The sequence below is a fragment of the Mytilus trossulus genome, chromosome 11 (assembly GCF_036588685.1).
Source record: "Mytilus trossulus isolate FHL-02 chromosome 11, PNRI_Mtr1.1.1.hap1, whole genome shotgun sequence".
NCBI classification, from domain to species: domain Eukaryota; kingdom Metazoa; phylum Mollusca; class Bivalvia; order Mytilida; family Mytilidae; genus Mytilus; species Mytilus trossulus.
The window spans coordinates 44,574,772-44,718,950 of NC_086383.1; the positions used below are offsets into that span (position 1 = coordinate 44,574,772).

A 144,179-nucleotide genomic window follows, 5' to 3' on the forward strand; every position below is an offset into this window, starting at 1 on the left:
TTTGTTGGTATGAGCTCATGTCATGTCTTTTGTCTAATACACTATGTTTGTTGGTATGATCTCATGTCATGTCTTTTGTCTTATACACTATGTTTGTTGGTATGATCTCATGTCATGTCTTTTGTCTTATACACTATGTTTGTGGGTATGATCTCATGTCATGTCTTTTGTCTTATACACTATGTTTGTGGGTATGATCTCATTTCATGTCTATTGTTCAATACGCTATTTTTTGGGGTATGACCTCATGTTATATCTGTTGTCTAAAAGTCTATTTTTGTTGGTATGATCTCATGTCATGTCTATTGTCTAATACACTATTTTTATGCGTATGATCTCATGTGATGTCTTTTGTTTAATATACTATTTTTGTGGGTATGATCTCATATCATGTCTTTTGTTTAAAATACTATTTTTGTGGGTATGATCTCATGCCATGTCTATTGTCTTAACATTATTAGTGTATATTGACTAAAAATCCTTGATAAGTCTTACTGTCATGTCTATTTCTTTAAGAACTAGTCTAGCTTATTCCACTTTAGGTCTCATGTTATATGTTTATTGTCTAAAACTATTTGTGTGGGTAATTAAGGTCTGACGTCAGGTTTATTGACTCAAATACTATTTGTGTTGGTTATAGGTCTCATGTCATATCTGTTGTCTAAAACACTTTTTGTGTCGTTATGATCTCATGTCATATTTATTGTCTAAACACTATTCCTGGCGGTTAAGTCTCATGTCATGTCATGTCATGTCTATTGACCATACTAATAATTTGGAAATATCAGCTCTTAGAAAACCCCTTGAAAAACACATATCAGGGTTGAATGTTCCTTAGGGAAAATACAGAAAAACGCTCCAAACGCACGAAATTTATAGAGGGTTATTTGATTCGCAAAGATCAAATCATTGTTCTCTAAAATAGTATTCGAATTTCAATTGGTCCTGGAACACAGTTATCGTCCTTAGATTTTCAAGTCGCTAGTGTGGATAGTGTAAACTACATGTATGGATTGTACTATCGGCTTTAAAAGCTTTTTTAACAATGTATTTTTCTTTTTATCAGGGGATTGGGATTTTTGTATGGGTTCATGTACTGTCCAATTTTTGTGGTGGTTTTTATGAAAATGAAGATGTGGTATGATTGCCAATGAGACAACTCTCCACAAGAGACCAAATGACATAAAAATTAACAACTATAGATCACCGTACGCTTCAACAATGTTATCATTTTTATGATTATTTGAAGAAAATAATCTTTAGTATTAAGAAAAACTGTATGTAATAAAACCGAAAATGACACAGTTATTATTTTGGAATAACCTCCACATAGTTATATGCTAGAATGTCATATGTAACAACGCTAAAATGATCATTCCAACTAACAGATTTTTAGCAATTTATTCATATCACATGTAGAAAACAGAGACTCATATGAATTTTATAGCTTACAAGTTCACTTATGTAACTTATTTGAATGGTATGAAGCTTTGGTGTTGTTCGATATATTCTGTTGTAAACTGTACTTGCTAAATGAATAAAATATAATGCAAAAACTTTTAAAAATTGCATATTTGTACAGATTATTCAATTTTATGAACAAATCTTTTGTACCATTTTATACAAAAGAAAATGCCTGTTCAAAATTAGGAATAGAACAGTTGTTTTCCATTCGTTTCATGTGCTTGAGCTTTTGATTTTGCCATATTTTAGGGTCTTTCCGTTCTGAATTTTCCCTGGATTTCGGTATTTATGATATTTTACTTTTTGAACCATTTTTGTTCATGAATAAGACTGTTTTTCTAAGCAATGCATATCCGAGCTTCATGATTATATTATTCATTATATTATTAATAACTCATCATATATGATACCAGGTCAAAATATTTTACGTCAGACACGCGTTTCGTCTATAAAAGACTTTCAGTGACCTTAAAATCATTTATAAAGGGTGAACAAAATGCAAAGCTGAAGGGCATTGAGGACCACAACTTCAAAATAGTTTGTCATATACAACACCTATATCTTGTTTCCACTGTTTTTATTGTCTGTTATCTTTACCGTTTGGCACACTATAGCTACTGATCGTCATGACATAATAATGGTAATTCAGCCAAATTTGGAAATCAACGATTCATATCATGACTAGATCATAACAGTTTTAAAACAAGCTTTAGTACAAACATTTTATTTAAAGTCCTTCGTTCTCGTCAATGGTGTCTTTCAAAGCTTTCTTATTTGTCTCTGGTAAAAAAACTACACAGATACAAGAAAATAGGAACAATCCTCCCAGTAGTAAGTATGATAATCCTGGAATATGTTTACTCTGAAATATAAAATGTTCACTCTTTCAAGTGTCTTTCCAAAGTCAGGAACACCGTCATTGTTTGCCTTAAAGATAAATCTTTATGTTCTATGTATTTACTGCATATGCAACTAATATGACACTTCATATCTTTACAGTGACATTCCCAAGTCAAGAACAATAATACTGGTCACAAAAAGTTATTTCGAAAAGAGTCATTCTTTTAAGCTGGTCAAAGGCAAATCTACTTCAAAGGTCATATGTAACGATTTAGACAAAACTCAAATTACAATTTTTTGTTGAAAGTACTGATAAAAGTGAAATTAAAAAAAAAAAATCTTTATTAGCAGTTACTTTTGCCTGAATTTTAAAAATAAGCTAAAAAACATTGCTGATTTTTCACATACTAGCAAGTCAATCATTGTACCTAAGGCCAGACTTTTTTTATTATCTGTTTAACGAGAAAATTTGTAAAAAATTAGGGTCGAGGGGACGAAATAACAAAAAAAAATAAAAGTGCAAAAATGGTCCAGTCGACACTAAAAATAAAAAATAAAACCAATCTAAGTGACCCTTTTTTTTTTTTTTTTTTTTTTTTTTAAGAATTTATCAAAATACAAGAACAATGGAAGAAAACAGACCTCTAGATTTTGAGCTGGGCTACTAAAATTTTGATAAAATTTAGTTCAAAATACAAACATCATTTAGGAATAATTTGGTCTGGACTACCAGCTTGAATTTCTTAAGTTTTATCCCTGTGTAGGGTGCAAACGTGTACTGTAGGGTGCGAAAGTGAAAGGGGGTGAACGTGAATAAAAAAAGTGGTTTTTCAAATGATTTGGTCCCATCCATACACAAAATTCAAAAAGCATTATTGATTTTAATTGATATTTTTGATTTGATACTATTTTAATATGCATACTACGATACTACTTCAAAGGAAAAATATAAACCCAAACTCTTCCAAAACGTTGACCGGCATGTCAGGTTCAACATCTGCCTCGTTGGTTATAATGCGGCTGATGCCAACGTCTTCAGGTAACTCATTGGACAACATAACCCCGATCATCTCATCTCTATTACACTTAACAAATTTGAGTGAACACGAACTTCTCTCTAGTGATCGGACTTAAAGTTTAATGTAAAAAAACGCAAAACAGTCCCTTCCCGGAAGTCGCCGTTTTGTTTGACGACAAGAGATAAATTAATAATCGCAGACCAGAACTTGTACTTTTATTTTTTTTTGAGGATTTCGTAACAGTCGGCGGGAAAAATAAAAATAAAAGTAGGAAGCACTACTTTTATTTTTATTCTGAAATCGGACAATGTGGAGTCGGCGGATCTCGTTAAACAGATAATAAAAAAAATCTGGCCTAATGTATCCGTATTCATGTAATCTTCAATTTAACACCTTTGCTAAAGATGGTCTACTCATGTACTAGGCTTTTCGGCTATTAAAAGGTACATACATACGACTTTTAAATTAGAAAAAGGCTAGTGAGCACATTGAAAGAGAATGTTAAAAAAATATGAAATTATTGATTGATTCTTTTTTGCATAGCCTCTGAACAAAATAATATATTGCGACGAGAGGTCAACATCATATATTATTACTTTATATATACTGTCGGCTTTGAGTAATTAATGTATTAGTAAGTTTTAAAACACGATTAAACATTAGAAGAACATAGAGAAAAAAACTAAGTTGACCTCGCCCTGTCATGAATTCGAACTTTAAGGAGCATTTGAGAATTTTTTCTATAAAACTCTATTTCTTTTGCAAATTTGGACGTTATGTACATTGTATGGTAAAAACCTTGAAGAAAGATAAGAAGTTAGCAATATCCTTTAACTCTAATTTTTTTGCTATATATGTGATGTTCTTTCACTAAATAATTCAAAATTTGGTGACTATGTTGAACGCATCTATACCATCGAACTAGAGATAAAGGATACTACAGATACAGTTAAACCGGCCTCACATTTTGACTTACATCTAGAAATGGACAATAAGGGTCGGTTGAAAACAAAACTTTACGATAAAAGAGATTATTTCAGCTTTCCGACTGTGAACTTTCCATTTCTAAGTAACAGCATTCAAGCAGCACCTGCATACGAGGTATATATCCCGGTGCTTGCATTTCCTATCATGATTTCCTTGATAGAGGGTTTCCGCTCACAAGGAAGCTATTAAACCAAGAGTTTCAAATGGTGAAGTTGAAATCATCCCTGCGTAAATTTTACGGACGCCATCACGAGTTAGTTGACCGTTATGGAATGAGCGTTTCACAAATGATATCGGATATGTTCCTTACGTCGTCACAATCCAATTCCGTTTCCTGAATGTGACCTACCGAATAAGTCGATTGATCGGATTTGTTATCACATAAGCAACAAGATGAGTGTCACATGTGGAGCAGGATCTGCTTACCCTTCCGGAGCACCTGAGATCACCCCTAGTTTTTGGTGGGGTTCGTGTTGTTTACTCTTTAGTTTTCGATGTTGTGTCATGTGTACTATTTGTTATTTTATTTGGTCGGGTTGTTGTCTCTTTGACACATTCCCCATTTCCATTCTCAATTTTATTGTTTGTCTTTTTGTCTTTTTCATTTTTAGCCATGGCGTTGTCAGTTTATTTTTGATTTATGAGATGGACTGTTCCTCAGGTATCTTTTGTCCCTCTTTTGCAATACGGTACATTTGATGTTTTATACCAATACAAACCTACTTACTGCAAATACAAGCTGTGGCGCTGTCATCGCACCTATACGTGCTATGGAATTATTAAGACCGAAACCTACATTTCTGTAATAATAAAGATAACAAAAATAAAGACAATACAGTGTCAAACTCAGAAAGTGATTCATAAAGCTACAGAATAGACACTAGTCTTGCAGAACAACGACTGTAGGTAACGTTTCTACGTTTTAATACAATTCAGGCTAAAAATGTTTTTTTTTAATCGTTCCACGTGAAGAATTATTCCATAAAGTCCAGATGATATTTATCCCGTAAAGCGCCCCAGATTACTCATGTTTTCATTCATCAAAGTAACTACGGTTATTTTAAGGAGCCTGTTGATGTTTTTTATTCTTCAAAGTCATAATTAAAAAAAAGTCCATAGGATATTTTGTTAAATTTCTGACTGCAAACCAATAACCTTCGTAGAATAGTCTTTTGTATACCAGTAATTAACCAACAATTATGTTGAGATCAAATATTTCAAGAAAATTTACATACCTTTACATTGCCTATATCAAGTCATAACAGTTGTTAATTATCCATTCTTTGTATGTGCTTGAGCTTTTGATTTTGCCATTTGATAAGGGACTTTAAGTTTTGAATTTTCCTCGGAGTTGAGTATTTTTTTCATTTAACTTTTTACAGAACTATTTCGCCTGTGTAGGAATTCAAATGTGCGACTTCATCAAACTGCTTTATAATAATATACATGTAAACGTTTGGGTTGCCATGTTGTAAACATGTTCAATAAACCACTTGCATAAACTATCGGTATTATTCAGACGTGCTAGTACCTGACAACTGTTGGATATATCTCAGAAGTAAGGATGATGAGTGAAATCCATCCCGAATTAACACACATTTTAGACGTGAAAGCAAAACCATTTACTAGTTGTCCTTTATTGTTTAGATCTGAAAAATATAATTACAGTAGCATTCATATTTAATTTAATGTTTACAATCATACAATTAGAAACATATGAACATATAAATAGGACATCCGCTGCTTCCGCTTATAACATGTATAAGTTCGAAAAAATCAAGTACACATAAATGTATGTGTTCTGCTTGTTGCAATAAGCGTAATAAATTTAGAGTTTATTTACCTCATTATTAAGTCATATTCTTCAATATCCGGCTTTTTGATCAACATAATATTTTTTTAATAGATGTGATCGTATGCTCTCTATCAAAACATCATCTGATTCAGTGACCGTTTTAGAATCATTTTTCGCATAAAATATAAAATTAAAAGTCTCTTGAGGTTTTCATTATATAACTCGACATAAAAATGTTCAATACTCTTATATAAATAAGTTTACTTATTTCCAATGAAAATTTAAAAAGATCATTTGAAACAGTCTAGAAAGAAATTGTTATCATATTCATAAGCTAATGAAGCTTCAACTTAAAGCTGATGTAATTGCGTTAGAACAGTTACTGATACATGTATGGTTAAATTGAAGCGTACATGTTTAAATGAAATGTTTAATGCTTTTGTTTTGTCGTTGTTCTCCTCTTATATTTTATGTGTCTTCCTCAGATTTGCTTTTTCTCAACCGATTTATGAACGTCGAAGAGCGGTATACTACTGACCACTACAAAGGTAAGGGGAGGGTTTGGCGCCGGCTAACATGTTAAACCCCGCCATATTATGTATATGCCTATCCAAAGTCATGAGCCTGTAAATCAGGGGTTGTCGTTGGTTGCTGTGATACTAATTTGTTTTTTCGTTTAATATTTTTACCTAATTTAGGCTATTAGTTTTCTTGTTTGAATTGTTTTACATTTGTCGTTTTAGGGCCTTTAAAAGCTGACTTTGCGTTATAGGATTTTCTCATTGTTGAAGGCCGTGTGGTGATCTATGGATGTTAATTATTTGTCACTTTGGTCTCTGGTGAATAGTTATCTCATTAGAAAACATAACATATCTTCTTATTTATAAATAACACTACACATATAGCCTGTGTGCCAGACGAACTAAGCCCTCAAATACTATAACCACTTTTTTTGATAACCCAGTAACTCGGAGTTCAGTATTTTTGTGTTTTTACTTTTTACCAACTCAATATGGACCTGATGAATAGACAACAGCAGACATCTGTCCACTTTTCGATAAGACTTAACCATTCGATACATGTAAACTACTGCTAAGTATGCTTAACTTGCATTCTCTGTAAGGAGCTTTTACTTATAGTATGTTCCGACATAATGAGTCACCAAAATCCTTATGATATCATAAAGAAAAACTTGCATTTCGTAAATAACACATTCACGAAACACCACTAAGTACAACTATGTACAGTCATCAATGATTGGACAAAACATCGATGAAGGACACCAAACAGATATGTTTATATAAGAATTTGAAAAAGCCTTCATCACATCTCAGCATGAAATACTAGTTTGAAAGAGGGCATTGTACAAATCGTATATCCATGTATGGTTTTCCGGCCAGTTTTGTTCAAATCATTTTTAAATATGCTTCTTAAGAGAGACTAGATCTTTCTGGGCATAATAAATGTATAGGCAAAGGTAGCTGGGTAGGAGTGAAAAAAAGTGTACATAATTATCAATTTAGGATCTGACGATCTCTAATACTAGTATGCGTAGTTACAGATACAGTACGTGATATTTAATCTATGCAGAAAGAGTCGTATATAATAGATTTAAGTATTTTCTTTAAATATTGAAAGATTTACAAAACACTGCATAAAGATCGTATATATATATATACCTATAAATTGTAGAATTCCAACAACAGTGCCTGTAATACCTGCTACTGCAAAGAATATAAAGGTAGTTCTTTTCCTACCAATCCTAAAAAACAGACAGTACTAGTATATGGTAAAATAGTACTTAAAGGACTTTATTCCTTTATTAGTTTGGGTGAAATCGTTCTATAACAGTAGCAGTAAACAATTCTTAAAAGGGTCGACCTTAATCTGGACATCAATGTTCCTTTACATTGTATATTTCTTTAATATGTGTGCATACACAATTTGGGAATGAGGTAAGTGAAAACAAACTTCTCAGAATTTGGATGGTAATAATAAAAAAAAAACTCGATCCAATTACGAAAATTAAAAATTGATCAAATAAAGGAAAAGAAAACATTTTGCCCTTCATATCGGTTATTTTTCATGTTGGAATGAGCTATGTCAGACGAAATCTGTTCCTATTTTGACATTAATTTATATATAATGTCTGTGCCACTGTAAGGAATGTAAAGTTGTTATCCATTTGTTTGATGTGTTTAAACATTTGATTTTGCCATTTAATTAGGGACTTTCCTTTTTGAATTTTCCTTGGAGTTCAGAAAGTTTTGTGATTTTACTATTCCTATTTATTATTATACAAATGATTTGTTCCTTATTTGCTTAAAAGTAATGTACGTGTTGAATGTATAGAATAGATCGAATGCCTTTCATTGGTTGATTCAGAACTATTGAACGTCGGGTTTGATAACACTTATATAGAAAACTATAGAGTATAAGTATATACATTACTTACTTATTAGCTATAAAAGACACACATATTTGTACTACGTCAACAAGTCCAAGAAATACTATATTTAGGTATATATTTCCAGATAATTGTTTAACACCAAAAGAAATCGCAAAATATCCATATCCACACGATATCCTGAAACAAATAACATACAAAGCACACTGAAAATCTAAATTAGTCACGATGACTATTCAGTTGGTCAAATATCAGCCGAAAGGTAGTCAAAAGCATATATGACTACCAATCAAGTCATTATGACTACCTGCATGGTCAATTGACTATGTTAGTGGTCACAGCACCACGTGGTGTAGAGTATCGGTTTTCACGCGCACTCTTTCGCGTTCCCTTTGTTCCATAGATTGCGTAGATGTAAACAAACCAGAAGGCAAGGAAACTGTTATTTTGTCAAATATACCAATTGTTTTAAGTAAGTATGATGTATATTTCTTTTAATTCTAACTTACAAAAATTGAATTTAAGAAAAAAAGAGTATAAATGAAAGTAATATCGGCACATGTTGAAAAAAGGGGGGATATGTATACGGGATATCAATTTTGATACACATACAACGTATTGCCGATTGAAAAGAGTATATCTTTTATTAACCTGAGCAAAAACTGTTAAAAATAAACACTGCAATCGATATTAGGAACAATAAATTAAAAACTCAGGGTGGCTGTCAAGATCTATTACAATGGTGTGTTGTAAGATGGGTGGTTGTCAAGATCCTGGTGCTTATATTACAATGGTGTGTTGTAAGATGGGTGGCTGTCAAGATCCTGGTGCTTATATTACAATGGTGTGTTGTAAGATGGGTGGTTGTCAAGATCCTGGTGCTTGTATAACAATGTTGTGTTGTAAGATGGGTGGCTGTCAAGATCCTGGTGCTTATATCACAATGTTGTGGTATAAGATGGGAGGCTGACAAGATCCCGGTGCTTACATTACAATGTTATGGTATAAGATGGGTGGCTGTCAAGATCCCGGTGCTTACATTACAATGTTGTGGTATAAGATGGGTGGCTGTCAGGATCCTGGTGCTTACATTAAAATGTTGTGGTCTAAGATGAGTGGCTGTCAAGATCCCGGGGCTTACATTACAAATTAATGGTATAAGATGAGTGATTAAATCACAAGATCAAAGACATTAAAAACTTGTTTTTTTCTTTAAACTTTTAACATGACTGATATACTTGGTTATTGTTATATTTTAGCTTCTAAAATTATATATTTATATTTTTCAGCAAATGAAGGCATTACTATTTGTATGAACACAGCTAAGAGATTTTTGACCATAGAGAATACCACACTGACACATGCAGAGTTGATACCGACAAAATATCTGAAATAAACACTTCAAATGGTCAATGAGTTTTAATATAATAAATTTATTTTCTTTATTTGATTTTTAGACTTTAATATGTATCACTAAGTAATGGTTACACATAGGCACTTAAGATATAGGAAGGTTTTGAACATTGAGCACTTTCTGGTCCTATACTATTGAATTTGTCATTGTTAGTATTGCTGCTGTGGTATTTTTAATGATATTATATTCCAGTTGTATTTGTCAATCCCATGGAAGAGAAACAACAAAAAATAGAATAACAGAAGAAATGATTGAACCATACAAGAATGAAACGGAATGAAACGCACACAAATTAAATGGTAGAACAAAAAACACAACACAAATTAAAATAACAATCTAACAGTCGTGACTATTCACAGTAATCATGTTGACTAACCAACATGGTCACTTCCGACTATTTCAATTAGTCATATGGACTGCATGCAATTGTCAAACTGACAAATGTGCATAGTCAATTGAACAATCCAATTCGTCATAACGAGTATAACATATGGTCATTTTGACTTCCTAACATAGTCATAATGACCACCCTACCCAGTCAAATGTGACTAACCATCTAGTCAAACGACTAAGAGCATAGTCAAAATGATTAAAGTGCATTGTCACCTAGAGGACAGTCAAAATGACTAATTAAATTGGTCAAATTGACTAATTTAGATTTTCAGTGCAAAGCCAGATAAAATCATCATTAAAGAGACTATTCAAAGGGAAACAGCAATCATATTCAAATAAAAAAAACCAATACTATCCTTCAAATTTGACTTGCACAGATGTTTGTACAGAGTTTAACTAAATAATATGTTTTTAGATCGTTAAAAAAATATCAAAGATAACAAAAATATGACAGGATAGGTATCAGTGTATGAGGGAAAGATCTGATAACCCTTCAGGTGCACCTTAGATCATTCCTGGTTTTCGGTGGGGTTTCGTGTTGCTAGGTGTGTAGTTTTCATTGGTATTACTGTTGCCTTTATTGTATACTTTTTCTACCTTTTGATCATTTTAATTTTGTGTCATCGTGGTGTCAGTTTATTAATGAAATGTGAGTTTGATTGTCCCTTTGTTATCTTTCGTCGTTCTATTATAAACTCCACACTGCGACAAGACGTCATTGTGTTGGTAATCAGATAACTTTTATTTTTGTTTTAAATTTTGATTGTGGTTAGATCATTTGTTGAGGCAAATTCAACTTCTCAAGGATTATTTAGCTTTGTTCAACGGACATGAAAATGTTCGCAATTATGAAGACGAATATTTAAAACCAGCATTCCTTTCATGTACCGTATAGCGGGTTATTTTCGCGGGGTGCAAATTTTCGCTTATTTTCGCGGACAGAACTAAATCGCCAAAATAAATTCCGCCAAGTTAAAGGTGTACATACAAAGGTATTTATAAAAGTTTTTCATCGGCCAAAATAATAACCGCCAAAATATTTCGTATACCTTGTTCAATGAAAATCGCGAAATTTTACACCCGCGAAAATAACCCGCTATACGGTATTTCACACAATGTCAATTTTTCAAAAAATCTTTGAAGCTTTATATGATATTGACTTTCTATGATTCATTTTAAAGTAGGATTGGACATTTGAACATATTGACAATATAAATAAACCATATACAGATCAAGTCTCCCTACTTGTTTCCTCGTCTACTGCGAACCTCGAGAAAATAAAACACGCGAAAATTTCCTGAAAAACATGTACGGTAAGTAGATATAGGAAGATGTGGTGTTAGTGCCAATGAGACAACTCTCCATCCCAATAACAATTTAAAAAGAGTAAACCATTATAGGTCAATGTACGGCCTTCAACATGGAGCCTTGGCTCACACCGAACAACAAGCTATAAAGGGCCCCAAAATTACTAGTGTTAAACCATTCAAACGGGAAAACCAAAGGTACACTTACCAACATACATTCAATAGTAAAGTGTCTTTTAAAAGATGTTTTGTCTTCAAAATATCTACAACAGTACGTTTTCGATCACAAGTGTTTTCAGTCTTCGTAAAAGCAATGATGTCACACAGTTTAACAAAATCTGGTGGTGATTTTCCATTTAGTCTTGCAATTTTAGTTAAAACTTGATGAGCTTCATTGATCTTATTTCTTGACACAAACCATCTGTAACTTTCTGGCACAAAGCTAAAAAATATAGTGTTATACAATATTTATGAACGGTACCATGTTTATTAGTTAATACGACAAACGCGCATTTCGTCTACACATGATACAGGCGTCAGACATCAGCGTATAGAACCGTAGTACGACGTACGCCGGGTGTGGTCAAAAACCATGTACGCTAGTAATTTTGGACGATTCAACATGTCAATCACATCTGTATCGTGTGCAAAACGAGGTTTAAGTATGAAAAGCATTTTAATTTTATGCTCTAACTGTGGAGCGCTATCTTGTACTACTTCTGGATACACATTGGCATTTGTCACTTTAAATGCAAGAACAAGGTTTGTTGAATGTCAGAATACGTTTTTGATACGCCAAGAGTGATTTTTATACGTTCACGGAGCGTTAAAACTACTGCATGCATATGTTACAAACAAGCCTCGCATACGTCTCCAAATTTTTTAAAATAACTTGTAATTGACATTGATGAAAATTTAAATTGAAAAGATCATGTTGATCGTATAATTATGTAAAATTATATCATCTAAAATATCACTTTTATATTAACATGATAAAATTAAAAGTATATTTGCCAATACACAAAAGGCTACTATTTTATAATGTATATATTCTACCATATATAGACTATTGTAGTTCAGTTTGGTGAAATTTATTACAAAAAAATTCAGATAGAATTATGAAACTTCAAGTGGCGATTACCAAGCGCATACCTTTGCATTTTGACGTTTTCAAAACTTATACAAGAGGGACAAAAAATACTATAGGGAGGGTCCAACTCATAAATCGAAAATATGTTAAAAATGAAAAAGACAAACAGACAAACACTAGTACACATAATACAACATAGAAAACTAAAGAATAAGCAACACGAACCCCACTAAAAAACGAGGGGTGATCTCAGATTCTCCGGAAGGGTAAGCAACGTGCGTCTAACGAGTGTTTAGCGTTCCTCTTGCATGCACCTAACGTATGTAACGTATATAATTTGCTATTCACGTCTGATGCACGTCGGTCTTTACGCAAATGTGTGACGCAAACATGACTCATCAGTGATGCTCATATCAAAATAGTTATGAAGCAAAACAAGTACAAAGTTTAACAGCATTGAGGACCCAAAATTCCCAAAAAGTTCTGCCAAATACGGCTTAGATAATCTATGCATGGGTTAAGAAAATCCTAAGTATCTCGAAAAATTAATAACTTTGTAAACAGGAAATTTATTTAAAAAATGACCATATAATTGATATACATGTCAACGCCGAAATGCTGACTACTGCGTTGATGATACCCTTGAGTATATTGGTTCATTGTAGCAATGCTTTATATATTAAGAATTACGGTATCACCGAGTTTTTGTCTTGTGTCATCATGTTCATAGGAAGCACTTATAATTTTGTGGCAAGTGTCAAAATTTTGTTGTCATTTTGATCCTTTAAGTGCTATATTTTAATGCTTTGTTGATGAATCCATCTATTTGGTTCTATGAGCTACGTTAAAATGCATTCTTACCAAAGTCCAATCAGCCAAGGTACACACAAAATAGCAGTTGTAATCTGAATGTTTTTCCAGTCGTTTAAAATCCAACAAAATAATCCAAAAATCATTGTTCCTATTGGCCAAGCGGGAAATGCCACTATACCAGATCTATATCTCATAGAGGTGAGTTCAGCCAAAAATATAATGTAAATTGTCAAATACCACCCACTTGCAATTCCAATGAAAAATCTCAAGACTGCAAACATTTGCCAGCTTACTGAAAAAGCTGCCACCAGGTTGAATGCGAAAAGCATAATAAATGAAACGAAAAAAGTTGGTTTTCTCCCGAACGAATCTCCGATCTGGCCGGACATGATTGCGCCAAAAAGTAGTCCTGCAAGTTGTATAGTTGTTATTGTTGATACTATCCACTCCCTGTCACATGTCAGATCCCACTAAATATTAAAACAAAATATATAGTACATTGGCACATTTTAGACGTAATAATAGTTAGTTAAATATTTCGTCGCGTTTACACACATCAGCAAATGTTTTGAAAACAAACAAATAGTATAACTGCAGTTTTATTCATTAGTTGTAATAAGATATATAAGAGTGGTTTTACGGAAGCCCTTTAAAAATTATATAAAGAGTGTTACGAAGAAAGATATTAAGAGAAAAAGCATGTACACACTTGATTGATATGTCTTGTAAAACTGCAGATACTTTTATACTAATAAATTGCAAAAAAATAATAGCCGGTTTTTAGCACGTGTTGTCTAGTTAAACAAAATTTCAATCATTAAAATTTTCTTCGAAAATGACTGTACTTATTAAATTGTTTGAAGAATAATTTGATACCCTTTCCTAAGGTCTTGATTCATAAAAGAAGTTGCGGAAAAAGCGAAAGGGACCAATTGTGTTATACTGACAACGCCCTGCCTTAAAAAGAAAAAAAAAGACCAACAAAGTCAATAAAAAATAAAATGGATGAGTAACAAAAACCATACAAAACACTTAGGCTGATGTCAAGTGCCCTGGAAGGGTAGGTAGATCTTGCTTCGCATTTAGCATCTGTCTTTTTGCTCTTGTTTGAAAAACTCGTAAGTTCCAATTATGTAGGTTACATTCGTAGAAAAGGGGACTGAATGGCGAAATGTATAGATAACGGATACTGTTAACGTCCTCTCTTATCCCTAAAACGTCAATGTATGAAGTCAGACGCGTATGAATTATGGACAAATATTGTAAGAAGAGGGGCAACGTTAGTTCTCCTGGAAAGGTCGATTTCTGTTAAAAAAAACCCGTCTTACAAACGTTATAAATATCTTGTCAATCAAAAAGCAAGCATCTCGATAATGTCTGTTTCAGATTGATTTTTACGCAGTAGAATTTTTCCATCTCATATACAAAGTACTTGTTTGAACGTTGACCATTCTTTTATGAACAAAGCAGAACCTACCACTAGTATATCACATTTGCTTTGAGTGTCAAATGGGGTTTACTTAAGAAAAGTTAAGAAAAGTCAAATTTAAAGATTCCAAAGGCTTTAGCCATCGATTTGAATAGATATTTTTTCAACATCCCATTATTTGTTTTCATATGGTGAAATCAAACTAATTTTAGAATTAGTATTGCTACACTACAGCTAGACATTTTTCAAAGTTATACAGAGAGTTCGATACATCAGCATGTGCCATTGTGGTTGGTCATGACAATGAAGTTTAGGGTGTAGTCGTCAACAGTTTGTCAAGTTTTTGGGTTAGGTTTTGTTAATATAAATGAATCAAAATTAGTTTTTGGCAATCGAAGTCATTGCAGTACAAAGTGTGACAGGCTTTTTTACAGCTAATTAAATACATATTTATATCTATTTATAGTACAAAAAAAATTGATGACATGTGGTCTTTGTAGATAATATCTATTTCCTTTACCCTGTCCAGCGAAGAGAAAGGTGACCATGTTTAGTTGCTGTGAATTGACGGATAATTTGAGTGAACATTATAGTTGTGAAATTGTTGGAATTTTATCTGTTGTATAAATTCTTTTAAATATCAAATAGATATAGGAAGATGTGGTATGAGTGCCAATGAGACAACTCTCCATCTAAGACACAATTTATCAAAGTATACTATCATAGGTCAATGTACGGTTTTCAACACGGAGCCTAGGCACGCTCCCAACAGCCTGCCACTTGTCCCTGCACGTGACACTATCACAAGACATCGATAAGCGTTACTTCTTGTTCATGACATAAACTTAGTTTATGGTTCATGTGAGGGATCCAGTATTCTATTTGATAGATATTTTATGTTCGTTTAAGTGAAACGAATTAGAAGCCGTACGGTGACCTATAGTTGTTATGTGTCATTTTGGTTTTTTGTGGATAGTTGTCTCATAGGCAATCATACCACATCTTCTTTTTTAAAGAACCTAAATGTACGTACCTTCTGAACTATTGTCGACAGGGATGAATCAAATGTTTTTGAAACGCATACAGCTTCATGTGTAGAATTATCTGGGTTACACATCATTTGAGATGTAGTATTCAGCAACTGGCCATTCTTTGACAACCAGTTACATGACCAATTTGGCTCGATTCCACCAAATGTCATCATCAAAACACTAAATGCAGCTGGGATCATGCTGCCATAAACAAGACAGTAAAACAGAAGCTGGAATTTTCCACATGCTCCTAGATCAGTAAGCAAGCTTTCTAAATATTCATTGACGTCTACTGACATGTTCTTTTTCGTCACAGATTTACTGACATGAAGAGTAACTGTAAAAGTATTATAATCTTTTATAAGGATTATATTGACAATACAGCCATTGATTAATAAGTACCAAAACCAAAACAGATACAACCCGGATCTTTTTCTTCTCTAAATCGATTTATGACCTCTGAACAGAGATAATCTACTTTGGTCTTTATATGTAAGCCTTCTGTTTAATTACAGTTGTTCTTTCGCAATGAAAAGTTACGTACCGACTCCAACTTACGTTAAAAGACATGTTCACATCAAACAAGATTGAGTATCGAGTTTGTTTTATTTGCATAACAAGATTGAGTATTTAGCAAGATCTTTTAAAGTAGAATTTTTTGGGGCATTAAACCAGATTTAGTATTAAGTTCGACATTTGAGCATAACACTTGATTGAGTATTAAGTTCAATTAGTGTGCATTATACCAGATCAGGTAATAAGTCCGATTTTTCAAACATATTAACGCTACAGGGAGATAATTCTGTAAAAAATCAGCTGAACGTTTGAATAAGCTTAATTCATTTGTTAATAAAATATCACGCTACTCGAAGATAAAACATAGCTATATATTTAATGAAATGTTCCTGATAAACTGCATGGTTCAAGTTTTTTGAAAATTTTGTTTTTTTGTCAAAGGTTCAAAGTATATATTTTATTAAAGGAGCAAAGTTTCACTCAAGGTGTTTGGTAAACCTTAATGTGCGTATTTGTATACTGTGTTATCATGAAGACTAGAGACAACTATTCGTTAAATGTACATATGTGATTACACGAAATAAACGTATGAAAGCTAGTAGCTTACCGTTTAACTCAGTATAATCTCCATAATAAGAATATAAAAATTAACAGTAAAGCATATTTCATTTACTTAAAAAGCTGGTACTACGAAAAAGAAAAAAAAATCCCATTTTTACTTGTACAGCTTTTGAAAGTTATGTTCTGACCAAATGAAGTTGGTTGTAACGAGACGACAGATCACACTGTTGTCTTGATTTCAAACAAATATTTACATGTTGAACAAGGTAATCACATCGCCTTGTCATCAAAATATTTATCGTAACAAACTTAAGATATGAACTATAGATAAAGTAAACTTATCATCGTATTTATAAATTAAAGTGTGTATATGATAGCCACAACTCTATCTTTACTTAAATAGATATGATAGACAACGGATCATGAGGAACTCTTTGATGTTAAAATTACTGATCATTATTTTGTTAAGCATTGTGATCTAAAAACCGACGTATCATAACCACACGAACTTGTATTAAACTTAAGTACTTGTATCAGACCTGATGAACACCGATTTACATTTGAAAGAGCAAACATTTAGACATTAAATATCAAATTTCACATACATGTTCAATATGTAGATATATAATTATTATATACTGCATAAAAGAAAAAAATATACGAAACATGCAAAAAGACCCGTACTAATTGATGGAGCTCATGTTTATTTTTATATTTTTGAACCCACAAAAATCAGACGAACAATATGGAATATTCTGATCAGATTTTAATGATTTTTTTTTAAACAATGTTTTGTTTAGATTACAAAAACTCTAAGAATGAAAAAGTGAAAAAAATAAAGCTATGGTAATAGAGAAGTAAAGTAATGGTGATTACCTTAAGCATTTAGACTGAAAATAAAATTGAAAATCTTAAGTTAGCAATCTCACATATATCCTTCGCCCAAATATAAAGGGGAAGTATTTACAGTGATATCTCCCTTTTTTCAAACAACATTGTATAGAAACCATACTCTTTTGGAATCAGCGTACATCAAGATATAATTTGACACTCAAAATGACATTTTAAACCGTATTTTTCTATTTTCATATCAAATGAATCAAAAGAAGTGTAAAGACCTCCAATTGTTCAAGAACAATTGATTTTTAATTGTATATATTTGATCTGAACAGTTGGGTAAACACTACGAAGTTAATTTCAGTGTACATGAAAAATACGTACACATAAATGATAAGCTGACAGATTTTTACTCTACGTATACATATCTGTCAATGATGCTAAGAGTATCCGAGTAACGGTAAAATGCGATTTTGACAGTCCTTTTCCTTCAATATGTAGTAATACGATTGTGGCAAACAAGATCAGTAGTTGCTTTAAAGATAAAGGGTAAGAAATTTAATATTTTTTCATGGTAGATATACATAATTGATAACATTTACTAATGGCATATACTCTTACGAGAGATATGTACAAATGTTTCTGATGATCATTGTCGCTCATTTTGACTCTGCATTTCATCTGCCCAAATGGTTTGTCTTCCACTTTTTGGTAACTTTTTTCTTGAGATCTGACAAAAAACCTTAATTTTATGCTGCATAAATAACGGTCAATCAAATCTCAAGGCCTCCATTACATTTTCTACGGAATAATTTAAATGAAAAACCCTATGCATCCTTGGTCCAATAGGTTCATTGTAAGCAACAGTCTTCCGTAGAATCCTGATAGGAAACTAGTACCCTCGAATATCCTGTCATCTTTCTGATATATCATAAATATGCAGATGCTTCAAGAAAGTAGCTACACTGAAATTGAAAATTTACAATGAAACCATTTAAATCATTAATTTTGTTGTAAACTTTACTGAAATAATATAATTCGTAGAAATGGCCATTAAGGTAAGAAGATGATAAATATTTGCATTTCAGGTGCTTCTTTTTAAATAATTTTAATAAATACACGTAGGCTTTTTAAACATGCAGTGTAGACGCGTCTTCAAGGGAAGGTTACATATTAAGCATGTTAAGGTTAAATGATGAATTAGATAATTTATATGTGAACAATATGTATTGTGTTAGTGAATCGTAGGTTGTATTACTTGTATATAGGCTAAAATGTAAGCCTCGGGGTTAAAATAGGAAAATATTATTTGAATGACATTTAAGAAAAATATTAGATGTGCTTAATATGACAACATATTTCTATATAAATGTTTAAGAGTTCTAAATTTGAGATATATAAGTTCTTTATTATTGTTTGAGAGAACAACTGATTTCGATTTCTTGACAAAAGCGTTTGCGTTTCTTTGATGTGTTTTCCAATGTGTCATTACCGACTATTTGATAATATTGGTATACCACCAATTTTGTACAAGATCTAGAATGAAGGAATTACAAAAGTTTAAGAGTAACGGAATTCTAGGGTAAGATCTAATTACGATTGGTTCAATATCATTTAGCAGTTTCGTAGCAGCGTTATGAACATGCAAGGTGTTGGTTTTCGTACCTAGTATCTACAATACAAGACACCATTTTAAAAGGAATTTCTGAAATGTTTAAATGTATAATTTTAATGACCTACCTTATGTACCTTTAAATATAATTTTTCAAATCGACAGTTAAGCAATGATTTATAAATATACTAACGAAAATTGAATTTAGTTTACGTGTGCTGTATTATCTTCTGTTCACGGTTGCTTAATTTCACACGCTAAAATAACCCCACAGAACTGCATATCGGATATGCATTAAACTAAGTATGCATTGGAACCCTAAAGGTAAAATTAGGAATACATTAATTAGTTTTGTTTGTTTATATGGAGATCATGCTTTTGGGCAAGTACTTTTTTTCTTTTACAAATAAAAAGGTTATCATATTTTGACAAAATAGCAAACACTATTAACATTATTGTTAACTAATTACCAGCTTTAACTGTTGTCAAAACGTTTAGATTTGGCAGATAATATTAACTATTACCAAATATAAGGACTTGTTAAAATATTTTACTAGTATTTTAATACCAAAAACTCTTAGTTGCGAAGCCTTTAAATTCCAAATGTAATCTCAGTTAAAAAAGCTCAACCGTATGCGCATGTATAAAACAAGATTATGAAAAAATACCTACTTAACAAAGTAATAGAGAAACAACAGATATCAATAGGATATTCGTACTCATAAGATAACAACAAAATCACAACATCGAACAAAAAAAGGAAACAAAAACAGTCTACACAACATAGAAATAGCCTATAGATAGAACTATGCATAATAAATTATATAATCAGGCCTTGCGATCATAAAACTTTCGAGCACGATTTTTGTACTCAAACTCAAGAATCAACCAATCAAAAAACCTGATTTTGTGTTTCGAGCACTTATTTTGCACTCGGAGTACTGAGTAAAGTTTTATGACCGAGAGCCCAGATCTCTGCTAAGATAAATTAAGGTATTCCAGTCAAAAAGTAAAAACAGATTCACTAGAGAACAGGAACTGTGGAAGTAGAAACAAAATACAGTATATATGATGTCTGAATAAGGTTTATATCATATTTTATAAAAATTGCAAACAAAACGGAATATTAAAAAAAGGACCAAAAAATGTTAGAACACAATTGGTAGCAAATTATAAGGCATAGACTATTACAGGTGAAAAAAAAATGGTCATACGGTATTGTGTTTTTTTCTCATTGTTTAAGTCTTTCGGTTGTCAAATATTAGTTACTTCATTTGAACTTTGGTGAAAAGTTGTCTCATTGGGAATCATACCACATTTTCTTTTTTTTATAGCGAATAAAAAAAATGATGTTAACAATTAAAAGAATTATGAAATGATAAGCCTATCCAGACCCTCATGTTTAAAACATTTATTGTATCAGCATGCAAACTGAATGTACTGTATCCTCTTTTCAATGAGGAACACTTAGACTTGAGAAGAAGGGACCATGAAGAGGGGCAAATAAAAAAAGGCAGAAACGAAATATGGAGAAGAAAAAAAATCCCGATCCACATATCTGAGAACTGTGTTAATCTCATTATGATTTGTTTGCAAAAGTAACTTGGAAATTTAGTATCAGTAAGAAACGCAATTAAAGTGAACACTCTACACACACAAACACCCATAATTAAACAATCAAATATGCAAAAATAAATGTCTTGCAATTACTGATGTTAATATACAAGTAATAATTATGATAACAATAATAATAAACTACAATAGACACTATAATACAAATAAATCTTCATTTCATTTCAAAACGTTATGTTTTCATCTGTTATTTTTTTATGATATTTTGTACAAATGATATTGTCTAGTAAGGAAAATGAAATATTTGATTTTCTGACAAATCAAGGAATACAGGAATATCCAATTCACTTCATATTATACAAACACATTTAATTTTCATTTTTTTTTTAAAAGTGATTTTTTATCTATTAATTTGTCTTTTTGATGGTCAGAAATATCGAATTCAGATCAAGGTCAACAACTTAATTATGATTTTACTAAGCAGACCTGCATTGCCGTTACAAACTAAAACGGAAGGGTTTCCTGGTAACTCTAACATGTTGATCATGTTTACGTATTAATATGCTTTTGGAAGATACCAAGATCATTTGTGAGCAATGACTAACGTCATCACTTAATACTTTTCGGGCATCAACACTTATATTCGGTGCGACAGGTAATTTTTATAATAGGAATATGTGGAACACTGTTTTCATTAATGTTAGTATTAAAAAATAAAGAGCATCTCATTCATTATATTCGATATTGTGATCTGAATCAAAGCCGGAGAGGTAAATGTCAACGTCATTGTTTTTTTGTTTTTGATTCAAAGCCTCGTCAAAATATAAAATTAAAGGATAATTGCACATTACAAAAAGACCAAAAGCGCAAAACGACTTCAAGTTTTATCAACAACTGATAAATTGATCAATTACTGCATAAGCAAAGGTAAAACAGTAGGATGTTTCTGACATTGAGCCATACAACCAGGATCAACTGTTTTCCAATGTTTTATTACTTGAAATGCCCTGTATTAAGTCAGGAATAAGGCAATTGTTTTTAAAATATCCGTGTCTACGAATGTTGTAGTTTGTTTTGTTGCAGGTAAGTAATTCTGTTTTTTTGTGTGTTTTCCTCGTATAGTTGTTGATATGTTCTCGATTTTAGTTTGTTACCCGGGGTTGTTTACGCTTTATTGCTTTATGACTATTGAACAGTGGTATACTACGGTTGCCTTTATCAATCATAAAATGACATAAAAGTAATCCAAATTCAAAAAAAAATCAACATAAGTATAGAACACAATTTGAATCTGACTCGTACATTGTAAACAGTAAACAGCTCCTCGATCAGATGATGAAAACATATAACTATGCTCATCAACTTTGTACTTTATTTGCCCCTTTTAACTTTTTCTGATCCGAGCGTCCCTGATGAGTCTTTTATAGACGTATAGCGCATCTGGTGCAAATACAAAATTTCAATCATGGTATCTATGGTGAGTTTTTTGGCATCGGTCTAGGTACTTAATGGCATTGCAGATGGTCCATTTTGAATTTAAGTGTCTTCATTGAAATTTTATTTAATTTTAAAACCGTTTGACATAGGAAATAGTTCTGGTCGTATATACAATGAAAATACTCTTTCGAGATGATTATGCAGAGATTGCGTTCAACTGTTCCAAAACCATACTTCTGTGCATGTTCAATTTCGAAATATTGAAAAGAAATACTACAAAACTTTACTGTGGATGTTTTAATTCAACAAGATGTAAAAATTTGATAATATAATTTTGGACGAATCATAACCAAAATGTAGCTGCATTATTATCTGCCTTGTTACCTGCTTAAATAAAAGTGTTTAGATGATACATGCCAACGAATTAAAGTTGAAAACAACTGACAAAAACATTTCACTTATATTAACATGTATGAGAAAAAAGTAAACTAAACAAAATACCGAACACCAAGAGAATTCAAATTTAAATGTCTCTTATCAAATGGCACAAACCAATGCCAAACACATAAAACTAATAGAAATCAACTGCGATATTCCTGACTTGGTACAGGCATTTCCAATGACGAAAGTTGTTATAAAGAGTTCTATGATTGATTTGAATTTTGGTGTGTTATCGTCACTATTTCGTGGCGGCCAGTTTATTTGGTGGAGGAATCCGGAGTGTCCGGCGAAAACCACCTATGGCTTTGCTCATTGTTGAAGGCCGTACGGTGACCTATAATTGTTACTGTTTGTGTCATTTTGGTCTTTTGTGGATATTTGTTTCATTGGCAATCATACCACATCTTCTTTTTTATACTACCTTCGATAGGAAAACTGACAATTCTAGTCAATTAAGATTGGAGTCGAGTGCACCCGCACATGCGGGGTTCGAACTCACAATCTCAGTGTCGACTGGCTAGTGATAACAGTAGTAACTACTTTTGTCTCTCTTAAAAACTACTGAGACCACTCAGCCACCGTTGCCCCGAATATTCTATGAATGTAGATACATATATTCGCAAATTCAAATAAATTCACTCTTGTAATTCAACATGGTCACGTTTTAATTCATTTACCATTTCCAACTTTTCTATTTGTTTGAACAGAATGTCTTCTGAAGTAAATGAATACCTAGAAAACGTACTGGACAACATTGGTGGATGTGGACGGTTCCAATTCTTTCTGAACTTCTTTGTTCTCGGAACAAAAACTGTGGTCGCATGGAGTACATTGATGATGTCATTTGGTGGCGTAGTTCCGGATTGGACTTGTACATGGAATACGGATTCGGGAGACAAATACATGCCAAATTCAACTTTTGTCAAACAATGCTCAATTGAAAATTCAACAATAAATCCTACATGCAGCTCTAGACAATTTGACACATCTAAATCGACAGTTGTCAGTGAGGTAAGTTAGTCGCTCTATTGAAGGAATGACTGTAATATTTTTTCTGTCAATGAAGAAATAACATAAAAAATGTGGTGCACACTGAATAACGCGCTAAAGTGCCATATAGTATTTCTTTATCTCAAAATATGTAACAAAATTGTGATGGCGAATGTAAATGACTTTAATCACCATTTTGAACCATGGAAACAATTGAAAACAATGCACTGAATATTCGAATGTATTCCATATGTATGATTGAAGTGCTTGGATTCACACTTGGTTTGTTATCGGCTTGTCCCTATGAAATAATATGATTTGATTGCCAAGGTTCATCCTTGATTTTTAAACCTCACGTGCCTGTAAAATTATACGAGTTCAGTGCCTATGAATTCTCACTTGGTTTTCAGACCTGTAACATATGACGTTATATTATCAATCGCGTGTCGTTACATTTTACCGTTGTATAATCTGTCTGCACTTGCACTTGCATCATTGTTTAATGCACATTACATTTTTTTGGCACAATCGCACATACAATTCAGTAGTTGACACCAAGTAAACAGTGTATAATAGATATAAAATACATATTTATTTCAGTGGAACCTTGTTTGTGACAAAGAATGGATAGTTTCTACCATAACAACTATTCAAATGGGAGGACTACTTGTTGGCGCAATCATTTCTGGTCAAATCGGTGATGTCTTCGGACGCAGGATAACATACTTCTTGTCAGTAATAATCCTTATGATTGCTAACATAATTGCAGCTTTTTCAGTAAACTGGCAAATGTTTGCTGCGCTACGTTTTTGTATTGGTTTAGGATGTGGCTGGTATTTAACTGTTTTCGGAATATTTCTTGCGGAATTAACTCCAGCAAAATATCGGTCATTCGTCCTATCATTTCCAACATGGGCGATGGGGACAATGTCATTTGGGCTGTTTTCATGGATCCTCCATGACTGGATGCACCTACAAATTGCAACTGCAGTTTTCTGTGTACCTTGGATGTTAGGTTTTTGGTAAGATAACGTATTTAGATATGAAATAAGCATGCGTATATAATGATATTGCTTCCCTTGTTACATGTAGTAGATCTAGATACTTAGCTAGCAGAGCGCTGTTAGGCTATGAAAGTATATATTTCCGGAGGAGACAAAGTGATTTTTTTTATTGAATCATGCTCTCCGCTTACATATGTGAATTTGGGAATTCAGTTGACTTTAGATTCATTTAAAACGGAAGCGCAATCTTCCCTCAATTTTACATAAAGGCTGTAAAACTTATCATATTGTATTTACCGGTATGGATAGTCGATAATAAGGTACAGAAAATGTCAAGAACATGAGTTATTCGTTAGTTGTTATTGGCTTTAAACTAGACTTCAGAAAATGTGAGTACTCTTATTTCGGTTCTTTGAGTTTCCTGTTTTTTATGTGCGGAATTTTTGTTCCTTGTATCGATCATTTATGTTAAGAAAATAGCCTTTTACTATTTTATGAGTTTGTTCTGTGTTGCCGTGTTACACAACTTTCTAAAGTTTCGAAATGGTTAAGCAACCACAAACATGTTCGACTCGGCAACACTATTTATGTCCTTTTGTGCTTTTAATAAGGCGATGTTGTTTTGTTTGAATTGTTGACATTTTTCATGTCGGAACCCTTTATAGCCGAATATATATTGCAATGTACTCTTCAATCGCAAAGTACAATACATGTTAAGGCCACTTTTCCGTGTTTTTTTTTCAATACACACACGTTACAAGAAGCATTGTAATTGTAGCCTTATTCCAGAAAGTTACAGATGGCTCGTATCAAACAAGAAAATAAATGAAGGCCATAACGTTATGGCAAGGGTGGCTAAAATAAACCATGCACCAATACCAGATAAAGACAAATTCCTAAAGATAATGGAAACATGGGGAGATGAACCTGATAGGAGGACGTACTCTGTGTTTGATATATTGAAACACAGAAAACTGCTGAAGACAATGCTGCTTCTGTCAGCTTGCTGGTAAGACTTTAAAATATGACAGCATATCCAGTTAAGCATACACAAATCTGATTTCGATCATCTAATTTTAAAGTGTTTTTGACATGGATTGGGTTTACAGAACAGAGATACGGGCTAAGGATATTGCGAAGAATGATTTTACAACATAAATAAAAGAAAAACAAAAGGCCACAAAACAATGAATATAGCAAAATGGCCGACAAAATTAAGGAATACAAACATTTAGATCGCCCCACCTTAATCCCGACTCGAAGCATTTATAAAACCATGCGATTAAAGGTGCCAATAAGTTATAACAAAAATACCAAACTCAAGTGAATTTAAAAACGGGAAGTCCATAACAGTTATCAATCAACTGAACGATAACAAACTACTGGTGGTGTGTTAAAATCGATCTACTGTAGCAAGCAAAACAGACGTACCATTAGCTTCATAATGAAGTTCTTGGTATAAACACTCATTTCGTGCTATCAAATTGTAAAGTGTCGTTTATATTGATTTGACAAAATGCCAAATTTGTATTGATGATTTCATGTTTTTGTTGTTGAAATATGTGACAATTTAAACTCGATGATTTCAATAAACTCATTATAGATACCATGATTAAATTTTGTATTTTCGCCAGAGGCGTGTCGGCTACAAAAGACTCATCAGCGACGCTCGCATCCAAAACAGATCTAAAAAGGCCAAATAAAGTACAAAGTTGAAGATCATTGAGGACAATTCAGTTAACTACTTTCAAAAGACAAATATAAACACAAATTATGAAGAAGATGGCCAAATTTGATATTTTTAAAAACAATATTTTTTTATCTGTCATGTTCAATATGTAGTTTATTTGATACTTATAAGATAAAGATAGAACTGTTAAAAAAACTGACTAAAACAGTGTTAAAAATAAAAACAAAATATGAAATGACAATATACATTGTTGTCAATGTTCCGTTTTTGATAAATAATAGCAATGTTGGAGGATTTTGTTCCGACAGACGATTTCTAAAGTATGTTTTATACACTCTGCGATTGCTTTTATTTCAAACGTTATGTGACTTTTGTCATTTGTGCATTTGGGATTTTGTGTCAGCAAAAAAATCATTGTATACAATATTGTGATCTATTTGTTCAGACAATTAGTAATAGTAGTGTGGTTTAGAATTACATATCAATCAATAACATATTGTCATTTTCAATTCCTTAAATGATCATATTATTATAAAGCCTTATTTAGTATTGGCAAATAAAATTATGCGAAACGTCCAGTGGGAAATTGAACATCAGAACGGAAATATGGGATATTTATATGAGTATTAACCTTGCTTTGTGCCAGACTGAAACGCCTAGCCGGATATTTAACGTAATAGTTCACAATGTAATGCACAGTTTTTAAAGTCCACAGGAAAACATGATCATAAATGTAATAAATACCATATATTATAGGAGCAGTTTATATTTATATTTAAGTATTCAGTGTGACCTGTGCTAATAATGAACACACAATCCCGCACCGAAGGTCCGACCACCATTTAACCACCGAGGCAGTTGATTGAGTCTTGATAATGTTTCTTTTTTGGCTATCCATAGTGCGTTATCCAATATATTATCATAGAAATAATTCATATATTTTTTCATATTCAAATTTTATTCCGAGTGTAATAATTATTTTTATAATGATCATGAAATATTGCAATGCACCAGTTAACCTCATCTCATAATGAGATTCTTTAGTGGGAAAATAACTTCATTATGAAACAGCTATGATTAAGCGCAATCTGGCATTTTTATTTCTCTATAAAATGTCATTTCATATATTCCAATTGTGCACAGGTATATATGTTTTAGACATTTCATGTTTAACTGTACGGCAGTTCTTCTTGCAAAAGAATCTATGCATGTATTGTATTTGTAAATGATTAGCCGAATAGTCAGCACTTCTGTGGTGACATGAATTGTCACTGATATGGTCATAATCTTTTATAAATTAGCTGTTTACAAACATTTTGAATTTTTGAAGTACTAAGACTTTTCTACCTTAGGAATAGACTACCTTAGCTGTATTTTGCAAAATTTTTAGATATGTTTGTCTTCAATGCTCTTCAACTTCGTTCTTTATTTGACCTATTTAACCTTTTTTGGATTCGAGCGTCAATGCTGAGTTTTAAGCTCACCTAGCCTAAAAGGCCAAGTGAGCTTTTCCCATCACTTGGCGTCCGGCGTCCGTCGTCCGTCGTCTGTCGTCCGTCGTCCTGCGTCCGTCGTCGTTAACTTTTACAAAAATCTTCTCCTCTGAAACTACCGGGCCAAATTATTCCAAACTTGGCCACAATCATCATTGATGTATCTAGTTTAAAATTTGTGTTTTATAAACCGGCCAACCATCCAAGATGGCCGCCATGGCTTAAAATAGAACATAGGGGTAAAATGCAGTTTTTGGCTTATAACTCAAAAACCAAAGCATTTAGAGCAAATCTGACATGGGGTAAAATTGTTTGTCAGGTCAAGATCTATCTTTTCAGATGAATCAGACAACCCATTGTTGGGTTGCTGCCCCTAAATTGGTAATTTTAAGGAATTTTTACTGTTTTGGGTTATTATCTTGAATATTATTATAGATGGAGATCTGGTCAAGATCTATCTGCCCTGAAATTTTAAGATGAATGGGACAACTCGTTGTTAGGGTGCTGCGCCTAAATTTGTAATTTTAAGGAAATTTTGCTGTTTTGGGTTATTATCTTGAATATTATTATAGATGGAGATAAACTGTAAGCAGCAATAATGTTCAACAAAGTAAGATTTACAAATAAGTCAACATGACCAAAATGGTCAGTTGACCCCTTTAGGAGTTATTGCCCTTTATAGTCAATTTTAACCATTTTTCGTAAATATCCATGATGTTTTACAAAAATCTTCTCCTCTGAAACTACTGGGCTAAATTATTCCAAACTTGGCCACAATCATCATTGATGTATCTAGTTTAAAGTTTGTGTTTTATTACCCGGCCAACCATCCAAGATGGCCGCCATGGCTAAAAATAGAACATAGGGGTAAAATGCAGTTTTTGGCTTATAACTCAAGAACCAAAGCATTTAGAGCAAATCTGACAGAGGTAAACTGTTAATCAGGTCAAAATTTATCTGCCCTGAAATTTTCAGATGAATCAGACAACCCATTGTTGGGTTGCTGCCCCTAAATTGGTAATTTTAAGGAAATTTTACTGTTTTTGGTTATTATCTTCAATATTATTATAGATGGAGATAAACTGTAAACAGCAATAATGTTCAGCAAAGTAAGATTTACAAATAAGTCAACATGACCAAAATGGTCAGTTGACCCCTTTAGGAGTTATAGCCATTTATAGTCAATTTTTAACTATTTTTCGTAAATATCCATGATCTTTTACAAAAATCTTCTCCTCTGAAACTACCGTGCCAAATTAATCCAAACCTGGCCACAATCATCAATGATGTATCTAGTTTAAAATTGTGTTTTTTGACCCCGCCAACCAACCAAGATGGCCACCACAGCTAAAAATAGAACATGGAGGTTAAATGCAGTTTTTGGTTATTACTCAAAAACCAAAGCATTTAGAGCAAATCTGACACGGAGGTAAAATTGTTTATCTGGTCAAGATCTATCTGCCCTGAAATTTTAAGATGAATGGGACAACTCGTTGTTAGGGTGCTGCGCCTAAATTTGTAATTTTAAGGAAATTTTGCTGTTTTGGGTTATTATCTTGAATATTATTATAGATGGAGATAAACTGTAAGCAGCAATAATGTTCAACAAAGTAAGATTTACAAATAAGTCAACATGACCAAAATGGTCAGTTGACCCCTTTAGGAGTTATTGCCCTTTATAGTCAATTTTAACCATTTTTCGTAAATATCCATGATGTTTTACAAAAATCTTCTCCTCTGAAACTACTGGGCTAAATTATTCCAAACTTGGCCACAATCATCATTGATGTATCTAGTTTAAAGTTTGTGTTTTATTACCCGGCCAACCATCCAAGATGGCCGCCATGGCTAAAAATAGAACATAGGGGTAAAATGCAGTTTTTGGCTTATAACTCAAGAACCAAAGCATTTAGAGCAAATCTGACAGAGGTAAATTGTTAATCAGGTCAAAATTTATCTGCCCTGAAATTTTCAGATGAATCAGACAACCCATTGTTGGGTTGCTGCCCCTAAATTGGTAATTTTAAGGAAATTTTACTGTTTTTGGTTATTATCTTCAATATTATTATAGATGGAGATAAACTGTAAACAGCAATAATGTTCAGCAAAGTAAGATTTACAAATAAGTCAACATGACCAAAATGGTCAGTTGACCCCATTAGGAGTTATAGCCATTTATAGTCAATTTTTAACTATTTTTCGTAAATATCCATGATCTTTTACAAAAATCTTCTCCTCTGAAACTACCGTGCCAAATTAATCCAAACCTGGCCACAATCATCAATGATGTATCTAGTTTAAAATTGTGTTTTTTGACCCGGCCAACCAACCAACCAAGATGGCCACCACAGCTAAAAATAGAACATGGAGGTTAAATGCAGTTTTTGGTTATTACTCAAAAACCAAAGCATTTAGAGCAAATCTGACACGGAGGTAAAATTGTTTATCTGGTCAAGATCTATCTGCCCTGAAATTTTAAGATGAATGGGACAACTCGTTGTTAGGGTGCTGCGCCTAAATTTGTAATTTTAAGGAAATTTTGCTGTTTTGGGTTATTATCTTGAATATTATTATAGATAGAGATAAACTGTAAACAGCAATAATGTACAGCAATTTCAGACTCAAAAATAAGTCAAAATGACCAAAATGGTCAATTGACCCCCTAAGAAGTTATTGTCCTTTATAATCAATTTTTAACAATTTTCATAAAATTTGTAAATTTTTACTAACATTTTCCACTGAAACTACACAGACAAGTTCATTATAGATAGAGATAATTGTAAGCAGCAAGAATGTTCAGTAAAGTAAGATGTACAAACACATCACAATCACCTAAACACAATTTTGTCATGAACTGTCTGCTTCCTTTGTTTAATTCACATATACCAAGGTGAGCGACACAGGCTCTTTAGAGCCTCTAGTTTTTGTAGACGAAACTTGCCTCGGGCGTAAAATTTAATCCTGGTATCTATGATGAGTTTATTTATTAACACCATAGACATCGTTTCAAACTATACCACTTTAAATGTTTTCATGTAAATTACAATTTTTTTTCCCATATCGTGAGTATGCATTTAATTATTCAAATACAGTGTAGTGCAGACTTACACTAGTTGTTCCTTGCAAGACTTACACGTATTCAAATTTTTCCAACCTTAACTCTGTTATACATGTATGTCTCTCTACCAATTAACGAAGGATTTAATTATGTTAGTACGCTAGGCATTCCTATGAATTTTCAACAGTTTTAAAATACTTTTTTCCACAAAGTTGGTACAACTTTTTGGTTCCAGCGAACACATTATGTTTAAATATCAAAGGTTCAGACACAAGCAAAATCTGCAATGACAAGAAGCAGAACGTCTCATTCTCTTTATAAAGGCAACAGTAGTATACCGCTGTTCGTAATTCATAAATCGTTTGAGGGAAAAAAAAATCAGGATAACAAACTAAAACTGAGGTAAACCAATATATGTAAGAACAGATCAACGACACAACAGCAATACAACACTAAAATGCAACATAGACAGAAACGAACTATGATAAAACAATGGATTTTTTTTCTGACTTGATACAGGACATTTTAAAAAGAAATAGTGGAGTTAACCTGGTTTTGAGGTTAGCCAAACCTCCCGTTTTTATGACAATGTTAAATACCACATTAAAATGTCAACATTACACGACAGGACTACAATACAAATAAATGGGAGAACATACAGAACTAAGAAACACACACATATACATGTAATAGCTATCAAAATGTACCAGGCTTACCTTTAAAACGTTAGACCGTCGCGCGTTTCGTCAAGACTCATCACTGACGCGCAGATGAAAAAGTTTAAAAAGCCAAAACAAGTACAAAGTAGAAGAGCATTGAGGACCAAAAGTTCCAAAAAAATTGTGTCAAACACGGCTAAGGTTATCTGCCTGGGATAAGAAAATGAACGATACGAGAACAATTGTGGTAATGTGGTAAAGGGTTAAGAATTACTCGATTTGAATAAATCATATATATATATATATACCTTGCGATTAAAGAATACAAAACTATGAATCTTATTACAGGTTCTCTTGTGGTTATGGTTACTACACTATATCTTTCGGAGTAGAACAACTGTCTGGAAACTTGTATGTGAATATAGTGCTGCTAGGGCTGATGGACATGACCTCAATATTTGCTGCACCACTTTGTAATTTGTGAGTTACATTTAATGGAACACGATCATAGTTTTTTAAACGCTATTTCAATTTTTTTTTCAGAGTGCCAACAAATTTCTTCATTATCTTACCGCGAAAAGTCTTAAGCCTTAAACAGTTTGGCAATAAATATAATTGCGCGTAAGTCGTATACTACAGTTTTGAATTACGGCACTATATAGTTTCCCTCACATTGGAAAACATATTTGAAAATTTAGGACAGCAAGGTTCTAACACTCTGACTCTGATTCCATCAGCAGTCAAGCAAAAGAAAAAAAAAATAATAACAAAAAAAACCCAAAAAAATAACCCACTAATTTTTGAAAAAAAATATATGAGCTTTTCATTGGTGATATCTTCGGTTGCAATTTTATACTGTGGATACAAACAATATCACCTCGTCACATTGTTTCACGTGTAGAGCTTATGTTATTTCTTTCATGTGATAATTTACGACACTAAAAGGGAGAAAACCAATGACAAATTTACCACCCGATACCACTCAAGTTCAAGTTTAGGTGGATGACGTCATATCAGCTAAATGTAGAACAACTAATACAATTATTTGTAACTTGATAATGCAGTTTCATATAGATTGACTGCTATTTGGACATAAGATCAATTAAATTGCAGATATCACATTATCAAGTGTTAAAAAGAAATTATTATTCTATTTCTTCCATTTTCATTATGATTCGTAATAACTTCATCCCCTATTGAATACAAGGAGTAATAATACACCACTGAGAGTTAATTTTCAGGTTTAACACCAACTTATTTGGATGCATTTTCTTCCTACGACAAAAAATGACTTTTACAAAAATTAATTTATATGGAATTGACAGATTGAAATCATTAAAAGTAATGTTTACTAGACATGATAGAATGTCTGCCAATGTTAAGGCGTAATTAATTAAACTTGAGGTGAAAAATCCATTGTTGTTGTTTTATAATCAATATTTTGTTTTTATGAGAGGCTGAAATGCCTTTTTTATACTGCTCGAATACCAACGATGTTTTTTTTCTAGCGCAGGACGAAAATGGACAACTTTAGTTTTATTCCTGATAGGTGGCATAACAGGAATCACAGTCGGTGTTTTTCAGTTTATTGGTAAGTAAAAGAAGATATACGACATTCACATTACAGCTGATTACAATGATTGTGTAGGTGACGGTACCCGCTTTTAAGAGTAGACTAGTCCAACAGACTACCAATCTATTTGTCTGAAGGACTAGACCACCTTTAAAGGAGGGTAGTATGCATAATATAATAATGAATTCGCGGTTCGGCTAGCAAGCAAGCTAACCAACGATATTACCTTTACCTACACACTCATTACACTCGGCTATAAATGTGTTAATAAGCAATAAACAATTGAAAAAAAGATGACTGATTTATCATATGCACAGTGTTCAGAGGCAAATATTTCAGGAATATCAAGTTAGAGAATGAAATAATGAATCAAATCGCGTGGTTAAACAAGTCGACCGTGTGATTAACGTTGAAAAGTTTGACCTCCAAAAAAGGTCAGTTTGAAAAGGGTAGACATTTACACAGACCATGTAAAAATGTGGTTGAAAAAGTTCTGTAACGTGCGGAAGGTGCGGCACTCTTCCTACACGAAGCATTATATTTTTATCATACTTTTTTTCTGACTGGGCGTGTCTGCGTATTCATACATCCCGTATTTTTGTTTTTATCAGATATACCAAACAAAGGACAACTCGTCAATGGATTTGCATTGGCATCAAAAGTTTGTGTGGCAACAGGATGGTATGGTCTGTGGATTCTTACTTCTGAATCGTATCCAACAGTTGTCAGGTTAGTATAAACTGAGAATGGAAAAGGGGAATATTCCACAATAATGCAATTTGAATAAGTGTACAGACTCATCGATATGTATTCCATACAGTGGCGGATCTAGAAATTTTCCCAAGTGCGGATCCACTAACTGCCTTATAGGGGGCCGCTCCGGTCATGCTTCAGTGATTCCCTATATAATTAACCTATTTTTTCCCAGATAAGGGAGGGGCTCTAAATCCGCCCCTGTCATATAAGTATTTCCCCCTATGAACTCGAGAATAAAGTAGAAGTAGTATTTACATGTAGTTATTGGTATATAACTTTGGATATAAAACAAAATAAAAAACAAGGTTGTAGACATTCACCATTGAAACACTTTTGCATGCTAATTCTGTGGAACGCTTCTGCATGTTAATTCTGTGGAACACTTCTGCATGTTAATTCTGTGGAACACTTCTGCATGTTAATTCTGTGGAACACTTCTGCATGTTAATTCTGTGGAACACCTCTGCATGTTAGTTCTGTGGAATTGTAATTAAGTTAAATTTTCACTCCTTAATTTTCAGAAATGTTGGTCTAGGTGTAAACAACGCTATGGCCAGAGTCGGTGCAATGATTGCTCCTCAATTAGTGTTTGCAGTAAGTAGCCATACACATATGCTTTGTTCATTGTTGAAGTCCTTACGGTGACCTATAGTTCATAATTTCTGTGTCATTTGGTCTCTTGTGAAGAGTTATCTCATTGGCAATCGTACCACATCTTCATTACAGAATGGGTGAAAATAAAATGCGCATAAACTGTATGGCTCTATATAAGAAATATCTAAGGGACATATTGCGTAACAAAAACTGTATGCGAAAACATCTGGCAAAGGAAAAAAAATTAATAATAATAATTAGAACAAATACAACAGGTCTTTCCACAGAAAAATGGAAAGAACTAATAACATGTCATAACTCTGGATACGCATGAAAAAATTACCGCCTGGCGTTAACACGCAAAATGTCCTTGAACAGTTTAAAGTTGTTGTTTTCGGTTACAAATTTGTAATGTTTGTTTTTCATTTCAGAGCAAGCATATTCCAGGCATATCATATTTATTATTAGGAGGCTGTTTTTTCCTCTCGGCTTTCTGCATTCTGTTTCTTAAGGAAACAAACAAACTAGCATTACAAGACTCTTTAGAAATAGTTATACCTCCTCCTTCAACAGAAATTTCAGTAGTGTCGCCAACATCGCCTACCAAACAAGGAGAAAGGGAAGGAAAAACTGCAGACGAAAATCAACGTTTGTAATGTCTTAAAGAGTTTAATGCGTTTGATTAAAATGAGGAAAGAATGGATACTGCACACTGTATAGGTTGTTTCGTACTTCACTTATACTATGAGAGTGTTTGGACACAAACGTTTATGGCAAACATGTTTATTTTAGTTTCTAAACAGTAATATGTTAAGTTTAGTAATATATGGAATACATGATGATTTTAAGTTTCAAGTAGTATTCTATACTATTTAGCTATATAAATGTTTTTAAATATGTAGGGGCTGTCGATGGACAATTGGTCTAAACAGCCGAGTAAATGTATTTCAAGCCCGTACGTCAATACTCAGGTTTTGAGTACGAATTCCGCACGAGGCAGGTAACTGCGACTCCAGTCTTAATTTACTATGATTGTCAATGTTTGTACCGGAGGTCAGTAGTTCTCTCCAGGAACCCCGGCTGTTTTCCTTCGCCAAAAAAGCTTGACCGCTAAATAGGAATGTTGCCTCATATCAACATATAACGACACATATAGCAAATGATGTAATTATATAACTTGCAAGTGCAACTATATCCAAGGACAACTCTGTTCGATTTCATAACGTTTAATAAAGTATAAAATCAGGTTGATGATCGTTTCCCTTAGAAGAATTAATGTATTGTTTCTCTAGTTTCATATTTGTTTCAAATTTATTAACTAGCTATAAAGATTAGACCGTTGGGTTTCCCGTTTGAATGGTTTTACACTCGTAATTTTGGGGCCCTTTATAGCTTGTTGTTCTGTGTGAGCCAAGGCTCCGTGTTGAAGGCCGTACTTTAACCTATAATGATTTACTTTTTAAATTGTTACTTGGATGGAGAGTTGTCTCATTGGCACTCACACCACATCTTCCTATATCTATAAATATTCTTTTATATTAAATTACTCAATTTGGTTATTACATGCGCAATCAATCTGCAGCTTAGGTTAAACATAGATGACATGCATGCGCTCTGTTCATTCTCTTACAAGTCCAAAATGTATCCTGATTTTTGTTAGGTTATTTATTTATTACAAAATTGAGGTCCATAAAAAACCATACTGATGAAAGCACAATGTTATACTAGTACCATATTTTGTGGTTATTAATGCCTTAAACATGAAGAAAAATACTTTGCGTATAATTCGGAGTTTAGTATGACGTTTATTATCACTGAACTATCTGTAGGACACCTCTCGGGTGCGAGAGTTTCTCTCGCTCCGTTGAAGATCCATTGATGGCCTTCGGCTGTTGTCTGCTCTATGGTCGGGTTGTTGTCTCTTTGACGCGTTCCCCGTTTCCATTCTCAATTGTATTTAATTGTTTGCAATCTGTTTGCGGAGTCATGCAAGCTTTGTTGATTGAGTTACTTTGTACTCATTAACCCAGCATAACCTAGATTTTTATGGATGAATCTTATCGCATTGATTTATACGTCACAAACACTCCAGAGATATATTTCAAAGAGCGAATCACAAATATTGAATGATTATTGTAGTAATTATTATTGCAGAATTCTTGTTGTTTTGATTATTTGAACAACTTAAAAATTGAAATAGATTTTCCAAATAGATGGTCCAATCTAGTTGTGCAATTTTCCAAACAAAAGCACTTGTGCAATTTTCCTAACAAAAGCACTTGCATGAAATGCAAAGCCAACATCAATTAGGCCAGCGTATTCAGTAATACTAATATAACTACAACAAAGGAGATGTCACAATTCCAGAGCGAAATGAGGTTAACAAATGGATGGTTTGTTTTCATAAAAGTCTTGTAGTTGTCTTCTTACAACTCTGACAGACACCAGTAACTATATATTTCCTTTTTTTTCTTCACAATACTATGATATCCTTCTCATTCTTTTCAGGAATGGGTTTTGTCTTTAAGAGGATTTTTTCTGAATTCCACATCTTTTATATTCATATTCCCTAGTATGTCCATCCATTGGTTTTCTCTTTATGAAGAAAAAGGTATAGTCCATTGTTTCCCCTTTCTTTGTGGACTATAGTCATATTAAGTACGATCTGGTATGAAAACAGATATCCATCTTATGACGATTTACCTGCTATATGAAGTGACATATAGAAGGAGTTTTAATTATACAATGAATAACGTGTAAAGGTAAACAAACAAATATGTTTATATGTACTTATGTTTGTTATACGTCAGGGCAAACAAGAATGGTGACGTTTCAGTCATTATTCATATTTGTTTTTCATATGTCGAATGACTTTTTTTCTTCATTTCATGAGACAGGAAAAGGAAAGTGTGCAGGTCCCGAAGGTACAGTATCTTATTGACTAAAAGTTAAACGTTTCTCGACTGAAAAAAAACCCATTCGACTGTTCAGCATATGCATAGCAAGTATTTCGAATGATATTTTCATAAATGTAGGTCTATAAAGAGAATGAGAATCCCCCTTCTATCCGACTTTGAACTTTGGTTCATATTTTAGAATCGGTTAACTTTTTTCCAATATGTTTTGCCTATGTTGGCTGTTGGTTCAATCATTTTTTGAAGTAAGATAGAAATATACCAACAGCCATGCAGTAAAGTTCAGATGTGCAACAGCCACTATATACAGCATATTAGTCATACTGAATGCTGTTCATGTAATATTTTAGACAGCAAGATTAAGAGTTAGAAATATTTTTTTTTCTTTGCTTTGATTGAGGTTGCAAGCAAAATCACTTTGAAAGTATATATATATATATTTCTCTAATTCTATGGAAATTTATCCCTTTCTGAACCCATTGTATAAAAAAATTTAATCAACGTGTGGTTGCTGGTGATCTCAAAAGATCATTGGATGATTTTAAGGGTCATGACCTTTTTAGCTAACTGAATGAATCAAAATATGATAACAGATGTTAATGAAATTGACAACTTCGTGCAATGTGAAAGGCACACGAAGGGGATTTTCGGTTAACAAAAAAGAAAATGTTTTTTTAATCATTAGAGAAACAGATTCTTACATAGTTACTCGAGAATTATCGGATTTATCCAATCTCGATAGTTAAATTATAAATTTTAAAGTCCTCGCCGAGGCGGCTCGGACTTTAAAATTGATAATTTAACTATCTCGATTGGATAAATCCGATAATCCACTGGTATCAATGTAAGAATCTATATATATAAATTTTTATCTTAGAATGCGACCCATGATATATTTCGAATAACGAATGTAGTATACCTTAAAATATGCTGTGTGCATCAACCCCTCCCCCTCCACCAACAAAAAAAAATGAAAAAAAAATGAAAAAGGTCAATGTCACATCTAACATATGCAAAACAGGTTTGATTTATCATGTGTTTTGAGTAATCAAGTATTTCATGATATACACTCATCTTTCTAAGCACTCGACGCAGGATTCAAAAGCTGTAAAAAATCAGGTGAAATGTACTGTATAGATTAAGATTATGTATTCTCTTATATGTATAATCGGAGTAATAGCCAAACTTATATAGTTCCAATCAGATGACTTAATCTTTATAACTAAAGTAATGCTTTCCTGCTGCTACTCCGCCGGCTTTCTCAAAATTCTTACGAAATTTACTTGTGTGCAGTTTTGTACAATAAAACGGTTTCGACAGAATGATACCGTGGTAGTAAAGATTTTATTTACCTGTTAAAATGTTGATGATTTTTTAGAGAAAAAAAAACTTGATTTCGACTATGATGTTTATTTTGAATACTGTTATTTATCACGTCTACAACAAAAGTATTTCAACTTGTTTAGAATGTATTTGAAAAAATATTTACAAAATAAAATTAATTTGCCTAACATTTGACAAAGTTCCTCCTTCCGGAGATTACGTCGTGAAAATTAGCTACTGATTTGAAAACAGTAATAATTGGTCATGAGAATTAGTTTTGTCAGTTTCCGCAGGAACATATATATATTATACATATATATAAATGCCGGTTTTCCTATTTTCACAGATTCTATCACTAAGTTTTAGATACTAGTTTCTGTTCGTGACATTTTGCCTGTTTCCTCATCTAAAACATGCAACCACTGTTTTCATTATACATGTATATTATATGCACTAAAAACACCAACAAATAGATTTATAAGAGTATACGGAAAAGTTTAAAGCATATCAATGAATTGACTGATGGGGTTAAACGTAACCTTCACCACTCTTGGTGATATCACAGTGGCTAGTTTTTATTGGCGGAAGAAGCCGGAGTACTCTTAGAGTACAACCGACTATCTGCAGGAAAGCTGGCAAATTTAAAACAATTGAGTTTGTAGTAAAACGCACCGACTATGAGCGTGATACGAGCTCATATTAGCCTCACTGACAGGTTTGTGTTTGCTGTAGTTAAACCAATTTGACCACCCAAACACCGAGCCCCTCTTTAATACATATACATTACTTTTGACTAGTTAGAATTTCTTAAATCAAAAATTTGACAGTATGGAAATGCAGAACCAACACCATGATTTCTTAGTAGCTATGGGCGGTTATATATGTGACCACTAGCAATATTCTTTCTCTATAGATGAGAAATTAATCAAACAATTTAAATCGCAGATTTCGAACATGGTGTTCACCAATCTTCTATATACCTTTGGGTGAAGTTCTGAGACTTTAAACATGCAATTTATCATGAATATGTAATGGAAGACGTGCTGCATTGTGTTCTGATGATGGGATGTTGTACACAACAAAAAGAGGCGGAACCCAGGTTATACTGTAAACAAACTAATTAATTTTCGCAAGTGGAAAAATAACGCGAATATAAATTGTCGCAATTACATAACTTGGATCTTTCATCATCTATTAAAGTTCATCCACTAAATTAGAAAATCACGGAATTATATCGCTTGTATTTGAAAGAACGAAACGCGAAATAAAGTGTCCGCGAAAATTAGCTGATTTGTAGTATTCAAAACTCATAATCGAAGAGAGACTGATAACACCATAGCGATGAAATGGGGATATCAAAGGCTGTATGGTCTTGTGTTATGCTTCGAGTATAAACCATCAATATTTAAGCTAATTTTTGATCACTCAGGATGTTGTCTGTTGAACATTCATCCCTTAATATTTGATCAGAAAAGTTATATGTATATAGTAACGTAGGTATATTAACATGACGAAGAGTCCTAAGAGCATTGATTCATATAAAGAACAGTCTTACAAAATAATAAGAACATTGTTTTCGTTTGATGTGTTAGAGCTTTTGATTTTGCTATTTGATTTGGGACTTTCCGTTTTGATTTTTTCACTGAGTTCGATATTTTTGTAATTTTATTTTTAATGAGGTACAGTGTCAATTTCTATATCAACCAATGTAATAATATTGTTTAAATGTACTTTATCTTTTGTCACGTTGTTGACATAATAACTTTATAAATAAGGTTAAGTTTATGCAAGGTTATGTTGATACAAGGTCATTAACTAAATCACAGATTAAATACAGTATTTACAGAAAATGATAAAGTTGCAAAATTCCTAGTATAGCGGTAGTTAATTATTTGGAACGACTCTTGATTTTACGTTTATCTTTTTATATCTCTTCCATTCTTTATAAAATCACGATCGTTTTGTCACAATAATTGACCTTAAGACCTTAAGATTGGATAGTGGAGAGCATAAACAACACACCACTGATGTAATGTGGTTAGTGCATCGGACTACTAACACAAAGGTTCCTGGTTCGATTCCTGTTTGGGATGAAAATTTCAGGAACTCAATTTTCGGTTCTCCCTTGACACCATTTGCGAGAATTATCTTGAGGAAACGATGATAGTCCGTCGGAAGGGGACTATAAATGGCTGACCCGTGTTAAGAGAGAGCCATGTCTCTTGCACGTTAAAGACACCCTTGTAGATTTCGAAAAAGAGTAGGCTAATGCTGCTACAAGGCAGCACTCGCACCCGCAAAGTGGAGAGGGATTAATATAAGTTGCAAAACTTGTTTCCCAATCCACTCTAAATAAATATGTTTAAACTAAACTAATGTCAATAGACATAAAGTTTTTATGGAATCTGTAGGATATTCATTAGGGAACGACCATTTAACTTCATTGGGAAGGAGAAGGGTAATGTTTTTTCCCAAAATAAAAAAAATCTGACCCCTGAATTAGGGAAAAAATCAAGTTCTAGTGAAGTAGATGACAAAAAAATATTCTCAGACTGAGTCTATATTTCCCTTATACCTTACAGTGTTAGATGATGAAAAAAGATTTATAGCGGAGAAAAACTAAATAAAAAATGTACTCGTTTTGCACAAAACAAATTTTCTGACTCCGTAAAAACCATACTCCCTTATATTCATTTTAAAAACTTAATTTGATAAAAGAAATGTTTATTGGCGTAGTGTGTTACAATTTTAATGCCTTTTTCGGTATTTTAAATTAATTTGACTTCGAGAGTGTTTCAAAACTTCCAAATTAGATATACAAGTACAAAAGATAGGATGGTTTTACCTAAATATTTGAAATGAAAATGTTTATGTGTAAGACAAATAATTTCTACAGAAAAGGAAATAAATATTGGGAAATTATTGATATTAATAACAGATTGGAATAAATCAAATAAATCATCTTTTCGTTTTTTTTTCGACATTCGAAGGAATAAAGTTCAAATTTGGATAAACATCGCGTAATGTGAAAATTCGAAATGTTAAAAACAACTTACATTGATTTAGATATACAAGTCACAGTACATCATCGTCCATACGAATTATAATGGGGTAAAAAGCGTGCGATTTCCATTCGCAACATGTAAATCAAACTCATATAATTTTATTCTTATATTTGTAGCACAACAAAGAAGTTGACACATGACACGTGTCTTGTTTGTCATTAAATTCAGATTTTGAGCCCTTTTTTTATTGTTTAACATGAGGAAATTGACATTTAAAACTTTACTTCCACGAGGCCATGGCGTAAGTACAATTGATTCGTGTAGTTGTAAGGGACCGACAATTTAACTTCAATAGGGGAGGGGATGTTTTTTTTCTTTACAAAGATATTATTATATATATATTCTGAATCTAGATTGTGAACCCTTTTTTATTGTGTTCATAATTGTCTTTTTTTAAACCTTTTGTTGGGTTGATGTCTCATATAATTTAAAAACTTCAAAAAACTTTAAAATCTATTTAGAAAAGAAAATGTTGCACTTTTGTATACCATCAGTATACTTTAAGACCGAAATCTTCAATGAACCTACTACAAACAAGCGTCTTTGACCTGGATAAAGTGTTGTTTTCCGTTCAAAATAATAAGATGAATAAATTATACAAACATATTATGAGCAAATTGACTTCCTTTCGCGGAATTATATTCAAATATAGATATTTGTTTACCTTGGATGAAACTTAAAAGTAGCTGACATGAGGAAATTGACATTTTAAAACTTTACTTCCACGAGGCCATGGCGTAAGTACAATTGATTCGTGTAGTTGTAAGGGACCGACAATTTAACTTCAAAAGGGGGAGGGGAAGTTTTTTTTCTTCACAAAGATATTATATATTCTGAATCTAGATTTCCCCTACCTTATAGTGTCTCATTTTGAAGAAAGAAAAAAATGGATTGAAAGGGTCGAAAAACTTTAAAATTATTTTTTTTTGCTTTGCTCTAAAAAAGTTTTCAAAACAAACTTACTCCTATCTTTAAAGTAAAATGATTGCTCTCTAAGCTAAATAATTTATCAGACAAATATTCTTTAAAGACCATGTTTTAGTGTCAAGATATTTTATAATTAAGTATCAAATTAAAAACCCACTATTGCTATTCCCTTGCTGATACTAATAAAAATTCATTCTCATAAGTTCAGTGGTATATTGTCATAAAGTGCATTTATTGATTGATAGTGGTTGTTAAACGTCTAGTGGGCTTTAAGGTTTATATACCCTTCTGTAGACATTTTCTTAGAACTTTTTGTAAACAATCATTTATGTTTCAAATTTCACAACAAAAATCTCTGTATTAAAGGCTATGGATTTTCTATAAAAATCTTGATTTATTTGCCACCAAGTGCTCTTTTTCTATCAAATGCAATGCATCAGTAAAAAATAATACTTTGCATCAAGTTTCCCCTTTGGATATGTACTAAATGGCCTATCTCTATAATTCATTATACCTGTAGTTTTGATACAATTGAAGTTTGAAAAATTCGTACAAAAATGGCTACAGAAGGGTACATAAACCTTAAAGGGAACATTAGGATCCAAATCCCCCTTATGAAATCTTACTGCACACTGTGGAATATTTGTTATATTTTATACAATAATAAAATTCGTGATTCATGTGACTGAATTTTTTTTAAAGAATAACCCCAAAAATGCAATGAGACGAATTGTTGCATACATCAGGATCGGAACTTTCATCAATATTATTGACACTGTATAATGTTCAATGATAGTTAAAAAGTTTCTTTCAACACATACACGTATTTAAAGGGTACAAGAGGACAATAGCAAGTTTATTGGACACAAACTATTTCACTAAGTGAAGTGGTCGGGAATAGTATGTGTTAGAGGGACGATAAATTATAGTTCAAATTATATAACATTGATATATAATTATTTATGTATGTAAAGATCAAATTGCAATTATCTGAAAACTCAGAAAATAATGAGAGAAAATTGTCAATCATTTTAATTTTGTTTTATGGAAATACATGCATTACTAGTTTCAAGAGGATTATAGACAAGGTTTGGTCTCATAGCTAGTAAATATAAGTGTATATTATCACCATTCTTCATTAATTTATGTCATATACTTTGGAAAAGCGGATGTGGTGTAATGATAGTAATATTTTGATAAATGTATTTTCTGTATGTTTTATCTTTCCAGGAAAATTATAAATATAAGTTGCAAAAATGATTTTTAAATTAAATTGTACAACAAATAAAAAAATCCCCTAAAAAGTTATACCATTCGACGAATAGTTGTCTCGCATTGAAAGTTGTTTGTGTGAACATCTACTATGTAAATTTTTTTGTAATTAATTGAAAAGGGAACGACCATTCAACCTCAAGGTAGTGGGGAAAGGTGTGTGTGTGGGGGGGGGGTCTTTTTTTTCGTATGAACATTTGTATTTAGTTTTTCGACGCTTTCGATCAATTTTTTTTCAAAATTCAACAACAATCTAGATTTTGGTCATCTGCTTAACCAGTTACCACAATATTTTTGTGCGTCAAATTAGAGATCCGAATTTTTTTTTCAGTTAAAAACCAAGACCATAACCCCACCCCCCCTTTTTTCAAAGTCAAATGTTTGTTCCCTGACTACATTTTCGTATGTATGTTTACAAACCGAGGTACATGTAGGACCTCCCTTAGTCGATTTAAAAGAACCTATTCTGAAGTGAAAGGAGTCCTGAAAATGCATGAACTATTTACCACTGGACGTTAAAATCAAATGGACGGAATAAATTAAGTAAGAAATAGGGTTATTAGTTAATCGCTGGGGTTAAACAGTGAGTATAACACTTTCATGTGACCTTCGGACAATTTTAAAAGCTAAATACAATATGAATATTTACAAATGTGACTACAGTGTAATATGTTGAAATCCCTTTGTATAGTATGGTCAGCCATGCCAAATATGGAATAATTACTTTGATAACTCTATTGAAATGATAGTTACAATGACATACCATGTCTTTCCAGAGAAAAAAAATCTACAATTTCATACATGAAATTTACAATACGACCGACACTAGTTAAGAAAGACAAACAACAATTTGTATCCAAATGTTTAGTTAAAACTAGAACACACCCGTGATATCGCGGGTCCGTGACTGAATTAAGGTATATAACTATGCGCAAGCCTTATTTTAGTATTAGTATTGTCATCTGATAAAGTCATGCCGATTATAAGATACACTGTTTTTCTCTGCTTTCAAATCTTTCTGTTTGAATCCGTCGAACTGGAACTTATCAATTATTGGTAATATTAATTATTTGGAAAACAAAAGGTCCTGGAATGGAGTATTTTTTAATCAACAACATTGTCCTATATTAGTTATAAATAAAGATGAATTCTTTGATTCGCTGTTTTACGTCATGTATGCCCACTAACAAATTGAAAACTGTTCCTCATTTTTAGTCTTGTTATCTTAGAAAGTCTTACTGATTAAAATACTACAATAGGTAGCTATTTGACAATTTAGTAGTGTCAACCCTGTGATTATGACCCGTGTATATAGCATATTAACCCTAAATACAACGTTTGGTGGTGCGCCTGTCAGATGCGGAACGTACAGATTAGGTAATAGGTAACAGGTGAATATACTATTGGTATCGGTATTGGCAATTTTAATTACGTGGAAAACAAAAGGGCCTGGAGTGGTGTAATTTTCAATCTACATCTTTGTACTATATTAGTGATATATAAAGTTGAATTCTTTGATTCGTCGTTTTTACGTGATGACGGCTGAAAAATTGGACTTCGTAATTTTAGTATTATAGATGTTTCACCCAACAAGGGAAGTGACTGGTTCAAAACCAAACTTAAGGCTACAAATGAGTCTGAAATGGCAACACATTTCTGAATAGCGTTCGACAAATGGAGCCATAAAGGCCATACCCAGCAGGCAGGTTCCAGTCAGGCCTTGAAAAAATTAAACAAATATCAGTTCGGCGAAACAGACATTCCGGTCAGACATGCATTCCGGCTACAACAAAAAATAAAACCGCACGTTTTTATTCATCATGTTCATAAAATGCTGAATAATTCGGTTGGAAGTTTTTGTTTCTAATAGCAAAAAAAAGAGGACAAGATTATTGTTTTCAATCCAGTCCCAGTCAGAACCTGTTTAAGGCAAAACTCAGAGTCATTTTTTGTCTCGCAAATATCAAAGACTGCCTCCTAAAATCAAATGCTTCGTACCTTAGACTTTAAATCTATCTAGATATTATACAGACTTGGAATCATAATTCAGCTATGTTATTTTAAAATAGGCTAGGCGTTTGGGGTTAAACATTTTTTCGTAGGTAAATAATATTTCTGTGGATTTTTTTTTCATGCGGGTGTAATAGTCTATAGGGTATTTCTTTCTGTTTGATGAAATAGTGAAATAGAAGTCAATACGTTCTTGCTCAATCCTTTGTCGCTTTGAAAGTGTAATGATTGTCATCCCATGCCTAAGCAATGTATTACACTAAGTTTAAACAGTCGAATGGATGAAACATCATGTTTTTCAATAGTAGTGACGAACAGTCCGTCCGTATGTTTCACTTTTGTATCCACAACCGACCCATGAAACTTTAAAGTATACTAGTATATCACTTAAACAATGTACATTTACTCTTATACCTTTTCTTCATCCATATAATTAATTCATGTTAACTTTGGCATTAATTTGACTGTGTCATATCAAAATAATATGGTATCTGCTTATTACAATGGAAGAATGTGGCCAAGCAAAAAAATATGTTGTTCACTCAATATTAATTATGTCGTTCCCTCAAGGTGCAACGTCTTTCCCACAAGATAGATATTTCGATCCCTCAAAATGCAATGTCGTTACAACACTATAGTTATTCCGTTTTCCAAAGATGTTATATCGTTCCCTCAAGATATAATGTCGTTCCCACAATATAGCAATACCATTGTCTTAATATAATCTTCGTGTCCTATGGTGGAAGAATGCAGCCGAAAAAGAAAAAAAAATGGGAACATGATAATTGTTTTGTGGAAACGCCATAGCATCTTGATGGAACAAGATAGATTACAACATATCATCTTTGGGTAACGACATAATATCTTGAGGGAAAAAGATAAATTACGACATAGCACCTTAGGGGAACGACATAATATTTTGAGGGAACGACATGATATCTTGAGGGAACTAAATAGTATCTTAAGGGAACGAGATAACCATCTTGAGGAAACAATCTTTAAGGCACGACATAGTATTTTGAGGGAAAGAGATAACAATCTTAGGGAAACGTAAGAAGGCAGAATGCGGCCATGAAAAATATAAAATGCTGTCCCCTCAAGATATTATGTCGTTCCCTAAAGATATTATGTTGTTCATTCAAGATGCTATGTCGTTTCCACAAGATAGTTATCTCGTTCCCTCAAGATACTATGTTGTCCCACAGTATAGTTATCTCGTTCCATCAAGATACTATATGTCGGTCCCTCAAGATGATAGGTCGTTCCCTCAAGATATTATGTAGTTCCCTCAAGATATGTCATTCCTTCAAAATAATATGTCGTTCCATCAAAATCACATGTCGTTTCCACACGATAATTATCTCGTTCCCTCAAGATGCTATGTTATGTCGTTTCCACAAGAAAGTTATCTTGTTTCCTCAAAATACTCTGTAATTCCCGCAAGATGGTATGTTGTTCCCTTAAGATAGTTATCTCGTTCCCACAATATACTATGTTGTTCTCTCAACAAAACTATAAAATTGTTATGATATATTATTCATTTCCCATTTAGAATTATCTTAGTTGAGGGATCGAGATAACTATATTGAGGGAACAACATAACATCTTGAGGGAACAACATAGTATATTAATGGAACAACATAGTATATTTATAATGGAACACCATATATTTTATTTTTCATGGCCGCATTCTGCCACTGTAGAAACGACATAGCATGTTTTGAGAACGAAAAAACTTTCTTGTGGAAACAAGAACACTATCTTATGAAAACGACATAGCATCTTCAGGGAACGACATAGCCTATCCTGAGGGAACGAAATGATATCTTGTGAGAATGACATAGCCTATCCTGAGGGAACGAAATGGTATCTTATGGTAACGACATAGCATCTAGCAGGAACGACATACATGTAATTTCTTGAAGGAACAACATATATTTATTTTCTTTCATGACCGCAATCTGACACCGTCTTTTCATCCTAAACCCTAAACAAAATTTAATGAAAAGCCAGTATTTTTTTTCTGGAAAGATGCGCCTACAATGTGTTTTATAGACTATACTGTAAAATTAAATCAATGTTTTCCTGAAATTCGTTAATTTTTGCCACCTTCTGTTAGTCTACAAATTAAAAAAATGGAAATGTCTCGTGACTTGTCAGTACAACATACAGAGATACAAATATCAATAATAATTTCCTGCGGTATAAATGATTATTCCAAGCATTTATGATTTAATAGGAATTAAAAATATATTTTAAATCTCTTATCCGCAATGGTCTGGTTTATAGTTGTCTTTGTGTTATCTTAAAACGTTTGTGGTGTTTAGCTGCAGCAAACGTCACCAAACTCACAGTGACGTACTTCCTTTTTTCTAAAACATTGAAAGAGAAGAAACTAGGTAGAAAGGCTAAGCAATTATTTCATTCATTGTGTCCATCGATGTTTTATTTGTTTAAGCAATAATTTAACAAAGTGAAATAAATAATATTTTTTTTTTAGAATTAACTTTATTGCATCGTTATTTGTACAATTTACGCTTATAATTAGAATTATATCATAGGCACTTGTTTCTATCCATAGGAAGGTCGACTATCCATATAAATAGAAGCTTCTGTGTGAGACGCGCATATTTGTTTCGCACAACAGCCACAGTTTCTTAGTCTTGTGCTGCAAGAATTACTCTTTTTTTATAATTTATTTATTTATATAAGAAAACTTTGTAGTTCAGAATTTTATTGCTCTCATGCAGTATTTTGTCTGCCCATGTTTGGCGTCTGCATGAACTTTATATCGATGACTTAGACAGCAACCATTTGATTACCTGGGGGGGGGGGGGGGGGGGGGCTCTGGATTTTTTTCTGGACAATCTATTTTTTTGGCGAAAAGTCGAAAACATTTTTTTCTTTCAAATTTAGCATAACATATAGTGGCAGGTCAGGGTCAAAAACAAATTATTTTTCTCCAAAAACTTGAAACAATTTTTTTTCCCAAAAAAATCCATTATGAATTGAGCCTAGTCCAAATAATTATGACGTCTTGGAAGGCTATTTTAAATTTTTGCTTTGACCATTGTTGACTGTCAAAGAAAAAAATATATGATAGCCTTACAAGATGTCATTATTATTTGGACTATTGAATTGCCAGAAACATCCAGTTTGATGTTCTTATTCTTAGCTTGTGTGCATTGTAGAAACATTAGGTTTGAGATATTTGCCGGTTTGTATGCCTGTTGTGATTACACGTTTGTTTATTTTAAAATGTGGTAATCGTCTGATTACTGCTGTCGGATTTTAATTACATGATTCATAATTGATTACTTAATTCATTAGAGATTATTTTATTCATAAATATATATCTATATAACATAAATTATCACAAGCGATGACATAATTCATAAGTAATAACTTGAATCATAAGATATTATTTTATTCATAAGTAATTACTTGTAAGTTGTATCATAGGAGATTATTTTAATCATAAGTGATAACGTGATTAATAAGTGATTACTTATTTCATATGTGATTACTTGATTCATAAATGTTATCATTGTTTTTGGTTATAAATTTCTCTTCATACAATGAATTTTTAATTATAACCAATATTAATTAATTACATAAATTTATTCTGATCATAGGATAAAAAATTGATTATTGCATGATTACCATCCTTTTAACACACACTTGTAATGCCAATTATGTGTACACTGTACAGTACAATGTTTTTGTTTAAACTTGGCACACACCAACATCAAATATTTAATTTTATGTTTTTGATATATTTGTTAAAGCAATTTACCACAAGAATAGTTTATATTTTTTACATTTTTTTTTTTTATCATAAATTAAATCTACGACTAGATTTAATAATTATGATGCGATTTAACAATTACTCAGTTAATTTAATTCATTAGCGTACAGGTTTCATAACAGTTTACAAGATGTTTCGACTACTAGAAAAGGGGAGTAGGACCTTTATCATGATTCCGGGATCGGGTTTTTTAAAGCTCGGGGTTTCGGGATTGATCCTTTTGGGATCCGGGATTTTTTTTTTTTAGTATCGGGATGTCGGGATTTAAATTGTTTTTTTTAAATCAGGGATTTCGGGATCAGAACCCCTCCTAGGCTACTCCCCACTAGAAAGTGACTTTGGAATGACATTTGCTTTGTCATATCTACACAATACAGTACACGTGCTGGTATATACTTATCCCAGTAAACCTATACTCAAAATTAAATTAAAACTCCTCCGAATCTTCACTTTTAACGGGTTGTGTTTATCTGTTTATTGCTCATATTGGATCTATTTGTTTTTGGATGATTTAATCTATAAAATAGTTGGTATGCATGCGAAAAAAGGGGGGTACATTTAGGTATATTTTTGTTAACGGTCAGAAGGGACGTATTCTCTATAAGAATCTTCTTAAGAATTTGAAATGAATTTTGTCAGCAGTTTTATTGGTCTGATTCACTGGCCAAACAAAATCTTGTTAAAAAAAATCTGGATACTTTCTATAAATGCAGAGATGCGCATACAAAGTTAAAGACTAGACTGTGTGTGATTTTTTCAGAATAAAATCAATGTTTTCCTGATATTCGTTAATTTTTGCCACCTTCTGTTAGTCTACAATTTAGAAATATAGAAATATCTCGTGACTTGTCACTACAACATACAACGATAAAAATATCAATAATCATTTCCTGTGATATAAATCATTATTCCACGCATTTATGCATTAATGCATTTTTTCTTTATAAAATATTAAAAAACATCCTAGAGACTAGCAGTTAAATCGTCAATTAATAGAATGATAATATCCGGATTATGAACATTATAACACTTTGTTCTCATTGTTATCGATACACGTTTTAATACAGTGTAGCATTTCCAATAAACAGTGGGCTTAATACGTATAAGTGACAACATATATATTAATATATGTAACGTGTGTTTCCTGTTTGAGGAGCGACACACACAAACGTATCATATAAACACACATACCGAGTTAGGATTTACATTTCGTAATTGTTCAGATGGATTATCAATTAAAATTCAAAAATTAAAATTATGTAAGTATAAAAATTAAATAACATAACAGAAAATTTTTTTTTTTTCGGTAGTACATTTCATGTTTATCTTTATATTCTAGACTAACATTTCACAATGAAAGGCTTTCGTGGCTTTGAAAAAGATTACTACACTAAAATGGTCATTTCCAAAACTTTTCTGATTTTATACTAATTTTTCTAGTCGCATAGCTTTGACAGTGACTGATTAGAAAAGGCCCGAAAGAGGGGAATGGTTAGAAAAAAAGCCGGGGTCACGTTCTTATGGCTTGACATTTGTATTTTAATTATATATAGTACATTTTCTAATTTTTTTTAACTGCAGCCGGGTTAACCTATATTATATAGTTTTCACAAAAAGACTGTGGATATCCTGAGTTCGCACATGTTGACGGTAAGGTTAAACCGTATTGATAATATCAAATTATGTTTCTTGGTATCTTGTAAAAACATAGCATAAGAGATATTTTCCGTAACCTATACATTTTGCTATATGTAAATATAGATATACGTCAATTAATAAGACAACAACACAGTTTTTCTTAGTGTTTGATAAACAAGATATTAGGTAAATGTGTTGTAGAAGTATAATGTCGAGAAACCTCTTTTGATTCCATTTCATTTGAAACTAAAAAAAATTAGAACATTTAACATAGGAGAAACTTTTGAGAGAACAAATATAGATGCCATAACTGATAATTCATTTCTCCATAGGCGACACTGATAGCCAGCCCTTTTTGATAAGTAGACATAAGAAATTTGTATTTTTGTAAATACAAAACTTTGCTGAAAGTAAAGAATATTTTATTCGTACAGACTTAGTGTTTTCTGGTCCATTTAGGAATTAACTGTATTGTATTTCAAGCTCCGACGGCATCAATTGGGGATTTGATGGTCGCAAATTAAGTTTACTGGCGACGCGTTAGCGGAGACTGAAAACGGGTATTTGCGACCATCAAATCCCCAATTGATGCCGTCGGAGCTTAAAATACAATATTGTTATCTCCATTCTAATTAAACTGACAGAAAACAACGTTAAAACATGTATTTAAAATCTGTCATATGCCGTCTGCGCTTGCGCGTACGTCCCATAGCATTAATTGTCAATTGATGCCATGTTAATAAGTGACGTTATCCAATCAAAATGAACGTTACAAACGTTGTTGCATTAGAATATACTTTGGTCTTAAAAAAATACCGGTTCCCGTTCCTTTTCTTCTCGTAATTTGTACATATCACCCTCCCTATCAGTTTTGCTCTTAAAACACGTGCCGTGGCTTATCTGAGCGTGGAAACAAACAAATGGAAGTTTTTAACGACCTTGCGATTTTTTTTCAAATGCAATTTCCTGTTTTATACACATTTCTCGATTTCCGTGTGAATCAATTATAAATTTACATCGTACATGTACCAATGTTATGCTTTGTAAAAAAAATGATATAGAAATACTTAAACATACTTTACAAATGCTGACCTATTTTTTCATCCGACATATTGGCAGTCACGATCATCAGCTTTACCCCAGTGAAAAATTGTCTCTGATTTACGTATACATTGTTATAGTTTATTACAGTTTGTTCAATATAAAAAGCGGAGTCACAGGAGACTTTATTTGTACAAGTACTGCAAATAGTATTTGTGTACATGTACTTGTTTATTGTACAAAAGTTGTCTGATTGCAGGACAAACAAGATTACTCTGAAAATTGTAGAAAATAACAATTAATTGTAGTTTGATAAGAACAACAACAACATAAATGACATATGGAAAAAAATTGTTTACCTACACCGAATATTAATTGTATATCTAAACCACACCGCTGATCTCATTTTTAGCTTGTGTAAACCTGGCCCAAAGGGCAAAGTGGGATTTTCTTCTCACTTGGCGTCCGTCCTACGTCATCGTCCTTCGTTAATTTTTCAAAAGTCTTCTCCTCTGAAACTACTGGGTCAAATTTAACCAAACTTGGCCACAATCATTATTGGGGTATTTAGTTAAAAAAATGTGTTCGATGACCAGTCCAATCAACCAAGATGACCGCCATGGTTAAAAATAGAACAAGGGGTTAAATGTAGATTTTTGCTTATATTTCTGAAACAAAAACATTTAGAGCAAATTTGACATGGGTTTAAATTGTTTATCAGGTCAAGATCTATTGGCCCTGAAATTTTCAGATGAAGCAGACAACTCGTTGTTTGGTAGCTGCCCCATAATTGATAATTTTAAGGAAAATTTGCTGTTTTTGATTATTATTTTGATTATTATTATAGATAGAGATAAACTGTAACAGTAATAGTGTTCAGCAAAGTATCATCTACAGATAAATTTAAATGACCCAGTATGGTCAGTTCACCCCTAAGAGTTATTGCCCTTTATAGTAAACTTTTCGTAATTTTTTGTAATCTTTTACAAAAATCTTCTGTGAAACTACTGAGAAAAATTTAAACAAACTTGTCCATAATCATCAAATGGGTATCTAGTTTAAAAATGTGTCCGATGACCCTTCCCGTGAACTAAGATGGACGACATGGCTTAAAATAAAACATAGGGTAAAATGCTGTTTTTGGCCCATATCTCTGAAAGCAAAGCATTTTGAGCAAATATGACAGGATCATATTATTTATTTGTTCAAGATCTATCTGAAATTTTCAGTCTAATCAGGCAACCTGTTGTTGGGTTGGTGCCCCTGTTATTGCCCTTTAAAGTCAATTTTTAACAAATTTTGTAAATTTTTATAAATTTTTACAAATTTTTAAAAAATATTTTCATTGTTACTACTGGGCCAACTTCATTATAGATAGATAAAATAGTAAAAAGAAAGAATGTTAGTAAAGTAAGATCTACAAACACATCACAATCACCAAAGCACAAACATGCATCTATATGTGGCCTTTGTTTACTAAGCACATAGACTAAGATGAGCGACACAGGCTCTTTGGAGCCTCTAGTTTAATTATCTTTCAGATTACATTTTTATAACACCATATTTTGTCAATATTTTATGCTGAGACTTCTCATTTTTTTTCTTTCAGTGTGTACAATACATCCGGACCATTATTATCAACCTCTGGAGCGCACTTTGACATGAATAGTACTGAATCGCTAGAGAATGTTTCACATGAAAGTAGCCCATTCTCTAAGTGGGACTTGCCTCGCTGGAACCAGTACATTTTTGAAAGGAATATGCTACCATCATTTGTGTTCATTCTTTTGTTACTAATTATCGGAGTTCCAGGGAATTCACTAGTATGCTACATTTATCACTTCAAAATACGAAATAGAAAGTTATCTTCGAACATTTTCATCCTAGCTCTTTCTTGGTTGGACTTGATTAACTGTGCCTTAACATTGCCGTTTGAGCTCTTTGTAATTTCAAATTATGTCCAATTTGACAATCCGATAATATGTAAATTTGCACGGTTTATTTCTTTCTTTTGCAACAACGCCACCTCAATTATACTTCTTTCCATCGCCATTGATAGATTACGGGTATTTATGTCCGGACCACGTCGTTTACGATTGCAAGCCTCGACTTCAAATCTCATAGTTGGTATAGCTATGGTTATTTCTGCCTTCATTAGTTGGCCAATGTTGTTATTTTTTGGTACCTGGAGATTCCCGCTCAAAAATGGCATCACAGGGAAAATGTGTCTGATTACCAACTACTACATGCTGAACAATAACCCTGTAGAAGCTTTCACATGGACCTTATTGAGTGTACATTTAATTTTTGATGTCTTGTTCGTTATTATTTACTCTGTTATAGGGAAAAGAATTTGTATCGATACAAAGGCAACACGAAGCATGTCAGCAAGTAGTGAGCATGCGCACTCATTTAGAGTAGACGTCCGCAAAGGAAGCGATTCTTCAGCTGAGGACGACGTATTTACGATGAGCACTAGTAGCACAAGAAAGTCATCGATCCGTCAAACAGATGATCATATATCATCAGAAGACACGTTGTATAAATGTAACTTGCTGAATTCTCAGAATTCCCAGAATTCAAGTGTAACGTCAATACCGAGTAGTCCTAAAAAAGTATTACTTCGTCCTAACCAGTCGAAGCATAACAGTAGAATATTAAGTTCACCGTTTAAAAAGCAACACACCCGCTGCTCAGCAACTAATTCAGAGTGGATGGTATCTAAACGTCGGCCATCGGTTAGCAGAACGTCAATTATGTTGTTTTTAGTAACAGTTGCATACATGATAACTTATTTGCCATATTGTATCCTTGTTGTGATAAGAACCACGGATTCCATGTTCTTTTTTAGACTTAACGACTTGGATAAGTCGTTTTTTCAGTTATTTTTTAGGTCATATTGTCTCGGTAGTGCTATTAATCCTATAATTTACAGTTTCGTTAGTTCAAGCTTTAGAAAAAAGTGCCGGGAAATTCTATATGATATTTTATGTTGCTTGCCCGGCAGAAAACGTAAGAAAACTATTTCAAATTGACAATCATTTATGTCGTCGTACCTCAAATGTTTTTACAGATTTATAATTAAAGTGAAAAATAACGTTTTTGGTGTTTAAAAACTTTATCTGTTTTGCTACTTACAGTTCCCACTATTCGATAAAATCAACAGAAGGTCAATATGTTTCTAAAATAGAGTTATTTGAGTTTGGCCTGCTTTAAGTCTTTATCACAAGTAAAAAAACTCAACATAGATACATGGATTGAAACTATGTACACTAGACGCGGGTTTCGTCTAAAAAGAACCATCACTGACACTCGAATAAAAGAGTTTTTCCTGAATTAGGACAGGTACATACATACAGAATGTATAGCGATGTTAAACATGTTAGCGGGATCACATTATTCTTCCCAGCCTTGGACATTGGTGTAACAGTACAAAATAAGAAAGAACTGTAAAAATCAGCTAAAAAAGGCTCATGTGTACGGATTGATAGTTTAGTCTTAGATGCATGATTTTGTTTATTAGTTGTTAGTGGCTTTGAACTAGCTGTCAGATATTTGCGAGTACTCTCAGATCTGTTCATTGTGTCTTTTTGTGTCGGGATGTATAAGTACCTGGCCACGTCCACTTGTATTTTTCTCCATCTGATGAGTTAAGCATTTTTCAACTGCTTTTTATAGTTCGTTCTTATGTTGTACTGTTTTACAACTGTCCCAGGTTAGGGGGAGAGTTGGGATCCCGCTAACATGTTTACCCCGCCACATTATTTATGTACGTGCCTGTCCCAGGTCAGGAGCCTGTAATTCAGTGGTTGTAGTTTGTTTATGTGTTACATATTTGTTTTTCGTTCATTTTTTTTTTACATAAATAAGGCTGTTAGTTTTCTCGTTTGAATTGTTTTACATTGTCTTATCGGGGCTCTTTATAGCTGACTATGCGGTATGAGCCTTGCTCATTGTTGAAGGCCGTACGGTGACCCATAGTTGTTAATGTCTGTGTCATTTGGTCCTTTGTGGATAGTTGTCGCATTGGCAATCATACCACATCTTTTTTTTGTATATCAACTCATTAGATGGATATAAATAGAAATACATCTAACAAAAATGAAGAGTGGACGTGGCCGGAATCCCAACAGTAAAAAAAACACTACATATAGATCTGAGAGTACTAACAGTTGCTGACAGCTAGTTCAAAGCCAGTAAAAAACTAATAAAAAATCATGCATCTAAGACTAAATAAATAGTTTCTTATAGAATGGTTATAATTACATTTTTTCAATGTTCAGGTTCACAATTAGTATACTCAAAATTGCACCACGTTTACTCTGATTACTAACAAAATGTGCAACCTGTAAAGATCTAATGAATGACAGAATCATGATACAGTGAAACATGGTTAACGCGAAACTCTACGGGACTTAAGGTTTTGTTCGGTTTTGGTCGATGTTCGGTTATCAGGTTCACAACGCATACTATTTAATATGACGGTGCTTAAGAACTTGTTTGGTTGATACAGGTTTTCGGTTTATGCAGGATTCGGTTAAGTAAGGTTTCACTGTACTTAAAAGTGGTGCGCATAACATATATGAGTATAAGAAAGAAATTCAAGTTAAAATAAAATTGAGAAAGGAAATACGGATTTCGTCAAAGCGACAACAACCCGACCATAGAGCAGACAACAGTCGAAGGCCACCAATGGGTTTGGTTCATTCACAGCAGAAGTCTGAATCAAATTTTCCTCACTGGACTTTAATTCAATTGAGAACAATTGACATACGATTCGTACGAGATGTTTATATCGCAATATTTGTGACAATATCGTATTGTAATGCTTTAATTGTAAGAGAGACGAAGGATACCAAATGTACATTCTAACTCATCTTCGCTAGACGAGGGTTACTATCCGTTCCCGCCCTCGTGTGAAGAGAGCGGGAGTTGACCGTAACCCTTGGTTAGCGAAGATGATTCTAACTCAAAAGTTGAAAATAAAATGACAACGCCTGGACTAAAAATGAAAGAAAAACCCACACCAACAGACCATATATAATCAGACCAGCAAAGTACACATAAAAAACTCATAGAAACCATCAATACAATCTCATGTGCCCAAGAAGGGTACGCAGATTCAGCTCCACATGTTAAATGGGTTCACTTGATAATGTAAACTATATATTTTAGTCTTTCAAAATTACAATAGCAACATAGAAAAACACTTTGTTTTATATAACATATAGAGACATAGAGCACATTAGGTACAAATGAACATATCAAATACTAATAACTTGGCTTCATGTTGCTTATCAGTGAAAAAAGCATTCCATTCATTATTCTTGAGATAAATTCTCTTAAGAATGCAATGCAATCAGACCTAATAGAAATGCATAAACCTGAAGCACGTGGATACCTTTTTGCAGTCTTCAAGAAGCTTATACATGTTATACACACAGAAAAAGAGCAAGATTTATATGTTCTGGCAGACGAGGGCTTGTACTTGCTTGATACATACCACAATGTGTTAATACACAATATATATATATATATATATAACCATTCAAAAGATAATATGATATATTAAACTCGACCATTACTTTAAAATATGAATAGTTTGGTATCCCTTCTATGTCAATGTGTATTTGGGTATTTGAAGTACGAACCTATTCTGTTCCTTCTTAACACAAATATGAGATGTGAGATTATTATAAGATTGGTATTCTAACATATATAACGCGTATGAATGGATTCTATTAAGATGATAAAGCTTTAATATTGAATTCATTCAGTGATTAAGACTTTGGTAAGTCGCATTTTTTTAATGAATAATTTACGATATTGGTATGCATCATATTGTAAGACTAAATTATATATCTTTTGCCAAAAAAATAGAAGAAATATAATGATCATAAAACGTTTAAACTTTTGAAATATCTTACGTAATAAAAATATGTATTATCGTGACTGGGTTCTTGAGAAAACTTTTGATCCAAATTGAACAAAAATGACACGAGAGTATGTTTAATGAGCTAGAGGATATGGTTTCTATTGAATAAAAACTACTAATCAGATGAATAATTTCTACATGATTCGATTGTTATAAGTTAATGATGAGCGTTTGGTTTCAATTCATTATAAGTATTAAAGGGAGGTTTCCATGACCATACTGACAAAATAAAAAGAGAAATACACCAAAGGTCAATACATAACTACCACAAATCGAATCAGGACGATAGAAAACATGTTTAAAAGAAAGAAAGAAAAATACCAAAATGACAAAACGTTATGAAATATCGCCAAATAACGGATACTTCGGCTTGAAATATTCAAAATAAAGATGCACAAGTGAAAAATGTCTTATGGAAAAGTTCTGTATACACTTATTAACAGGAATGATTTCAGGTGTTTTTTTTATAAAAGTTTTCGACAAGTACTAGTCATGTAAAGAAAAAAACGAAAAAGAACTGAAGAAATCCACACGATTGCAAATGTTTGCAAATTTGTTGATGATGATGATGTATTGATGTTAACGTCCAGTAGCAACTATTACATGTTTAGTAGAACATACCTGCCAACTGTCACTATTTGCTCCCTTGAAGTGGAAATTTTGAAAGAGCAATTTTGTCCACAATTTAGATACATTTAAAGGCCTCTTGATGGGTATTTAGGACTGTGAGAGCCTTCTTGCACGTAAAACCCCCATGGGCGTCTTGAAAAGTTGGCAGGTATGATTTCTAGTTATACACCTACTGTCCAGTCCAATCTCTTTGCATGATACATAAACTCTAAATTTTTATTTGCAGTTTTAACATCAAATATGTCTCTTGATTTAAACGAATACCTTGAAAATTTGTTGTTAGAACTTGGAGGACTTGGTCGCTTTCAGTTTGTGCTGACATTAATTGTTTATGGAAGTAAAGCTACAATTGCATGGAGCACACTAATGATGTCATTCGGTGGAGCTATTCCGGATTGGACTTGCACTTTGAAAACAGATTTAGGGAATGAATATATTTCGAACTCCTCATTTATAAATAAATGTAGCTTCAAGAATAATTCAGAGGATTTTCACTGTGACTCAAAGGCCTACGATACGTCTATGTCTACAATCGTAAGCGAGGTAATGGCTATCTTGTATTTCTGTATAATTGTTTATTGAACACCACGAGATTAAGGTCAATAATCGAACAAATAACATGAAATCGAGATCGATTATCGATCGAACCACGTGGACTCGAGATTGACATATAGTATTTCATATTAAAATAAGATACACAAATGTATATGTACACACATAATGTACATGCAGGCTGTACATGTACGCTTGATATTTGATTAACCGTTCAAAGGGTTTTACTCTTTTTTTATGTCCATTTTTTTTTTTTAAGAAAGTGATGATTAAGCAACATGAACTTCTCTTTACTTGGTATAAATTGACTCGCTGCTCCCACTATTTTTGTTTATGTGTGATGACTGAAAGACACAATTTACCGTCTAAAGAATTAGATGGAAATAAGAAAATGTGGCATGAGTGTCAATGAGTCAATGTGTAAAAAGAAACAATTATAGGTAAAAATACGACTTTCAACACAGAGCCTTGGCTCACACCGAACAGCAAGCTGTAAATGTCACCAAAATGACTAGTTTGAAACAGTAACCTAGTAATGAATAATTTCTATCTCCCATGCTCATTGTGACATGTGTCTGAATTGAACATTCATTCTGTACATCAACAAGTATGTGAACCGCAATTTTTCAGTTAAAACAATTCAAAGATTTTACACAAGACAACAGTTTTTTTGTTTGTCAATAACATTTAACAACATATATGTTATATCAAGACATGAAGATACTCCTTAAAATAAAAGATTCTTTATATGAGCCACATACAAAAATTATAATAATGTAACATCTTTAAAGCATCTTTACAATTCTTTGTATTTAAACAGTTTACTATAAATTTTTTATATTACAGTGGAATCTTGTCTGTGACAGAGAATGGATAATTTCAACAATAACTACTATTCAAATGGGAGGACTTCTTATCGGCGCATTTATTTCCGGTCAGGTTGGAGATGTGTTTGGTCGGAAGCCAGCATACTACGCATCCATTATCATTCTACTGATATTTAATGTTATTGCAGCATTTTCTGTTAGTTGGCAAATGTTTGCTGCTCTCAGATTTCTAATTGGTATGGGATGCGGATGGTATCTGACTATTGACGTAACGTACATGGCAGAATTTACCCCTGCCAAATATCGTTCATTTATACTGGCGTTACCCATGTGGCCACTCGGAACAGTGACATTCGCATTATTTTCCTGGCTTCTACACGATTGGAAGTATATTCAGATAGCCTCAGCTATTTTTTGTGTACCATGGTTTATTGGCGTATGGTAAGTAAGGTAAACAGATATTTAGAAGAAAAACAGTTTTGTACAAAAAGAATTGTATTTTGTGGTAAAGGTCAACAATGATGTAGATTTTTACCAATATTTATATATTATGTTTTAAAAAGACCTTCACTTTTGATCGATCAGAAGACGTAACATTTCCTTTGCCTTTTAGCTGCAGTAAAATTTACTCGTGCAAAGAACAGAACTCACAAAGTTCTTATGGAAACTGACGTTATATGAGGGTAATGCTAGTACAAACTGGAAGAGTGTTATTGCTTCGGTTAAAAATATAGACAGGATAAAAAAAACCAAAGACAAGATAAAAACATAGACAACAAAAAACTGAGGTGGAAGAATCAAACAGATTTGCCATAAAAACGGAGGAGAAAACAAAAAATTACCCAAATTATGAATGCATTTTCCAGTTCTTTTTCTAATATACTTGACAAGAAGTCACAGTACACTAATACAGTGGGTACACATTTAATGGTATAATTTTCTGTTGGGCGATGGCAAATACGTAACTGGGCGTTACACTTTTTATTAGCTGTTGGTTAGTATTCGTATTTTTCCTTTTCCTATTTTCGAGTTCGGTGCATTAACTTCTTAAGCTATGGTTTTAGCATGTTTAGTAAACATCAATCTTGCGTTTAGGTGCACAGAAAACATAAAACAGACACATTTGCACATGTTGCATACAAGAATGGATTTTATAAAATGAGACTCGTTTTACTTTAGTATAATTCCAGAGAGTTACCGATGGCTTGTATCAGTGAATAGAATTGATGACGCCCATGACGTCATAAAAAAGATCGGTAAAATGAACAGACGACCAGTTCTAAAGAAAGAAGAGCTGTGTAAAGTAGTAAAATCATCTAATCGAATAGAAAAGGGAAGAAAACGGACTTTTATAGATGTATTTAGAAATCGCTACCTGTTTAGAACTACAGTTTTGCTTGGTATTTGTTGGCAAGTAATTATATCTATATCTATAATACTAAAATTACGAGGTCCAATTTGTCAGCCGTCATCACGTAAAAACGACGAATCACAGAATTCAACTTTATATATAACTAATATAGTACAAAGGTGTAGATTAAAAATTACACCACTCCAGGCCCCTTTGTTTTCCACGTAATTAATATTGCCAATAATTAAGAAGTTCCGGGTCGAGTCCGATACCGATACTAATAGTATATTCACCTGTTACCTATTACCTTATCTGTACGTTCCGCATCTGACAGGCGCACCACCAAACGATGTATTCAGGATTAATAGACAATATGCACTTGTTAGAGGGCATGACGTAAAACAGCGAATCAAAGAATTCAACTTTCTTTATAACTAATATAGGACAATGCTGTTGTTTAAAAAATACTCCATTCCAGGACCTTTTGTTTTCCAAATAATTAATATTACCAATAATTGATAACTTTCAGTTCGACGGGTTCAAACAGAAAGATTTGAAAGCAGAGAAAACTGTATATCTTATAATCGGCATGACTTTATCAGATGACAATACTAATACTAAAATAAGGCTTGTGCATAGTTATATACTTAAATCAGTCACGGACCCGTAATATCACGGGTGTGTTCTAGTATAATCTAACTACATGCAGTTTGATTAAGACATAGTGTACCGTGAGCTGGTTAACTGTTTCTCAAGGTCTCTATTTGTACCAGATTTTTTTATATTAGAGATTTGACTTTGGAAATGAGGTTTGTATTATTACAGCGGAACAAAACAAGGAAAAAAGGGAAAATTGCTTTCTTCGTTGACTGTTGGTTTTTTAATTTTATTGCATTCTATATAGCGTTTGATATTCGACGACAAGAAAAACTAACGTCACACTTGACTTGTGGTCAATAAAAACAAAAATAAGCAATTTACAGGATGAGTCTGACATTGGAACCAACCGTCTGGGGAACGCTTTTGAAAATGAGGATCTGGAGTGTTGGTGCTCTTTTTATGTTTTAAACTTTTTCTACTCTTTATTCATTTTACACATATTTTGTTTTATAAACACATTATGATATACGTTTTCATTGCAGGTGAAAAATCTTTTTTTGTAAAGGGGAGAAACTGCGATTAAAAAAACAAGTACTACTATTAACAAATAAATATAGTTGACATATTATGAAAGCCTCCGACACATCTTGGACACCGTGTATGTTGATGTCTAAATGTTTGTTTTCCTCTTATTGTAGATTTTCTTTGACATGTATGCTATATCTCGTTTATTCATACGTTTGTTACTGTTTTTTTTTATTTACAGGATAACATGTGGTTATGGCTTCTATGCGATATCATTTGGTGTCCAGCAGTTGTCCGGAAATATATATCTGAATATTGCCCTTTTAGGAATGATGGAAGCGGTTCAATTGATTGTCGCTTATGCTACAAATCGGTAGGTATAAACCTCGGTTTTACAGGGGCGTATACAACCATTTTTAAATGGGGTGCGACCATGGATAAAGCGGACACAATCCAGGATAAAGAGGGATCGAAACCCATTATAAAAAGAAGGGATGTGTTTCCAGCCATATTTCCCCACTCAAATGCATTTATCGTCTAAAATAAAGTGACCGCCTGAATATCCTCTCCTGGAGCTGCCACTGTTTCATCTTCATTTTTTTTTATTTGAGTGCAAGAACTTAGAAATACAGCTAGTATTAACTCATATAAATTAAATAAAGCTGATAAAATGATACATTTAAGAACAAAATATTATATTGAACATAGCAAATGAGTTATTCAAATCACAGATCTAGAGTTAGCTAGTAAGAGTGGTCATCTGGAAAATTGTCAAATCATTAATCTATTGGAATTTGAGAAAAGGGATACTATTTTTAACAATCCGTGAAATATTACATGTGCACCAACTAAATAAATTCCAAACCAAAGGTACTACACTGGTCTTTATCTCGAAGTCATAATGAGGCATTTAACAGAACTTTATACAATTTGAGGATGACCCATCGTGTGGCCAGAATTTGTTTGTTAGTCGATAATAGTACTAGTCATGTTTATTGAAAAAAATATTTGCTCTGTAAAATCAATTAATTACAAAATATATAAATTCAAATTTAATTGGATATCATTTGGATATTTGTTTTGTAAAGTTACTATTTTTACTTAAATATACCCCAACTCATATTTTATTCATAACATGGTCAATTAGGAATACTGTAACCGAATAACTGTTTGGGAGCGCCCAACTCGTCACTCCCAACCTGTGATAGTCAAAATTTATTGAAAACTACCGAAATATATGTAATATTGAATTTCTTATGAAAAAACTGTAAACTGCAAATAATAAAAAATCACAAAAATACTGAACTCTGAGGAAAATTCAAACGAAAAGTCTCTAATGAAATGGCAAAATCAAAATCTAAAACACATAAAACGAATGGATAAAAATTGTCATACTTTTCATGCAAATGCATATCAATAACCCAGGATTTTAATAGAACATTAATCATTACTACATCATTTTCTAGATTTGGACGGAAATGGACAACACTTGTATTTTTTGTGCTTGGTGGACTAACAGGTCTAGCTGTTGGAGTTCTCCAATTTCTTGGTAATTTGAAATGAAATCAAAACGATTCTTAAAACTTTATATATTTGCAAATGACAGCAACACTATATGTACATGTATTGCTAATGTATGTGCTAATATAATAGAATTAGAAGAACATATATTAAAATTATATTACCACGTGTTTATTTTTTAGGTGAACGACCGTTCAACTTCAAAGGGGGAAGGGCTGTGATTTTCCCCCCCAAAAAAATATCATTTTCCCAATCTGATAAAAAGAATATTCTGAAAATTCTTGTTTTTTTTTGTTTTTTTTTACCTATGGATTAAATCCTTGTCCCCCGATTTATTTCTTTCCGATCAGATTTACCCCCCCTTTTTTTGAAGTTACACGTTAGCTCCCTGAACGAGAGTAAATATGTTTACACAAAATATTGAACATGTTTAATTTCAACCTGTTGTATTTATTGAACAACCTAATACCGTAAATATTGGATAACAGATATTAAAATCATTGTTACAATGTAACATGTACATCATTTCCGGATAGGGGAATAACAAATAAGAGGAAATATAAAACATTCAGAATGAGGTCGTGTGTGTTTAGAATTAATCCATTAAGAATATGGTTGCAGATTATTACTAAATGGTAGGACGGTATTATAGCTCTCTGAAGTATTCTCAGATTGCGATAAAGCATTGTTATCGAACACACTTTTACGAAAAAAAAAGCACTGTAAGTGTTTCTTTGTCCTAATTTTACGAACCAATATATTCGTAATCCATTGCTTTCTCATCCCATTGACTATATCTGTATTGTTTTGCTAGTTCAACTTGACTAAGAAAGGAGCGAAAGGTTGTCTCAGATGCTCCTGGAGGGAAAGCAGATCCAGCTCCACATGTCGTTTTGTTGTCTTTGCTGTTAAATAGTACAAACAAAATGCAATGTGGTAAAAAAATCAACATAAATCCATGCATTTGATTATTTTCTTGATTCTATGAATAAATGTTACTAGCTTTATCTTTCTACGACTGTTGTGTTTTGAAAAGCAAAATCGAAAGCTTCGTCTCTTTTTAACACCATAATACGGTCCATGAAAATTCAATAATCAAAGTTCGACAATGTCTACAGAAAACTATCAAAGGAATAAATAAGAATAAGGTAAATCAATTTATGTAACCTTACAAAAGGATGAAAACTGATCTCTTTTTATAACATGCCGTATACAATAAGATAAGATAAGACAAGACATGATAAAACATATTTTCTAACCAATTAAGGGCCTACAAGGGACATACAGAGAATACTTGTATGAGAAAAAAAGAACATAGATTTATAGCATAGACACATAGAATTTACATACACAACTACGATATAATTCGACTATAAAGTAAAACCCCTTTGTTTATTGTATATGATATATTTGTATGATAAATGAATACATCTATAGTAACCTCATATTGACTTTTTCAACATCTTAGGAACCTGATTATGTTCTCAGCTTAATAAATATATGACTTTTTGCTATTTGTTAATGTCTATTTAGATATTCCAGAAAAAGGAAGGTGGATAAACGGCTTTGCTCTGACATCAAAACTATGTGTTTCCTGTGGATGGATGGCTTTAATTATATTTACCTCTGAACTGTATCCAACTGTAGTCAGGTATAATATGGTAGACAGTCTCTTTGACACATTCCCCATTTCCATTCTCAATTTTATTTTTATAATACATACCAAATGCCAAACAGTTATGTTAAATTTTTACAAATTACGTTATGTTTCAATGATGTTTTGTTTTGCATTTTAAGCATAATCAGTTTGACTCAATGCGGAAGGTCGCGTGTTCGAATCTAATTCGGGTCAAACCTGAGTCTTTAAATTGATATCAAAATCAGCAACTTCATCATCATGAGCGGCGTCTTGTCCCCGCCCTTATCAACTTAAATGTTAAATGTACTTAAATGTCTCCACCTTTTGATTAAGTTTTATAACAAATGAAAATTTTGATTTTTTTTCTCTCTCCAGAAATGTAGGATATGGAATAAATAACACAGTTTCACGTATTGGATCAATGGTGGCACCACAACTTGTGTACGCTGTGAGTACTTTATTCTTTTGAATTGATTGAATAAAATAAGATTTAAAATAAAACCCAAATATTGTTTTTCAGACAGAAGCGATTTGTTGTCTTGCTGCTATTTGGCTCTTTAAAAACATTCCCATTCCCATTTGTGTTGTGTTTGAGTTTATTTATGCATATTTATTTCGTAATATGGTTTGAGTTTATAAATTACCAATTACCAAATCGCAAAAACAAACTCAAACTGTTCAGGTTATTATCAGCTCTATGCATATATCAATAACTAGTGTATGTTGCTATTAAAGTTTTTTTTAATTTGCAATTCTGTCATTCATTTTAGCGCGAAAAAATACCGATCCCTCTGGACAATTTCCGATCCATATGATTTTGCTTACGACATATAGGGCTTCGTTCAGACCAAACAAGTGCATTTCAGGTTTTGGAGAATTTTCACTTTTTTGTGCGACATAGCCCATTTACTGTTCTTGACCTTAAATTAGTTCTGTGAGAAATAATATATATGAATGTCAAACTGTGCTTCTAGTGGAATATAATTGCTATGTATGTTTTTTTTTATCAGCAACCTTGTTTCCCGCATAGACATTAAAAAAATTATCGATAGGAAACAAAACCTTATGATTAGTTACTGATTACACACAGATATTCTATGGAGACGGTGTGAACTCCATGTATAGATGTTTTTTTTTCAAATTAAACTAACACTGTTAGGTCTATTACATGTATCATCATCTCTTTTCATGGCTACCTATAATTTGTCTACAATTTCGACAACACGACTTATTTTTAAAATTGTTTAAAATTTATAACAAACTTTATTGATGGTTTTACTTTCAGAGTAAAAATATACCAGGACTTATGTATTTACTACTAGGTGGACTTCTCCTGCTCTCAGCGGCATGTGTATTACTACTGACTGAAACTAACAATCTTGCTTTAAAAGATACAATAGAAGAAATCGTTGAAAAGCCTCATCGAGTGGAAAAGAAAAGCGAAAGCAATCATACTGATGAGTATAGTGAAGAAATTAGTAACACATTTACCAAAGACGAAATAAATACACATATTTGAATATCGTCTTATACAGTTGTCAATGTTTTGTATTTACAGTTTTTTTGTTATTCTGCATATGTTTTAAGAAGTCGATAATAAAATGAATAAATCATATGATTTTGTTTGCAGTTGGGTATTTGTTTAACTTGGTAACATGCAAACAAACGTTTACGTATCGTATTTGACTTTCGTGATATTTAACGGTAGGCATGTCATCGCTAATGAAAATAAATCCCATTGGTTATATATGTTGTGATGTCAACGTTCAAATATATTTTATATTCAATTCTATCAAGGGATATAGCGTATACAAAGGCACAATTTTAAAAGACAATAATCGTGATTTGTGTATAAGGATTACATGTTGTAGCAACACAACAACTATCCCAGAATAAATAAAACAACTGTAGTTGTATCACTTGAACCGATGTACTCCTTCCAAAACAAACAAACTTTGTTATAAATTGTTTTCTTAATTTAGAGTTCCATATATAAAATATATTGTTATTATACTAACATTTAATATTGTAGTAATACGTATTGGTCATGTTGTTCGGTGACCTATTGGTAACATTATTGTACTTTGATCTATGGTGAACATTTTTTTAATCATCAAATATACCGTAAACCATTTCGTTTTTGATACTTTTGAATCTTTGCGGTTGTATTAGTTCTTCATGTTTATATAAGGTTTAAGAAGTATTTTGATACATGTATCAATCATAATTGATTGATTGTCGAAATATGCATCCGGTCATTGGAGAAGTAAAATTGGTACTGCATTTGTCATACAGTTATTTCTTTTTTCGAAAATGGTTTTCCAAATGTTGCCCATAGGACCTACGTTAATCATAATTTGTTTTGAAATAACGGCGTGCACAAAGTTGACGGGCCCTGTAAAATGCGCTTTTAAAAGTAGCTTTATAAACATGATTTTTTAAATAGGAAGTTTTTTTTTATGATAAAATGATTAGAACCAGCTATCCACATGATTAAAAAGGTTATCAAAATTAAATCTATAAAGAATGAAACGAACATGGAAAAAACGGCAAAAAAATGTGTACTTGTAACATTAAAAAAGCATAAATATAGTATTTGACCTGAAATTTGTACAAATTCAACATATATTCCTGCATTTTCGTACAATATTTTTTTTTTGGATTCGGACTATGACGTCATACGAACTTCACCTGAAAACAAATCAAAATCGGACATTGTGGATGAGTTTGAAATGTAGTTCGTTATGTGTAACAAGTAGTAATTTGGAAGGATTAATATCAGAAAAGGGAAGAAACGGTGAAAAAAATATGTAGTTGCAAGTTTCTTATTTCGAAATGACTCGATATTCCAAATGTGCAAAACAAAAGGTTTTAAACAATCTGCAAAATATGAATAATTCAATAGTACAGGCGAAACACCGGAATATTTCAAATGTCCAGCTATTATGTTATAGTTTAAAGAAATGACGTTTTAACCTATTTTCTGAATAGGGTCTACGATATAGTCGCTTATTATTTCCTTTATACTGCTCTTAGCATGTATCTTCATAGATTTTCAGAGTGTGCATTTCCTGTTCTTTGTTGTTCGAAAAAATTACACATGTTGAACGTTTATTTTTAAAATTATGTGATAAACTACGTGTCCAGTGTTGTTGTTAAGCTTACGTTTTCTTGGGGGTTTCACCGACGTCGTAAATAATTTTAGCTATTTGAAGACGTTACGTTTGTGGACTCAACTTTGTGCACGCCGTCACATGTGAGACTCACACGTACCAATCCATATATCAAGAAATAAAAGTGACAGCCAATTGATACTGGTTCCTATGGCGAGTCATAGACATATAACATATGACGGAACTGTGGCAGGACGGCTTCCGAACAGTGTCCGTTCATTAACACGAAAAAACTTGGACGAAATTCTTTTCAAATTTATGTTGTTTCCTGTTACATATACTGCATTACTGTGCCCTTGTCATATACTCCATTACTGTGTCATTATCATATATTCAAACATTGGAAGACTTCAAAATCGAAACCTTTATTACAATTTTTTTTTCTTTTAGCTAAATACATTGATTAAACAAATAATGAAACACTTTTCAACAATAATGTAGTGGAATAATAAAACACATTATAACATGACGTCCTGCAAACGCTTTGAGTACACACCCGTGGTATATATGGGCTGTTCCAATCGTACTCCCACGTCATATGCCTTTTTTCGAAAGAGCTACCCGACGTCATAGAACGATGACGTCAGAAAAAAAGGATTTCACGGGAAAAAACACGCTTGTAAAGCCGAAAATCATCACATCAAGGAAACGTAAACCAACAATGCTAAAATGATTATATTAGCCATTTTTGTATACATATAAGATGTTTAAGTACAATTATCATTTAGATTCATTCAAATCTATCTAAATATGGTATTGTAAATAGTTTAATCTTGTAACTTATTCAGTTTGCTTCGTTTTTATACGTCAATTTGATAGTGCGTTTATTTATTGGAATGGCAAATAATGCCTTCACCTAGAGCGCTTCAATTCAAAACAATTGCCATATATGTTATAATTAAGAAATAATTCATGGGGACTTGAATATATCGTGACTTTACCACGGGTTGTCCCTTTATGCCGATATTTTACCCCTCGCTATCGCTATTTCTTAATAATAAAACACATTATAACATATATGTAGTGAAATAATAAAACACACTGTAATATTTATGTAGTGGAATAATTAAACACATTGTAACATATATGTAGTGGAATAATAAAACACATTATAACATATATGTAGTGGAATAATAAAACACATTATAACATATAAATAGTGAAATAATAAAACACATTATAACATATATGTAGAGGAATAATAAAACACACTGTAATATTTATGTAGTGGAATAATTAAACACATTGTAACATATATGTAGTGGAATAATTAAACACATTGTAACATATATGTAGTGGAATAATAAAACACATTATAACATATATGTAGTGGAATAATAAAACACATTATAACATATAAATAGTGAAATAATAAAACACATTATAACATATATGTAGAGGAATAATAAAACACACTGTAATATTTATGTAGTGGAATAATTAAACACATTGTAACATATATGTAGTGGAATAATAAAACACATTATAACATATATGTAGTGGAATAATAAAACACATTATAACATATAAATAGTGAAATAATAAAACACATTATAACATATATGTAGTGGAATAATAAAACACATTATAGCATATAAATAGTGAAATAATAAAACACATTATAACATATATGTAGAGGAATAATAAAACACATTATAACATATATGCAGTGGAATAATAAAACACATTTTAACATATAAATAGTGAAATAATAAAACACATTATAACATATATGCAGTGGAATAATAAAACACATTTTAACATACAAATAGTGAAATAATAAAACACATTATAACATATATGCAGTGGAATAATAAAACACATTATAACATACATGTAGTGGAATAATAAAACACGTGATGCCATATATGTAGTGGAATCATGTTGATTGTTTTTATTAAGTCTATAGTTAGATAATTGTACCTTTAATATTTATTAATGACATTTAACTAAAACAATTGTTTTAAAAATCTCAAATATAAACATCCTCATTCTTCAAATTATATTAATCGTGAATCTTTATGAATGTTAACATCGTAAAATAATTAAAAGTAATTGAGAAATACTAAAAGAGAAACCAATACAAACAGTGGTTAGATTGTGTTTTTCTTTCTGAAATTTCAGTCAGCACGTTCTATTAAACATCCAAGATGTATACAAAACTTATCTTCAACATCTTGTTACTTTTCTTAAGCCTATTAACACTTTCTGTCGCAAGTTCCTACTCATTACGATATAAACTATAAAGTTTAAAGAAAACCCAACTAACAAAATGAGGTTTACAAATGGTCTAATAAACCTTATCACTTGGATATAATAATTGTCATTAGAAATATAAAAATACAATAGGTAGCTTATAATCAAAATAATGTAAGCTAATTCAGATATCACATATATTATACTGATAATAACTACTATTATTGTAGAAATTCGATTCCTTTTCTGAACAAACGCATTATCAGTCCATGGCAGATTACTCCTCAAGATTGTCAATTTGCATGACATGTAAATAGTACACATAACTACGACTACACATGATATACATGTACAGAGGTTAAACACTAGATAAGTATACATGTAAGTATGTAAATAATACTCTCTATATTGGGAATTTCGACAACAACTGCCATCAACATCCTCAAGATAGAAAGTCAAATTGAGTATTGGACTAAACAGAGTGATGCTAAAAATTAAAATAAAAAAACAAGTTATCGCGCTCATTTTGCTATTAAGATATCCCCTGCTCCGAATGGGAAATAAAAGAGCTACAGTTTTCTGAAGACACAGCAACAAAGTCATTAGAACAGAAATAAAGTGGAATAAATATCTCAACTCTGATACAATGCTATAAACAGCGCAATGTGGATACTTAAACATATAGAGATACAAGGCTCCATATACCTTTGCAATATGATGGAAATTTTGTTGATATGCAATAAAAACTGGGAGAGCAATAAGGATTGCACATATAGTGTCAGATACAGCTATGGCTGACAAAATTATTGTCACTGGAGTTCTGTTGTGTTTTTGAATGAACAGATATAGAGCAAATACATTTACTACTATAACTACGCCTGCTATAACTACTTGTGCATATGCTGTATTTCTGTCCGTTATTTGGAATTTTTCATATCCATGCCGGCACTTGGACCAAATTTCTAAACAGTTATTTTTAGAGTTAAATTCTATAATATAACCAATCCAGAGGTAGTCCCCTTCCGTTGTGTTATCATATACTCCTTCCAGATGACTGTATGAAAGAAATTGGTCTATACAAAATTGTTGCTTGGATGAAAGAAAAAAATATCTTTCGATTGATGAAAAATCAATCACCTGGAACAAAATATTTTTATCTGAGTTTAAGCTTCCCGATGACAATTTTGTGATCACTTGATTTGTGAAGAAAACAAATTTCCAACAAGAAGTTAACTTTTTAAGGAACACACTGATATCATTGTTATTCAGCAAATTGTTCTTTGTTTCAACGAATCTTATAAACTGTCCTGTGCAGTAGGTTGAACGATCTGTAAAATATATTCCTACATCGGAAAAGTACGGAAGTACTGTATTTTCAATGTAACTGGTGTTGTATGTTTCTAATTGATTGCAGAACAGCTTTCGAAATACAACATTGCTCGAAACGTTATGAAACAGTTTTTTAATATCTTGAAACGTGATTAATTTAAAATAAAAATCTGTCAATTTATGTAAACTTCGAGAATAGTTTTTACTGATTTCAATGGCAATCAAATTGGAGTCAGTTAATTTCATTACAAACGTATCCTTTGACTTATGCAGAGGATATATTTTTCCAAGAGCAGACGGCTTTATGATCTCATCTAGATTTGTAAATTCACAAGTCGTCTGATTTTCAAATTCTGGAATTAAGAACAAATATTAAATATCAAATAGTATAATATTAAATACTTAGTCATAATTACTATTACGGTATTATAAAAAACATAAATAACATAATATATAGTATTATTCGTTAGATTCCAATTTTTGGTGGATTCCGTTGAAACCGTTTCGTACACCACGAAATTAAATGTTCAACGAATATCAAGTTTCCCATAGGCTTGTATGCATACTCCGACAAAACCATCAAATTTAATATCCACGAACATGTGAGGTTTCCTTAGTTTATGAAAGTTGATACCCACGAAATTAAATGAATTTACAGTATATTAAAACTTCTGTTCGTATACACTAGACGTATTAGTTGCGATCATGTAAAAAAGTTTTAAAAGGCCGAAGTAAATATGTATTTGAAAAGCATTATTAAACCAATGTTCCGAGCGATTCTGCCAAATACAGCTGATATTATATTTTCCTGGGGTCAGCACCCAAAGTTGATTTTAGTTGAATTTATCACTTTGCGTATTTGACTTAGTCTATTTAGGAATTTATTCATCACTAGATATTTTGTGAGAATAACTCAAAACAATCAAGTCGCTGATAAAACGTCGCATTGATAAGTTAAAAAACGTTGTGACTGATCGACTTAAGTCCGTTGTCAGAAACAAAGAGGCTGTAAAATGTTTATTAACTCTTTACGATAAAGCTTCAATTAATATTTAAAAAAGGAATAAATGAGCACTCAGGTAAATCCAAAAAAAAACAACATATCATTTGACAAGGATGATAATTTGACGAAGTCCTTCATGGCTTCAATTACCATTACACTGAACAGCAATCGGAGGACCTATCTTGTTTGTATTCGATACTTAAGCCTCACAAATAACCGTAAACAGAGCGGTGCAATGTCAGCTCATCTGTCTGTTCAACTAAATAATTGTCCATTATATTGACAAATATTCTGTCAGCAGTGAAAGAGGGTCTTCAAAAATACCATAACAAACTATTAACTCTCGTAGCGGTAGCAACCACAGAGAAACAAGTGATAGTATACTACAGTTTCTTATTGACAACATTTTTGTTAAATTTAGAGGTAGACTTTTAAAAAAATTGTAGACACTCCTATGGAAACAAACTGTGCAGCTCTCGTTGATAATTTCTTATTTTCATATGAATCAAAGTCCGTCAGACACTAATCAAATATAGAGAAATCCATATTCAGACATATTGATGATGTTCTTTCCATTAAAAATACAACAGACATGGGTTCCGTCGCCTCAAATTATCCATTTCCCCATACTTAGTAGCCATAGACCAACTTCGCCTATATATGGGATATACATTTTCCCAACATATTAGGTATTCAAGATCTTGAAGTTTGTATTCATACTTTGTAAAACGTCACCAGTGCCTTAGCAGAATTTGATGAACCAGGGGTATTTCAAAGAAAGTCTCGTCCATTTTCTAAACAATTCATAAGAAGACTGTGTATGATGATAAGACAGTATCCAGAAGTAAATTTGTAAATACTTATCTGTGATTTTACCGTATTTTACTTGTAAAATGAAGTTATTTTGTTTATGCCAGGAAATATTCATTCAGTGGTTATAGTTTTGAAATTTTACTTTCTTAATTCTCCTGAACCTGCACTAAACTTGGACAGAAGCTTTCTAATGGTCAAAAGCTAGTAACTAGTAATTAAGTTATAGATACATATACATATTTGTTTGTTTTATAGTAAGTAATGTAATTAAGAATATAACACAATTATAACACAATGCTGACTGCTGTACCCATATTTTGACATTTACCTGTTTTGTCTTCTTTGTTTTGTTCACTGATAATTGTTAATATAATGGACTTTTATTCGACTGTCATACAAGCGAGAGGTCTAGCTACCTACATGTATGACCCCATCTTAATTGAATGTCCCTCAGAGCATTTAGTTTATATATTTAATTCGGTGAATGAAACAATTCAAAATATAACGGCAATTTATAGAATAGCACATAGGGGTCAAATGAAGTTTTTGGCTTTAATCTCAAAAACTAAAGCAGTAAGAGAAAAACTGACATAAGTTAAATGATTAAACAGGTGAAAATATACCTGCTCGGTAATCTTCAAACCAATAGGACATCCTATTGATGTGGCTACTGATCAGAAATTGTGCATGTTGAGGAAATTTTACAGTGTTTGGTTATTTTTTTATCTTTCCTATTATCAAAGAAATAGAAAAGGTGTAAATGACAAATTGTTCAGAAATATAAGATCTACAATTATGTCAAATGCCTCAAACTGTAATTACAGCTGAGCGACATCAGGGTTTTATGCGCCTCGTATATGTTGAAATGCAGAGATTATCTATATCTTTGTAATTATGAAACATAATATACAAATGTGTTCTGTGTAACTGATGTGTAAAGATCAACTGTATCTGTTTTCTGTCATATCTATCAATGTGTCTCATGAATACATTTGTCAAAATTGTAGATTGTAACCTCAAAATGATTGATGCCAGTTTAACATTTATTAAGATGCAATAAAGTTACTTTAAATCTTTCCAGACTATAAATTAATGATATACGGCGCACTTTATTAGTTAGTTTTCATAGAATTGAGAATGGAAATGGGGCCAACAGAACAGACAACAGCAGAAGGTCACCAATAGGTATTCAATACAGCAAAATACTCCCGCATCCGGAGACTTCCTGCAGCTGGCACAAATATCATGGATGTTATCGATAAATTTAAGTCAGTAGTGAGGGTCCTGTAAAAGGCTGAGTAAATTGGATTTGTCAATTCTAAAAAAGCACGATATTTCTTTGCTTGTTTGTTTTCTCAATAAAGAGTTGTGTATATGATAGATATATAAAAGGTATAATAAAATGAAACAAAAATTTACAATTACAACGCTCTGTTGCGGATTAACCTAAATCGGTAACGGTCAATGCCGAAAGTTTGAAAGCCAAGGATATGAGGGTTAAGAATTGAACCAATTGAACAACTTTAAAATCAAGAAATATTTAAAAAAAAACAACAAAAAAAACCATTTCAGGTGAACTTTGACAAGGGTCTTAGTTTCTTATCAACTTCTGAATTTATAAACGGACTATTCAAAAACAGTTAATCGTGTAAGTATCGACGTTCTTACAACTGAGCTGATGATACTATTCGAGACTGTTATCACACGGGAAGCGCTGCCGAACCAGTGCAAGGTGCAATACAATGCCATACAAGTAACTTTATGTTTTATAACTTACCTGATATAGATCTTACCGAGTTGGTAGACGGATAAAAAAATGTTACGTTCTTTAACGATATAGTATTGTCTGTTTTAGCCTTAGTCATGTTGAATAATGTAGTGTTGTTTGCTTCCTTCTCAAGCATTTTGCATACTGTGATGTTGACAGTTTGCTTTTCGAACATGTTGAATACTGTAGTGTTGTCTGATGCCGTCTCAAACATGTTAAATGCTGTGGTTTTGTTTGTTTCCTTCTCAAACATGTAAGATAATGTAGAGTTGTCTGCTTCCTTCTCGAACATGTAAGATAATGAAGAGTTGTCTGCTTCTTTCTCAAACATGTAAGATAATGTAGTGTCGTGTGCATCCTTCTCAAATATTTGAGATAATGTAGTGCTGCCTGGTTCGATATCGAAGATGTTAGAGAATGTAGAATTGTTGGTTTCTTTCTCAACAATGTTAAATGTTGTAGTTTTGTTCGTCTCATTCGAAGCTATTGTACATATTAATAGACTCAGTACAAGCAGGAATTTATCCATTGTTTTTATCTGTCTAAATGTCGATGTTTACTGTCGTCTGGATGTTGAGTCTGTGTCCCTACCTGATCTAACCGTTTAATATGAGTCAATTTCCTAATTAAATATATTTCCTGATTAATTATCTATATCCTTTAAATATTCAAATAGATTGTTCATAAACCGAGTTTATCAATACTCAAAAGAGCAATCATTGACCTCTGAATGAACCATACTGTTAGTTAATTAATATGTAATTTTCAATATATAAGGTGGAAATGTTCCTTATCTAAACATCTTTTAAAGTTTCAACTCAACAATTTCAATAATAAAGATCTGATCACTGCTGAGAGGCATCTTCGTATGACAAGTCCTGGAAATGTAATTAACTTAATGGAAATCAAAGAGCTCGTGTATTCAAAATCCTTAACTTTCAATTTAATTTGTCTTTCACTTGTACGCATGATGTTAAAGGACAGTCATTTTGATACTATAACAATGTTATATACAAAAAGTGTATAGTGCCTATACTAGGGAATGATAAGAACAGGCAACAGTTATAAAGTAGTGAGTTTGATAATAATAAATGATGAAATCACAAGGTCTAGTATATAGTGTGAAAAACAGCGATTACTGGTGAAATATGAGATTGATTGATTGATTGTTGGTTAGTTAACGTCAAGTGACAAATCTTTCATACATATTCATGTCGAGAACAAATCAACAAAAACTATTGCATGCATGTTGAGAGGTGAAATAAAATCATAATACAATAAGTTGGTCCGTTAGTAGTGGTCTTCTTGGATGGTGGTTAGGAAAATTTGGACTGTCACAAGAAAAGGAGGGTTTTGTGGATATGGACATTGTTCTTATGTGTACTGTTATACCACTGTCCCAGGTTAGGTGAAGGTTGGGATCTGCTAACATGTTTAACCCCGCTACATTATTTATGTATGTGCCTGTCCCAAGTCAGGAGCCTGTAAATTCACTGGTTGTCGTTTGTCTATGTGTTACAATTTTGTCTTTCGTTAATTTTTTTTACTTAAATAAGGCTGTTAGTTTTCTCGTTTGAATTGTTTTACATTGTTTTATCGGGGCCTTTTATAGCTGACTACGCGGTATGGGCTTTGCTCATTGTTGAAGGTCGTACGGTCACCTATAGTTGTTTATGTCTTTGTCATTTTGGTCTTTTGTGGATAGTTGTCTCATTGGCAAACATACCACATCTTCTTTTTTATATGACTTTTACCTTGCAACAGGCCAACTATTGACCCCTCAAGACGTTGTTACAGGGTTCCGTCACGTACAAAGATTATGGCAATTATCTTCACGAGACATTTGATTATGCGTCCCTATTCTTGGCTGACGTAGGTACGAAGGTTTATAATCCAATACAGTCTAAGGGACACAGCTTTTTGGCGATAGTCGTACTGTCAGTCGGAGGAAGACTAAAGTGGTCCAAAGTCTATCCCACAGTCACCCATTGGGAAAAATGACAAGGAAAAACTGTGTCCGATTTTACGTCAATCGATAACAACATCAATGTTTAAAGAAGACCTTAAGTGACCATATTTCTATTCCCCAATCACGTTTGGGGGTTATTTTCTTAATTATGAGTAGAGCAAAGGTTAATCACTGGTCCATAATATTTATTTAGCAAAAGTTTGAAAGTTTCCCTCGGGACTAATTAACTAATGATCGTTTAAAATCTTCTACTTAGTATTTTCAATGATTAAAATATCGCAGCCGCTCTGAGACCAATTTATTACTCCAAAATCATTGACCTTCAAATCATTACACTCTCGCTTATATGCATATTCGTGGTACTAGATGTATAAAAATATCACGCTGTCAAAATGGGGGACGATGTCACAGTTTCAGCTGCAAATGTTATAGTACATTTTCATTATTTTTCATTCCCCCCCCCCCACAAAATATTTACACAGTTGCTTTCCGATACGACATAGTTTCATTACAAGCTGATTTAATTTGCATAAATATTTCTTGAAAGATTTACAAACTTTCTGTTTTATTTTTAAATACAATCCGTTGCTTAATACTCAGTTCTTTTTTCATATTTAACAAATAAATTATCTATTATTCGATCTAAAATTGGAATGTGATATTTTACATTTAGCTTAAGGGTCATTCATGGCATTATTTGGCTCTTTATGACTTGGTATCAATAAAATCCTAAAAGTTTAATCATATTCAATTTCCTTTAAATGTAAAGGATTTTTAGAACTAACGGGTTTTGAATTTTGTATTGCTCATGACGAGAAGGTGAGTCAAATTTTAAATAAATAATTATCTGTCTGAAGAAGACCGAAGGACATTTACATCAACAGTAATTAAGAAACAACACGAACTCAAATATAAATGCAGTAGGATAATAGCCGGGAGTGGAAATTATGTGGAAAAATCAGATTTTAAAATTTTTATTCCAGAATAATGTTGCTGAATCTAATAAAGGTTAAAGCCTTGTTGTATTTAGATGGATGTTACTTTCTTTTCCCCCGACCGTGTAAGGGCTGTATAAGACGATAAAACCCTCCATTTGTTTGTTTTTCATGAAAATAAACACACCATATAGTGACCATATTTCTACTCTCCAGTCACCTTTGGGATATGAAAAGGACGATATTACAGATCGAGACATGGTAAAACAGTACTTTTCATTTATAATTCTATCTGGTCCAGCAGACTTTTGAAGTTTTAGTCCTCTGATTACCTTATTTACTTCTGAACAAGATATTGGAGCATCTGTTTCAGCTTTGAAGTCTATATTATTTTCTAATAGCTTTAACTGTGATTCAATGTCTATCATAAAAGCATTATTTATAGATGAAGGTTTACCTTGATCTTGAAAATGTTTTATTAAAACTTCTTCATCTTTTAATACCTCTGGTATTTCATCTTTTTCTGTGTTATTCTTAAGAGATTTTAAAATTTTCCAATATTCATTTGGATTTTGATTGATATATTCACTTAAACAATTATAAAGTTTTTGTTTATATTCATACTTTTTGTGTTTAACCATTTTCTTCAAGTTTTTTTTTAACTCAAAAAGCTTTTGCTTTAAACTATTATTATTTGGATTATTTCTTATTTTGTTTCCTATTTTATTTATTTGACGCTTGGTTTCATATGTAACATTGTATATAGGTCTTGTAGAGGAGAAACAGGCGCTTCTTCTGTGCAAAGTATCGAAGGGCGCTATGTTCAAAAATCTGAAACTAGAGCTCAAAATTTGAAACAAATAGAAAAAAAAAACAGGGGTTCGGCTATTCCAGGGCTACTAAAGAAAAATAATGAGGAGTGTCACGGGTTATGACTATATAGGTATTGTAGAGCAGATACAGGCGCTTCTTTTGCGCAAAGTATCGAAGGGCGCTATGTTCAAAAATCTGAAACTAGAGCTCAAAATTTGAAAAAAATAGAAAAAAAACCAGGGGGTCGGCCTATTTTAGGTCTTTTAGTGAAAAATAATGAGGGGTGTCACGGATATGACTATATAGGTCTTGTAGAGGGAAAACATGCACTTCTTTTGATCTGGGTATCGAAGGGTGCTATGTTAAAAAATCTGAAACTAGAGCTCAATATTTGAAAAAATAGCAAAAAAAATAAGCGGGGGTCGGCCTATTCCAGGGCTTCTAAAGAAAAAGAATGAGGAGTGTCACGGGTTATGACTATATAGGTTTTGTAGAGGAGTAACAAGCGCTTCTTTTGCACCAGGTATTGAAGGGCGCTATGTTCAAAAATTTGAAATTAGAGCTCAAAATTTTAAAAAATAGCAAAAAAAAAGGGGGGGTCTGCCTATTCCAGATCTTCTAGTGAAAAATAATGAGGGCTTTCACGGATATGACTACATAGGTCTTGTAGAGGGAAAACAGGCGCTTCTTTTGTGCTGGGTATCGAATTGCGCTATGTAAAAAAATCTGAAACTAGAGCTCAATATTTGAAAAAAATAGCAATAACAAGGGTGGTTGGCCTATTCTAGGGATTCTAGTGAAAAATAATGAGGGGTGTCAGGGGTATGACTATATAGGTCTTGTAGAGGAGAAACAAGCGCTTCTTTTGCGCAAAGTATCGAAAAGCGCTATGTTCAAAAATCTGAAACTAAAGCTAAAAATTTGAAAAGAATAGCAAAAAATAGGGGGTCGGCCTATTCCAGGGCTTCTAGAGAATAATAATGAGGGGTGTCACGGGTTATGACTATATAGGTCTTGTAGAGGAGAAACAGGCGCTTCTTTTGCGCAAGGTATCGAAGGGTGCTATGTTCAAAAATTTGAAACTAGAGCTCAAAATTTGAAAAAATAGCAAAAAAAATGGGTGGGTCGGCCTATTCCAGGGCTTCTAGTGAAAAATAATGAGGGCTGTCACGGATATGACTACATAGGTCTTGTAGAGGGAAAACAGGCGCTTCTTTTGTGCTGGGTATCGAAGGGTGCTATGTAAAAAAATCTGAAACTAGAGCTCAATATTTGAAAAAATAGCAAAAAAGAGGGTGGTCGGCCTATTCCAGGACTTCTAGTGAAAAATAATGAGGGTTGTCATAGATATGACTATATAGGTCTTGTAGAGGAGAAACAGGCGCTTCTTCTGGGCAAAGTATCGAAGGGCGCTATGTTCAAAAATCTGAAACTAGTGCTCAAAATTTGAAAAAAATAGAAAAAAAAACCAGGGGATCGGCCTATTCCAGGGCTTCTAAAGAAAAATAATGAGGAGTGTCACGGGTAATAGTCCGGCGGCTTTGTGAAAAATTGTGCACAAACTGTTACAAGCATGAAATTTGGCATAGACCTTCCTCAACTATTATTCTTTTATTTCAGATAGGGAGGCATTTGAAAAAAATGTCTCACTTCCGGTAAAATCCAAAATGGCGGACGTCATACTTAAATCAGCCCAATATCGAAGGCTAGCGTGTAAAAATGTCCTATTATCATGCTACTATCATAATATTTGGTACAGACCTTTGTGTTTTACTACTTTTGGATAAATTGAATAGATTAGATGTCTTTAGAAACCCCACTTCCGGTTAAAATCCAATATGGCGGACATTGTACTTTAATAAGCTTATTTTTTAGGGAGGGTAATTAAAATGTGTTTCAATGTATTGCTACTATAATTATATTGTGTATGAACCTTTCTTTGGTGCTTCTGATGGAGACAAGTATAAGACTTATGTCTTAAAAACCCTTACTTTCGGAAGTATCCAAAATGGCGGATAGAGAAATATCATTTTTTTATTTAAATTTTCAACTTTTTCTAAAATGTAAAGAAAATGAATTTATTTTGTGCTGATCATTAAACTTTTGGCTTGAAGTTATACCCAAAACCACTTATTCTAGCATGTTGTAAATGCTAAGATATAAAGTTGACACTTCCGGTAAAAATATGACGTAAATTTCAAAGATGAGTCCTCAATCTATTTCTTCGATGTAGAGTTTTGGATAGATTGATTTAAACAAAATAAAATCACTATAGTACTAAAAAATATTTAAAATTACTACTATTTGGCCAAGAATACATGCTTATTCACAGTCACCACCACATGCACACAAGGCAGTGCACGGGGTACCCGATTTTCCACATTAAAAATAACCGCGGCATCCTTTCTTACATCCATAATGTACAAGCTTCTGAAAAAATGATGAGGTCTCAGAAAGAGTTTTTTTTAAAAGGAACCCTCTTTGTTCCTTCGCAATCCATTAGTGACAAGACTAGTAGGTAGCATAAGAGTCAATCCAAAGATCGTCTCACTAAACACCTGCATTAGTATATTACACGTTTTACATGCTTGAAAAGACTAGAACAAGTCGTGGGAAAAGCCTCACTTAAAATGAGTTTTCCCTTTTGTGCAAAAATTGACTTTCTTGCTTCGTTAATCATGTTAGATCTGATAAGTTTGTACAGTACAACCCGGTGATTTAGGCTGATTAATCATCATTCTTTATGCTAAAATCACATCTTCAAATACCATCAATGTCTCCAACGCAGTCTTTTTTTTCCTTTTTCAAGCAAAGAGAGAACAGTATCACAACCCATTATAAGGTATGGGTCAGAAATAAAAGTGTGTGATCACTCACTGCCTAGTGCATTTGAAAGGCCATTGATAGATATTAATCAAATGAGTTTTGCCTCCCCAAATACAATCCATAGTTCGTCTGCCCCTATGTCACGGAATAGCGAAATAGTATTGACAGCATCATCAGTGACTGTTAATCATGACTCGTTTAAGTGCGTGTTTCACTGCATCAGACACATGCACCTAATTTAAGTGTCAGTCTCTTTATGTGAACATGGTGCTACACTTAAAATACATCACGTGGTGAATACGATAGAATATCCTGAGCATTTGTTGCTACAACTACCATACTCATTAAAGACTTATTCCACTCTTGTTACAGTCTCAATGTATTTTATTAAGGTAAGGACATAATATCCAATCATCATACTCGGTAGGAAACACCTTGAAACTGTAACAACAGTGAATGTAGTCAGTGTTTGATGTGAACATAGACAATACTGGTAGATTGAAAGCTGCTAAAAGAAGCAAGGGCAACATTAAGGAGAAAGGGAATACACAGACGAACCCAGGATTAAAAACATCCTCAAAATTGGGAAAGTTTCCTAGAAATGACGACAGTAAAAAAGAACTTTTAAGTTTTCATTCATAGGAGCTTGCTCAATACAATTTTGAGTACAATGTAGTTGAAGCAACAAATGCTCAGGATGTTCAGTGTTATCCACCACTTGATGATGTTTCAAGTTTAGCCCCATGTTTACACGGAGAGACTAACACTAGAATCAAGATAGATGTGTCTGATGCAGTGAAACATAGACTTAACTGAGTCATGACTCAAACAGTCGATACTGATGTCATTGCTGTTTCGCTATTCCGTGACATAGGGGCAGACAAACTTTGGTTTGCATTTGGAAGGGGAAAAGTATAAGATATATATCAATCAATGACCTTTCAAATGCACTAGGCATTAAAAGATAACACGTTTGCTGGAGAAGGCACTGCATTGGTGACATTAATGGAGTTTGAAGATGTGACTATAGCATTTAGAATGATGATTGACCAATTTATGGATGTTAGAAACAATACCACAGTCTTTGTAAATGTTGGAAATCAGCTCTCCGATTGTGAATTGCTGCCTACTGAGTATGCTGATTGGGTATTATGTCCTTACCTAAATAAAATACCTTGAAACTGAAATACGAGTGGATGAAGTCTTGGATGCGTATGGTAGTTATAGCAACAAATGGTCAGGATATTCTATCTTATCCACCAGTAATGTATTTCAAGTTCAGCACCAAGTTCACATTTTGAGGCAGACACTAAAATCATGGTGCATGTGTCTGATGCAGTGAAACACGCACTTAAACGAGTCATGATTCGAACAGTCGTTAATGATGATGCTGTCACTACTGTTTCGCTATTCCGTGACATAGCGGTAGACGAACTATGGATTGTGTTTGGCAGGGCAACAGACTTTGGATTAATATCTATCAATGGCCTTTCAAATGCACTAGGCAATGAGTGATCTGAGTGATCTGAAACACTTATTGTTATCCATGTCTTTACCTGTTGTGATATGATTCTCATTTTGCTTGAAAGGGGGAAAAATACTATGTGGGAGACATTGATTGCATTTGAAGATGTGACTTTAACAAAAAGAATGATGATTAATCAGACTAAATCACCGGGTTTTTACTGTAAGATCGCACAAACTTAACAGATGGGTATAACATGGTTAACGAAGCAAGAAAATAACTATTTTCGTAACATGGACGGCTTTTTGAGGCTATTCCCTCAACTTGGTCTAGTCTTTTCTGGCATGTAAATCATGCAATATACTTAGGTAGGTGTTTAGGGAGACGAGCTTGGGATTGGCTCTTATGCTACCCACTCCAGGCGGGGACAAAGAGGATAACTTTTGAAAAACTCTTTTTGAGGCCTCATCATTTTGTCAAAAGCTTATACATTGTGGATGTAAGAAAGGATACCGCGGTTATTTTTAATGTGGAATATCGGGTACCCCGTGCACTGCGATGTGTGCATGTCATGGTGACTGTAAATAAATAGGTATTCTTGGCCAAATAGTAATAATTTTAAATAATTTTTAGTACTATAGTGATTTTATTTTGTTTTAATCAATCTATCCAAAACTCTACATCGAAGAAATAGATTGAGGACTCATCTTTGAAATTTACGTCATATTGCTGCCGACCGTTTTTCAAGGTTGCATTTCATATGCCGGAAAATACGACAGCTCAACGTCTGTGACGTAACATGCCAAACAACGACGTCATTCGATAAATGACGTCACGACATAATGACCATTACATTTGGGACCAATCGGAGAAAAACATAACCCTGTTTAATAATCGGTCTTTTAATTGAAAGAGATACAGCATTGATGAGAAGCTCGCATAAATTTATCCATGGACATATGTGTCCCTCCGGCACTGCCAGTTTGGACATATGTGTCCCTCCGGCAGCAAGAGGGTTAACCGGAAGTGTCAACTTTATATCTAAATATTTACAACATGCTAGAATAAGTGGTTTTGAGGATAATTTGAAGCCAAACGTTTAATGACCAGCTCAAAATAAAATCATCTTTACATTTTGAAAAAAATGAAAATTTGAACAAAAAATTGATATTTCTCTGTCCGCCATTTTGGATATTACCGGAAGAAGGGGTTTTTAAGACATATGTCTTATGCATTGTATCCATCAGAAACATCAAAGAAAGGTTCATACACAATGTAATGATAGTAGCAATAGGTTAAAACACATTTCAGTTACCCTCCCTAAAAAAAATAAGCTTATTTAAGTACAATGTCAGCCTTATTGGATTTTAACCGGAAGTGGGGTTTCTGAAGACATCTAATCTATTTAATTTATCCAAAAGTAGTAAAAAACAAAGGTCTGTACCAAATATTATGATAGAAGCATGATAATAACACATGTTTACACGCTAGCCTTCGATATTGGGCTGATTTTAGTATGACGTCCGCCATTTTGGATTTTACCGGAAGTGAGACATTTTTTTCAAATGCCTCCCTATCTGAAATAAAAGAGTAATAGTTGAGGAAGGTCTATGCCAAATTTCATGCTTGTAACAGGATGTGCACAATTCGTCTGAAATATGCTTGTAGCCGCCGGACTATAATGACTATATAGGTCTTGAAGAGCAGATACATGCGCTTCTTTTGCGCAAAGTATCGAAGGGCGCTATGTTCAAAAATCTGAAACTAGAGCTCAAAATTTGAAAAAAATAGAAAAAAACAGGGGGTCGGCCTATTTTAGGTCTTCTAGTGAAAAATAATGAGGGGTGTCACGGATATGACTATATAAATCTTGTAGATGGAAAACAGGCACTTCTTTTGATCTGGGTATCGCAGAGTGCTATGTTAAAAAATCTAGACCTCAATATTTGAAAAAATAGCAAAAAAAATAAGCGGGGGTCGGCCTATTCCAGGGCTTCTAAAGAAAAATAATGAGGAGTGTCACGGGTTATGACTATATAGGTCTTGTAGAGGAGTAACAAGCGCTTCTTTTGCACCAGGTATTGAAGGGCGCTTTGTTCAAAATTTTGAAATTAGAGCTCAAAATTTGAAAAAAAAGCCAAAAAAAAAGGGGGGTCTGCCTATTCCAGATCTTCTAGTGAAAAATAATGAGGGCTTTCACGGATATGACTACATAGGTCTTGTAAAGGGAAAACAGGCGCTTCTTTTGTGCTGGGTATCGAAGGGTGCTATGTAAAAAAATCTGAAACTAAAGCTCAATATTTGAAAAAAATGGCAAAAAACAGGGGGTCGGCATATTCCAGGGCTTCTAGTGAAAAATAATGAGGGGTGTCACGGGGTATGACTATATAGTTCTTGTAAAGGAGAAACAGGCGCATTTTTTGTTCAAGGTATCGAAGAGTGTTTTGTTCAGAAATCTGAAACTAGAGCTCAAAATTTGAAAAAAAATGGCAAAAAACAGGGGGTCGGCATATTCCAGGGCTTCTAGTGAAAATAATGAGGGTGTTACGGGGTATGACTATATAGGTCTTGTAGGGGAGAAACAGGCGCTTGTTTTACGCAAGGTTTCGAACGGGGCTTTGTTCAAAAATCTTAAACTAGAGCTTAAAATTTGAAAAAAATGGTAAAAAATTTAGGGGGTCGACCTATTCCAGGGCTTCTAGAGGAACATATTGAGGGGTGTCACGGGTTATGACTATATAGGTCTTGTAAACGAGTAAAAGGCTCTTATTTTGCGCAAGGTATCGAAGGGCGCTATGTTGAAAAATCTGAAACTAGAGCTCAAAATTTGAAAAAAATAGCAAAAAATAGCAAAAAATAAAAGGGGTCGGCCTATTCCAGGGCTTCTAGAGAAAAATAATGAGCGGTGTCACGGATATGATTATATAGGACTTATAGAGGAGGAATAGGTGCTTCTTTTGCGCAAGGTATCGAAGGGCGCTATGTTCAAAAATCTGAAACTAGAGCTAAAAATTTGAAAAAAATAGCAAAAAAATAGGGGCGTCGGCCTTTTCCAGGGCTTCTGAAGAAAAATAATGAGGGGGTGTCACGGGTTATGACTGTATAGGTCTTGTAGAGGAGAAACAGGCTCTTCTTTTGCGCAAAGTATCGAAGGGCGCTATGATAAAAAATCTGAAACTAGAGCTCAAAATTTAAAAAAAATGGCAAAAAAACAGGGGGTCGGCCTATTCCAGGGCTTGTAGTGAAAAATAATGAGGAGTATCACGGGGTATGACTATATAGTTCTTGTAGAGTAGAAACAGGCGCTTCTTTTGCGCAAGGTATCGAAGGGCGTTTTGTTCAAAAATCTGAAACTGGAGATCAAAATTTGAACAAAATGGCAAAAAACAGGGGGTCGGCCTATTTCAGGGCTTGTATTGAAAAATAATGAGGGGTATCACGGGGTATGACTATAAAGTTCATGTAAAAAAGAAACAGGCGCTTCTTTTGCGGAAGGTATCGAAGGGCGCTTTGTTCAAAAATCTGAAACTAGAGCTCAAAATTTGAAAAAAATGGCAAAAAAGAGGGGGTCGGCCTATCCCAGGGCTTGTAGTGAAGAATAATGAGGGGTTTCACGGGGTATGACTATATAGTTCTTGCAGAGTAGAAACATGCGCTTCCTTAGCGCAAGGTATCGAAAGGCGTTTTGTTCAAAAACCTGAAACTGGAGCTCAAAATTTGAACAAAATGGCAAAAACAAGGGGTCGGCCTATTCCAGGGCTTGAAGTGAAAAATAATGAGGGGTATCACGGGGTATGACTATATAGTTATTGTAGAAGAGAAACAGGCGCTTCTTTTGCGCAAGGTATCGAAGGGCGTTTTTTTCAAAAATCTGAAACTAGAGCTCAAAATTTGAAAAAAATGGCAAAAAACAGGGGGTCGGCATATTCCAGGGCTTCTAGTGAAAAATAATGAGGGGTGTCACGGGGTATGACTATATAGTTCTTGTAGAGGAGAAACAGGCGCATTTTTTGTTCAAGGTATCGAAGAGTGTTTTGTTCAGAAATCTGAAACTAGAGCTAAAAATTTGAAAAAAATGGTAAAAAAATTAGGGGGTCGGCCTATTCCAGGGCTTCTAGAGAAACATATTGAGGGGTTTCACGGGTTATGACTATATAGGTCTTGTAAACGAGTAAAAGGCTCTTCTTTTGCGCAAGGTATCGAAGGGCGCTATGTTGAAAAATCTGAAACTAGAGCTCAAAATTTAAAAAAAATGGCAAAAAAACAGGGGGTCGGCCTATTCCAGGGCTTGTAGTGAAAAATAATGAGGAGTATCACGGGGTATGACTACATAGTTCTTGTAGAGTAGAAACAGGCGCTTCTTTTGCGCAAGGTATCGAAGGGCATTTTGTTCAAAAATCTGAAACTGGAGATCAAAATTTGAACAAAATGGCAAAAAACAGGGGGTCGGCCTATTTCAGGGCTTGTAGTGAAAAATAATGAGGGGTATCACGGGGTATGACTATAAAGTTCATGTAAAAAAGAAACAGGAGCTTCTTTTGCGGAAGGTATCGAAGGGCGCTTTGTTAAAAAATCTGAAACTATTTAGGCTTCTAGAGAAAAATAATGAGCGGTGTCACGGATTATGACTATATAGGTCTTGTAGAGGAGAAACAGGCTCTTCTTTTGCGCAAAGTATCGAAGGGCGCTATGTTCAAAAATCTGAAACCAGTGCTCAAAATTTGAAAACAATGAAAAAAACCCAGGGGATCGGCCTATTCCAGGGCTTCTAGTGAAAAATAATGAGCGGTGTCACGGATATGATTATATAGGACTTATAGAGGAGGAATAGGTGCTTCTTTTGCGTAAGGTATCGAAGGGCGCTATGTTCAAAAATCTGAAACTAGAGCTAAAAATTTGAAAAAAATAGCAAAAAAATAGGGGCGTCGGCCTTTTCCAGGGCTTCTGAAGAAAAAAAATGAGGGGGTGTCACGGGTTATGACTATATAGGTCTTGTAGAGGAGAAACAGGCTCTTCTTTTGCGCAAAGTATCGAAGGGCGCTATGTTCAAAATCTGATACTAGTGCTCAAAATTTGAAAAAATGGAAAAAAAATTGGGGATCGGCCTATTCCAAGGCTTCTAGAGAAAAATAATGAGGGGTTTCACGGGTTATGACTATATAAGTCTTGTTGAGGAGAAACATGCACTTCTTTTGCGCAAGGTATCGAAGGGCGCTATGATAAAAAATCTGAAACTAGAGCTCAAAATTTAAAAAAAATGGCAAAAAAACAGGGGGTCGGCCTATTCCAGGGCTTGTAGTGAAAAATAATGAGGAGTATCACGGGGTATGACTACATAGTTCTTGTAGAGTAGAAACAGGCGCTTCTTTTGCGCAAGGTATCGAAGGGCATTTTGTTCAAAAATCTGAAACTGGAGATCAAAATTTGAACAAAATGGCAAAAAACAGGGGGTCGGCCTATTCCAGGGCTTGTAGTGAAAAATAATGAGGGGTATCACGGGGTATGACTATAAAGTTCATGTAAAAAAGAAACAGGCGCTTCTTTTGCGGAAGGTATCGAAGGGCGCTTTGTTCAAAAATCTGAAACTATTTAGGCTTCTAGAGAAAAATAATGAGCTGTGTCACGGATTATGACTATATAGGTCTTGTAGAGGAGAAACAGGCTCTTCTTTTGCGCAAAGTATCGAAGGGCGCTATGTTCAAAAATCTGAAACCAGTGCTCAAAATTTGAAAACAATGAAAAAAACCCAGGGGATCGGCCTATTCCAGGGCTTCTAGTGAAAAATAATGAGCGGTGTCACGGATATGATTATATAGGACTTATAGAGGAGGAATAGGTGCTTCTTTTGCGTAAGGTATCGAAGGGCGCTATGTTCAAAAATCTGAAACTAGAGCTAAAAATTTGAAAAAAATAGCAAAAAAATAGGGGCGTCGGCCTTTTCCAGGGCTTCTGAAGAAAAAAAATGAGGGGGTGTCACGGGTTATGACTATATAGGTCTTGTAGAGGAGAAACAGGCTCTTCTTTTGCGCAAAGTATCGAAGGGCGCTATGTTCAAAATCTGATACTAGTGCTCAAAATTTGAAAAAATGGAAAAAAAATTTGGGATCGGCCTATTCCAAGGCTTCTAGAGAAAAATAATGAGGGGTTTCACGGGTTATGACTATATAAGTCTTGTTGAGGAGAAACATGCACTTCTTTTGCGCAAGGTATCGAAGGGCGCTATGATAAAAAAATCTGAAACTAGAGCTCAAAATTTAAAAAAAATGGCAAAAAAACAGGGGGTCGGCCTATTCCAGGGCTTGTAGTGAAAAATAATGAGGAGTATCACGGGGTATGACTACATAGTTCTTGTAGAGTAGAAACAGACGCTTCTTTTGCGCAAGGTATCGAAGGGCATTTTGTTCAAAAATCTGAAACTGGAGATCAAAATTTGAACAAAATGGCAAAAAACAGGGGGTCGGCCTATTTCAGGGCTTGTAGTGAAAAATAATGAGGGGTATCACGGGGTATGACTATAAAGTTCATGTAAAAAAGAAACAGGCGCTTCTTTTGCGGAAGGTATCGAAGGGCGCTTTGTTCAAAAATCTGAAACTATTTAGGCTTCTAGAGAAAAATAATGAGCGGTGTCACGGATTATGACTATATAGGTCTTGTAGAGGAGAAACAGGCTCTTCTTTTGCGCAAAGTATCGAAGGGCGCTTTGTTAAAAAATCTGAAACTAGAGCTCAAAATTTGAAAAAAAATGGCAAAAAACAAATTTTGAGCTCCAGTTTCATGTTTTTGAACAAAACGCCTTTCGATACCTTGCGCTAAAGAAGTGCATGTTTCTATTCTGCAAGAACTATATAGTCATACCCCGTGAAACCCCTCATTATTCTTCACTACAAGCCCTGGAATAGGCCGACCCCCTGTTTTTTGCCATTTTTTTCAAATTTTGAGCTCTAGTTTCAGATTTTTGAACAAAACGCCCTTCGATACCTTGCGCAAAAGAAGCGCCTGTTTCTACTCTACAAGAACTATATAGTCATACCCCGTGATACTCCTCATTATTTTTCACTACAAGCCCTGGAATAGGCCGACCCCCTGTTTTTTTGCCATTTTTTTTAAATTTTGAGCTCTAGTTTCAGATTTTTTATCATAGCGCCCTTCCATACCTTGCGCAAAAGCAGCGCCTGTTTCTCCTCTACAAGACCGATATAGTCATAACCGTGACACTCGTCATTATTTTTCTGTAGGAGCCCTGGAATAGGCCGACCCCCAGTTTTTTTTCCCATTCTTTTCTAATTTTGAGCTCTAGTTTCAGATTTTTGAACATAGCGCCCTTCGATACCTTGTGCAAAAGAAGCGCCTGTTTCTACTCTACAAGAACTATATAGTCCTACCCCGTGATACCCCTCATTATTTTTCAATACAAGCCCTGGAATAGGCCGACCCCCTGTTTTTTTGCCATTTTTTTTAAATTTTGAGCTCTAGTTTCAGATTTTTTATCATAGCGCCCTTCGATACCTTGCGCAAAAGAAGTGCCTGTTTCTCCTCAACAAGACTTATATAGTCATAACCCGTGAAACCCCTCATTATTTTTCTCTAGAAGCCTTGAAATAGGCCGACCCCCTATTTTTTTTCCATTTTTTCAAATTTTGAGCACTAGTATCAGATTTTGAACATAGCGCCCTTCGATACTTTGCGCAAAAGAAAAGCCTGTTTCTCCTCTACAAGACCTATATAGTCATAACCCGTGACACCCCTCATTATTTTTCTTCAGAAGCCCTGGAAAAGGCCGACGCCCCTATTTTTTTGCTATTTTTTTCAAATTCTTAGCTCTAGTTTCAGATTTTTGAACATAGCGCCCTTCGATACCTTGCGCAAAAGAAGCACCTCTCCCTCCTCTATAAGTCCTATATAATCATATCCGTGACACCGCTCATTATTTTTCACTAGAAGCCCTGGAATAGGCCGACCCCCTGTTTTTTTTTCATTTTTTTCAAATTTTGAGCACTGGTTTCAGATTTTTGAACATAGCGCCCTTCGATACTTTGCGCAAAAGAAGAGCCTGTTTCTCCTCTACAAGACCTATATAGTCATAATCCGTGACACCGCTCATTATTTTTCTCTAGAAGCCCTGGAATAGGCCGACCCCTTTTATTTTTTGCTATTTTTTGCTATTTTTTTCAAATTTTTAGCTCTAGTTTCAGATTTTTGGACATAAAACCCTTCGATACCTAGTGCAACAGAAGCGCCTATTTCTCTTCTACAAAACCTATATAGTCATACCCGTGACACTCCTCATTATTTTTCACTAGGAGCCCTGGAATAGGCCGACCCTCCTATTTTTTTTTCTATTTTTTTTCAAATTTTTAGCTCTAATTTAAGATTATTTAACATAGCAGCCTTCGATACCTAGCGCACAAGAAGCGCCTGTTTCTCCTCTACTAGAACTATATAGTCATACCCCGTGATACCGCTAATTATTTTTCACTAGAAGCCCTGAAATAGGCCGACCCCATGTTTTTTTTCCATTTTTTTCAAATTTTGAGCACTAGTTTCAGATTTTTCAACATAGCGCCCTTCGATACCTTGCGCAAAAGAAGAGCCTTTTACTCGTTTACAAGACCTATATAGTCATAACCCGTGACACCCCTCAATATGTTTCTCTAGAAGCCCTGGAATAGGCCGACCCCCTAATTTTTTACCACTTTTTCAAATTTTAAGCTCTAGTTTCAGATTTTTGAACAAAACACTCTTCGATACCTTGAACAAAAAATGCGCCTGTTTCTCCTCTACAAGAACTATATAGTCATACCCCGTGATACCCCTCATTATTTTCACTAGAAGCCCTGGAATATGCCGACCCCCTGTTTTTTGCCATTTTTTTCAAATTTTGAGCTCTAGTTTCAGATTTCTGAACAAAACACTCTTCGATACCTTGAACAAAAAATGCGCCTGTTTCTCCTCTACAAGAACTATATAGTCATACCCCGTGACACCCCTCATTTTTTTTCACTAGAAGCCCTGGAATATGCCGACCCCCTGTTTTTTGCAATTTTTTTCAAATTTTGAGCTTTAGTTTCAAATTTTTGAACAAATCGCCCTTCGATACCTTGCGCCAAAGAAGCGCATGTTTCTCCTCTACAAGACCTATATAGTCATAACCCGTGACACCCCTCATTATTATTCTCTAGAAGCCCTGGAATAGGCCGACCCCCTATTTTTTGCTATTCTTTTCAAATTTTGAGCTCTAGTTTCATATTTTTGAACATAGCGCTTTTCGATACTTTGCGCAAAAGAAGCGCTTGTTTCTCCTCTACAAGACCTATATAGTCATACCCCTGACACCCCTCATTATTTTTCACTAGAAGCCCTAGAATAGGTTAACCACCCTTTTTATTGCTATTTTTTTCAAATATTGAGCTCTAGTTTCAGATTTTTTAACACAGCACTCTTCGATACCCAGATCAAAAGAAGTGCATGTTTTCCCTCTTCAAGACCTATATAGTCATATCCGTGACACCCTTCATTATTTTTCACTAGAAGACCTAAAATAGGCCGACCCCCTGTTTTTTTTCTATTTTTTTCAAATTTTGAGCTCTAGTTTCAGATTTTTGAACATAGCGCCCTTCGATACTTTGCGCAAAAGAAGCGCCTGTATCTGCTCTACAAGACCTTTATAGTCATAACCCGTGACACTCCTCATTATTTTTCTTTAGAAGCCCTGGAATAGGCCGATCCCCTGTTTTTTTTCTTCTATTTTTTCAAATTTTGAGTACTAGTTTCAGATTTTTGAACATAGCGCCCTTCGATACTTTGCCCAGAAGAAGCGCCTGTTTCTCCTCTACAAGACCTATATAGTCATATCTATGACAACCCTCATTATTTTTCACTAGAAGTCCTGGAATAGGCCGACCACCCTATTTTTTGCTATTTTTTTCAAATATTGAGCTCTAGTTTCAGATTTTTTTACATAGCACCCTTCGATACCCAGCACAAAAGAAGCGCCTGTTTTCCCTCTACAAGACCTATGTAGTCATATCCGTGACAGCCCTCATTATTTTTCACTAGAAGTCCTGGAATAGGCCGACCCACCCATTTTTTTTGCTATTTTTTCAAATTTTGAGCTCTAGTTTCAAATTTTTGAACATAGCGCCCTTCGATACCTTGCGCAAAAGAAGCGCCTGTTTCTCCTCTACAAGACCTATATAGTCATAACCCGTGACACCCCTCATTATTTTTCACTACAATCCCTGGAATAGGCCAAATCCCTGTTTTTTTTCCACTTTTTTCAAATTTTGAGCTCTAGTTTCAGATTTTTTTAACATAGCTCTTCAATACTTTGCGCAAAAGAAGTGCCTGTTTCTCCTCTTCAAGACCTATACAGTCATACCCCGTGACACCTCTCATTATTTTTCTCTAGAAGCCCTGGAGTAGGCTGATCCCCTGTTTTTTTGCCATTTTTTTTCAAATTTTGAGCTCTAGTTTCAAATTTTTGAACATAGCGCCCATCAATACCTAGCGCAAAAGAACCGCCTGTTTCTGCTCTACAAGACCTATATGGCCATACCCCGTGACACCCCTCATTATTTTTCACTAAAAGCCCTGGAATAAGCCAAATCCCTGTTTTTTTGCCATTTTTTTCAAATTTTGAGCTCTAGTTTCAGATTTTTGAACATAGCGCCCTTCGATACCTTTCGCAAAAGAAGCGTCTGTTTCTCTTCTACAGGACCTTTATAGTCATAACCCGTGACATTCCTCATAATTTTTCTCTAGAAGCCCTGGAATAGGCCGATCCCCCATTTTTTTGCTTTTTTTTTTCAAATTTTGAGCTCTAGTTTTAGATTTTTGAACATAGCTCCCTTCAATACCTAGCACAAAAGAAGCGCCTGTTTCTCTTCTACAAGACCTATATAGTCATACCCCGTGACACCCTTCATTATTTTTCACTACAAGCCCTTGAATAGGCCAAATCCCTGTTTTTTTTCATTTTTTTTTCAAATTTTGAGCTATAGTTTCAGATTCTTTAACAGAGCTCTGCAATACTTTGCGCAAAAGAAGTGCCTGTTTCTCCTCCTCAAGACCTATACAGTCATACCCCGTGACACCTCTCATTATTTTTCTCAAGAAGCCCTGGAGAAGCTGATCCCCTGTTTTTTTGACATTTTTTTCAAATTTTGAGCCCTAGTTTCAGATTTTAGAACATAGCGCCCTTCGATACCTTGCTCAAACGAAGCGCCTGTTTCTCCTCTTCAAGTTCTATATAATCATACCCCGTGACACCACTCATTATTTTTCACTAAAAGCCCTTGAATAGGCCAACCCCCTGTTTTTTGCCATTTTTTTCAAATTTTGAGCTCTAGTTTCAGATTTTTTAACATAGCGCTCTTCGATACCTAGCGCAAAAGAAGTGCATGTTTCTCCTCTACACGACCTATATAGTCATACCCCTTAACACCACTCATTATTTTTCACTGGAAGCACTGGAATAGGCCAACCCCCTGTTTTTTTGCCATTTTTTTTCAAATTTTGAGCTCTAGTTTCAGATTTTAGAACATATCGCCCTTCGATACCTTGCACACAAGAAGCGCCTGTTTCTCCTCTACAAGACCTTGATAGTCATAACCCGTGACACCCCTCATTATTTTTCTCTAAAAGCCCTGGAATAGGCCAACCCCTCTTTTTTTTGCTGTTTTTTTTTCAAATTTTGAGCTCTAGTTTCAAATTTTTGAACATAGCGCCCATCAATACCTAGCGTAAAAGAACCGCCTGTTTCTGCTCTACAAGACCTATATGGCCATACCCCGTGACACCCCTCATTATTTTTCACTACAAGCCCTGGAATAAGCCAAATCCCTGTTTTTTTGCCATTTTTTTCAAATTTTGAGCTCTAGTTTCAGATTTTTGAACATAGCGCCCTTCGATACCTTTCGCAAAAGAAGCGTCTGTTTCTCTTCTACAGGACCTTTATAGTCATAACCCGTGACATCCCTCATAATTTTTCTCTAGAAGCCCTGGAATAGGCCGATCCCCCATTTTTTTGCTTTTTTTTTTCAAATTTTGAGCTCTAGTTTTAGATTTTTGAACATAGCTCCCTTCAATACCTAGCACAAAAGAAGCGCCTGTTTCTCTTCTACAAGACCTTTATAGTCATACCCCGTGACACCCCTCATTATTTTTCACTACAAGCCCTTGAATAGGCCAAATCCCTGTTTTTTTTTCATTTTTTTTCAAATTTTGAGCTCTAGTTTCAGATTCTTTAACATAGATATAGGAAGATGTGGTGTGAGTGCCAATGAGACAACTCTCCATCCAAATAAAAATTAAAAAATTAAACCATTATAGGTTAAAGTACGGCCTTCAACACGGAGCCTTGGCTCACACCGAACAACAAGCTATAAAGGGCCCCAAAATTACTAGTGTAAAACCATTCAAACGGGAAAACCAACGGTCTGATCTATATAAACAAAAGCTCTAGAATACTTTGCGCAAAAGAAGTGCCTGTTTCTCCTCCTCAAGACTTATACAGTCATACCCCGTGACACCTCTCATTATTTTTCTCAAGAAGCCCTGGAGAAGCTGATCCCCTGTTTTTTTGACATTTTTTTCAAATTTTGAGCCCTAGTTTCAGATTTTAGAACATAGCGCCCTTCGATACCTTGCTCAAAAGAAGCGCCTGTTTCTCCTCTTCAAGTTCTATATAATCATACCCCGTGACACCACTCATTATTTTTCACTAAAAGCCCTTGAATAAGCCAACCCCCTGTTTTTTTGCCATTTTTTTCAAATTTTGAGCTCTAGTTTCAGATTTTTTAACATAGCGCTCTTCGATACCTAGCGCAAAAGAAGTGCATGTTTCTCCTCTACACGACCTATATAGTCATACCCCTTGACACCACTCATTATTTTTCACTGGAAGCACTGGAATAGGCCGACCCCCTGTTTTTTTGCCATTTTTTTCAAATTTTGAGCTCTAGTTTTAGTTTTTTTAACATAGCGCCCTTCGATACTTTACGCAAAAGAAGCGCCTGTTTTTCCTCTACAAGACCTTGATAGTCATAACCCGTGACACCCCTCATTATTTTTCACTAGAAGCCCTGGAATAGGCCGACCCCCTCTATTTTTTTGCTATTTTTTCAAATTTTGAGCTCTAGTTTCAAATTTTTGAACATAGCGCCCATCAATACCTAGCGCAAAAGAACCGCCTGTTTCTGCTCTACAAGACCTATATGGCCATACCCCGTGACACCCCTCATTATTTTTCACTACAAGCCCTGGAATAAGCCAAATCCCTGTTTTTTTGCCATTTTTTTCATATTTTGAGCTCTAGTTTCAGATTTTTTTACATAGCGCCCTTCGATACCTTGCGTAAAAAAAGCACCTGTTTCTCCTCTGCAAGACCTATATAGTCATACCCCTTGACACCCCTCATTATTTTTCACTGGAAGCATTGGAATAGGCCGACCCCCTGTTTTTTTGCCATTTTTTCAAATTTTGAGCTCTAGTTTCAGATTTTTGAACATAGCGCCCTTTGATACCTTGCGCAAAAGAAGTGTCTGTTTCTCTTCTACAGGACCTTTATAGTCATAACCCGTGACATCCCTCAGAATTTTTCTTTAGAAGCCCTGGAATAGGCCGATCCCCCTATTTTTTGCTATTTTTTTTCAAATTTTGAGCTCTAGTTTCAGATTTTTGAACATAGCGCCCTTCAATACCTAGCACAAAAGAAGCGCCTGTTTCTCTTCTACAAGACCTATATAGTCATACTCCGTGACACCCCTCATTATTTTTCACTACAAGCCCTGGAATAGGCCGACCCCCTGTTTTTTTGCTATTTTTTTCAAATTTTGAGCTCTAGTTTTAGATTTTAGAACATAGCGCACTTCGATCCCTTGCTCAAAAGAAGCGCCTGTTTCTCCTCTACAAGTTCTATATAATCATACCCCATGACACCCCTCATTATTTTTCACTAGAAGCCCTTGAATAGGCCAACCCCCTGTTTTGTTGCCATTTTTTTTAATTTTGAGCTCTAGTTTCAGATTTTTTAACATACCGCCCTTCGATACCTAGCGCAAAAGAAGTGCATGTTTCTCCTCTACAAGACCTATATAGTCATACCCCTTGACACCCCTCATTATTTTTCACTGGAAGCACTGGAATAGGCCGACCCCCTGTTTTTTTGCCATTTTTTTGAAATTTTGAGCTCTAGTTTTAGTTTTTTGAACATAGCGCCCTTCGATACCTTGCGCAAAAGAAGCGCCTGCTTTTCCTCTACAAGACTTATATAGTCATAACCCGTGACACCCCCCATTATTTTTTCTCTAGAAGCCCTGGAATAGGCTGACCCCGTTTCTGCATATATGTATGTTAGTTTAATTAAACAATGACATTAAAGGTGCTATATTTTACTGGGTAGAACTCCTTTTACATACGTTCTAAATTGAATTGGGTGCATTGGTGGCCCTATATCTACAAATAATCCGTTGATTGATGCAGAGTTATTGTGGTACTGAATATTAGCCTAAAAAGAGATGTGACTTGTTTTTATCAATTAATGGGATAAAAACCATTTCAAAATTGAGTTAAAATTGCTATATTTGGACGAATTTTCTGCCTTTTTGAAAGTTTTTGATTAAACGGCCGTTGTTGTCTTATTGTGTTTTTTGGTTTCTCGATATATCGCCTTATTGTTCCCTGGTTTATTGTTCGCTAGCTATTGTTCTCTAGCTTCAGCCTGGTGAATGGTTTTACACTAGTAATTTTGGGGCCCTTTATAGCTTTTTGTTCGGTGTGAGCCAAGGTTCCGTGTTGAAGGCCGTACATTGACCTATAATGGTTTACTTTTATAAATTGTTATTTGGATGGAGAGTTGTCTCATTGGCACTCGCACCACATCTTCCTATATCTATCATCTACAAAAAAATGTATATAGATTGACAGGTTAGCAACAACAAAAAAATATTAAAAAAATATCGAACGCCAAAAGTATTCGAAATGGGGAAATCTATAAAAACTAACTAAATCAAACGACTTTATCTACCAACGGAAGAAATTGAAAACAACAAACAAGTATTAATAAATATCGTTCTACATCAAAACACCTATTGACTATTCAAAATGTAGAATCCTGTTCTGACGAAAAATGAAAATCACACAATTTATAACTTTATATCGCCTGCATCCGCATGAAGGTGTCAGACCACCAATTAAAAATTCCTATCTGTTCAACCAAATTTTGCAATTTTCACAGCTTTCTAAATATTGTACCTTAAGTTTAACTTTATAGAAACCAGGTATATCCTTAATTGTACATGTATCAGCTTTCTACGTGCCAATTTTCACCATACTTTTAAAGCCTTCTAACAAAATAACTGACCTTCAAACAGAGGTCCTCCAAAAAAAACACCCTGGTTTTCTGGAAATCTAAAATTAGTATACTATAGAGCGCATTGATCCTCAATTTTTAATGCAAACTCATAGACAAGAAAATTTTGGCTCAAAATGATCTAGATATATTTCTCTTTCACCAAAAGTTTCATTTCTGCAAATTTGTTGGTAAGTTTAAGTAAACAAGGACATCAAAAGCACTATTTTGTGCCAGATTAGGGCTACTTTTACATACGTTCTAAATTGGAGGGAGTAATTGGTGGTCTCACACCTGAACATATGTTTCCGCTTTGTGTTTTTGTTAGACTTTTTTCTGCTCTGTATCGATCTGATGAGTTTAGCCCTTTTCAACTGATTTATATAGTTTGTTCTTATGTTGTGTTAAAACACGACTAGCACAGGTTAGGGAAGGGTTGCGCTCAAACACATGCATGTTTAACTACACCACATTATGTATGTGACTGTACAAAGTAAGGAGCATGTTGTGGTTGTCGTTGCCTCATGTCTGTTTTTCATAAACTGTTTTTTTTTTATATATAATTAAGGCCGTGAGTTTTCGTTATTGAGTTGTTACATATTTTTAATGTCGGGGCTTTTTACAACGGACGGTACGGTATGGGTTATTCTCATTGTTGAAGGCCATATGGTTGCCTATAATTGATAACATCCACTTCCTTTGAACTTCGGGGGATAGTTGTCTCATTGGCAATCAAACCACATCTCCTTTTTTATAAGCAGATTTATATAAAACCAAAAACTTAGATATTATGTATATACATGTTTGTTTTACCCAGATTGTCTTTAAATTGAGTGTTAAATTCATAAGTACCTTACATGTACAATTATGAGGGTTTTTTTCGAAAGTATATTGCTAACCATGACTCCATTACTTTTTAAAACTTCTTAGTTGGTATCATGGTTTTAAACTGGAACAGTTCGTCTTCAACTAGATAATGAACTGAGTAAATGATCCATATAAAAAAAAAGTGTGGTATGATTGCCAATGAGACAACTATCCACAAAAGACCAAAATGACACAGACATTAACAACTATAGGTCACCGTACGGCCTTCAACAATGAGCAAAGCTCATACCGCAGGTTGTATTATCAGTTCATATAAATGGTAGATTATAAAATGACGTTCTTCTTTCGCATTGGAAACAGAGCCATGTTTTAATTACAACCATGTTTTTTAAAATTACAATAAAACCTGGGCTGCACGTGATTGACGTCAGCATTGAAATTGCAACGTCAGTCGTATTTTGAAAAACACCGGAGATTAGGAAATTAAACAAAATCATTCTAAAAGTAAGTTTACATAATTATATATGTTAATATTTTTATCGTTAAACTGTTGATTTTCTATAACGTTTTTGGTTCATCAAATCAAAATGGCTACCTTTCGATCGTGTATTATAGGTCCACTTTGAAGTACAAAAGTTCTTGATTTTCCTATCAGAATCGAAATAATTCTATCATGCAATGCTCTATGCTTATTCTAACATGGGTAGGCATTTTATTTGTCAATATTTTACACCTCTCTAACGCTTGGTATAAAGATATTGACAAATATAATTCCTACCTATGTTAAAATGAGCATAGAGCAGAATTATTTCGGAAACTGAACATATTGAATGAAATTGACAAATTATCAAATTCTTGACAATAATATTAATACCGACGTTGCACACGATGTTGGTACCAATTCTATTTTGCTATAGATTAGCATCAAAATAAATACGTAGACTGGTCAGTTCGATAAAAATATAGTGATTTCTGATTGGATTCATTACATTAGACTTGAAATTAGAGAAAAAAAGGAACCGAAATTTAAAATACCAGGAATTATAACACTTAATTATCCAATTTTTACGCAAATACGTAATGTCCAACGTTTCATTTTGTGTGCAAAAAATCAGAGTTCCGTTTCTTTTCTCCGGTATTTTTTCTCCGATCATCGTAAAACTTCACAAGAATATTGCTATTGTTATAGTTATTCGCGTGTTAAAGCAAAACCAATATCACTAAAAACGTTATCCAGAAATGTTATTTTTGAAAACGGTCTGAAAAACGTCCAAGCATATGCAAGGTAAGTATATTTCGGGTTTGCGCATTTATACCATGAAATTGAAAAAGCTGAGAGGAAAAATATTTATTATGTTTTGAAAGTTTTTTTACTTTTCTCCTGGTTCATGATATTTTTTGCCGGAAACCATGCGTATAGTTTCTATTGCAATGACTTTAAAAAGTATAGCCATCTTGTCCCAATGAAAAAAAAACTATATTTTCTTTAAAATTGAGGTTTTAACCAGCTGTCTATCAAAAAAGAATAGTTATATCATAGAAAATAAAACTTCGCGGTAAAGGTTTTCTGTTTTTCTTTTTAAACAATATAGTGTTTAATATTTTTTCGTTAGGCAACAAGGCTTTCAGATCGTTTCAAAAATTATAGCCGTTTTGTCCCAACGTTCACCAAACTTAATTGATGTCATGTCCTGGTTTTTAATTTTACATCGAAATTATTATTTCCAGTTTAATTCGAATAAGAATAAAAATACATGTATAAGGTACAATACAACACATGTATGTATGTGAAAGGAATAGTTTAAGTTTAAATTCAAATGTTGACCAAATGAGATTGATATAAAAAAAAATATCAGGATCTTCAGTGTTTTTTTTCATAGCATATATGTTTTATATAAGGAACATTGTCTATCTGCAAGTTTTAAATCGTCAAAAGCAACATGTATAATTTTTGTGTAAATAAAATAAAATAAAGAAAAACCATTGCTGGCAATTATAACAAAGAAAGGATATGCATAATGCCACACACATACGGAAATGAGAAAAAACATGAATCTCAAATGTTTAACTTCCTTGATATTTTGCGACAAAGTAAGCATCGAAAAATGATAAAATATAGAAACGAAACGGAAACGGGAAGAAATGCATCAAAAGGAGTATGTACAAATGTATAAATATGCAAAAAATAGGAGAATATGAATTCTAAATATGATTTATAATAAAAATAAATCTGTGTAAATTTGAAAATTGATGTATCGGATTCATTAATGCGAACTGCTGCCTGAAGGAAAATTATCAATTATGGCCGTAAATAAATATTTATTAAAAAAATATCTTTAAGACCACTTTGAGTTTTATTTTTAAAACTATGCATTTTTCAGGCAAACCGAAATCGGTTACCAAATTCACAGTAAATTGACCTCATCAATAATATGCTTGAACGCCAGAAACTTTCGTCTAAATCGCCTCATTTTGAGGAACGTCGTGAAACGCTAAGTAGTACCAACATTGGCGCAACGTCACCTTGATTATCACAAAATGAGATATTCTACAACTACATGTAAATAGCTTGTAAACATTTATTTAAACCCTTTTTGCTAAATAAACAACTATTAGAGTCGAAAACTAGTTGTGGCACCTGTGTTTTTTCAAATTGTTTCCTCCCTTTTATGTTAGGGGATGTGTGATTTCTTGTAATATTTTGTGCATTGAAAAGACAATAATCCATACATTATATAAGAATAAATAAAATAAGAAATTTTACTACTGTATATTAAATCTTATAGTGCCCAGGTACTCATACATGTTCAAATTTTTTGCGCTGTTCTTTATACTGTAGGTTACATATGCGGAGTTATTTCCTTTTATATCTCATAATGACAGTTCGTGTCCACTGTGTTTCATTCACACATGTAGTTTAGCAGTCTGAAAGAAAGTAAGGCTATTCCATTCTTTTGCATAGATGGATTTAGAATCTGACTATAACCCTCGCTTCGTACCGTAAAAAAAGTCCATCTTCAAAACATTTAAAATGTCGCTTAGATAAATAAATAATACTGGTATGAAACAATGTATGAAAAAACGTAACTATTAAATAAAATGTAAACTACCTCGATTTTCTTAATTTGATTAGATAAACTTGTCTATTAAACAGGCAGAGAACGTCTTTTTATATAACCACACATTTGTGAAAAAAGAGGGACGAAAGACACCAAAGGGACAGTCAAACTCGTAAATCTAAAACAAACTGACAACGCCATGGCTAAAAATGAAAAAGACAAACAGAAAAACAATAGTACACATGACACAACATAGAAAACTAAAGAATAAACAACACGAACCCCACCAAAAACTAGGGGTGATCTCAGGTGCTCCGGAAGGGTAAGCAGATCCTGCTCCACATGCGGCACCCGTCGTGTTGATTATGTGATTACAAATCCGGTAAATAGTCTAATTCGGTAGGTCAAATTCATGAAAGGGAAGGGGATTGTAGTTACGACGTAAGGAACATATCCGATATCATTTGTGAAACGGTTATTCCATAACGGTCAACCAACTCGTGATGGCGTCCGTAAAATTTACGAAGGGATGATTTCAACTTCACCATTTGGAACTCTTGGTTTAATAGCTTCCTTGTGAGCAGTAACCCTCTATCAAAAAAATCATGATAGGAAATGCAAGCACGGGAATATCGTATCAATTGGGAGATATATACCCCGTATGCAGGTGCTGCTGGAATGTTGCTACTTAGAAATGGAAAGTTCACAATTGGAAAGCTGAAATCATCTCTTTTGTCGTAAAGTTTTGTCTTCAACCGACCCTCATTGTCAATTTCTAGATGTAAGTCAAGATATGAAGCCGACTTAACTGTATCTGTAGTATCCTTTATCTCCAATTCGATGGGATAGATGCGATCCACATAGTCACCAAATTTTGAATTGTTTAGTGAAAGAACGTCATCTATATAGCGGAAAGTAGAGTTAAAGGATATTGCTAACTTCTTATCTTTCTTCCTAAGAATATCCTGCATGAAGTCAGCCTCATAATAATAAAGAAACAAGTCAGCAAGTAGAGGGGCACAGTTTGTTCCCATTGGGATGCCGACAGTCTGTTGAAAAACACGTCCTCCGAACGTAACAAATATGTTGTCAATCAAGAAATCAAGCATCTTGATAATATCGGTTTCAGAGAATTTTTTGTTTGAATCAGAATGGTTCTTTACAAAGTATGATTTATCCCTCCCTAATACAAGATACTTGTATCTACGTTGGCCATTCTTTTTTATGAAGCAAAGTAATACCAACTCTTTTAATTTGTCTTTTAGTTTGGAATGTGGAATACTTGTGTAAAGAGTAGAAAAGTCAAATGTTTTAATACTGTTACAAGATGAAAGAGAGTTAGATTGTATGTACTCTAAAAGATCTTTGGAATTTTTAAGTATCCACATCTGATTCACGACACCTCTAGAATAGGCAGTTTCACAATAACTTTGAAGCCCGTCTTTGATTGCTGATAAAATGGATGTTTCGTGGAGCACTTGGAAGACCCAGCAATATACCGTTGTTTGTAAGGACACTTATGTAGTTTAGGTATCCAATACAGTGATGGAAGATCCAGTTCTTCATCTTTGGTTGAAATACCAAAGGAACAAAGAACAGACCTATGATTATCCAGGATTTCCTCTTTGGTAAGTGTCGTGAGGGTATATGTTGGGTTTCGAAGTGAATTGTCTATACCTAATTCGTTTATCAAGCAATTAATGTAATGACTTTTACAGATAAAAACGATGTTATTTGGGGCTTTGTCTGCGGGGACAACAACATATTCATCATGGAGGTCAGATAGGTGTTTAGCAACATTTGGATCTTTGAAGATTGACGTAGCATGGGCATTGATGGACCCATTCAGTTTCTTAATTCTGATTTGTATTAACGACCTCACTGCCTTAATTCATTCGGATAGAGTGTCTACGTCTTCCTTCTCGCGCTTAGCCCATTGCCTGGCATAATCCTCGACTGAATCCATCAAAATTTTAAAGTTGTGTTTCCAATTGATGGATTTAGGCTCACGATATTTCGGACCTTTCGATAACACGTTTCGTAGAGAAGTGTTATTAACAATGTTAAGGTCACCGGTAATAACGTGGCCAGCAGGATTATATGTGAATTGGGAACTAGCACAAGTGCAATCAGGAGGTTTAGACTTGAAGTCGTCAATATCGAGATCCTGCAAAACGCGTTTGTAATTGAAAATTTTAGTTGCAATAGGTTTGGTATAGGTATAAGAAATTATTGGTACAGACTGGTCTTTGAAATAAGGAGGTATTTTCGATTGAACTAATTTATGATGAAGGATATTGCCTAGGTTGACGCCATCGAGACCTTTGTTGGCAAAGGAAAGATTTAGAAAAGATCTTTTCTCTTTTTCATCTTTTCCAATGCGAACTGGCTTGAAAAGTCTGTGACTAGCAATATCGGAAATTATAGCTTGTAGTTTGTATTGGTTTGAATGAGGGTTTGTTACAGTGGATTCCAAACATAAATTGAACAGAGAATGAAGTTGTGAAAGGGGTAATGAATAAAGTTTCGTGCGAATGTGATGAATACCTAACGGTTTTTGTATGCATGGCAGCAAGTCATTAATAGAGACATCATGCAGAGAGGGTGATGTATAATGACGATGGCCATGACTACGTCTACGTCGAGGAGTCGAGTTGAAAATATTCATCACATTCACCGAGTTACACGAAGGACTAGATAGAATACCTATACCATCAATTTTGTCATTGCAGCCATACGGTGTTGCAGTTCCCAATTGTCTAATCCAGTAGTCTTCTTTTTGTCTACGGAGAGTCGTTGAAAGATTAGGATTGTTCGAGCTATGGTATATTTTTTCAATAATTCGAACTGTCATAGAAACGATGGAATGATCGGGCTGATTGAAATGCTGGTATAGAATGTCGTTAGCATTGAGGTTAATGTCTGATCTATGACCGCACATACGTTTGTTTAGCCTTCCTTTCGTTTCACCGACGTATACCAAGCCGCAAAGGTTGCACTCTAATCCGTAGACGACATTTATCGATTTACAATTCAGATCATCGTAACTTCTGGTAAAATATGACTTCTTGGTCAAATTGCTAGTGAATTCAGCATCTGTAATTAAAATAGCACAAGTTTTGCAGCCTTTGGTCTCACATTTTGAAATGCGACAGTGTTGTACTGTGTCATCAAAAACCAAAATGTCTTTAAGGAGAACTGAACAAGGCTGTATATGTGTAATATTGCTGTTGTCACTAGGACGATGATCTGAATGAGTCGTGTTTGGGTTATTTGTCATGTCTGGTGATGAGGGGACACCTGCCGTATTAGACGACACCGTGTCCATGGTGACGTCTGTTTCGGACCTTTTTATACTGGGCGACGTCCGAGCCAGTTTCCTGTTAGTTCTTCGTAAGTTCATGCAATTGTAGTTTTGCTACTGGGCGGATGATGTCCTCGGGGACAAAATGTCCACCAGCAGAGACATCGACCCAGTGGTAATAAAAGAGGGACGAAAGACACCAAAGGGACAGTCAAACTCGTAAATGTAAAACAAACTGATTTTTGATTGAGTTAAGTCTGCTAATTGATATTTTATCGTATGTTTTTATATGTTGTGATGTTATGCTATTGTTTCAGAAAAAGGGAGAAGGTTTGGGCCCATTAAAACGTTTAATCCCACTGCAAATGTTTGCACCTGTCCTAAGTCAGGAATCTGATGTACAGAAGTTGTCGTTTGTTTATGTAATATATACATGTTTCTCGTTTCTCGTTTTGTTTATATAGATTAGACCGTTGGTTTTCCCGTTTGAATGGTTTTACACTAGTAATTTTGGGGCCCTTTATAGCTTGTTGTTCGGTGTGAGCCAAGGCTCCGTGTTGAAGGCCGTACTTTAACCTATAATGGTTTAATTTTTAAATTGTTATTTGGATGGAGAGTTGTCTCATTGGCACTCACACCACATCTTCCTATATCTATTGACAACGCCATGAAACATGCGTTATTCATTTTAGAAATGTTCATGTTTTTAAGACATTTCATTACTGAGAAATCTTTATTTGTGTACTATTTGCATACAAATAATGAAATTTTCATTTTTGTTTTTTCCTGAATAGCCATATGATTGTTTCGTGACGATATGCATGCTCCGTATGTACTTACGTGAAGAAATTCATGTTCCGTATTTACTTTCTTGAATAAATTCATATTTGTCCAGGAGTTGATTTTATAAGAAAAGTTTAAAAAACAAAGTTTTCGTTACCACGAATTACTTAAAACATTGACTAAATGCTTCCTTAAATATAAAGAAATTGTCTCATTTGCAATCATACCACATCGTCTTATTATTATTTTGTATAAAAATTCTTAATACGGAACACTGAATGATGCATTTGATTTAATGTTTTCAATCCCGCAGTATTCTATTTCATACAAGTACAAATTCCTCCCAAGATATTTGCATCAATAAGTAATGTGACTTCGACGTAACATTATATAAATAACACATAGCTGAGAGGGTGATAGAGCAGATTGGTACGCCGAGAAAACATTGTCAACCGCGGCGAAGCCAAGGTTGACAATGCCTTTTCGAGGGGTTCTAATCTGCTCTATCACCCTCTCAGCTATGTGTTATTTAATTTATTATACTGAATGTCCTATCATTATTGGCTTTTACAGATTACTTTTATTTTAAAAGTATTTTCTATGACGTCACGTTCATAACAACGTTACGGGCATTAGAAAAAAACCAACAAAAGTCAAGCAAGATTCATTGTTCTTTGAATTATCGATTTCTGATTGGTCTAGACGAGAGGGTAACATTCAAAAAAATTGTCACCCGCTCAGCTATATGATAGAGTAAATTGACACCCTCGGCTTAGCCAATCAAAATATGGCATTTTAACGTGAAGTATAATAAAATATAATGTTTGGAACAATGATGACGAATTTTATGAACCTCTTGTGTTCTTGTGCTATCCCTTTCATTTATAACGTTCCAGCCATCTAAACCAATAGACCACTTTCGAGTTCATCCGTCACCGGAAAAAACTCGTCAATTATACGCACCTTTATGACGTCATTTACCAGATAGAGGGGGTCGCCTGTATCCCTGCACTATTTACGTTCATCAAGCGTCTTAGTGATCGTCATTGTGTAGGATAAACTAGAAATAATGGTTGTTATGTAGGTACTTAATGACAATTCCCTAATGACAGCAGTGCTGGTTGTCAATTTTGAGAATTCAATTTGCCGAATAATTCGTACAGTATAGAATTATAGTTTTCCAACCACTCGCTCAACATTGGAATGGAAGTGACGACGCCCCTAAACGCACAAATGACGGTGATAAAGGCGCGTATAATTGACGAGTTTTTATCCGGTGACGGATGAACTCGAAAGTGGTCTATTGTTTTGATTTAATTGAACAATATTTTTATACTTCTGATCGTCGTTAATTGTTTTGTATCTGAGAGAATTTGTAATATTTCACGTTCATACTGATATTATGTATATTTTCCAGACCATATGAGTATTTGGACCGTACGCGTACGGTCCGGACCGTATACGTTTACTCGTACGGTCCGACCATACGCATGCGGTCGGGCCGTATGAGTATACGCGTATGGTCCAGTACGAGCTGACCATACATGTTATTAGATCACATGGGTTAAATTTAAACAAATTAACATTAATCACAATCTTTATTTTTAGTTTTACTAATTATTATTATTACATCTCTATTTTTGAAAGTAAAATTTCATTTGAAGAATATTGTGATCAGATTAAGGATAGAAAATGCATTGTTCGTATTGTTCCTAACCGGAAACTTGGTGTGTATTACTTTTCACGTTCATGAAATATTTTTGTCAAATTTAACCAAAATGTTTCCTCATCATACTCCTTTTTAGGAAATTTCATGTAAACGGCAGAGTTGACAAATGCTCGCAAACTCGAAGTCATTTCTTCTTTAGGAACGTCTTCTACCACCAAACTAATTAATGCATCCGATTCTCTATTAAGGAATTTCTCCTGTGCCACTCTACATTCAAACAAACACCAATTACTTTGAACCATATCACGAGATATAACAAGTATAACTCTTCTGCTCTCAGACATTTTTTCAATAATATTATCAACAAATACTTTTCCAGCTTCGAAGTTACGGTCTCTAATACATAGTGGTAATGATGCCTCTTTTTCAATTTTGTCCAAAAGCTTGTGTCGAATCCATGTGATATCCTCATCACAATAGATGACATATCCTTCATATATGTAGTTTTGTGTTTCTTCATTCGAAATCAGCGCAAATCCTTTCTTTTTCACACGGAAGAGGTATAACCAATACCTTATATGCCAACGCAATCTAAATACTATACTTAACACTATGACGAAAACAATACCAAACACAGATAGAGATGTCACAACTGCTGTAAAAACTTCATTGTCTTTCCGATTACATTCGACAGAACTAGGTAATGAATCTTTTATCAATCGACCAGTCTTACTCAATGGTGTTTTACATTGATAGTTAGAAGGAAAATCTTCAAACACAAAGTTTTTATTTCGTAGCCAATTTCGAAACCATAAATTTTCGCACGTACAAGCAAATGGATTACTTGCCAGTGAAAAAGTTCTTAAATTTCTCAATGAGGTCATAGGAAAAAGTATTTCATTCACAACTGATATAGTATTATCTGACAACATCAGGGTGTGTATCGCCGTTTCGTTTCCAAACACTTTATATCCATTCCAGGTTGAGATTTTGTTGTGTTTCATTGAAACAATTTCTAAGTACGGAAGTTTAAAAAAGAGATCTGTGGGTATGTTTTGTATATGACATTCGTCTAAGTAAAGAAATTTCAACCTTTTCAAAGGTAATAACATTTTTCGCAAAATTGGCGTTGACTGGAAAACGTTTCGATTCAGTATTAATGACTTCATTTGTGGATTATAGCGGAAAATTTCATTTGGGTCAAATTGGTAAAGACTATCATTTGTAAATTTAAAATTATTATCTCCAAAGTTAAGGTTTTCTAATTTGCTGTTTCGAAATGCTTGTTTCCCAATTCTTCTGAAATTCTTTCTTAAAAATCCAAGATGAAGATACTTGAGGGATATGAGTTCGGAAAATGTATTATCTAAAATTTCGTTAAACGGGTTACCACCTAACGATAAAATTTCTAGCGTTTTCAAACATTTGAAAATATTGTTAACACTCATGATCAAATTGTACATAAGATTCAAACGCTTGAGATTTGGGAAAAAACACATCATGTCGTTTACAAAAAACTTTCTACCTATATTAATGCGATTTGTATTCAAATCGAGAAGTTTCAAATTTGGAAAAAATCCAGTCTGAATAGACGAAATCATTCCTCCTCCAACCAAAAACGTTTCTAATTGAGGTAAATTTTCACTTAAAAATGACATATTCAAATGTGTTAAGTTATTGATATACATATCCAACCTTCTGATATTGAATCGAGAGAGTGACAGATATACATCAGTTGGTTCATCACTCCATAAAAGATAGTTTAAACGAATAGTATGAAAATGTACAGAACTAATTCGAGCTAATGCTGCTGCTACTATTCTTGATGATAAAGGGTTTCTACTAAGATTCAAGTCAAGAACGTATTTCAAACGCGTGAAAGAATCGTCGTTAATGTGGGTTATATGACACGAACTTAACGACAAGAAGATAAGTTCAAGATGTTCTAAAGGTTCAAAAGTTGATACGCTTATGCTCTTGAGAAAATTGCGATCAAAATCAAGTTTCTTGATATACGTTGGTAAAACTGGAATATATGTCAGGTTTGCACGGATGCATGAAGCTTCCGCTGTTTCCTTAACACAGGTACAGGCAATTGTTCTAGGACATATTTCGCTGTGTAAGAGACTATTACATGTTGACAATAGGAACAATATGCAACCAATTGCAACACATCTCATCTTATTTGTCTGAAAATAAGATTTGTTTTATTTTTACTAACAACATATCATTTGTAGTCAAAATACAAATACATGTAACAACAAAAAGGTGATAAATATGAGCATCGAACCTAAATATTCTATTTGATTGTTACTATGTAGACAATATAATTTGTACGACTTTCTCGCGAGATATTTACTACGCCAAGCGGAATGGAATTCAAAACACAAATAATACAAGTAACATACGCAATTCTTAGAAAACATTAAGAATTGATTTTAAGTTCTCTTGAACAAATGTTTTTTTGGCTTTTGTAATAATACACTGATAGAACGTAATTGGTTAGAGCTTAAAATTTACGAATTCAAGTCTTTCAGGATTAGATTTGTAATTTCCTCATTCTATTATAAGTAATTTACAGATTAATGATAGAAAAATGCCTTCGTCGGTTCGAACTCAATACTGATTAAAATCAGTTCACTGGTAGATTGTTAAAATGTACTACTACTCTCTCTCTCTCTCTCTCTCTCTCTCTCTCTCTCTCTCTCTCTCTCTCTCTCTGTTCACTGGTAGATTGTTAAAATGTACTACTACTCTCTCTCTCTCTCTCTCTCTCTCTCTCTCTCTCTCTCTCTCTCTCTCTCTCTCTCTCTCTCTCTCTCTCTCTCTCTCTCTCTCTCTCTCAATCAAAGAAGCTTGCCTATGACGTATAAGAACCGAAACAGGTAAAGTGCTATGCAACCAAAAAAGACTTTTAAATAATAGCCAAGTTCATCTGAGGCCAATTTTGCCTGAGGGAAAAGAAACAATTAAAAAAGGTATGATACAAATCATAACTACTGTCTACCTTTGGTGACTGATACTCAACCAACAACCCTATCGACCCAATGCAATACAAAAATGAAAATAATATACTTTCTTCATCTTATGCCTCCGAAATGCTTTTCTGGATATATATAAAAACACGAAGATGTGTTATGATTGCCAATTAGACAACTCTACACCAGAGACCAAATGACACAGAAATTAACAACTATAGGTCACCATACGGTCTTCAACAATGCGTAAAAATCATACCGCAAAGTCAGCTGTAAAAGTCCCCGAAATAAAAATCCAAGCGAGAAAACTTACAGCCTTATTTATGTATAAAATAATGAATGAAAAAGAAATATGACATACAGAAACAAATGACAACCACTGAATTACAGGCTTCTGAGTTAAGTTTCCCATACATTATTTATAATAAATATTTCGAGACATATGGTTCGTGCGTTCAGGAATATATTCCATACATTTAAACTTAATTGTAAGACAAAACAAATAACATGATAGAATATTATTTAAATTGAAAGATAAAGAATACAATTACCTTTTTCATGAAAATAATTTTAGATCATGTTAAAGCAACTTCATCTGCTCTATTCGACTTAAAAGAACAATTATTTCCTTGATAAGGACATTTGACTAAAATAGAATTCTCATCTTACACTTAACTTCATCCGGATACTTGTTAATGCACTTTATATTGAATTAAATTTTTAATACTTTTCGTTTTTCAAAAATTTGAATGAAATTTTGAACCTACTCTTATTTTCAATGACTTTGTGAACATAATCTATAAAGTTGTTGTGTGTACCCTTACCAGCGTTTACAGGTTTAATAAACCAAATAAAAGTATAACATTTCAATTAACGTATACATTTATAAACCATGTAAACGTACTGTTGCATGCTTGGTAGTTAGTTTAGTTTTGTACATGTGTTATACAAAGAAAAACATTACAACACATTACAAACAGCAGGTTTAATCATCTTGTATACTTAACCAATTGCTAGTCTGCAGATTGATGGGTTGTTTCCAATATGATTTGATGGAGTTTAATAATCTACTAGAAGACGTCAGCGAAATCTCGGGATGTAAATTGAAAGTAAATGACTAATCAAAAATTGCATTGTCAAAAATTAAAACAACACCTTTTAAAGTTCATACGTCCAAAGCGCTTTTCCGGATTTACCTTCATCAGGAACTCTCAAAGCCGAATATTTGAATGCCAAGGATGCAATAGGAACCGAAACAGCTGAAGAGCTTTGAACTTTAGCAAAAAACTACCAATAGTTTTTCCTTATTCTTTAGAAGTGAATGATCTTTTTGCCAAGTTCAATTTATATATTTTGTTATGAAATCAATGTCTTAAAATTAGTTTATTTTATAATTGTATTTTAAAACTTCGTGTAGTGATGTTCTGCGTTGTTTTTGTTACTGGATTTTAGTCGGATCTTGATTTTCTCTGTGTGCTTTTGTTTGAGGTTTTATATGAGACACAATGTACAATAAATGAACTGATTCTGATTTTCGGAGTCATTATAAGAAGAGTTAATTGTGTGTTCCGAATTCTACAAACATGGAAATATTTGTACAAACTAAAAATTTGTAATATACCGGTATGTCAAATTGTGAAAAAAAAATGAAGAAAATGCACGTTATATTTCATTTATGTGATCGCCTTATAATTATTTCGCCCAATTTCATTGAACAATACTTCAATGGAATCTTATTCAATCTACCATAGAAAACTATGAAAAACGAGACTATTTTAATTTCGAAATTATAAATCCCCCCCACCTTTGCAGCAACGTATCAACTTCACCTGTATATGGGATATGCATTTCCCAACTCATTCGGCATGCATGCAAGAGCTTGCAGCTACTACTGAGACTTAATGAAAAAGTAAAATAACAAATTCAAAACGTATATCCCTATTCAATGGCAAAATTAAAAGCTTAAACACATCAAACGAATGGAAAACAACTGGCATAATCCTGACTTGGAACATACATTTACTAATGTATAAAATGGTGGATTAAACCTGGTTTTATAGCTAGCTAAACCTCTCACTCGTATGACAGTCGCATAAAATTCCATTATATTGACAACAATGTGTGAACAAAACAAACAGACATAATAAGTAAAAATGTCAAAAATAGGGATACAGTGGTCAACATGGTGTCTTCAACCTATGCCAACATTTTAAAATATATATTCAACCTACATGTATGCCTACAAACAAAATACAATAGGTGTTGTTATTATAATGAATTATTAATAACCTGTTAAATACAGTCAGTATTTTTAAGCATTAAAACTTACTCCTACTGAATTAAACAACACCAGTGAAATACTGATTAATATAAATGTTGATATATGAAAAAAAGATAAAAATATTACAATAAAACACTCTCTTTTAGTAAAATACTTCCAAAATTTTGTTGTTCTAGACATGCAATTAAAAAAAAATTTAAAAAAAATGAAGGAATAAATAAAAATTATAAAAATTAAAAAGAATTGAATAAGAAAAAAAATTATTCATGATTTTTTTAATATACTAATACAAGATTTCCCCACTTATTACTTGTTGCTGAGTGACCAAGCTAAGCAGTGTATTTAGAATGTACTTAGGTGAGGTTTTTGAATTTTTGTCAGATATTCAGACTCCTTGCTTTTTTTCTCTACGTTATATATATATCTTTATTCTGACAAACCTTCGTAAATACAATGGTATACAGAAGTTACATGTAATAAATAACACAGTTATAAATTAGAGAAAACATAATATGTACACTATTTACAAATACATGTATAAGTTGAGTTTAGCCAGGAGAACACACACATGAATTAATATGCCTTATAAATGTACATAGCTTTTTTAAATATGATTGTTTTTTCATATTCATTATTTCCTTAAATTTAATTATATTTGGATAATCAATATACTTTTTAGCGATATACTTTTGTCTTTCTATAGCCATAAATTTACACTTCATTACATAGTGGAATTCATCTCCAAGATCTTTTAAGTCACATAGTTCGCATATTCTTTTATCTCTCTGAATTTTTTTCCATCTTCCACTTTCTATAGGTAATCTGTGGTTAATGAGTCTAAATTGACACAAAGTATAAATATCACGGGGTTCCAAAATGTCTAAATACTTTTCGAATCCGAAAAGTTCCTTAAAAAGGCGATAATTTAATGTTTTTGAGCTCGTTTGAATATCTGAGTACCATGTTTGTTTAAATTGATCTTGGAGAGATGTTCTTACAACAGTCTTTAACCAAATTTCATTTACACAAGTTTGAGATAACCATACATAAGATAAACCAGTTTCATTAAGGATAAATTCTATACATTTCATCCAATAAAGTTTAACATTATTTCCATGATATAAACTAAACATTAATTTGTATGCAATTGCTGATAATTTACTGGGTTTGCTAAAAATCAGTTTCGCCCAGTATGAAATCATGCGAACCTTGATATCTAAACTAATAGGATAACGTCCTAGTTCTCCATATATAACACAATTCGGGGTAGAAGATTTAAGATGTAGTAGAAGTTTACAAAATTTCAAATGAACCCTTTCTAATATATCATTATTTCCAAATCCCCAAATTTCACAGCCATAAAGTAAAACAGGTTTAACCAATTTATCAAATAAATCTAATTGACAGCTTATGGATAAGCCATGCTTTCTCCCCTTTTTGATAACTTCATACATGGCTCTCGTCGCCTTTTCTGCGAGATGCTTCTTGTTTGCTTTAAATGAGCCATTTTTTGAGAAATAAATCCCAAGATAATTAAACTCATTTACAATTTCTAAATCAGTATTACCATAATTAAATTTCAGATCAGCAGGTTGTCTACCATTGCAAAAAATCATGATTTTAGTCTTATCTACATTGACTTTCATTTTCCAAACATCACAATATGATTCGAATTTTTCTAATAACAAATTAAGTTCTGTGGCTGATTCAGCCATTAATACAATATCGTCTGCGTAAAGAATTGCAAACAGTTTAACATATATATCTAGTTCGTCTTCTAGGGCATCTGATATAGTTTTTAAGCCTATCAAATTCCCTTTACAAAAGTAATCTTCCAAATCGTTCAAAAAAAGCGAAAAAAGAAAAGGGGATAAATTCTCCCCTTGGCGTAGACCAATGTTACTTGGAAAATAATCAGATTTTTCACCATTGTATGACAGGCATGATTTTATATCAGCATACATGTTATGAATAATCTTATACATATAACCATTAATATTATTTACTAACATCTTATACCATAAAGCATCTCTAGTCACTGTGTCAAATGCTTTCTCAAAATCGACAAAAGCACAGAACATTTTTTTCTTTTTTAATTTCAAAATTTCAAAAAAAGAGTGTAATGTAAAGATACAATCACAAGTTGAGTAACCATTTCGAAATCCACACTGATTTTCATTGAGTAGTAAAACTTCATCAGAGAATTTTGCAAGTCTATTACTTAAAATAGCTGTAAATAATTTACCCATACAACTTACAATAGTAATGGGTCTATAGTTTTTAGGATCAAACTTATTGCCTTTGTTTTTATAAAATGGCTTAATCGTTCCAATCACCCAAGATACTGGTACTATTCCAGTTCTAAAAATCAGGTTAAACAATGCAGCATAAACATCAATAAAAAAATCACCAGAAGTCTTAATATATTCGTTAATAATCATATCATCACCACAAGCTTTGTTATTTTTTAAATTCTTAATACATTTTAATATTTCTTCTTTCGTAATTGGACTATTCAAATTATCATTCAGTTCACTCATCAAATTTGTATCATTTGTTGGCAAGTCAATTGGATCTGAGTTACCTGAGTTTAGCTCTTTGAAAAAGTTGAGTAAATCCTCAAAATCAATATTCGGTTGTTTTGAATGTTCGCGTTGGTTCAAAATTTTCCAATACTCTTTGGTGTTTTGAGATCTAAGATTTTTTAATTTTCGAGCCATATCTTTTTTATGTTTTTTAATAGCCTTGTCCATGACCTTTTTATATCTTTTCTCAGATTCTTTTACTTTATTAGATAATAAAGGCGAAGGCCTCGCCTTAAGCTTGCGCTTAAATTTCCTATAATTCTGTCTCTCAAATTTACACTCAAGGTTAAACCAAGGTTTATCTCCCTTGATTTTGTATGCTCGTTTTTTCGGCTTGTCTGATCTTGTTCCTAAAGTTTCCCTTGCGGATTCTATTAGGATTAATCCGATCTCATCCACAAAAGAGTGTATCATGTCATCATTAATACTTTCCAAATTAACATTTACTAAATCATGTAATAAACTGTCTAGTTTTTCAAAATTTAAATTCTCTCTAAATTCAGGTTTCTTTTCGTGATCCCATTTATTAATTTTTTTATTTGGTTGGCTAGTAAAATTATTCTGTTCAATGCTTTCTTTTACAAATTGATTACAATTCAAACATATAAACAATGGACAATGTACATCTGAATACAAATGCGAAAATTCTAAAACGTCTTAACTAATAATGTTTTTAATAAAATTAACATTACATAAGCAGTAGTCTACTACACTTGCATTTCTACAGGTAAATTTTCCAGCTATATCAGTAGCTAGTCTTCCATTCATAATAAATAAACTGTTACATTTACATAACTCAAGTAATTGATTACCGTAACGGTTTTTTCCTTTGTCCATACTATTACGATCTATAGGTATATTAAAAAGGTTAAGGTTACATACATCATTAAAAGATACACATTCTAACTCATTACTTTTATCATTTTCGTCAATAAAAATATAATCTTTCTCACTGGCCGTGCGGGCGTTAAAATCCCCGACCATAAATATATTGTCATATTTGGATGAGAGTTCTAGGTACTCGCTTTCAATTTCACCGAAAGCATCAGGTGACGAATAAGCAGTGTATTCTGGTGGTATGTACACAACACCGAGAATAACAACCCCATCTTTAAATAATCTTGAAATCTTACACCACAGAACAAATTTACTATTTGTCTCAATTACTTGAATACAGTCAGAAATATTTTCCCTAAACCCGAGTACAATACCACCGGATTTCACTCTAGATATCTTACGTCTATTTTTTGCTTTTATCTTATATCCCGGTATACAAATTCCATCCATATCGTCAGTTTTGGACTCAACAAAGCATAAAATTTCATGTTTTTGTAATAAAGTTTCGAATTCTGGGTATTGTAACTTATGTTTTAATCCACAACAATTAATGTAAATGATATTTATGTTTTGAATATTTGTGGCTTTTGCCTGAGACTGATATAAAGATTCACTGCTAGGAGCATTTGGATTCTCATCATCTAAAATATTTGCATTTTCAATCTCAACATTTACATGAAATATCATATTAATCTGATCATATATTTCATCAGTACATGTATTACCCCCTACAGGTATATTACTAGGTGTTATATCTATTGTATTATAATCATTAGTACATAAGTTTATAACATTATATTGTTGCCCACTAAATATATTACAATCAGTCACACCATTTATTAGATTACTGTTTTCAATATGAACATCATTGGCACTTATATTTACATTGTCAATTTCTATACATTTAACACCAGATTCATGACTTGACTTCAAAGTGTTTAGGTGGTGCACTCCTTGGCGCTCCTACCATCTTGAAGGGGTTGAGCTCGTGCGAGGCCGTTTTGTGGATCTGCGATCTCCTTGTGAGTTTGGCGTCGAGTGTTCGTTTCCAGGTGTGGTATCGTTACGTTCTTCTGGGTGTACTTGGCGATCAAATGTGTCGATGTCATCATGTATCTCGTACAGTTCATTGTCGATATAGAGTCGGTCGCGAACAAGTTTCACATTTCTTCTATTGTACTTTGCTTCCTTCATGATTGGATACAATTTTTTCCTTCTGTCTTCTATTTCTTTCGGAAACTGCTGTTTGATACCATACCTAGTATTGTGTAACCTGTAAGCATTTTCTAGTACATACTGCAAATCGGCTTGATATAGAAATCGTGCGACGATTGGTCTCATACAACGCTGACTTCGTCCAAAACGATGGACATTACCAAATTCAATTTGGTAATCAATACCAATTTCAGTATGGAGGAAACCTCGGAGAAGTTCTTCGGTGTTTTCATCTCTTATTCCATAAAGACCAGTAAAGATGAGATTGTTCTTCATAGACCGACAAGATAAGTCAAGCACTCTTTCCTTGAGATTCTCTAGTTCATCTTGGCAGTTACATTCAGTGGAAGTTCTACATTGTGACTTTATTTCAGAAATGTCTTTGGAAACCTTATTTATGCTTGATTTGGTTTTGTCAATTTCACTGGAATTCTTGTCATTGAGGCTCTTGTTTTTATCACATTGAGATTTTAGGTTATCGAATAAATTTCCTACTCCTTGTATGTTGTTTTCAAGTTCGGTTATTTTGCCTTGACATGTTTGTAAGCCTTTTTCGTTTGTAATAACTCTACTTGTCAGAGATGTAATAATATTTTTTATTTCTCCAAATTTGTCAATGCCTTTTTCGACCGACTGTAATCTTTTATCAGGGTAAAAACAATTGCTCGATAACATCCATTTTCTTTTTATACAAGACTTCAATAGCTCACGAAAAGTCATTTATTAAGAATTAAGCAGATTCTAGATTTTTTTCTTTCCGATTTGAAACCATATAATACCAATACAAATATAAGGATAAAGTCTGAATTAGCATTTTCTCTCCTTTAGAAAAAAAAAATATATATATATATTTCAAGAAGGAGTTTCATAGCCTATCAATATTTTTAAGCTTATTTTGTCCCTTAAAAATGCTCTACTGACTTAAAGTTTAAATTTTAAATTCTTGATTTTTCTTTTAATTTCACCTTAGTACATCCTTAAATCTGATTATATATATATACATGTATACATCTGACATATATCTAAATTTGAATTTCATGTCATTCTGATGTCAGTATTTACGAAATATATGTATTAGTACAATAGAATTCATGGAAAGGTAGAATAAAGCACTTTTGTAATAAGTAAAACAAATATATACAAAACACAATTATAAATACTGAACTGTGAAAAATTACACTTTCAATATGAAGCAGATTTTAAATAGGGCTATATTCATTATTTCCATGCATTTGATGTGCTTCTACTTTTAAAAAATATCAAATATTTTCATCATATATCATGTATATTGTATTATATTCACATGCTAATGGTATATCCTGAAAATGCATGAAATAGTTGCCTCTACCTAAAGCAACCTTCAATCATCAATTGTTTTATTATGTTAATTTCTAATACAAAAGAGATCAGCAACATTTGACTTGACTATTACAAGTAAAAAAAATAGTTTTGTGTATACTTAACGCCAATTTTAAACTAGTTGTAAATTGATTGGCCTCTAATTTTTTTTTATAACACTTAATCTGTTATATTTTATTCCACATATGCCAACAATTTTTCATATAATTTATACCTAAATTTCAAAATGTTGGCATAGGTTGAATGAACCCAAATATTGTGTTATAATCTTAATCACTATAAAAACAAACAAATATGTCAACAAAGGAAAACAGAATGGCATATAGACAAAGCACATATTAAGCATAAATTAAAAGACAAGAATACAAGGAATGACGATAGCAATATAACACAATGTATAAGTACCGAACCACGCCAAGAGGATATTACCAAAAATGGACTAAACTGTAAAGACGTCACGTACGGTGTTGGTGATAATACAGGTTTTTGCTTCCCAGTTCGGCTTTATTGCATTTGTTCGAAGTTTCGGAATTCATAACTATATACATGTATATATCAAAATGTGTGTAATTAAAAGTAGAAATGGAATATGCCTTAAAATCAACACTTTTATTCATTTTGTTACTCGAATGATCCCTAATAACACCGATTTCGAGCGTGTAGACAAGTAACACCGCGACATATGATCAGCGTTGCTTTGAAGTTATTCTTGTAATTTTTTAAACTTTAAAAAAAAAATGTACTCCTTGCAAGAGCAGTCTTTGGTGTAAATGGTGTATGTTTTATTTATGATGTCATCGTTAACTGGACGCTTCTGACCAGGACGAAAAGTTCACTTTGTTTTGTAGCCAATCCGAAAATAGTAAAAAATATGGATAGGGGAGAAGTTAAGAGAGATTTTAAAAAGTAATTCAAATAGATTATTCCGAAAATGATATATCATGCTATAACAACTATAGGTCTAGTATATAGTGTGAAAAACAGCGATTACTGGTGAAACATGAGATTGATTGATTGTTGGTTAGTTAGCGTCAAGTGACAAATCTTTCATACATATTCATGTCGAGAACAAATTAACAAAAACTATTGCATGCATGTTGAGAGGAGATATAAAATCATAATACAATAAGTTGGTCCGTTAGTAGTGGTCTTCTGGGATGATGGTTAGGAAAATTTGGACTGTCACAAGAAAAGGAGGGTTTTGTGGATATGGACATAGTTCTTATGTGAAGTGTTATACCACTGTCCCAGGTTAGGGGAAGGTTGGGATCCGCTAACATGTTTAACCCCGCTACATTATTTATGTATGTGTCTGTCCCGAGTCAGGAGCCTGTAAATTCACTGGTTGTCGTTTGTCTATGTGTTACATATTTGTTTTTCGTTAATTTGTTTTACTTAAATAAGGCTGTTAGTTTTCTCGTTTGAATTGTTTTACATTGTTTTATCGGAGATTTTTATAGCTGACTACGCGGTATGGGCTTTGCTCATTGTTGAAGGCCGTACGGTCACCTATAGTTGTTTATGTCTGTGTCATTTTGGTCTTTTGTGGATAGTTGTCTCATTGGCAATCATTCCACATCTTCTTTTTTATATGATTTTTACCTTGCAACAGGCCAACTATTGACCCCTCAAGACGTTGTGACAGGGTTCCGTCACGTTCAAAGATTATGGCAATTATCTTCACGAGACATTTGATTATGCGTCCCTATTCTTGGCTGACGTAGGTACGAAGGTTTATATTCCAATACAGCCTAAGGGACACAGCTTTTCGGCGAGAGTCGTACTGTCAGTCGGAGGAAGACTAAAGTGGTCATAAGTCTATCCCACAGTCACCCATTGGGAAAAATGACAAGGAAAAACGGTCTCCGACTCTGCTTCAATCGATAACAACATCAATGATTAAAGAAGACCTGAAGTGACCATATTTCTATTCTCCAATCACGTTTGGGGGTTATTTTCTTAATTATGAGTGGAGCAATGGTTAATCACTGGTTCATAATATTACTTATTTATGATTATTTAGCAAAAGTGTGAAAGTTTCCATTGACACTCATTAACTAATGATCGTTTAAAATCTTCTACTGAGTATTTTCAATGATTAAAATATCGCCGCCGCTCTGAGACCAAATCAATAATAAATTAATACACCCATTACTTTAAAACCATTGACCTTCAATTCATTATAGTCTCGCTTATATGCATAACCGTCTCTGGTTTTCGATAGGGACAATACTCGTGATACTACATGTATAACAATATCACGCTGTCGAAATGGGGGACGATGCCACAGTTTCAGATGCAAATGTTATAATACATAAATTTACACTATTTTTCATTCCCCCCACAAAATATTTACACAGTCGCTTTCCGATACGACATAGTTTCATTACAGGCTGATTTAATTTGCATAAATAGTTCTTGAAAGATTCACCAACTTTCCGTTTTTTTTAATACAATCCTTTTCTTATTACTCAGTTCTTTTTTCATATTTAACACATAAATTCTATAACATTCGATCTAAAATTGGTATGGGATCTTTTACATTTAGCTTAAGGGTCATTCATTGCATTAATTGGCTCTTTATGACTTGGTATAAATAGAATAAAAGCTCGATCATATTAAATGTAAAGGATTTTTAGAACTAACGGGTTTTGAATTTTGTATTGCTCATGACGAGAAGATGAGTCAAATTTTCAATAAATGTTTATCTGTCTGAAGAAGACCAAAGGACATTCACATCAACAGTTATAAATAATAATTAAGAAATAACACGAACTCAAATATAAATGCAGCAGGATGTTAGCCGAGAGTTAAAATTATGTGGAAAAATCAGATTTAATTTTTTTTATTAATGTTGCTGCATCTAATAAAGGTTAAATATAAAAAAGAAGATGTGGTATGCTTGCCAATGAGACAACTATTAACATATTAACAAAAGATCAAGATGACACAAACATTAACAACTATAGGTAACTGTACAGTCTTCAAAAATGAGCAAAGCCCATACCGCAAAGTCAGCTATAAAAGGCCCCGATAAGACAATGTAAAACAATTCAAAAGAAAAAACTGACGGCCTTATTTATGTAACAAAATGAACGAAAAACAAATATGTAACACATAAACAAACGACAACCACTGATTTACAGGCTCCTGACTTGGGACAGGCACATACATAAATAATGTGGCGGGGTTAAACATGTTAGCGGGATCCCAACCCTACCCTAACCTGGGACAGTGGTATAACAGTACAACATAAGAACGAACTATAAAAATCAGTCGAAAAAGGCTTAACTCATCAGATAGAGAGAAAATACAAGTGGACGTGGCCTTGTTGTATTTAGATGGATGTTACCTTCTTTTCCCCGACCATGCAAGGGCTGTATAAGTAGACAAAAACTTCCAAAGGTTTGTTTTCATGAAAACAAACACACCCTATAGTGACCATATTTCTACTCTCAAGTCACCTTAGACATATGAAAAGGATGATATTACAGATCACGACATGGTAAAAAATAACAGTACTACGACGTGTGATAAGTGTATGCTGTTATCGATACAAACTTCTTAATGTTCGAACTTCTTAACCTGTAGTTATCATACGTCTATTCCTAAGTCTCCTTAATGGTTTATCTTGTCAATTTTGAATACAGCAATTATTGACGTCTTGTCCATAATATTACTTCTTTATGTACTTTTTAAACACACATTTTAAAGTTTACTCCTGATACTCTTTATCAATGATCGTTTAAAATTTTCTACATAGTAATTTCAATAATTAAAGTGTCGCCGCCGACTCAATCAATAATAAACTAATAAACTCATTGGTTTAATCGACACCAAATTCATATAACTTTAATTTAATTTCTGTTTTCTATTGCTTTTACCCATAACAGTTTTTTTTTGTTCTTAAAAGAGGCAGTGAAGTTATTCAAACAATAAAGCGCCGTCTATATCAAAAAGGGGGAACATGTCAGCACTGTCAGTTGAAATGTAATAATCGTTGTGAATTACTTTTCAGAAAAACATGTTTTGAAAAATATCAATTGGTAAATCGATGAACTATCTTCTTTTTTATATATTTTATAAAGAAATTAAGGCCAGCTACATGTATAAAACAAAGGTGTGAAGATGTAGTTTTAAACGAATTTCTAATAAGGAGTTTTGTTTTCATGTCTTCAAAAATATCTGTATTAATGGGATTTTTACAACTAGCTACAATAGTCTGACTATGCAACCTTTGAGTACGATTGCAATTACCATGTTTATTATTGCTCATGCAGACATACAGCTCAAAACCCTCATGTTTCCGAAACTTCTTTCACATTGTTGTGAAAACAAAATTGTAGATCTTGTACGAAAGTCATTTGAAGTGAAAATCTCTTATTTTATTAACCGATGAGGACATTGCCTTTTTATCTTAAAGACAATTTGAGTTCATAATAACAATTGATAAAATACAAATTGTTTTCGTCACCTAATTATAAGGATACCATTCGTCGAGTAAAACGCGGATTAATCTCATGCATTTTCAAAATTCAAAAGTTGTGTTTGACCATACTCGTGAAGAACATCAGTAGGTTAAAAATCTACAGCAATCAGGAAAAAAGTATTAAGTTGGATAAAATTAATTCATATACTCACAAGGTCGAACACTTATCATCGAAACTGTCTAGTGAACAAATATTAGAGCATACTGTCCTATCATCATTATTAAGGTACTTATTAATTGAAAGTATCAAAACGTAAGATTATAATAGTACATAGTTGGAGTATATCTATTAGAGAAGAAACCAATTTATTCAAATGATAATTTCTTTCTGCTTTCTCTTTTTCAATTTCAATTAAAAAAAACCGATACTACATGTCCATTTTATACTTTAATTTAAAACAACATATCCATTCTGTAGTTAAATATACAAATAAGAAGATATGCTCTGATTGCTAACGAGACAATTCTCTACAAGAAATCAAATGGCAAAGACATTGACAACAATTCGTCACCGTACGGCCTAGAAACATGAGTAAAACCCATAGCACATAATATGCTACAAAGGGCTCCAAAATGACAAATGTAAAGCAATTCAAGCGACAAACATAACGGCCAGACTTAACCACAAATAATGATGAAAATAAACCCACAAATATATTATACAACAACAAATAATAACCACTGGACTGCACGCTCCTGACTTGGGACAAGCTCATACATAATGTGGCTGGGTTAAACTAATCCTCCTATAGCCTGGAACGGTGGTGTAACAGTATTGCATAAGAAAAAACTATACTAAATCATTTACAGATGTCCGTTTGCAGCAAGGTTCTATTTGTTTTAATGCGTCACAATCAACAATATAGTGACATTTCTTGGAACATCTCTCAGAACAGTTCTGAATAAAATCATAAAGTCAAATCAAAAGATCAAACACATTTTAATATGTAGAGAATTATGGATAAAACCTTTTATATTTAACTAAACCTCTAATTCGTACGACAGTCCATGTTAATCCTAAATACATTTCCTAGTATCAAAACATATTCAATGAAGAAATATTAAACTTTATTTAGGTATAATATATGAAATAGTTTAGATTTCAAGTTGGTCCTTTTTTGCATAATTTTAAAACACACGGAAGATAACTTTATATTTCTGTATCATATGGTATTTTTTTAAAATTTATATTATACAATGATAAAGATTCATTGACCTGAGCAGAAAGTTCGAACTTTTTGTAAATAAATTTATGGTTTGTTTGTTTCTAAACAGATATATCATGTTAAGGAGGGATATTTGCGAAAAATACCAGTCGACATGTTAAAATTCACGATCCGTAAGACGAGGGAAATTCTTTCCCAAGACTGGTATTTTTCTCAAATACCCATCAAGAACATGCGATACATGTATCTGTTTAATTACACCGAATGTTAACGTTCAAAAACGCATTGATGATCGTAACGTTACAAGCGTACAGTCGGATAGAGTATTTTTGGGCAAATAGCACGGCAGAGAGGGTAAAAAGGCATATCTTTTTTGCATATACCCCGGCGGCGTTAAAAAATAAACGATATTCATTTGATAACAGTAAATTGGTGAAAATTACACTGGCTATCAACCAATCAAAACTCAGGATTCTTACATGAGGTGTAATTATAACAAATATCCAATGATTTATACATCAACACAACTGCTTACAAAATTTCCATTTTTATTAATTCCAAAGATTTATCACCTATATACATTGTGTGCAGTTTAATTTAGTAAACTATTAGATAAAACCATACGACTAAAACACAAAGAAAATATTAATTAATACCTATTTATGTACAAAAGCATATAATACACAAAGTAATATTAATTAAAACTCAAAGTCTTTTATGTACAAGCTGCTTCATTAATATTCATTCTAGGAGTACATCTACATGATATATTGTTAACGGTTCTATCCTTCTAATAATGCATGATTTATCCAGTTGGTGTTAATGTTTCTATATTTTTTTTAGGTTTGGAATGTTTGTTTTAAGTGGACAGTTATTAGTTCTAATCTCATAAATCTATATACAAAAATACATATCAAAATAGATAAGAAATTAATATGAGCGTATTCTGTATTTTAACAGTATGTATGTAGTTTCGTTTGACTTATCAAGGAATCTTTGCTATGAAGATGGAAAGTATCTCTTTTCAATACTACTGCATTACATTACACATCAATTAATAAAAAATATGTTATTTCTTCGTTGGACATTTGTCCTTACTTTGCATACAATGAAATCAGACTTTTAATCTTTTATCAGAAGAGACTCATATTTTAAAATATTGGAAAATTAAACGCACACAAATACATACAATTAAATATTCATATTAATAATGATAATATTAACAATTATTGTGTAAATGTCAGTGTGAAAAGTTAACATTGTAATTGAGCAAACCTTATTTAAATTGAAAAGATACAAAATGAACAAGAAACAAAAGAAGACATTTGGTGTGGCATCAAAAACACTGTAATTATATTTATAACGTTGCATCAAACACACTTTTTTTTCCAAACAGGGATTAGTTAATGACCTGTTGATACAGAGATATGTATCGCCTGTCAGCATAAAATTCAGAAAAGACAATCTGACTGACAATGCTTTTTCTTCTTTTCCGTAACTTCCCAATACAAATGACTAGCACATCTAATAACAAGAATAAGGCGTATTTACAACATGTCCTTATTAATTTAAATTCGCTGAAACCAACTATTGGGTAATGCCTCGGAATGTTTTGACATACTGAGTTGTTTAAAGTAACTTTATAGAAAATATTTAAGTAGTTCCTATCAAAATAACTTAATTATCAAATATCACATTGTAAATTATTAATTTATTGCAAGTCTCTGGACAATGACCTCAGGGGAAGTGCCAAACAAGTCGTCAAACTGATATGTTATAATAGAAACACAACTGTATATAATATAGTGTTGACCTATCGCAAGTCGTTCATAGCTAACTAACTGAAGAAAAAACTTATAATCAAAAGTGCTAATTAGTTGAAAGTCACAGGACTTAAGTTATGAACTTTAAAAACTAAGTCAGTATTTCAGATGGTACATGAACCCAAAGTAAGTTTAATGTGTTTTATTTTGAGTATTATGGACAACGAAATATTTTTGTAATCTATTTAAAGGCTTATTCAACACCATATGTCTTCTCAAGTTGTAATAAATTCATAGACGCAACGTCAGATATTGCTACCATTTAATGTAACAGAAAAATGACGTAAAATTGGAAACGCGCTTTGTCTAATTCTTCCTGCTTTCATTTTTGGGAAAATGCAAAGTATAACACACAAGTATAAATGCCGTGAGAATCCAATCAAATATGATTTTATAATAACATAGAATATTCAATTTTACTGCTAGTAATATTGTGTTTTGGAGGAATATTGCTGCATTATATATTCAACCCGACAATGGTTTCATTCAAGCAGTGACATACAATAGATTATACTTATGATACTGATATTTTCTTACTTTTTGATCGTCTTATAGATGTGTATTTTTGTATTGTGTGCATTATTTCGTTTTGTTGAAAGCAGGACATTTATGTTTAGTGGAGGAAGGAAGACGTGAATGCAGTTCATGCCGTCCAGAATATAACGCTTGTGGCGACGTCAAATTATAAAGGACAAACTTGCAAGACATTTTCATTAATACGTAATTTTTAAAGATAACACTGTAGTCTTAGTGTTATTTCGTGTACCAACTTCAACTTTAAAAGTACTTTTTATTGGTATAGTTATCAAAGCCGAAAAATAGTCTTCACGAAATCAAATCTCTGATTTTTTGGCCGTAAAAGTTTTTTGAAGGCAGGAATGTTGACTCGGATATTTTCAAGACATTGCAAATCTATTGTTTTGAATTGAATATGTAGATCAATTTATTTTTCAATTCGAATTTTGAGAGCTAACACTTAGAAAAACGATCGTGCTTACAATTTAATGAACTATCTGTCAAAATTTTATTTTTTAAAAGAAATGTTTCAAGTTTCTAAATTAAATTTCCATACTTCAGATTCTTTTGAAAATATGTATGCAAATTTTAAATAGAGACAGCAATGTTAACCAATACTGAAATATATCACGTCATAGAACGTTCATGCAAAATTTCGAAGAGTTGCGTGAACATTTCGCGAAATGTTCGAGTTTTATGTTTCGAGTTTGTTACATGGGACAACGCTGTGTAAACGTTTTTCGGGATAATCTGTGTCTTCCTAAGCCTATGAATATTATATTTTAATTCTTTCTCTATCATAATGTGAAAGTTTAAGAATCAATCTTTATTTTCATGTATAATTTGAAATATTTATTCAATCATTTCTGTAAAAATTTCCCCGTCAAATATTTACTTAACGCTATTTTTCTTGGTGGTATCACTATATCACGTTGCGTCATACTTAACATATTTATTACTTCTTCAACAAATGTACAACGCAATGTATTGTTAATATGTTCTTCTGTATACTTTAATTCAACGTAGTTGATACCAGAATAAAAAAATGATAGCTAAAATCTATTTCGTTGTAAATAATTGCAATTTTTAATTATCAAAAGAAATTATGAGTGCAGTAAATGTAAATTAAGAACCTTGTAAGTATTATTGTAGCTACATGAACTCAACGTAAGTAAGTAGTACCGTGTATTATAGATAAAGTAATATCTGTGCTTTCATATTTTAAGGCATATTCTTATTCCACACCATATGTCTTCTTAATGAAAGCTAGTGCGTCAGCTGCTTCAACACGTTTCAAAGCTACCATAAGCCAGTAGACTGTTGGTTTCACCTTGCTTGTTTTCTTCCATTTTATGAGGAGATCATGTATTTGACCATCCAAATCTCTGGGAAATTTGTACATAGTCTTCCTGATGTTTATAATGGTAAGACCCAACTCAATACCTAAGTGGACAGCACAATCACCTATCAGATCTCTTTCTGTCAGATCATTAATTTCGTCATCTGATGGAACAACTTGTAGACGACTGTGGGCTCTTTCTGTAAAATATTGACAAACAAATTTTAATGATTTTAAATGATCTTAAGATGATATTATTACAGACTATAATAAATTAGATTGCTAGTTAGGTTCAAGGAAATTGCATAATACAAGCTATATAGGAATTTAAAGAAGTACAAGTAAATATAATCAAAGCAGCAACGAGACTATAACAATAGACATACCAACTAAACTATGGTCATCTCTGTGTATCTAAAAAATGTACAATATGAAATATAGGAAGGACATTAAATTAACTGTAGTATATGGTAAAATAACAGATTGAATATCAACCAAAAATCAGTAAAAACAGCAAAACACATTCAGTATTGACATTGTAAAAAAAATGATTTCATTTAGTGGTAATTACGGAAATTAACCGACATTTGGATGAAATATCAGATGAACCAATAAATTTACAGATTCATTCCCCTGCATATACCGGTAGCTCATATACATACACAGTTAGAGAACCATCTTGCATCAAACTGTTTATTCATATGATATTTACATAGTTCATAATGAGGTGAACAAAAGATTTTTTATTTTTTTTTTATCTTTGGATAGGAAAAGAATTCATACATAAAACAGAACAAATACAGTGTAGTTTTTTTGGAAATATTTTCATTTCTTTACAGTTTTGTTTAATGCTTTTAAATAAGCTGTCTATAGAATGTTATGTTCCCTGTGTGTGCTAGGCATTGCAGGTACTAATCAAAAATATTGATTGATGTTACGCGAGGCTAGTAGCAAACTAATTAAATCAGAAAATGTAACTTGATATAGAAGTCAGAATATATCTCCTGTGAAGCCAGAAGGAGAATTATATCAAACTGGACTGTCCTTGTTTTAAATTTAACTACAATTCTGGTCTGTGCTTTTCAGCCATACTCCTTGTCAAGGTAGCCAAGACTGTGAATAATTAGCTGGATATCTAACTCAAGTATAATATATTATATTGACAAAAGTAAATTAAAAAAAGGAAATCATTATTCTGACACGATTCATATGCAAATATATTCGTTTTTTATTGGAAGCCTCTACCCCCTGAAATGCAAAATCTGACACACTGAGCGACACTTTATATTTTGATGAAAACTAGTTTTAAAACCAATTAATTTTAAGTATGAAGCTGGTATTTTGTTAAATTCCATAAACATGATAAAAGGAATTCAATTCTATATAAATGATGCAGAGGGAAGTCGTCTAAAGAAGTTTTTCATCCAGAAATTTGCATACGAAGCCTCAAAATCTGCAACACGGAAAACTAGGAAGAGGTGTTTGAGAAAACAGAGCTCTGAAAACGACTGATTTTGCTTGCAGGAAATAGATTGTGTTTCAGTTCCTTCCGTGCAGTACATTATATGGTACTAAGAATTCTAAATAATGAAATTTTGATACTTGAACTTACTTTGACAGTTTTTCTTCGCTTCGAAATTGCCACCCCGTGTCAAACATAGCCGACACCCTGCATGTGGCGTTCTACATGGTGACAACAGGAATCTCGAGTCTATATCAACCAATGAAACGAATGGAAAATAATAATCATATTCCTAACTTGGTACAGGTATAATACCATGATATTTTGAATAATTTTGTACATACATGTACATACATAAAGATTTAAACAAGTATTCCTGTCCCTTAAGGATGTACACCTCTGAGGAGCCAAATATTTCTAGAATTAAACTTTTTTTCTTAAACCGATTTTTGGGTTTATAAGACTGTAAAAAAAAAAATGGTCAAGAACAAATCGTATGTAGCCCATCAGCTAGTTTTCAAAAGCGCTCTAGTTAAGGAGTTTGTGTTACACGGGTACCCCAGGGTACCGCGATATTTTTGGATAATAATTCTACTTCATAATCTCAATGATAAAATACAAGGTGTTATACTTAAGAAAAAGGAGGCTTTTAAACGTCCCTTTCAATGATCCCCTCATTAAGTAATCACGACTTAGTAATTTTTATTTAAAAAATTTAATATATTTAATGTAACTCTAAAGATTTTTTGTTTAAAAAAATGTTTGTTTGCATTACAAACGATCCGATTTTTTTCGTTAAAATTAAGGCAAATTTTCTCATTTCATAAGGAAATCAGTTACTCAATTACCCGTATTTGTGAATTAAACTTCAAAATTTATTAGTATGCAATGTTTCAACTATTTGCAGTATTTATATTTTGTGTTTTAGCTATGTGTTGATCGAGTTAATATTCTCAAGTCATTCAATCAACAAATATCGCTTTGAACAAAGGTGAAATAGTCAGTTTAGGAATTTGTAAAGACTATTTACTTTCTTAAGCACAAAATTATGTCGATTTGACATACCAATCTGGTTATCGTAATGTATACATTGTTCCTCATTTGATAGTGTTTTTTTTTTATTATTTTCCTTCCTACTTAACAGTATATACTGCTTCACTATGTAATGAATTTACTCTTGTTTTATAAATTTTGTAATTATTAGCTCAAATCAGTCAAAATATAGCAGCCGACAACTAAATATCTATCCTGATGTATACATTTAATCTGGTGGTTTTTGTGTTCTGAGAAGCTCTTATGGAATTTCTAGATTTTAAGTTGACCAAACAATCGAGCAAACGTTGAACAGAGATGACAAAACAAAAGGTGCCATTGTTGGTTTCGATTTAAATAAAAGAGCTTAAATATCATCAAAATGTAGAGATTTGGCAGGAATGGTTTACCCTGAAACATCCGCACAAAATGAACTTGGAAAAACTGGAATGATACGAGATGAAACTGACGTTTCAAAATTGGTTCAGGCACTGCAAAGATGGACAAACCCATTTGAAACATCTGACCAGTTATCTGGCTTGACCTCGGGTTCTTCGGAATTAGTGACGAAGCGACTTTCTTTACGCGTATTTAAAGGGAAAGCTGGCTTTAGAAAATGTCATTACTGAACGGCTTATTCAAAAGTTAACTGATATTTTCAAACCAATCAAAAGACAATCATTGCTTACATTTTCAACAAAAGAAATAAAAGGAAATCGGTAAATGGCTGATAAGATCAACAAATAATTGAAAGCAGATTTAAATCTTGTTGGTCGCCTACTTGTCATAACCCAGGCAAGAAAGTTGGATATGCGAGAGGTACTCTTGTTTGAATTAGGTCCTTTACCTTGGTCTCTTGCAAACGTTGATGGTATACTTGTTAAACGAAATAAATCTGTCCTGGTTGGTCTTTTAGAAAAGGGCGTGGAACAAATGCAAACCATTCCTGAGGAAAGCAATTGAATATATGATGACAAGTCAGTGATTCAATCCATTACTAGGATACCAAGTCTTTTTATTCTGATTTGGCAATTGTTGTTTTAAAAACCATCCTTTTAGTTTCAAAACGAGCTCCCCGCATTGATATTGTCACTGATCATTATCCCACAATATCCATAAAAAATTAGAACGGGATCGCTGGCACTTTTGAGGGCAAATCATCACGATAATTTCTAGACCAGAACATTCGTGTCCTCGGCAATGGAAGAAATTTTTGTCAATTGGTAAAAATAAAGTTTCTCTTGTTGATTTCTTTGTGTCGATATGGAAATAAATAATCCTATAAATTAACACTTGAAGGTATTAATTTATGTGTATCACATGGAAGTTGCTGGTGTTCATATGCATCCCGACGAGAGCTTCTCTGGTCCCCAGATCCCCGTCTAGGTTCCCCTGACCCTGTGGGGTACCCCATGCTACTGGCGTGCGTCGATCCTGGAGCCTCACTCTCTATATGGGCATCTCTAAGCCTTGGACCCTCATTATCAGTATACCGGTTTTGAAAACCCCCTGTTTCCCTTCATGTATCCCCGGCATTGTTATATCGAGATCGAGGCGTTTCCCCTTCATACCTGTAATCTTTCGTACCCTCATAAGCAATCATTGGCCTGTCCCATTGGTCCTGGTGGGTCCCCATGTCTTCCCTGAACCCACGGTTAAGTTCCCCACCATCTTGAAAATTGAGATGCTGGGATGGAGATGTGGATAATGCCTCCCTGGCTCTGGGTGTTTCTACTGATTGACTGGGATACTCATTTGCAGTTTGCCCCCTACCCCTTGTCTGTATGAGGCTAGCAATTCGATGCACCTTTTCCTGATGCCCTATCTCCTCCTTGCAAAATTTATTAGACCCCCTGTTGGGTGGCAAAGAGGTACTAAAATCCATAGATTCTAGAGCTGCCTCAGTGATCCTCATATAAGGGACCTCCCGCAGATCCTCCAACTCTAGAATCACCTTATCCTCCCTCAATTCTCAGATTTTTGCTGCAATTTTAGCCCCCACCCCTGGCATTGATAACAACTCGTCAACAGTGGCAGAGTTTATTTGGACTCTAGCCATGGTTACACTTGGAAAACAATTAATAAACAATAAACAATTAAGGTTTTAATAAAGGTTTGGGCAGGGGTATCTACTGAAAAGGGGTATTTATACTATAGAACCGTTTTGTATGGTTTTACAACAACAACAAACTTTTAACTGGGGATCAAGCTTATAAGTTGACCCCAGAGGTATGTATGAAAAGGCAAGTGTATGTGTGTGGGTTGTTTAATTTGACACTTACAATTTCTTCTTTCTGTTTGCAACTGGAAGATTCTTTCCAAATTCTGTTTGCAAATGGAAGTTGAAGTGCGTAGGTCAACTGAGTGCAATACGCGGCGGAATTGGATTGGGGTTTACAAAATTCCCTACAATGGTTTTGCAGAACAATTAAGGGGTTTACACTTGTTCCTACAAGGGCTGCGCAAACGGCCAAGTGTGAAAAAAATCCCTAAAAATAAAAAAAACGTGACTAAAACTTAGCCACAAAAGGTTTCCTTTCCAGTGCTCTAACTTTTCCTCCCAAATAAACTAACCCAGCAAAGCTGTGGTAAGCGAAAACTCAAAATAGGTGACCTGTCAGGGATCCCCTAAAAACAAAATGAAGGTGCTGTATTGGGCCCCTTGAAAATCGCAATGTCGATGTAGAACTCAACTCCCCGAGTAAATTGGTTAGACAAAAAATGCTCGCAGCGCCAATGTAAGCTTTGTTAAAACTTACCACGGCGATCTGTTGCACGAATTATCCAATTAGTCAATGTCCAAATCAGCGGTTCTGCTTTCTGGTTTGGCTGTAGGTTTTCGACTGACAGATCCGGAACGAGGCTCTTTCGTCTTCCAGATCTTCCACCGACGACCCCGAGGTACAACATGTATTATACACGTTATGTAGCAAATTAAGTCACCTTGCAGGCCTGTAGATTTTTTTGAAAATTTAGTGTTCACCCCAAGAACCGGTTTTGCCACAACATAATAATTTCAAGTTAATTTACAATTTATACAGTTTGTATATGTTAAGTATGTTTAAATGAACATATGTTTTCATAGTTAATGACTTTATTCATTAAAGGTTGAAAAATACAGGCAAACTTTAGATGTTTAAGAAGTGTCCTATATTTTGACTTTAGTGAAACCTTAACTAAGTGCATCAGGAATTACATGTAATTCCTAAATTTTAGTAATTACATGTAATTCCTAATTTCAACTATTTACTGTAACATATATACCCTTTAAGGGCATACGATACGGTTACAGGGAAGGTAATGACGTTGCTAGCGTAATTTGTTATTTTCGCGACGTCAAACTGTGACATATCGGGAAAAGATGCATTTTTCGACTGATTTTTATCATTCAAACTGATTAATTTGAAAACGAGTTCATGGACCCCTATTTTTCAAAACGGCATTTGGTTTCATTTTGCAGGGAGATTATGTGACCCAAATTTTATGAAACTGTAAATAAAGGATTTTTTTTAATTGTGATAAACTTGCAGTAAAAAATTACGTTTTTTACTCAATTCATGAACATTTGATAAATATGAGTCATTTCTGAATAAAAAAATGCATATTTTTTAAATATATTTATAAAATACAGAAATTACCGATTATTTAACAAAAAACAATTTGTTTTATCTTTTATAACAAAAAAGTTATGTCTTTCTTTCGAAAAAGAAATTACGGCCACAAATCTGAATTTCGAGCAAATATACAGATTTCGACCTCATTTTACGCAAAAAGTAGCACATGAAGGTATATTTTTTATTACATATTTGACTTAATCAGGTAAAAAATAGCCTTGATGCAAATTTTCATGAACTTGTAAATATAGGATCGAAACTGTATCGTATGCCCTTAACCTTCCTATTGTGAAAATAAGTTTTGATAAATAAATTGAAAATAAAATGTTCAAACCTGCTAATTTCCTTTTACATTTTTATTAATTTGCTTTTAAAATATTTCAATATTTGGTTGAAATAAAGGCATAAAAATAGTCCTCCGCTGTTAAACATTAATTCTTATAACTTCATTTAAGTTTATGAAAATGAAACTCCATAAATTTGTTGTATTTGAAGCCATTTCATCAAACTACCTTCATCAGGAACGCTTCATACCTAAATGTTTGAAAGGCAACGGTGTATAAATACTTGAATTTTTCCATTAGGGACATTTAATGATATAACTTTTAGTAAAACAACAAAGAAATAAAGGTAATTTAATGTATTTTCTAATTTTTTTTTAGCGAAGATGAAAACAGATTGGAAGTCATTTGGCAAAACTGATGATGAGGCCGAAAACAAATTGGTCAGGGATAATAAATCAAGTAAATAAAACAAAAACTTGCTTCGTAAACAAATAAAATGATAGATTTTTAATGTCTTGAAAAGAAATAACTTTGTTTTGTATACATGGTTGCTCAAGCATTGTAATTAAGATTGACATCTGCAATCAATAGATAGACGGGCCTCAGCTTGTACACATTTTACGTAAATTTTAGTGGGTGTTAAGTATAATGCAGAGTATAATGTATACAAACTGAAGCCCAACCTATCTATTGATTGCAGATGTCAATCTTAATTAAAATGCTTGATCAAACATTTATACGAACAAATTTAAAGCAAGCAAGCCAACCAAACCTTTAAGCTATAGACTTAATAAAAATAGCTCTACATGTGTGTCTTTGTTTGCTTTACCATGACACATATGTACTAATTATTTAATATAATAACTGTTACATTGGTCGCATCACTGTTAAGTCGGTAAAAATTACTGGCGATTTGTTTAGTGGAAGCAAGACGTAAAGACTTTTAGTACCACAGAAATATATTACTATTAAAAATTGTCGTTGTACTTGATTAATTGCGACACTGATCATGATACATAGATATAGAAAGATGTGGTGAGAGGGCCAATGAGACAGCTCTCCATCCAAATAACAATTTAAAAAAAGTAAATCATTATACCGGTAGGTCAATGTATGTATTGATATTATTTTACCATTAGATTTCTTTAAATGAACAAAAACCAAATATGATTTGACGCCAAAAACACTGAGGACTACGAAAGTCTGAATTGTCTTGGAAATAGTTTGAAAGAGCAAACGAGTTCCTATTGTAATTCACGTTATCCGACTTGCATCAAAGTCAAACATCCGTTTGCTAGGTGCATTTTAGAAAATGTTAAATAAAATAAACTCGTCTCTTACAACTTACCAAAATAATATCGCACCACGACGTACTACGAATTAAAAATAAAATGTGTCTATAGTCTGGGAACATTTAGTCCGTGACAAACGGAACAAAACAATTAAACTTGACATAGCATAGGTAAATAATGTATTTACTTATTAGCTGAGAATGTAAATTTGGAAAAATTATAGATGATAATACTATTGACATTCATTGAATCTATACAAGGAACCACTCTTCTGATACAACCATTGGTCGCCTATTCACAATCACGTCCTCTATTCTTCAGTTGTGACTTATCAACGAATTTGCACTTACCACGAACAACATGAAAGGTGCATAAAGAGGAGTAGAATATGCTTACCAATCTTGAGAACCTTAAATCTCCCTCTGGTTTTAGTGGGGGTCCTGTGTTTCAGTCTTAAAGTTTCTTTGTAGTGTTATTTGGACTTGTTTGTCAAATTGCGTTTTTCGTTTTTTGTCATGACGTTGTCAGTTTTTCTCCAATTTCTGAGTTTTTAATATCCCTTTTGCATCCTCCGCCTTTTTATTGAGGGCGAAACAAAGTAAACAACAAATGGAAGAAAATGTAAAAACGGGAGATTTGTCTTTATTACGCTACGGAAACGAATAAAATAAAGCAAGAAAAAACAGTATCTAACCCGTCACATATGCAGAGTGCCGCGAGAGTTAATGCTTTGGACGATTCAACCACAGCGAAATAAAAAATAAGCAGATATTGTTTGATTGACGGCCTTCAACAATGAAGATAACCCAAATCGTTTAGTAAGGTATAAATGGTCCCGGCGTGACAAAATGCGAAACATTTTAAAAGAAAAACAAACAGCCTGATTTCTTCTAAAAACAACAAATGCATGGTACTAACAAAGTACGATGTTTCAAATGATATACACAGTAAGGCCTTTCTTTACGGCCTTATTACACAAATAGGTCAGCAAAACATATTAACGTAGTCATATTTGGTTTACATTGTTTCTACACATAGTGTTATGGAAGAATACAATAATATCTTCAAAGGGAAATGACCATTGCTTATCTTGCATTAATGTCACCGTATACATTTTTTGTTTAACAAACACATGCTCGAGGTCAACTTGTAAGATCGTGCATGCGCATTGTAGTCCAGTGAGTTTGGTATATGTTTTTCAACTTGATACACAACTTTGAAATAGCAAATTGTGAATATTTAACAAGACACACTGGGCCTTTATATGTTCAGTCCAAAACATGACGTCCACTGTTCTCTTACCAACAATTGTCTTTATTATCCTATATTTTTGCCAACTTTACAATTTGTAATTATACTCTTAGACTATATTTTATAAGTTATAGGTGATAAAAAATAAATTTCAGCCATTAAAGGTTCGTGTTTCCCTCTAACTTATAATGCATTGACTCAAAAACATTCCAGAATTCATTCTTATACTTTATGCAAGTCATCCCTTCAAAAATTTACGGAGTTAATTGATCGTTATGGAATATTCGTTGCACAGATGATAGCGGATATGTTCAAAATGTCAAACTACAATCCCATCCTCTTTTTCTCCGAATTTGACCTATCGAATTATAGACTTGTTACGGGTTTGTACTTACATGAGCAACACGACGGATGCCACATGTGGCGCAGGATCTGCTTACCTATCCGGAGCACATGAGATCACCCCCATGGTGGGGTTCGTGTTGCTCAGTCTTTAGTTTTCTATGTTGTTGTTTTTAGTGTACAATTGTTTGTCTGTTGGTCTTTTTCTTTTTTAGCCATAGCATTGCCAGTTTATTTACGACTGATGAGTTTGAATGTTCCTTTGGTATCTTTTGCCTCTCTTTTTCATCATGTTAATAAAGAAAAACATGGGTGGTACAGTTGGGTGCAGACCAAGCATTACATGTAAACGGGCCTTAAAAGTTAACGCGGCGTTTACTCGCGTGCACTTCATGTAAACGCCGCGTTAACTCTGCGTTAACTCCGAAATTTAAGTAGACATAAATAGTAAACGGGCGTTTACTTTCGCGTTTACCTCCGCGTTAACGCAAAAACCGCGCGTCTTCTAATTTTATAAAGAGTAAACGGGCGTTTACTTCGCGTTAACGCGAAAAAGGCGTGTCTCCAATTTTAGATAATAAAGTAAACGCCCGTTTACTGTTTGTATTAAACGCGCGTTAACGCAGATTGTCCTCGTATCCTGGATACACTGACCTAATATATCACATGATAAGGTACATCAAAATATCCATCTGTCCATTTTCGATCAACATATTGACGATTGCATTTAATGAAATGACACCTCTTTAATTAATTTATTGAAAATTAATAATTGCATATAAGAACAAAATGGAAATTCGTTCTGGAACTGTAAAACCTACAAGACTTTCAGTTGACATTCGTGAGAGGATATTAAGTTTAAGAAGATCTGGCAAAAACATTACTGAAGTTCAAGGCCGTAGCGCAAGACCGAACAAAGTTTGGCAAATCGCCGAGCGGAGCGAGGCGAAAATTTTTTTGAGCCGAGCGAAGCGAGGCGAAAATTTTTTTTGGGGGGGTTCGGGTGTCTGAAACGGGAAAAGCTTATTTCAGCATAACTATGGGAGAAGTCAATGTATTTATAATAAGAAACAAAAGAAACAAATTAACAGAAATGCGTTTTTTTTAATAGCTAGCCTAGTAAGTAACAAAACAAGTTTCACTGTATATCATAGTTAATCTCTGTTGGTCAACCAAAACTTCCCGATTCTCCTATGTCCTGTGCTATCGAATAGCTTCAATACACGTTCTTTGTCCACTGCATCATTCCTATGCACATGGAGCATGGCAAGCCCACAAAGCCTGTCACCACCCATTGTAGCCCGTTCCCATGTTTTCAAACGCCTTAAACTGGAAAACGATCTCTCACAACAGACTGATGTGACAGGCATAGTTAAAAGTACTTGCAATATTGTGAAAACATTTGGGTATAAGTCTTTGTTAGCCAGCTTAATTGCTGTCGTGAGGCTTCCTTCATCTAGCATACCTACTGTCTTTCTTACCCACCTTTCAAGTTCACATGTTAACTCTTCCATGTTTGTTACGTCCGGAAATGCTTGGAAAAGGTGTTCAATTAATTCCGGTGTTAACTTGCCTACATTTTTTGGAATAAGGTAATATCCTAACATTTGACTTTTTACCTCATCAGGAAACCGGCGTTGCATTTCACTAATAACGTGATCCAAAAATGGGAAAAATAAATTAATTCGCCAATGCTGCTCTGCAGTAGAGGCAGTTGCTGCGTTCTCCCTATGAACTTGACGACCAACTCGCCTACGTGGCATTAAGTCTATTTCAATAGCATCTGCTATGACAGTACCTCGCCTGAAAAGTTCTGAAAAAATTTCCTCTGTTCTCTTTTCCTGCAATAATTCCAGAAGAATTTTTGATTCCTCAAAAGCATCCACCATGTTGCAGTCAGTCTTTTGAGGGAACAATGTTAGTGGCTTAAGAATGCTCAAAACAAATTGGGCAACTAACACGGCAACAATGCATTCGGGGTCTTCCAGGTAGCGCCGATAACCACTTGCATTTTTCCTAGCATCACTAGTACTTGTGCTTACATTTTCAATTTTAGTCAGAGCAGCATGAACAGATTTGTAGTTTGCAAGAAGTGACGAAACCGTGTCTACTCTTGCTGTCCACCTTGTTTCGCATAAACGCTTCACCGAAACATCTGTTCCCTTTTTCAAAAGTTTTATGTCGACATCTTCTTCTTCATTTTGTAAACCTTCAAGCATATCATCTACTAATTTTGTATTACCTGTAAATGAGTTTAGGATGGTTTTACGCTTGTGGGATGCACACAAGAACCATGTCATTTGGCCGACTGATGACATCAAATTTCGTATCTGGCGCACATCCTTGCAACTCTGCGTCACCACAAGGTTAAGGTTGTGCGACTTGCAGTGCACGAAGGGTGCATCTGGACATTGTTCACGTATGCGCTGTTGTACACCTGATACATGTCCACTCATGACAGAGGCTCCATCGTACCCTTGTCCACGCAGTTTCTGCAATGGTAGTCCCCATTTGTCTAGGTTACTAACAATTGCATTAGCAATATGTTCAGCGTCAACTTCCTTAGGTTCAACAAATCCTAAAAAATCCTCTCTAACCTCATACGTGTCATTATCAACATATCTGATACACAGCGATAGTTGCTCTGTAACGGAAACATCCGTAGTTTCATCGGCCATTATGGAATAAAAGCCAGATGCTTTACATTTTTGCACAATTCGTTCTCTTATTTCAAGTTCACAGCATTGTATCAATTCGTTCTGAATCTGTGGTGATAGGTATGTCATAGATTTGTGTGCTGTTTCGAGATGATCTTTTAATACCGTATCAAAGTTAGATTTCCAATTGATGAACAATTGAAAGTTTCCGTCTTCCTGGTGAGATATTTTATCCCAATTTCCCCTTAATGCAATGTTCCTCTGCCCTAACACGATTATCACATCAATTATGGAAAGAAGTATATCATGATTTTTCTTGACCTTGTCTTCATATGCTTTGCTTAATGATGAACATATACTAGGTTTCTTGCCTTCGCATACAGAGATAAAATTTTCAGCCTTCTCAACTGCATTTCTATGGTCAACGGAGTCGTCATGTGATTTTAAAGTTGATATTTTATTACCCACTGCATTTTTCCAGTCCGTGAAACCTTTACTGCTAAAAAGTCCACCTTCATCCCGAAAAACAACACAATACTTGCAATATGCAGCATCTTCCGTACACGAATATCTTAACCATGGAAACTGGGATTCCCAAGATGGCAAATATCGTCTCCCCCCTTTTTTAGGATAAACATTAGATATTTCGTCAGCATCTTTTAGCATCGCCAATTTCTGTTCATCTGTACTATGTTGGTTTTCAATAAGAAATATAGCTGGATCAAGCCCCTTTTGACTACTAACTGACATTAGAGTGGACTTTTTACTAGTACTCGGCTCTGGTGTTTCCCTTATTTCTGGATCTGGTTCATTTTGAATGGGAGAGGATATATCTGGAGTTAATTTTTCTGTATCAGAATGGTCATCTACAAAGAAATTGAACAAATAAACCTGATGCTAGCATGATGATAATGATGATGAATGCCTTTTTCGTCTCCTGTCCAGCAGCAAGTTATAAGCTTATAAAAGACGAGAACATATTATAAGCATCAATTAGGATATATCTATTTTTGATACATAATCATAATCCGCTGGAAGACATGTCAACCTAACTGGACACATTTATTCTACCAACTTTCAAGTCATTGGTTTTAACTATGAACAACCTGGATTCGAACCCACGACCTTACCGCTCAAGAAGCAATGGAACACATTAGCATACAACCAGACAATGCTGATCATAATCAGAAAAAGAAACACGAAAAAAATATTTTCAAACAATACTAAAAATATATTTCACACTTTTATTACTGATAAATAAATATAATGAATTGCCTTAAATTAATACATTAAAGATTTGAGTCTCCCATAAAAAGGCGCTTCATGATTTTGTTTAAAACTAATTATAAATAATTATTATATTTTTGGTCAATGAATTATTTTATCGATTAGCATTTGTTGTTCAGTGAATTGATAGTGTATACATTGGTAACTATAGCATTATCCATCCAAAAAATAAAACAAGTAGAAAGCCTGCATACTTATAGGGGGTGTTTATACTCATGAGTTGCCTTTCTCATCTTTTTTTCTCTTTAAAGAACCCGTCTTCAACCAGTTTTGTAAAGACATCACGAGTTTGTTTCAATTTTCTATTTTGATTTGTATTCGGAACACTTATTGTTTTACCGTCAGCGCTATGGTAAAAGCTGCACGCTGCAACATAGTGGACACACTGTATGTAGTGTGCCGGTAGATAATTTGAAACTCGAAACTCGCATAATGATATTAGTATGATAATGTAAAATACATAATTGAAAAAAATGAGTCCGACTATTGAAATGATAATTCCTAGTTTTAAAATTATACTAATATTTCAGTTTGATGGTACATTATTTCAAAATCAAAGCTTGGAGTTTTACTTATTATAAACTATACAAAGGCATACGTGTTACTGTATGTGTATATGAATTGATACAAAAATTAACTTTTAGATAAAGATATTGGCTACGACATAGAACCAAAGTTTTGTACGATATGTAATTTATTTTAATTCTTGAAGCATATTAACCTGGTT

General features: G+C 33.4%; 6 protein-coding genes across 9 annotated transcripts; 3 read left to right on the plus strand and 3 right to left on the minus strand.

The window, feature by feature from the left end:
* Positions 1-2,024: 2,024 nt before the first annotated feature.
* Positions 2,025-17,303, minus strand: LOC134690404 (organic cation transporter protein-like). Its single transcript, XM_063550374.1, has 9 exons — positions 17,113-17,303; positions 15,992-16,326; positions 13,578-13,999; positions 11,835-12,068; positions 8,561-8,692; positions 7,785-7,867; positions 5,842-5,959; positions 5,038-5,110; positions 2,025-2,326 (listed from the first exon to the last, which is right to left on the minus strand). The coding sequence occupies exons 2-9, from the start codon at positions 16,286-16,288 to the stop codon at positions 2,192-2,194; spliced, it is 1,494 nt and encodes a 497-aa protein (XP_063406444.1). The 5' UTR covers positions 16,289-16,326; positions 17,113-17,303; the 3' UTR covers positions 2,025-2,191.
* A 1,034-nt stretch (positions 17,304-18,337) lies between these two features.
* On the plus strand, positions 18,338-35,623 carry LOC134691162 (solute carrier family 22 member 6-A-like). The gene is made up of 9 exons (XM_063551463.1): positions 18,338-18,452; positions 23,673-23,976; positions 24,556-24,977; positions 25,738-25,968; positions 32,208-32,339; positions 33,368-33,450; positions 34,044-34,161; positions 34,710-34,782; positions 35,214-35,623. The coding sequence occupies exons 2-9, from the start codon at positions 23,674-23,676 to the stop codon at positions 35,436-35,438; spliced, it is 1,587 nt and encodes a 528-aa protein (XP_063407533.1). The 5' UTR covers positions 18,338-18,452; position 23,673; the 3' UTR covers positions 35,439-35,623.
* A 6,653-nt stretch (positions 35,624-42,276) lies between these two features.
* On the plus strand, positions 42,277-55,882 carry LOC134691163 (alpha-2Db adrenergic receptor-like). 4 transcript variants are annotated; one of them, XM_063551465.1, is made up of 2 exons: positions 42,277-42,326; positions 54,391-55,882. In XM_063551465.1, the coding sequence occupies exons 1-2, from the start codon at positions 42,322-42,324 to the stop codon at positions 55,814-55,816; spliced, it is 1,431 nt and encodes a 476-aa protein (XP_063407535.1). In that variant the 5' UTR covers positions 42,277-42,321; the 3' UTR covers positions 55,817-55,882. The 4 variants fall into 4 exon arrangements, with proteins under 4 accessions (XP_063407535.1, XP_063407534.1, XP_063407536.1 ...); XM_063551464.1 differs by lacking the exon at positions 42,277-42,326 and adding an exon at positions 42,639-42,822; XM_063551466.1 differs by lacking the exon at positions 42,277-42,326 and adding an exon at positions 51,194-51,361.
* Positions 55,883-59,577: 3,695 nt separating this feature from the next.
* Positions 59,578-67,943, plus strand: LOC134690080 (solute carrier family 22 member 4-like). Its single transcript, XM_063550055.1, has 8 exons — positions 59,578-59,889; positions 60,745-61,166; positions 61,905-62,135; positions 63,443-63,574; positions 64,668-64,750; positions 66,256-66,373; positions 66,737-66,809; positions 67,647-67,943. The coding sequence occupies exons 1-8, from the start codon at positions 59,587-59,589 to the stop codon at positions 67,878-67,880; spliced, it is 1,596 nt and encodes a 531-aa protein (XP_063406125.1). The 5' UTR covers positions 59,578-59,586; the 3' UTR covers positions 67,881-67,943.
* A 41,614-nt stretch (positions 67,944-109,557) lies between these two features.
* LOC134690405 (toll-like receptor 13) lies at positions 109,558-113,230 on the minus strand. Its single transcript, XM_063550375.1, has 2 exons — positions 113,173-113,230; positions 109,558-111,832 (listed from the first exon to the last, which is right to left on the minus strand). The coding sequence occupies exons 1-2, from the start codon at positions 113,179-113,181 to the stop codon at positions 109,709-109,711; spliced, it is 2,133 nt and encodes a 710-aa protein (XP_063406445.1). The 5' UTR covers positions 113,182-113,230; the 3' UTR covers positions 109,558-109,708.
* A 1,672-nt stretch (positions 113,231-114,902) lies between these two features.
* Positions 114,903-120,259, minus strand: LOC134690081 (uncharacterized). Its single transcript, XM_063550056.1, has 4 exons — positions 119,292-120,259; positions 118,180-119,132; positions 115,618-117,933; positions 114,903-114,910 (listed from the first exon to the last, which is right to left on the minus strand). The coding sequence occupies exons 1-4, from the start codon at positions 120,257-120,259 to the stop codon at positions 114,903-114,905; spliced, it is 4,245 nt and encodes a 1,414-aa protein (XP_063406126.1).
* Between the last annotated feature and the right edge of the window lie 23,920 nt (positions 120,260-144,179).

Bases quoted from the DNA above. Each gene is read 5' to 3' on its own strand.
- LOC134690404 (XM_063550374.1), bottom strand. From the start codon at position 16,288: ATGTCAGTAGACGTCAATGAATATTTAGAAAGCTTGCTTACTGATCTA. The intron at 8,693-11,834 runs GTAAGTGTACCT...TATTTGTTTCAG, and splicing joins TTACTATTGAATGTATGTTG to GATATCGTGTGGATATGGAT. The intron at 7,868-8,560 runs GTAAGTAATGTA...TCTGTTTTTTAG, and splicing joins GTGTCTTTTATAGCTAATAA to GATTGGTAGGAAAAGAACTA.
- LOC134691162 (XM_063551463.1), top strand. From the start codon at position 23,674: ATGTCTTCTGAAGTAAATGAATACCTAGAAAACGTACTGGACAACATT. The intron at 25,969-32,207 runs GTAAGACTTTAA...ATCTTATTACAG, and splicing joins CTGCTTCTGTCAGCTTGCTG to GTTCTCTTGTGGTTATGGTT. The intron at 33,451-34,043 runs GTAAGTAAAAGA...TGTTTTTATCAG, and splicing joins CGGTGTTTTTCAGTTTATTG to ATATACCAAACAAAGGACAA.
- LOC134690080 (XM_063550055.1), top strand. From the start codon at position 59,587: ATGTCTCTTGATTTAAACGAATACCTTGAAAATTTGTTGTTAGAACTT. The intron at 61,167-61,904 runs GTAAGTAAGGTA...GTTTTACTTTAG, and splicing joins CCATGGTTTATTGGCGTATG to TATAATTCCAGAGAGTTACC. The intron at 66,374-66,736 runs GTATAATATGGT...TTCTCTCTCCAG, and splicing joins CTGTATCCAACTGTAGTCAG to AAATGTAGGATATGGAATAA.
- LOC134690081 (XM_063550056.1), bottom strand. From the start codon at position 120,259: ATGACTTTTCGTGAGCTATTGAAGTCTTGTATAAAAAGAAAATGGATG. The intron at 119,133-119,291 runs GTAGGAGCGCCA...TAATATATTTAG, and splicing joins AGCTCAACCCCTTCAAGATG to TGGGCAACAATATAATGTTA. The intron at 117,934-118,179 runs GTAATGTTAATT...TACATGATTTAG, and splicing joins TGTAGTAGACTACTGCTTAT to TAAATGTTAATTTGGAAAGT.